The 142319-nt window shown below is 42.5% G+C and overlaps 6 protein-coding genes and 1 long non-coding RNA gene across 12 annotated transcripts in view; 4 read left to right on the forward strand and 3 right to left on the reverse strand.

Moving 5' to 3' along the window:
• Positions 1-3830: 3830 nt before the first annotated feature.
• On the reverse strand, positions 3831-30356 carry LOC149917421 (uncharacterized). Its single transcript, XR_016467673.1, has 3 exons — positions 28798-30356; positions 6534-6610; positions 3831-4702 (listed from the first exon to the last, which is right to left on the reverse strand). It is a non-coding gene; the product is annotated as an uncharacterized LOC149917421 (long non-coding RNA).
• Positions 30357-37667: 7311 nt separating this feature from the next.
• On the reverse strand, positions 37668-45812 carry KIAA1143 (KIAA1143 ortholog). The gene is made up of 3 exons (XM_031590359.2): positions 45622-45812; positions 44614-44773; positions 37668-39158 (listed from the first exon to the last, which is right to left on the reverse strand). The coding sequence occupies exons 1-3, from the start codon at positions 45727-45729 to the stop codon at positions 38953-38955; spliced, it is 474 nt and encodes a 157-aa protein (XP_031446219.1). The 5' UTR covers positions 45730-45812; the 3' UTR covers positions 37668-38952.
• Positions 45813-45886: 74 nt separating this feature from the next.
• KIF15 (kinesin family member 15) lies at positions 45887-80585 on the forward strand. The gene is made up of 35 exons (XM_031590360.2): positions 45887-46049; positions 46474-46513; positions 48539-48722; positions 50101-50177; positions 51034-51071; positions 52256-52353; positions 52726-52905; positions 53647-53856; positions 53950-54075; positions 54888-55010; positions 55732-55855; positions 57495-57586; positions 58321-58530; positions 59282-59459; positions 59893-60034; positions 62326-62467; positions 62757-62954; positions 63859-63966; positions 64679-64784; positions 65165-65330; positions 66651-66801; positions 67822-67904; positions 68240-68315; positions 68579-68665; positions 69509-69613; positions 70445-70567; positions 72048-72194; positions 73066-73173; positions 73521-73685; positions 74098-74207; positions 76660-76732; positions 77350-77387; positions 78400-78565; positions 78979-79110; positions 79435-80585. Exons 1-35 carry the CDS (start codon positions 46031-46033, stop codon positions 79516-79518), a joined length of 4209 nt encoding a protein of 1402 aa, XP_031446220.2. The 5' UTR covers positions 45887-46030; the 3' UTR covers positions 79519-80585.
• Positions 80586-80638: 53 nt separating this feature from the next.
• On the forward strand, positions 80639-86471 carry TMEM42 (transmembrane protein 42). The gene is made up of 4 exons (XM_090142418.1): positions 80639-80777; positions 84331-84477; positions 85196-85242; positions 85364-86471. Exons 1-4 carry the CDS (start codon positions 80661-80663, stop codon positions 85599-85601), a joined length of 549 nt encoding a protein of 182 aa, XP_089998544.1. The 5' UTR covers positions 80639-80660; the 3' UTR covers positions 85602-86471.
• Positions 86472-96011: 9540 nt separating this feature from the next.
• On the forward strand, positions 96012-106549 carry TGM4 (transglutaminase 4). The gene is made up of 14 exons (XM_031590353.2): positions 96012-96172; positions 99808-99987; positions 100062-100168; positions 100374-100503; positions 100851-100969; positions 102197-102304; positions 102740-102914; positions 103425-103563; positions 103802-103905; positions 104166-104417; positions 104638-104994; positions 105386-105555; positions 105726-105862; positions 106188-106549. Exons 1-14 carry the CDS (start codon positions 96163-96165, stop codon positions 106327-106329), a joined length of 2130 nt encoding a protein of 709 aa, XP_031446213.1. The 5' UTR covers positions 96012-96162; the 3' UTR covers positions 106330-106549.
• A 79-nt stretch (positions 106550-106628) lies between these two features.
• ZDHHC3 (zDHHC palmitoyltransferase 3) lies at positions 106629-137185 on the reverse strand. Of its 6 annotated transcripts, none has more exons than XM_031590355.2 (7): positions 137135-137185; positions 126747-127076; positions 124346-124470; positions 120285-120381; positions 118403-118484; positions 115721-115851; positions 106629-108900 (listed from the first exon to the last, which is right to left on the reverse strand). In XM_031590355.2, the coding sequence occupies exons 2-7, from the start codon at positions 127050-127052 to the stop codon at positions 108667-108669; spliced, it is 975 nt and encodes a 324-aa protein (XP_031446215.1). In that variant the 5' UTR covers positions 127053-127076; positions 137135-137185; the 3' UTR covers positions 106629-108666. The 6 variants fall into 6 exon arrangements, with proteins under 6 accessions (XP_031446215.1, XP_089998547.1, XP_089998545.1 ...); XM_090142421.1 differs by lacking the exon at positions 137135-137185 and adding an exon at positions 137046-137065; XM_090142419.1 differs by lacking the exon at positions 137135-137185 and adding an exon at positions 135820-135861.
• A 72-nt stretch (positions 137186-137257) lies between these two features.
• The window catches only part of EXOSC7 (exosome component 7), an 18469-nt gene continuing 13407 nt past the window's right edge, over positions 137258-142319 (forward strand). The window contains exons 1-3 of the mRNA XM_031590352.2: positions 137258-137410; positions 137560-137661; positions 139591-139685. Coding sequence (XP_031446212.1) covers positions 137354-137410; positions 137560-137661; positions 139591-139685 — 254 coding nt within the window. The 5' untranslated portion in view covers positions 137258-137353. The remainder of the gene's footprint in view (positions 137411-137559; positions 137662-139590; positions 139686-142319) is intronic.

Raw genomic sequence — 142319 nt, forward strand, 5'->3', positions numbered from 1 at the left:
AGAACCAGAACAGCTGACCTAAACTGACCAAAGGGATATTCCATACCATATGACTTCATGTAGAAAAAACCTTGAAAAATGGTGAGGAACTGGATGGAGGAGCAGCCGGTCATTGGTCAGCAAATGGTGAGCAATTGCTTGTGCAGCACTTGTTTTGTACATACATAGATACATATACTATCATTACTATGATTTTTTTTTTTCTCTCTACCATCTTAGTAAATAGTTTTTATCTCAACCCATGAGTTTTACTTTATTGGTATTTTTTCCAATTCTCTCCCCCACCCCACTGGAGAGGGGAGTGTGAGTGAATGACTGTATGGGAGTTAGCTACCTGCTGGGTTAAATAACAGCATGTTCTCCTCCACCCACATCTGCCTCTACCTGTGTCACAAGATGTCAGGCCCGTGTTCCTCAGCAGGACCAATCCATTTGACCAGGAAGAGCCAGCTGTGCCCTCTTTTCCTTCTTCTTAGCAAGCAGCAGACCAGCTTTCAAGGTGCTTCTGGCAGGGGACAACCATAGAGAGCAACAAACAAGCCACTTACCAGCTCTTCTGATGAAGGCCTTGGATGGATTTGGAGAGATGGGTAGGACATGGGGAAGCCTGTGTGTTAATGGTCCTCATTTGCTAGGACCAAAATGGTGGCCTGCTCCTCCAAAGCACAGCTCCTACCCACCTAGTTTTGACAACACATCACATGTGGTCATGAAGGAGCACCCTGACCTTGAACCCAGGGCTTTCCTCAGCCTTGGCTCAACGCACAGGATTGCTGTGGGACCTCACAGATCTACCCTGACTCTTTGCTGCCATTTGAAGGAGACCACATTGCTCCATACACTCAGTAGACGCAGTCCCAAAGATGCTTCTAGCAAAAGACACGAAGTGAGGAAAAGTATCCTACAGACACCTTTTTCTTTGGATGTTGTGTTGAGGGATATGGTTTAATGAGAACCATTGGTGACAGGAGGATGGTTGGACTGGATGATCTTATAGGTCTTTTCCAACCTTAGTGATTCTGTGATTCTGTGATTCTACCCCCACTGTGCCTTTCCTGCCTCTGTATGCAACAGTTAATCACGACTGCTGCCTCTGATAGGCACTTAGTGATCTCAGTCTTTTGGGTAATTATTCCATCACCTGTGTGAAGCAGACTGTAATGTCCCAGGCTATAATGGAAAGTGCTACATGGAACACTTTAATGATGAGGGGCTGCTGAAATCTTAAATTGATGGCTATGTGTGGTGAAGTCTCTTAAATAATGTGAAATGCCCTTTTGGCTGGAAAGGGCTGGATGAACCTGTGGTTGATAAGTTGTTAAATTACATCCTATGGCTGGCTGCTCATCTTGGGAAGGGACTGAATGATAAGTGCACAAATTATTGTTGCTGCATGGAGTGGAACTATTTCCAACCGAGAAGATTTGATAAAAGAGAAGTTATTTATCATGATTAAAAACAGTACATTTGTACTTCTCCACATCGAGCAGATTCTGAACTGGCAATCAGTTTCCAAAACGGTACCTGAGCCTGATTTATGTGGCTTTATGATTCTTCTAACAGATGGGTTTTTCTCCTATGGAGAGAAAAGATCTAAATATTTGAATTGCCATGTTTCTCAGAATTACTTTCTCATTCATTGCAGATAGTTTGATTTCATACTTTTTCACATCCTGTTGTCATATTTGACTTTTCTTTAAAAAAAAAAATCAGCACAAACGAGGAGGAAACTGGCTGCTGCATGCAGTGGTGGAGGAGAACTTTGTCTTGTATGGCTTCACTTGGGGCTCCGATGCAGACAAAGCTTAAGTCATTTCCAGGAGATTGGCTTCTCGGTGATGGGGGAGATTAGGTTGTGGTCAGTTTTGTTGCCAGAGCCAGGCTGACTTCAACCAGCCCCAACCACCCCAGCTGCCAGCCTTATCCACCTCTTGGATGGATCAGCTTGAATGAACTTGGCATCAGCGAATATGAGTTTCATAAAATATAATGATGATGTTAAACTTATAGTCCTGCAAGATAGCTAAACATGCCTGGGACAAAAAACAAGAATAAATCCTAATACTTCCTTATGTGCACAACTACATGAAGTCTGGCCTGCTGAACTAAAAACTCTTTCCAGTATTTCATGAAGCATTGTCATTGTTGACAATTCAACATTAACTTACGATCTTGCTGGTTCCTTTTAATACAGTAGTAGCTATTTATGTAAACAGGTTATTGAACACCCTAATCTGACTTTCCACCTACGTGAATCTTTCAATACATTCTTAGCCTTGACCTGAAGTTTTCCATGGAGATGATTTGAGCACCAGTGTAGGCATTTCGAACTAACATACCTTCAAAAAAGGGAAAAGAAATTCCTCCTATACCCATACAAAGACAAAGCAGCAGTAATTAGAGCAGAGATACTTTCCAAAGCCCTGTGAGTGCCACCACCAAAGGGAAGAAAACATTAGCTTATGCTGACATGATCAAATCTAGCAAGACCCACATCCCATGGATTTGTAAAGCTTTCCTCTCTTGTGTTACAAGGGCAGGAACACTATTGCAGATTATACAATTTTTTGTATATTTTCCTCTCTTTCTTTGCTTTTCTGGCACTGGAATAGGCTCCCCACAGCAATGGTCACGACTCCAAGCTGCCTGAGTTCAAGGAGCATTTGGACAACATTCAGACATCGAGTTTTGGGTGATTCTATGCGGAGCCAGGAGTTGAACTTGATGATCCTTGTGGATCCCTTACAACTTGGGGTATTCTGTGATTCTATTACTATTTATTTATTTATTTGTTAGTATTTCAACAAAATGTTATGTCCATGAAACCTTACAGTACTTGAAATGTTGTCTCAGAACAGTAACAACATGTTAATGGGGAGTGTGCTCAACAAGACAACCCTAAATGAAAGGACACAGAATTAAAGATCCATTAGAGAATTCCATTATAATTCCTATCATCTGCCTGCAAAACAAGCACAGGGCAGCAGTAGCATTCTATAACCACATTCTCACGGTGCTTCTCCCTCTACCTGGACAGAGGCAGTGGAGTATTTTTCTTCTGCCTCACCTCAGTATCAAACTTGGTTCTATCGTGCCCCAGTAGACTTGTGTCTTTTCAAACAAGGGACGGATTTGGCCAAGAAACTTCAGTAGGAGCAGCACACAGATAGATAGCCCTAAGCAAAATTTGGTCCTGTCAAAATGTTTTTTTTCAGTCTCCATTAAAAAAACATGTCCCAGCACACAGCCACACAACTGGCAGAATGTGGATCTCCTTTAGCATGCAATTCATCAGAGACGTGCTGCCTCTGTCCTGACCTTTTCTATTTGCAGAGAAAAAACAGATCCCTCAGCTAAGCCCAGCATGCTCGGGACTATGCAGGCCTGGGGTGTCATCACGGAGAGCTTTCTCCTGGTATACAACAAAGTAGTAGTGAATAAACATATGGGGGAGCTCACCTATTCAGCATACATCAAAAGCAAACAAATTCCATATTGCCCAAACCATGTGCAAAGCATTACTCCTTAACTTCAGCCACGGCCAGGGAAGGAGCAAACCTGGGATTGTCCAAAGCTCTGGCCAGGAACTACTCACTCAGTTATTGTCCTGCTCAGCTGAGCATGTCCCCATCCCCCCTTACCATGCTGGAAAAAAATGAAACAAATGGCAAAACTCAGAAACTGCCACAGAATCAGAATCCTCCTCCTCCAAATGATTTCATTAACCAGCACTTTATCTGAGTCTGGACTCCTTACAAAGACGTTACAGCCTCAGAAATACTAAAATAACTCCAGCTGTTTGATTTCTAGGAGTGGTTGGAAAACTCATTCTGGCTTGGTTGAGAAAAGCACTCCCCTACCTTCTCAGTTTGAGGTGTGCTTAAAGGACTGCGCCTGCATTAAAGCACATACCTAAAATAACACATTTGAATAACTGGTTTGCTAATTTAGGACTTTAAAGTTGAACAGCTCCTTTTATAAATGCAAGAAAGAGACATGATTCTGATTTCCAGTGGCATCACTAAGTGCAACTGCAGTCAGATATTTATGTATAGTGAATACATGTGCAGCAGATAACCTAAAACTTCACTGAATCAAACAACATCATGAGTTATAGTCTCAGTATTCATGCAGTAAAAACAAACAAACAAACAAACAAACACAAAACATGCTCCATTTATGTCTTTGTTCCCCTGTGTCTCCCTGGTAATAACAGAGGGCAGTGATGGAAAACCAGCTAATATCCACATCAGCTTGCTAAGATTTCCTTTCCCCCAGAGTAACAGGGCAAGCTCCTGATGGCATTTTACATTAGTAATTCTGCCCCTGTGGGGGCTGAAATAAATTTTCATCTTGACTCACAAGGATGGAGGGCAAGGCCCTTGATCTTTGCCAAGGAGTCTGCAGTAATACCTGCAGCAGTGGGAATGCACCATGCATGCACCAGTACTCTGTGAAATGAATTAAGAAAGGCATCCTTGCATCAAACCAAGTGTTTCTCTAGCCCAATAGCCTGTCTCTGACAGTGGTTAGAGCAAATATTTACTACAAACAGAAACAGGTGTGTATTGAGAGATCTTTCCTTGATACACCCTCTTAGCTCTTGCCTGTCAGGCTCTCTCTTAGTCTCTGTTCTCATGATGCCCAGGTTCCTCCATGCCATTCCCTTTCTCTGCTGCAGCTGGTGTCAGTCTGCAAGGTCCTGAGGGCAGAGAGCAACACAGTTGTACTGAGGGGTCTGACAAGCTCCTGATAAGCAGCTGTCATATGAGGGCTGTTCCAAAAGTAAGGCCTTCTATTTTATAATGTTGGCACAAAACATCAGAGGCAGATGTTGGTAGGATGGCAGTAGAGGCTGAACCTTCCCACCAATATCCCATTACACGTTGTTGCTGTGTGACAGATGGCAGCAGAGGGGCAGTCTGACAGAATGCTGTCTGACATGGAAGCACGGATGAAACAAGGGTATGTCACTGAATTCCTCCACGTGGAAAAAATTGCCCCCACTGACATTCACTGACGCTTGCTGAACGTTGATGGAGATCAAACAGTGGATGTGAGCACAGTGAGGCGGTGGGTGGTACATTTCAGCAGTGGCAACAGTGGGTCTCCTCTGCTGGTGCAGACTGTTATGAGCCCAGCATGCAGGCTCCTGTTCATCACTGGTGAAAATGCATAGGAAATGGAAGTGAGAGTGTTGAAAACCAGTGTACTGTGGCTGTGAATTTTCTCTACCAAATAGTGTTATTGTGCTCTTTGTATCTGTTGTAGTTTCCAAGAAAATAAACAGGAGGTATTACTTTCAGAGCAACCTATGTAATTTCTGGTCATACTATTTATTCTATGATACTAAAGTATATGCAGATGGCTAAAGCTCACCCATATTCTGCTAAGCAATTTCCTTGAGATGGTTGACAACTAGCATGTAAATGACAAAGTTACTTTGTTGTAGAGGAAAAGCATGTGGGTACTTAAGATATTGATGAACTTGGCTATAAGCGGATTATCACAACACTATGAGTAGAGACTAATTTCCCAGTAGAAAAAGCCTTTTGAAACACAAGACAAAATGTCAATCCATTTGCTAGTCACACATATTTTAAACATTCCTCTCATTTTGCTCCCTGCTACTGCCTCTCAGTTTTCAAAAGATACAGAACTGAGAGGGACGTCCAGCATTTAAACACCTCAAAACTTTCAGAAAATCTGGAACTGAAGACTTGGGAACAGCACACTTTGGGGATTCAATGGAAAGCTTGGAGGTTTCTACAGTTCTACAGCCTTGAGTCTAAACACACAAACAGATTTTCCTAGGAGACAGCTGCTTCAGGGCAGCAGGATTTCTCATGCGGACTGATGGAGAACCCAGGACTTCTGGCCACACCTGGAGGACCTCTGCCAGCTCCTTGCTTTAGCCATGTGCAAAATTCCCTTTGAGTTTTGGCTGACAAAGTGTGAAATCGTTACTAGAGAGACTCCATTAATTTCACTGGGAATACAGTGGCTCAAAGGAAAGAAAAAAGAAGGAAGGAAGCAGTATAGAAGCTCTGGTGCATATTGTATATGTACAGAGGTCTTTCTAAAAGACATCTTGATAAAACTTAGTGGACTGTTTAAGACTGACTCCCATTTGGGCAAACCTGCTCTCTGCAAGCAGACTGTACCAGGCATGAAGCCAGCAGCCCCAGCAGTGCACGGCAGCTTGGCCACAGTCCATGCCATGTCATCCGTGAGGCCATGCACTTATTGCCCACACCAGGCCCTGCCCACCCCATGATACTGGTCAAGGAACTGCCAATTCCCATGGAAATAGGTCTACAAGGTCTCTCAAAGGCACAAAGCCTGTGCATTCATCTAGCTTAGCTCTACCTGGCACCTTGCTTTTCCTAAAAACTACTGCAGAATAGAAAGGGGCCATTTGTCTCTCCAAGTCACCATTTTCTTTTAATCTCCATCCAGTGAGGCAGCATCACCCACATGCTTTAGTGATGACATATTTTTCCCGAAATGTGAAAGCTTGGCTCAGGACCTACCTCTGCCTGCTGAAATTCAAGCTCAGCCTTTCTCGCCTTGCCCAAGGCTGGCAGCCACCAGCTCCAGTGAAACCATGCTGTTGGGGACAGAAAAAGCTAAGTTACTTAACTTATTTAACTTAATGGGGGGTATTTCTACCCATGCCTTTGGACAATATTTGAGGCCCATTTCAGGAAATTGCATCGGCACATGACAAATCCAATTGAAGATGATCACATATAATCACAGCCTTAATTCTGGTCTCACGCTAACACGAGTACCCACATAGGCAGCTAAGAGCAATACTCCCATTAAGTCCAACTTTTCAGACTTTCTGGCTGATCAGGTCCTTACGTCACTAGGGTCACTTCAATGCTGTCATGTCTGGAACAATACACAGGTTGCCTGTCTAGACACAGATTTATTTCTGAAATAAGAATAAATAAATAAATAAATAAATAGAGTAAAAGGAAGAATGACATTCTTTTAAATCATTGTCAAATGCCAGTCCTTCAAACAATGCAATTTCACAGCCGATTTCAGGTCCTGGTTTTGGTTTTGCCAAGGGAAAAAAAAAAAAAAGAGAGAGAAAATGAAAAAATGTATGATTTTAAAAGGCATTTACAGGGTCCTGTTGTTGAGGCAGAAGGGGATCTGCCAAGCCTCAGCGCCAGCCCGAAGGATCGGTCCCGCGAGCGGAGCAGGTGGTGTGTGGGTCACCAGCGCCTGTGTGACAAACTGTGATAATTGGATTGTTTGGGGGCTGGGGGAGGGAAGCAACCGCTGTGTACAAACCTCAGAAGGGAATTAAAAGCCAGCCTGCATCCCAGCTAATGGCGCTCTATAAAAATGCAAAGTGGCTAATGATAAGCAAAGGAAGTTCCATTAAGCCCCATGCCTGATGCAGAAGGGTATCATTGACCCAGCGAAGGGTATTTGCTGGGAATGGGCAAGCAGCAGAAACAGGTGCAGAAATAAAAGCAAACCAACGGTTCGTTTTAAACTCCCCAATCTGCAATGTTAATGAACACGAGAGCCAGGGAGAGCTGAAGAGACTCAAGTGGACGGGGCACCATTTTTCATACCCATTAAGCTCATGCGTATGGGGAAACCAGAGGAAAATGAGCCCTGCACAGGGGTATGCTGCACAGAAAGCTGCATGAGTGGGGTGGAATGGAGGAGAGCAATGGAGAGTGGAAGAAGCTCCCCTCTGCCCCCAGCACCTGGGATGTGGTCAGGGGGGAAAGGAACCCTCGTCAGGCCGATAATGAGCCGTCCTCATTATGAGATTAGATGCCAGAGCGAACAACACCCTCTTAATAATGCACACATCACTATGACAACCACAGAGTTTGATACCCGAGGACAACTTTATTGTGCTTGTGAAATTTCCTTATTTTAAAAGCACTATTTATAGTTATCAGACACTGACTCGCCATATCTGCCCTCCTCCTCCTCTCTTCGCCTTCCTCATTTCCCAGGCAGGATCGGCCAAAGTATTAATGTGCCTCTCCTCAGGTTAAGGAACTGCTGTCAAGTATCAGCACCAGAGCCTGCTGACATAATTATCCTGCTATCCCATGCATAATTAGTAAAGCTAAGCCCAAACTATATTAATACCAGGATTAATTACGGCAGAAGCATAAACAAGGATATTAATGCTACGAAAGTATCAGTACAGATATTCGACAGCCCATATGCTTGTCTGTAGGACCACTAGGGATTGTGTTGAATTGGGAGCTGTGCAGTGCCCTGACTGTAATGAGAAATGAGAAAACTGCTGAAAAATTGATGCCGCCTGCAGATTGCACAATCCGCTGAACAGCAGGGGGTCGGCTTCTTACATCTCCCACTCTCGGTACAATATGCTAATTTCTGCATGCATACGAGTGTAAAAGGGAAGAAGAAAAGATTTCACAAAAGGAAAAAAATGCAAATGACAACCACAAAGATCACTGCAGAGAAATCCATGAGCTTTATATGGATTAACTGTGTTGGAGCTAGTGCTCGCCTGAGTTTAACCCTTTCTGTCCTAGAGCCCTTGACAGGTCCTTTTTGTGGTGCAGAGGAATACTTATGGTTCCTTTGTGGGAAGGGGGAAGGGAGGGAAGGGCAGTGGGGAGCCGGAAGGATGGAAAGGGTCTTTTCTGCTCTTTCCACGACTGCACTCCTCTTGCTCTAGCATTGACAAGGAGGCATGGGTCTTGAAAGGAAAAAACAGGTCTGGGAGAGGGGTTTAGAAAAGGATGCTGACCAAATGTTGGTAGAGTTTGAAAGACCACTTATGGCTTAGCAGTGCAGCTTTAACTGAGGAGTCTGGTAACAGACCCTCCTCTGACTCCCTTTGCCTCTTAGAGAGTGCTGGCAGGGTCTCCCTGATAACACATCACCAAATCCTGATCAAGAAGATAACCGCCCTACAATTGTGTTCTGCTCCCAATCCACAGCCTCTCCCTGCTGGGCAAAGGCAGCAGATGTGCTCACCTGATTGCAAGCCCATCTCCTCTCTGGAGCCAGCTGATGTGCTGCTCCCCTGGGCTCCCCAGCACGCCAGGAACGTGCAGCATGCTTGCAGACAGGAGGGCTCCAGCAGTGCCCACACAATCCCCCTGCCATTTGCATTCGCTGTGCTCCCCTAACCCTGCCTTCAGCCTGTCCTCTTCTGCTGTGGGAGAGAAACCACACAGACAGCTCCCAAATCAGTGGTGGAGGGGTGGGTGTCCATACAACCCTGCTCTTCCTTCAGCTGCTGATGGTCACACACCCAGTAGTTTAAACCTCCCTTACAGCAGAACAGGATGGCAAAGAGCATCTCCGCTCCAGCCCGCAGGAGGGAAATACCTATGTTCCTGTAATAAGACAAATCAAGCCTTAATTCTTCTCCAATAATTAAAGAGATTAGTTGCTCTCTCTTTAGTAGCAGCAGGAGCAGCAGCAGGTGCTGTTATGCATGGTCCACTGTGTGCATAATGTGGCTTCTGCATGCAATCGCTGTGTGAATGGAATCCTTAGGAAATATCTGTCGCTGGGCCAATGTAATACAATAAGTGCCTAGCAAAAATGATTTGTTTGCTTGTTTGTTTGTTTTAAATAGTCTGGGAAATAATTTAGCACTCCCAGAAAAAAAATAGAACTACACTGGCAGTGCAGAGCACAAAGACTAAAATGCATGAAACTGAGACAGCAACCACTGACCTCCCTGCAGGTTTCAGTGCCCATGTGAATCTTCAGCCCATGTTTAAGAAATATTTTTCCCTTTGATAGGTGTCCAGTCACCTTTTGAGTGTCCTCCCGACCACCAGCCTCCTTCCTCAGTATAGCTCACCCTCCTCCTCCACACCTATGTGGGCCAGCATTTTGCTATATTTCATTTTACTCCTGTGCTTATATTCATTGCTGATTTTAAAGGTATTTTTGTTGTGTTGTTTTATTTTCATGATTATGACTTACTTATTTGATTTTAACCATGTATACACTTGTAAATGGATGCTTGTAAATTCCCTTCATCCCCTACTGAATATTATTCCCACCAAAAAACACCACGCCTCCTCCCTGCTCAGATGCCAGAATCTGTAAAAGCAGTGAATCCTCAGCTAGGAGATCTTCATGGCAGGCACTTGAATGGCTGCATAATGCCTCATAGATCCCAATTGAGAGCATCACCTAACAGGACAGAAGAGCTCCAACCCAGTGATCACCCTAGCCAAAGCCTTCTGACTACCCAGCAACAGCAGTAACTGCAATCATGGACAGAGAGCAGTTGACAAACAAGGAAGAACGTGTGTTTCTTGTTTCCTCTCAAATCCTTCTGCTTGCAGGTGAAGAGGGGCATTTGTGCAAGGAACACTAGCTTAATTGTGTGAGAAAAGTCCCTTCAGATTTATAGTCAATACTCAATACTCAAATACTCAATAAATAAATAAATGAAGTACAACTTCTTGTTGATCAGACTCGTTATTTGGAATAGCTATGAACATTTAAAAATAACCCTTTTATTGTATTTGATCATCTCTATCATTGCAATCACCACCCAGAAGTTACACAGACATTCCAGAATGGCATTAAATTTTCTTCTTTTTCTATTGTTCTGTTTGCACCAGCCTAACAAGCTGATGCAAACACTGTTTTAACCATGCTGCAGGTACAGGTGGTTGAGGGAAGGGGGAAGCAGTGTGTATATAACAGAAAGCCTGTCCCTCTAAATGACAGAGTAGCATAAGAAGACACTGTTAAAAATATTGTAGGAGGAAAAGGCCGTAACTCAAGCGAAAGAGTATCTTGGTGGTGGTAATTCAGCACTGCTACACCTTAGGGATAGGCTGCTCTCACAAAGCTGTTAGCCAGAGCCAGTGCCTAGAGAAAAAGTGGAGAGAGAGGAGAAAATCACTAAGTCCAATGAGACAAGTGGGTGCCCTCAGCTCAGGTATCCTTGCGGCAATGGGGACACGTGCCTACACAGCTCAGGACCCACACAGTACAGCAGTGTTTGTGCCAAACTCATTGCCATCTGCTGAGCCAGCCCATCAAAGTCGCCTTTTGGTTTTATGAGGAGGGCTTATCCAATACAAAAGCACAGCTGGTTCTGCTGCATTTTGTTTGATCTAGAAACAACATCTAACACCCCTAGCCTGCGCTGGCTTAGCAGTTTAATTTTGACTCCCAATGGAATTCAACACTATGATTGGGCAAAATTCACCTTAAACGGTTTTTAACTCTCTTCTTTCTGTTGTTTTTTGCATCTCCACATCATCTCTAGTAAAACTGTTTGCACTGTCAAACCACCCCTGCCTATTTTTGCTTATTAAACCTGGATTGGCTTGTTGTTACAGCAAGAGCACAGTGATACAAGCAATCAGCTCTGCTGGAGGAGCAGTGCAGAGGCAGTACAGACCTGAAACCAGGACATTGCTAAGGAGAAAGTAGGAAGAGCCACATGCCCTCAGAGCCCTCTAGAAACACAAAATGGTGTTTCCACTGGGGAAATTAGCGTTGTGAAGGTTACATCAGAGCAGGGCAGGATGTATTTTCATCATGCACAATTTCCATGTCCCTCTGAATTTGCGCTGAGTTCAGGGGCTGGGTGACTTTGCACAACCAACAACCAGGCCTCACAACCCAAGTGCCAGCGTGGTTCCCCAGTGCAGGCAGTGGCTCCGTGCTGCCATGGGCCCTGACAATGACTTTGAGGAAGGAAGAACAGGGAGGGACAGCGTGGTCTTCTCACAGCAGTAGCAGCACACAGCCCATGCCATGTAGCAAGGCAGGTGCCCTGCTGAGGCCATGCTGCACAGGGCCTTGGTGGCTGCAGTCACACACATGCCCCTCCTCGTATTGCCCTGGTGGGGATGGCATGGCACAGGACCTTGCGGGTGTGCACAGTACGTGCCTGCCTGTCAGCTGTTTGCTTTGAGATCCTGGTGGCTTTTTTTCTGGATAAAAGGGGCCGTGTGTCTCCAGTGCTAACCACAGTGCGTGCAGCCCCCCGAGTGGGAGTGATGTGTCACAGTGGGCATGTGCCCCTCTCATGTGATCTGAAGTAATTAAGCATGGCCTAGCAGGCCTGTGTCCCCTCCTCTGTTTCTCTTCTTGCTCCTCTTGCTGGCGTTTACCCAAGACAACAGTGACTGATGGCTCCAAGAGGGCTGCTGCTGCTCTCCCTGCCATGATGCGGCCATTGATCCAGCAGCATCTGCCAACTCATCAGCGCTTACTCTAATTCCCTGCCTCCAGGTTTCTTCCCTTTCCCCCCAGGCAATAATTGTCGCACAGGAGAGCTCCCTTTGACCAGTGTGATGAGATCTGCCAATTACCACCGTGTCAGCCCTCTGCCTGGGAAGTGCTGGTGACCACACACTGACCTTCACTACAAATTTTTAGCCTGCACCTGATGGCTGGTGGGGCCCAGTTAAGTGGCTGTTCCTCCACCTCGGGACCAGCATCAGCAATTTGCCTCTGTGATAAGTCAGGGTATTGCCTGAAAAAGAGGAATCTGTTGTGTGTTTCTCATCTTTCTGCCTATCTTCCTCCATGCAGTCTCCACCAAGGAGGTACTGGGAAAAGCTGCCACCTCTCTCTGCAAGGGGTGATAAACTTGTCCCCCTTATGCAAAGCAGTCACTCAGGCTGAGGGTAGGAAGGAGCCTCCCTGCTAAGCCCAGTAACAAAACAATCTGAAAAACTGATGAGGTTTGGCTCCTTTAAAGATGTCTCTCAACAAGTTGTGCAAGCCTGGAGGAAGGCAGAGGTGAGGGACAAACTCAGGATTTACAATCATGCTGTCTCTGTTCTGGTGTCTGTCACACACACTGCCATCTCCCAGCACTATCCTGGCTGCAAGCAACAGCATGAGGCTGATTTGGGGTGAAAGTTTCAAGGAAACTGAGTGTAAGTTTATTTCCTTGTGCCAAAGCCATCTAAGAGATGCACAAGCCATGAGAGCTGGAAGAACAATATGCTGCCTTTTGTGCAGAGGGTTCATTAGAAATGAAGCCTTAGATCTTCAAGTTATATGAACAGTATGAAACACTCGGTAGGAGTTAGCTTGGCTCAAGAAAGCTCAATGAAGCTCCACAAGAACTATTACTGTGCTCCTGTACAAGTGGAGAAACCAGCAACACTTGCAAGGATGCTATTCTGGCAGATCTCGGGCAGTCCATTTTCAGGGGCGTCCAAGAGTATCTGGAAACTATTTCACCACAGTTTTAAATTCAGTGCAGGATCAGACCAACCAGAAACCTCATGACACTTTCTGCTTTCCTTTTTTTTCTTACATTTTTTTATTGCTTGGCTTCTACTTGCAGACAGAGGTGTGCACACAAAGCGAAATGTCATCTCCTTCAAATCACATCTGTGCATGTGTGACTGCTCCAGCAGGCATCTTGCTGGCACATCCTGGGATGAAGGCTCACTGGCAGGCCTGTCCCTTACCACTGTAGAGTGCCAGCCTACCCAGCCTGAGCTCACATGCTGCCACACACTAGAAATCACATCTCTACATTTCTGCCCTGGAAACACTTATCAAACTCTTTTGGGCCAGATCATTCTTCTCTGCAGTCTGCACTCATCCATATGAAAAGCTGAAAACATCTGACCTTTCCAACCACAGGCATTCAAACATCATGAACTAGATACCTGACAGCCTCAAGTCATGCTGGGATTTGAGAGGAACACTGAAACACCAGTTTGCTGCCCTTCTTTTCCAGGGGGGAAGGGAATCAGGGTTCTTGATGCTGTCTCCTTTTCACCTCACTCCTGCCCCATGGCACAGGGAGGAGGAGGTGAGGGACATTTAGCCTTGCTAGAAGCATTTAAAAGGAAACCTCAGCCATGCCACTGCATCTCAGGCTGCTCTTCAGGTGTAACACAGAGGTCACACGTGGCAGATGGGAGGGCTCCTAACCAGAACCATTCTCTGGTGAGCAGGCTGACAGCAGTGCTTCTTCCTTGTCCCATATTCATACTGCTATGGAGGTGTGGAGATAAGGATGATGACATAATCTTCCAAACACATAAGAAGAAGGAGAAGAAAAGACCATTTAAAGAAGCCTGGGCCTATTTTTCTAAATATTTTCCCTTTTAATTACCACCCTTTTGCAATCTAGCCACTCAAGTGGTAAATGTGCTTATTAGCATTACTTGTGTGAGTACCTTATTGAGGGAACGCCAGTACCCAGAGACAGTATAGGTTTCATTTGAGGAAAAGAAAAAATCTTATTTCTTTTTTCCTAATGCTGGGTCAGAGGCTGCATTTTTTATAGGGTTCCCAATGAGCATTTGGAGACAAACCCAGCTGGGTGAGATTACAAGGCAAATACTTTGCTCAGAGCAGCAAGAAAAACTCTGCTGGCTCCCAAAAAAATAACACGGTAATAATGAACAGCAAATGTGGGTCAGACACTCAACTAAACAAAACAAAAATGGGCATCACTCAACAGCCCTCAGCAGAGTTCTACTGCTTTACATCAGTGAATCAGTGAAGGGCCAGGGTTTCTCACTATACTTGAGGATATCTGTAGATTTATTTGCTGGGGTAGCATAAAGCTGTGACTGGCATGTATTTGGGATGCCTGCTCCACTTGTGATTAATGAGCCCACAGGTGAGTTATATTAGCCACCCTGGAAAGACTGACACTTGATTTTTCCTGTGCCACACCAATGCCTTTTGCTTATGCAAAAGGGTTTACAGACACATACTGTAACTTGGAGAATTTCTTAAAGTCTACATTCTTAATATCTCTACCTATACCACTGCTTTACCTCTGCAGAGACACAAGAGGGAAAATAAATATAAATGGTGCATTTAGAAACATCTCAGCAAGTCCCTAAAACAGTAATTTTGCCAGACAGCGTTGTGATTCCAAAATCTTGTATTTCCACTGTTAGAATCATTTGCTGTATTTCCCTGGAAAGGAGGATTTCTCAGCCTACCAGCAGCAGAAAGCCTTCCTTTCAAGCATTCCTAATGACAGATATTGGTATTTGTTTCTCACAACTGCCAGATGTTCAGAGAACTGAATATTGTCCATTTAGCAAAAACAGCCAGCAGGCTCATTGATTGACTGCCTGGTTGATTTCTGAGTGGAAGCAGGAGTTTGTTTTGAAATTTAATATTGAAAACCGAAAAGGAAATTTTTTGCTGTTGGTCAGTGTGGAGAAGCTTAAAGAAAATTGGCTGAGGTACGACATCTCAGATATATGTCTTCATACACAAATAGATAAATTTGTTCTAATTAGAGTCAGGATTTCCAGGTATGCAGTCCCGGGGGAATGTGCAACCAAGAAGCTGTTCTCAAGGCAAAGGCATCTTAAGTACCTAAGGCCAAGGACTGAGGTGATCAAAGGTGAAAGCCAGATTAAGTGCAATTTAGCACCTGCTTTGGCAGATTATCACGTGGATATCTGATCTCCTCACAGGGTATAAATATGTGCATGTGTGCGTATTAAATACAGACATAATTCTAGGAATAAATTCACTTTAATATTGGAAAGCTTGTCTCTAAAGGAAAATTATACTGCCATAAATCAAAGAGTGATTGTGAACTCATACAGCTATTCTGGCAATGTCCTCTTGCTGATTCTTGCTCTGGAATTGGAGTGGTACCCTGGGGCAAGCAGCTGGACTTCTCACTGCAGTCAGCTCCTACCTCTCTTCCTCAGCTGTAAAATACAGCTTAAGTGACCTAACCACATGCACAAAACATCTATTTATTTACACCGTCTGTTTCACTTCCTCCACTGTGTGGAGTTAGTTAAGGCTGAACTGGAAAGCTGATCACAGTTATCTAATGGAGATGGTTCAGTAAGCACATATCCCACCAACAGACACAAACCTATTTTCACCTGGGAGGTGAATGTGCTCAGTGAGTGGGTCTAAGAACTGTCTTGACATTTTCATTACATTTAGTAAAGGATAGAGGCTGAAGAGAGAGGTCAAAAAGGCTGAGGAGGAGGTGGAAGCCAAGTAAAAGCTGCTTCCAACTGTGTGTAAAATGGTTGGTGACTTCAGTGTCACAGCAGTTCAACACTGAGCTGGCAACATATGCGCTCCAGTGTGCCAGTTTCTCACTGGGCAAAGGAGAACTTTCCTTGACTTGCCAAGTCTCCGATGAGCAGATAGTACTGAAGAGTCCAGTACTAGCAGGGTTGGTTTGTTCTCAGCAGATATTAGAGATATTATTCAGTTTTAAGTGTATAATGACATCTGCTTGGACTCAGATCCTCCCGAGGCTCTTACTCTTGTGTATTACTTACAGCAGACTTCTCTTCTAGGGGCAAATGTCTAAAAATTTTGTAGCTTGCTTCTTTTATAGAGAAACAGCTCTAACATATGGAATAATCTCAGTGAAATGAAGGATGGAAGTAGAGGAGGGAAGGGTTAGAAAAAGAGCAGCTAGGAAAATATCAAACTTAGCTAATAACAAAGCAAAGCATCCTGATGATTTACAGTCTCTTCTTTTCTGCACCTCTCTAGTGCCGTTTGCCAACAGTTAAATATCAAGAGAGGAAATGGACCAACACCTGTGATATGAACGGCTCCTACCTTCTCCTCTACTAAACTTCTAGAAGTTTGGCTCCAAACATTGGAGTTTGTTCCTATTCGATATTAAACCAAAAATCCTAGCATTCGGCACTGATGACATTTCTCAGCAAATCCATCTGATGCTGGGCTGTATCCAGAGAGGTTGAGCTCATCAGCTGTTGCACTAGTTTGATGCCCGTGCACATTTTAGTCAACTTGAAGGCATACCTAAGAAAACATAAGGACCTTTGGGACATCTTTTGAAGCTCAATACCATGTATCAAGTCTCATTCCAAGGCTGGATCCCAAATCACTAACTTCGACTAGAGAAAAAAGAAGGGGAAAACAGTTCAGCACATAATGAATATAGAAATTAAATTCTGATTTCCCACCTAATGCTGCTAGAAGATGACAAAAAAATGTGGTTGGGTCTGTTCCCACATTTGTTCACTGTGTGCTCCAGGGAATGGTCAACCTGCTGCCTGGCCATCCGCACACCTATGGCACTCTACTTAGCTCCCCTCAGGCACTTACTTCCCTCTCAATTTTGTCAGCATAATTGCACATGAAGGGGTTTCTTTAACCCAACTGTTGACGTGATGAGAGCTACAAAAATAAATGTACTGCGTGAAGTGTTGAGGCTGACCCAGATTACTGTGACAGAATTGGGTTAGGAAGCACCTCCAACCTACGGCTATGCTGGCAGATCCGGAGCAGGGTAATGTTTACTAGAGTGGACAAGGACAGCTGGGGCACTAGGGTACTCTGAAACTGGGTTCATCTGAGTCCAGAAGAGCAGATTAATCCTTGCTTTAAACAGCACCTGTTGTGGAGAGAGCTTCTCGTTGCTTCAATGTGTGAACCCTTCAGGAGGCTCTTCAGTGAAAACAGTGAAGCTAAAAGAAGCAATGAAGGAATGAGGGACAGGGTGAGAAGCTGGTAACAGAGGTGAGGGTTGTCCTTGCTTCAGGGTCTAAGCAAAAGACATTTTTGAGCTGCATACAAGTAAAAGAAAAGCCCTCTTCTTTTGCCAAAGGGGATTTTGTTTTTTTCAAAGCAACAGAAGCTCCAAGCTAGCGATGAACTCTGCCAACTTGCTGAACACCTCTGAACTGAAGTCCATCCCTCACTCAGCATCACCATTTTCCCCATTGCTAGCTCTTGCCACAGCAGCCACTAGAGTCCTTGAATGTCATATCCCATCATGTCCCTGTAGTCTGACACTGGTAACGTGACAAAAAAGATTATTTCAAGGATAAGGAAGATTGTTAGAAAGAAAAATGAAGCTCTAGTTTCTTGGAAGCCTTCTTCTATGGCAGCTTGTTAATCAAATGGTGTCAGAAGTGAACATTTTTTCCAAAAGAAATGGGGCAACAGAGCCTCTGCATTTCTCATTTGGGATGGGGCTCTGTGAAGTATAGAAATACTGAAAGTGGAAAGCAGCCATCTATTTGCCAAGGTAGAACCATATGTCTTTGTGCCAAGAGGGCATATGTCTGGTCTCTCCCAAAAGGCCAAGCTCAGGAGAGGAAGGGAGGATATTTAAGAAAAAGCAGAAAGGCCAGCTTTGTTACTTGAAACTATCTGGAGAGTTCCTGGCAATGTGCTGCTGGTGACAGAGGTGTCGTGCCTAAAGTCACCACAGGCTGGCCATGTGGCCAGAGAAAGGCCTTCCTCAGCACTGGAACAGAACTAAGACATGACATTAAGTGGAAGTTATTTGTACATGGTAAACAAGTGGCATTAGTTTAAAAAAAAACCCTGCAATTATGCTGCATATTCTGGATATGATCTCTCTGCTGTTCTTCAGGAATAACATGTTCATACGGTGATACAAAGCCTGCTGTCTGAGGGTGCTGGTTTTGTAATCACCCCTGAACAAGCTGGACTTTGGGTCATACTTCAACAGGCCCACTACCCTGTAACTGATTAAAAGCATCTCTTATTCTTAGCAGCACTCCCTGAGGTCTCGGCTTTACAACATGATTCGGGTAATGAGAGCAAGGTGATCAGGATTATTAATAGACATCACATCTAGCTGGAAAATTGGAAGCCGAGAGTAAACGTGAACACCTCCCTTAAGTGAGTTTTCTCTGTGAGCTGGCGAAAGGATTGAAGTGCGAGGCAGAATCATTCTCATTTCCAGTAATATTTTATTGATTTACTTCACATCATGCAGTTCAATAACTCATCCTCCAAATAGATGAAACTTCAGCTCCATATAAATAGGTATTAATCTCCAGTAAATTACCAACGAGTCTTAATTAAGCAATAAGACAGAACAGCCCATATAGTCGGGTTGATTAATGGCACACCTTGGACATGCACCAAGGCACAGGGCAAAGCAAAGTGCTTTCAGCCTGAAATTCATCAACAGAACACAACTCCAAATCGCCTCAGGGCGTGGACACAGTCAAGGGCTTGGCTCTTGCTCCAGCCATGACCACAACTTTAAACTGCTTGTTTCAAAGGAAATAGGGCAGAAACAGAGTCCTTCCAGTTCTTACAAAGCAGCAGGCCATGTGATTACGTTGCTGTTTGCATCTCTCTTATGCATCCAGATAAAATACACCAGTAAGAGCAGCAGAAGCATGGGAGGTGTAGAAGGTAAGAAACAACAAGCTGAGAGGTGCCTTTGCAAATCTCCAGAACACATCGTGTAAGCCAAAAATATTTCTGCATATTTCAGAGGATATCGTTCTGATTTTATTTATGGCGCTGTTTATTAGGAGGGATGCCCTGGAGGTCGACAGAACCAAAAGAGTGGGAAATCGATGCAAGGGAGGGAAGAGAGGGAAAAATGCTCTGTATGTTTCTCTCCTTGCACGCTGACATCAAAGCCTGCTTCCTGGCATCTGCAAGCATGCTGTAGCTCTTCATATTTCCCGCTAGAGAAGTAGACTATTAGCATACAGCTGCAGCCCTTAGGAGAGCTAAACAGAAAGAACTGGAGATTTGGCAGAGTGTTTTTCTGCTTTTTTCTACAACAGGCTATATAAAACGCACAGAAGAGGGAGACACTACAAAGCAGGTTCTCAACTACAGTAATTCAGTGCAGCTCCATTGTAGTCAGTGAAGCTATACTGATTTACACTAGTGGGTTCATTTACATCTGTCTCCTCTCGCCCCTCTCTCTCCCTGGTTCTGGAAAGGTTGAAAGCAAGTGCTGAGGAGAAAATGACAGAGAAGGGCAAAGAAATTCAAGTGGCAGAGAACCTTGCAGAATGAGAATGCATCAATATACAGCAATGCAAAGACTACAGGGCCAGAAAGGGAAAAGGGAGACAAAGGGCATTGCCGGGAAATTGAAGTTTCCAGTGGAAAAGGCACAGCAGCCGAACAGTCTGAAACTGCTCACACCACTTCTGAGCCTGTTCTGAGAAGGGGGGAACACAGCTTTAAGAAGTAAGTAAATAAAGTGCTCCCACTTTGCTCCACAGGCTGAGATTACGGGTTGGTAACTATGGGATCTGTTGGTTACAGGTTTCCATTCCCTCCTTGCTCAGGACTACCTGGTCTCCTGGGATTCTGCATGCCCCATCCCCACTGTCCTTTCCCTGGTTACTCAGGATCCCTTCCAACCACTACAACACCTGCCTGGCATCTCCTTATGCTCCTTTCCTGCTAAGCCCCTGCAACACAGAGTTTGTGGGCTGCACATGACCTGCACATAAATCAGGTGGATGAAAAAAAGAGCGAGAGGTGGATAAAAAAAAGAGCAACTGGCCATCGGTTATCAGCACTGGGGACTTCAACCACATGGGTAGTTGCCCTTGCTGATGACAGGACTAACCTTGGCTATCATATCATTTTCTAGCTTAACAGAAATCTTCCTGTGTGCTGTCCACCCTTCCAAAACAACTGGAAAAGTCCAGACTGGAGTGGGCTGGAAACTTTGTCAATGAAAATCAGAGATTTCAATCAAATTAATATGGCAATATGCTAGCTGGGACAGCTGGGGACCAACCAGGTCACTTGTTCTACCATAGGCTTCTTCTGACAGCATGAAGCTCTGGCTGGGGTGAGGTGGGCAGGAAGAAGGCAGCAACCTTCTCAAGCAGCTCTGCAGCATCCAGCAGACAGCTTGAATCACAGCACCAGAATGAATCTGAGCATGCCAGGATGCCATGCTAACTCTTCCTCAAACTTCAGCACTCTGCTGTAGTATTTTTATTCAAATATCAGAATAACAGACTGCATATTAGAAATCTTTTTTCTCTTTCAGTATTCACTCTGCACACTCCACCCGCCTCCATGCACATAAACACATTTGAGCTTCTAGCAGTCCAGCTATGCTCGTCCTAGCGAAACCCTCTAGGGCAAATGGAAGTAATACCAGCCAAAAGTGCTTTGGGTAGTGCACCTTTTAGTCTGGTTCACTGATGTAAATGAACTCTGTCAGGGGAAAAAAAAATGTTTGTTTTCATGCTTGATGTTGGTATAACTGCAGCTGCCATAAAAATATTGCTGGAAATGTCACTGCAGAATCACACCCTGACTGACAATGAAATACCAGCCAACGTTTCTAGCATAAATCTTGCATAAAGAAAGTGCCAAGGTTAAATTTCTAGGGCAAAGGGATGCGGGCAGACCCAGCAGGCAAGAATTTAAAAGGAAAGGAAAAAGAAAGGTACCTTAGGAGAAAACAATTCTATTATTAGATAGATATTCATTCATGTACATCAGCTGGCAGCATCATGTCCCTTTAGCAGTCAGTTGCAGAACAGCAAGAATTTTTATGTCTGTTTAAGGCCTCTGGATAAAGCTGCCAATTGTTGAATGGGAAAAGCTCCAATGAAAATATTTAGTTTTGGCGGAGATGAGGCCACCTACGAGGCTGTCCGTTTCCCTTTCTTCTTCTCCTTCTAACTTCCCCAGCCCCCTCGCAGCCATTAACTTACTAGCAGCAGCTGTGATAGTCTGAGATATGCGGAGAAGTGTAAGAAGACCATCCTGCACCCCATGCCAACACTGTTAGTTCAGAAATATTATGAGATTATTTTTTAAGTTCCCCATGTTGTATGCAAGGCTAGAATGAAGGGGAAAAAAAAAAAAAAAAGAACTTAAGAGGATTTTCATGCAGTGTGTTTGTTATTCATTTTGTTGTTGCCACAGCATGTGGGATTTGTGTGCATTTAAGATATCAACTTAACTACGTTGCCTTCACTTCATTACTTGTGTTTGCCAGCTGATGGAATGCCAAGGTGAAGCGAGTGAATCAAAGAAGATTTAAAGTAAATACCTTTTAAAATATGGGGCAAACAGTGTAATATGGTGGTAATATGGCAGTAATGAGGTGGATGGAGAAAGGGAAGAGGAGAGAAGAGGAGGGGAGGAAAAGGGATATCATGTGCTGCTGTAATAGAATGTACCTCTCCAAATGACTAACGAGTGGAGAAATCATCTCAAACATTGCCAGAGACTTGTGTTGTCATCAGCCCCTTTCCCCAAAGAGACTGCCGCACACAGGTTTTACTTGGCTATATCTTTTGTTGTGCTAAAAAGGGGTTCCAAGCATTAGTTCTCCTCAGGAGGATAACCTTAAATAAACTACAGCACCGTGCTGCTAATTGTTTTGTGTCATTTGCACCGCTCAGGTACTGAATAGGTCTTGTCTATAGACAAGTGCATGTGCACTGGAGATTTTTCTTTCATCTGCTCATTCTCTGAGGTATAAGCACCAGCTAGGTGTTCTGTGCCCTACCCCTGTTTTTTGGAAGCCCTGTTCAGCTAAATCACGTGTTGTTCACATGGTAGAGCTCTGCCCAAGGGCAAAAGCTGGCACTGTTTTCTAGTCAGAAAGGTAAAATCTATCCTCATACACCTACCTAACATTTCTTTTGTTGAGGAGACAGACAGTAGTCAGTAGCAAATGGTTTAGAGAAAGGTAAGAGAAATCCTGTTGTTGAAAATCATGAAATAACTTGGGTCTTGAACAACTATCAGGGGCTGCCACTATCTGCACTTCAGTCTTCTAGGGTCACTTATTTTCTCTCTTTTAAACAGCGGAACAATATTTTGTCTATGGGCACATCACTGTAGAAAGATCAGAAAAAAAAATCTTTATATATTACCTCTCTCTCCTCCATCCAGATTTTGGAAATGAGAATATTTCTATTAACAGTGGCAAATTGGAAAAAGATATAGCCCAGTGAAGAGGAAAAGTTATTGCTATTCCTTGTGAACATCATTTTCCAGCAGCTTCAAAACCCACAGACCTACCAAGACAACCTCTACTGGAAAGGAAAGTCAAGAGGGCTTCAGGGATCTGATAAACATCATGTGAAGCGTGAAAAGTCCACTGCTGAATTATCATGGAAAGGTCTGATTTCACAACAGCCTTCCCCAGGCTTTCTGCCTTCTAAGCAGCTGCCCAGAATAGTGTTTTTAACCTCGAATCAGCACTGGGACATCCAGAACACAGTATCCCTCAGCCATTGTACGTCTGGGCAGGACGGCATGGAGGATCAGAGCAGTAAGGAGATGGACATCAGAGTGCCCACACAGCAGACTGCTGCACTGCCCACAGCACGTGCTGGTGTACCCACCCTGGTGTACCCACCCTTCTGTCGGCACAGGGAAGAGCAGCGGGGTAAATGGGGGCTGTGAGGGTTTTGGCATATGTTGGGAATCAAACCACATAACCAGGATCCCTGGAGCGTTTGCACATTTGTTGTGTGCAAATATTAGTTCCCTGCTGTAGCCTGGGTACAGCTGTGGCCGCCCACACTGCTCAGGGTAATGCAGGACATGGTGTGATCACACCTTTGCTCTTCTCTCAGGCTCTTCACTCACAGACAGGGGGCACCGCATAAGATGTTCACAGACCTCACGGATCCAGATAGGTCATCCCACTTCTGTGCCTCTACATTACCCCTACATCTTTTTGTCCTCCTGTTTACAGTACTGCTTACAAGGATGCTGTGGATTGCTCTAGTGTAGTTTTACTTCTTCACCTCGACTATTTACAAAGCCCCACTTAAAAGGCTGAAAATAAAATTTCTTTATTGATTTGTTCTCTTTTTCCATTTGAAAAACATTGATTTTTTTTTCCTTGTGTTTTTAATGGAGCTTGAAATTAACATGAATCTGTTTGTTCAGATCCCTGTCTGAATTAGTGCAGTTTTAGTAATAAAGTTAGGTAGCTGTTACCTTGGAAACAGAGCTCTGTTTTTAGAAAACATTTTAGGAAACATTGGAGCTAAAGAGAACAGAAGTAGCAAAATCAAATTCCTCTGTAAGAGATTGGTGGGTGTCGGTATCAGCCAGCGCCTTCAGCCCAGAGCACGCTGCCTGCCTGACAGCAATCCCATAAGAAGTGAGTTAACTCATGGGCTCTGGCTATTTTACAGTGTTTCAGTTTTTGCAATGGCTCTCTTCTTCCCTTCTCCTCTGGCAGTGCGATGGTGTCAGTCAGCATTAAGGATTCACAGCTCTTCACTATCCCTTAATTGCCGCACTAATCTGAACTCTTTGGCTTAGCTGTGTGATCCTCTAAAGGTGCAGAGGTTCCTGCGGCTCCCCAGCAGTGCAATAGTAAAGGCACCGGGTACAGCTGTCACAGCAAGATGGCCACAGGGAGACGACAATTGGTTGCAGGGATATACTACACTGCCACAAACATGCAAGTTGGAACAGCAGCCTACATACACAGAAATACTAGGCCTTATCTTCTGCAGAACAGCAGGAGAGAGCCCTCAAGTCAAAAACGCTGTGTATGTGACAGTTCAGAGTGGTGGTACACACACAAGGTAGAATATACCTCACAAGCAAAACTGGAAAAAAAGCTGTCCATATACAGTAATATCACTGGACAGAACAAAAGGTGAAATAGACTGAGTCAGCTGTGTTAGGCTCAAACACCTTAAAATTGCTCTTTAGGTGGGCTTGATAAGGTTCATTTTTCTCAGTTTCTTTAGTTTTCAGTTCCATCCAAGTGGTGCACGAGGATAGGACTGTTGCCCTCCTCCCTCCTTTGAAAGATGAAGAGTTTTACCAAAAAGAGCTGCAAACAGTAGAATTGTTTCTACACTTCCTTTAGAGGTACAGTTCTTCTGTGATTGACTTTCTCTGACCACGAAGCTAACGTTATTTCAGCCACGTTTACTCAGATCCTAATTACAAATAAATAAAAATAAAACGCTGCAGGAGAGATGAGAAGATGTTCTGCTGAGGCTTGTTCTTTTTAATTGTTTCTGCCTTCCAATATCACCTTCAAAAATAAAACTCACAGCTTTGCAAAACACTAACTGTCTGATTGCTTACTTGGGTACATACAGCCTTAGTGGGCAGGCAGCAGGATGATGAGGAACAAATGATAATGCTCCCTGTAACCTCAGCATTAATGCACGTAGCATAATAGACGGCTGGCCACTGCATTTGAAAAACAGTTCATGAAGCAAAGTAGAAATGATGGGTGTGCAGGATATAATTACAGCAGTAATGTAATAACATTCCATGTTAGATTATTAGGGGTCTATTCTGCCCTTGACATGCCTACATAACTTCCATTAACGTTAATTGAGGTTATGCACGTGAATCAGCAACTGAGCAAATCACTAAATTAATTACATGTAAAGTACCTGTTTCATTTTTTTAAATCCACCAATATGTTTGGCCAGTGCAAATGCTTATAGTCCAGGAGAGAACAACCACAGTGTGGAGGAGAAGCCATGTGGAAAAGGCTGTGTGGTTTTTAAAACCCCATTATACAAAATTAAGTTTTGATAAATAGGTAAAGGATAGTAGGAATACTAATTCCTGGACAGCGCTTCCTGCACATCCTTCAGAAACCCTGTGGCTTTGTTTGAATAAACTAAGAGAGACTCCTGCTCTTCTGCAGCACCTCCTGCAGAGGAGGTTATCTGGAGCTTTTATAAACAAAGGTGTAAAATGCCGGCTCTGCAGGCAAAGGCGGCACCTACTGTGAGTGCAGCCATGGGAGCAAGAGCAGGCTCGGACAAGGCACAGAGCTACTATTTTCTTCTGCTTGGCAATTGCAACCCCCACTTTCTGTCGAGGCACGCTTTGATCAAGCAGATGTGATGACAAGGATCAGTGTGACAACAAAGTCTCTGCATACTGTGGAAGAAGTTTGGGCTTGAAATTCAAAGCCCGTGTTTCATTGAAGGGTCTTATTCTGCAAACACTTATCCTGGAGTCTGAAGGATGGAGGTTGATCTACAAGAAATGGAATCACTCTCCTCTCCCTCCTTCTTCCTTTGATTTTGGGTTTAGGTGCTGAGAGCTGTTGAATTTTCAGTACTCCTGAGCAGTTAAAACCGGATGCAAAGGAAATTAAAGTGCCTCTGGAGGAAGGAGGGGAGCAGTAAATAACTTCCATCACCTGCACCTCTAACCTGCCTTCTTGTGATACTGTAATTATAACAGAGCTGGGTCATCAGTCCTTTCCACCCCAGGAACCCCCTGGAATTCCCTTCTCAGTGAGCCAGGCTCTGGAAGGGATTCCCCCACCCATTCAGCAACCTGAGAAGGCCCGGATGGCCATAAAAGCTTGGCACCTGTTTGTGTCCTCCACTGGGAGGGGGCACAACTGCCCCACGTTGAGACTTCCTGAAATAGAGCAACATCTATGATGCGACCAACAGAGACTCCCTCATTATAGATTAGAAAGGATGCCTGAGCTTTCAGACTTTTATTTTGTGTGGAGTAAACAGCCTCTCTGGTTTCATCTGGACCTGTCTTGAAAGAGCAGCTCTTGGAGTGGCTTTAGTTACAGTGAGCTCCACTGCCCCCACAGATGGCTGGTGGCCCGTTTCCCCACGTGTGCCTGGTGGCACTGGAGCATGCAAGCCATGCAAAGAGCCTTGGCTTCAAAGAGTTATGCTCATGGGCTCACTGCCTGCCTGACAGGCAAATGGGAACTTAAGTTTCACCTCAGACAGTGTAGACACAGCTGCTGAAGCAATGTGAAGGTAACTCTGGCCAGCTGCACTGCAGATGGTGTTGCCAGTTTAATTAGTAATAGCATTATTTTCTGTAATTCTAAACATATATTTATTAATACTCATTTATTTGCAATAAGATAAGGACTTTGACATCCCTTCTCATCACTGGAGTATATAAAGAGGACCAATTGGAAGCATAAGCAAGGTGTGTAATCACCTACACTGGTAGAGAAGGGAGAGAGGTAAAATTGCAGCATTAAGGATGCATTAAGATGCTCTGGATCTCACCGCAGTGGACCTGACCTGGCAGTGGCAACAACAGAGCTATTCCCACAGGCCCTATCTCTCCTCAGGAAAAGCAAGTAGAATCATAAAATCATAGAGTCATCGAGGTTGGGAAAGACCTCTAAAATCATCCAGTCCAACAATCTACCTATGACCAATATTTCCCACTAAACCACATACCTCAGTACAACATCTAAACATTTCTTGAGCACAGTGCAGAAGTGATGGCTTCACTGTCTCGATGTCTGGTTTACCTCTGTCTCACTCTCACAGATACAAACAGGCTGTGGAGGAGTCAAGCTTCCCAGGAGTGGAAAATTAAGGTGACACAGAATAAAGGTGTCTAGAGATGGGCTGTGCTCTTGCCCTCTCTCTGCTCTCTAGCATGTGGATCAGTGTTGTCCTGTTGGAACCAGCAAAGGTGGAGAAGTGGAGGGAGCAGGCTCCAAAGAAAAGGAATCTCATCAGCAGGACCACAGCAGCCAACAGTGTGACTTGGCAACTTGTGCTCAGTGCCTCAAGATACTCAAGAGATTGTGCTTCAAACAATGGCTCCGGTGCAGCAAAGTGTGGGCTGAACATGGAGCAAGAGCAGGTGCTCTGAACCCAAGATGTCCCGACACCTTACACAGTGTACCAGGCTGAGAAAGGACTGGCTTCCACCTCACACAGTAAAAAGGCCACCACAGAGAGAAGATGAGGGTACAAAGAACAGATGGTTAGATGCCAAATAAGAATTTTGATGCATAACTTCACAATTTCGCATTTAATAATATTGATCTATGTAACCAAATGGCTTGTTCATCCCTTGGTTTTATCCAGTTAAATTTACAAAGGTCTCCAAAAGGCATTTGAAGTTATTCATGTCATAACGGGCAAGCTTCATCACCTGATGCGTATGTAGATCCTGTTCCCACTGTAAATGAGATTCAGGAATATCAGAAAACGGAACTCACCTCCAGCATGTCACAGAACCACACAGAATCACAGAATGGCCCGGGTTGGAAGGGACCTCAAGAATCATGAATCTCCAACTCCCTGCCACATGCAGGGCCACCAACCTCCTCATTTAATGCCAGACCAGGCTGCCCAGGGCCCCATCCAACCTGGCCTTGAACACCCCCAGGGACGGGGCATCCTTTATGCCTCCAACACCTCCTGCCTTTCTAAGGCATCATCTACATGCACAGGCTCTGTGTAAGCATACTGGGGCTGATGTTTAAATATCCCTGTATATCAAACACCCGGGAGCTGGAAATTTTACTTTGTAATTCCACAAACACTGATTAACTGGCCCAAACTCTTCCCCGTTTTATTAGAAATCGTACATTACTGGGGTATCTCCTTTTGCATTACAGATTGCATTCCTAAATATTCTGTTCCAGCTTGCTTTCCTTAAAAAAGTTCTGGGACGGGAGAGAAGTTGTAAATAACAGGAGGAAATATGGCAGGCACACAGAACCGGCCAAATCAAGGGGAAACTGCACGATTCAGGCGTTCGTGATGTTCACATTTAGACAAAGAGAAGTGGGTCATGCCTCCTTCACACCGGGGCTGTCGCTGAATTTAGGAGACGCATTTTACATGATTAAATCACCACCTCTGCGCACGGTGACTGCAACACACGGCCGGTAAGGAGGACGCCGTGCTAGAGAAGGGACGTTTTTTTCCCTTTTCCGCCGCGAGGTTCCGCGCGCTGCCTGAGGCGCGGCCGCCACCTGCCGCCCCGCCGCCGCGCTGCAGCCACCCGCCCTGCCCGGCCCGGCCGAGAGGCGGCCGCCAGCCCCAGCTCCCCGCCCGCGCTGAGGCAGGCGCGGCCGCCATGTCGGGCGGTGCCCCAGCGTGCATGTGGCGGCGGGCTGCCCTGAGGGGCCCCGGTGGGCAGGGCACGGCCTGAGGGGATACCCCTCATGAGGTGCGGCCGGATTTTTATGAGAGGATTTTTATGCTTTGTTTGTTCAAGCACAAATCGCAGTCAAGGAGAGGCGAGGAGCGGGGTTCTCTCTGTTCAGCGGCAGATAAGGGTTTAACAGGGACAAGCATGGCCACTAAGAAGGGAAGGAGCATCACTCACCACCACCACCGCCCAGTCGCAGGGAGAAGTGACACCTGAGGGAGGCGGGTGCTGCCGCCATGCTCCAGGCTCAGACTGCTTCCCAAAATCCCCAGCCACCCCTCCTCTGCTCTCTGCTCTGTGTGCTGCAGCCCCCAGCACGCGTCTCCTTGCTGTCCCAGCAGCCCCCTGTCTGTCTGCCCATCTGCAGCCTCAGCAGAGCGTGCATCCTCTGTGCCCTCGCTGCCTTCCATGAGGGCTAGCATCCCCTCTCCTGGCTTGGCCTTCCAGGTGCAGCAAGGGGCCCAGCAAAGCCAAGGGGATAGGATCTGCATGGCATAAAGGAGCACAGAATTGCAGCCGTGCAGCGGAGGGATGTGATCTTGGAGCTCAGGAGTGCTTTGGTGCTGGGTAGCCTGTGGTCTCCTCCCTGTCAGTTTGGCATTTTCATAGCAAATCCCATGAAAGGCTGAGCCAGCTGAAGCAAAGCAAAATCTTGCTCTGGTATTTGTCAGCTGATTTTAGGTTGTGAATTAAGCCTGCAAGTGAAAGAGACTCTCCTGAGGGTCTTTGAGCAAGAAATGCCTGATACAAGGCAAACAGTGCTAACATATGGTTAGGAGTAACTGGCACATGCCCAGAATCCCTGCCACATTCTTTCTTCACCTACCCTTACGTTTCCTACTATTCATTCCACTTTGTTTCGCTTGTTACGTGTTACTGCTGTTCATTTCGCAGACAAATCCCAGACTGATGTAAATCACATCACATCATTGCAATGCCCTCTCACATCCTTTCTCTTTAAACAGTGTAGCCACAAAGTGCTGTCTGGCATTTCCAAATAGACATCAGTCCTCTTGAGGTGGGGATTTACTTCTTCTCCACTTTTTGGCATACTAAGTTGATGACAGATAATGACTGTCGCTGCAATCAAACACTATGCATAGGTTGTAATGATTCAGTGACTTTGAGCCAGAGCATGGGAAGAGACAAGTTGAGGACTGAAGGAAGCTTCACTCACCCAGGATCTTCCTTGGAAATGAAGCAGAAGGATTTAAATGCTTTTGCCTATCACTGCTCTGTTCATAATTACAGCAGCTAGGGTACAATCCTGTGGGTTTTAGAAAAATGAAGTAAGGCTTAGCAGAATTCTTCCTTGGTTAGAAAATATTTATTCCTCTGTATCTGCATTGATTACCTTTAGGTATGAACAGCAACGCCACTCTTATCCTTCAAATGTTCCTTCTAGTCAATAACAAAATTAATTTGTATACCAACAAATCACAGCTATCCAGGAGGGCAAGGAGCTCAGTATATAATAGAGATGAGAGTTCTGGCAAAAGAGAGAGTGTAGAAAAAGCCCTGCTTATAAGAATTATTGATAAAAGAATTATATCTTTATAGAATCCAATTCTGTATCTTGAAGCATTTTATACACTTAGTCTTCAGTGAAAGCAGCAACCATCTGAATGACTGCTGTTTGGTGAAGAAAATTGATTTTAAAATCTTTCTTATTTGTTCACGATTTTATTTATTTATTTATTTATTTATTTATTTATTTATTTATTTATTTATTTATTTATTTATTTATCTACTAAAGTAACACCCAGAATCTGTAGCACAGATGCAGGCTCCTCTGTGGTAGGCACTGGGTAAACCTGCACCAAAGGACTGTGACCCTTTACAGCCATCACCCAGGATCTGGTTTCTAAAGCACACAGCTCAAAGAGATGTATGTATTTATATGTTATCGAATGATTGCACTAAAGCTGATGCCTGAGATAAAAGCATCTATATTTAGTCTCAGTAAGCTCTCAAGCACCAAAAAGTACCTTAAGAAAACTCAGTATCTACACATTGATGACTGACTCGCTTAAAATCCAATTCCAGCCTTGAGTTTCTAGTGTTACAGGCAAAGTGAACTCTGAGCAGTTCACAGGAGGAAAAGGATTGGTGTATAGAGGGTATGGGAAAGGTGATCTGCCATTCACATGCCACTCATGCCTTTCAGACTCTGCCTGTGCTATCTGAAAACTGGGAGAAAACAAGGAAATGCTGGCAGTTTGCAGGGGTGGGATAGGTTGCCAGTACCTTACCTGACTGAATTTAAGAAACAGGCTAGTATGGCAAACACTCACTGGTTCTGCTCCAGTGGTGCAGTGAGCAGGCAACTTTCCCTCCCTGCAGGCAGGATCTTCTGAGTGACGTCACAGCCTCAGCACAAGGGCTGAAGAAGGGAGGAACAGCTAAAGAGCCAGCCACAAGAGGCACAGAGAGATGCATTGGGACTCTCACATCCAGAAAACTTTACACCATTTCGAAGTAGGTAAGTTGGACACAGAAGTGGTAGGAAAAAAAGTTTTATTCTCCTGATATAGTGCATGGTTGATTGCCAATACAGGAAAATAAGATGTTGAGAAACAATATTACCACCACTCACAAATGTGACAGTGCCAAATTATTGGCTGCTCTAAACCAGCATAGCTGTCCTGAGTTACATAAATCAGCAGCTGGGTCAGGAACTAAACCTGAAATCAGCGAAACCAGAAAATTCTGGGAATGCAGACATTTCATCTTGCCTCACACCATCCGTCTTTTGTTAAACTTTTTTTTTTAACTTTTTTTTTTTTTTTAAACATTTGCCCAGAAAACATGACAGCGTGCCTTTCACAGCACTCTGATGAAGAAAATTCAAGCTGCTCTGCCTGATATTAAAAGAAGTAGCTTTTGGTAGTATTTGGATGCTGTCCAATTGCTAAACTGTAAAGTGCAGTACATAACACAAGCACAGCTTGAAGGGTAAGCAGCAAAAGACAGATGAAAATGAAAGTTATCAATGGGAATAAAAGAACATGCAAGCAGAAAGCAGCAGGAGAAATACACAGTGTCTGAGAATGGAGAGAAATGCTTTAACATGCTTTAACAGTGGTATTAGTGATTTAAACACAACCACACAATGAAGTTCAGTACTAGCATCATGATGAACTGGAGTGGAAGAACGAGCTTTGGAGTGAATAGAAGCCATAGCATGTGGCCAAATGTGTGATGATGTGCAACTTGAGACTCACCTCACCTGGAACATGTTAGATGCTGAAGAACAATGCTAGCCGCTTAGTCGAGTGATGAAATCAAAGTTGCAACATGTAAGATTAACGTATATTAGAGGAAACAGCTTCTCATGCTGTTAGAAAGATCATGGTCTGGTTATAAAGGACTCAGTGGTGCAATCTCCAAGTATTTATCATTCCAACATGTCCAATTAACAAAATCGTATTCAAGTGTTAGTAATTAAGTGCAGGATATCAACCTTAAGCTTTGAATTTCCTCAGATATTGTCAGTTTGAATCTGACTCTTGGCATTATGATAGCATGTTTTCACTTTTAAAAGGAATTATAAGGTCCTAGGAATATCACATCAGCCTTCCTAATGAGGGAACTATAAAAACAGGGCTGGAAGGGACCTTGCGAGGTCATCTAGTCCAGCCCTCTGCCCTAAGGCAAGATCAATTATACCCAAATCATTTCTGACAGATGTTTGTCTAACCTGTTCATAAAAACGTCTAGCAATGAAGATCCCACAACCTCCCCAGGCAATCCATTTCAGTCCTTCACTCCAGTTACAGCTGGAAAGCCTGTCCTAATGTCTTCCTTAAATCTCCTTTGCTGCCATTTAAATCCATTAGCTCTTTTTCTATTCCCAGTGGACACAGAGAACAGTTTATAACTTTCCTCTTTGCAGCAAGTTTTGCATATCTGAAGATTGGTATTACATTATTACTCCCTCCTCTGCATTTCCTTTCTCTAGATGTAGAAACCCAGTTCTTTCAGTCTATCCCCACAAGTCATGTTTTTTACGCTTGTGATCAATGCCATTACTTTCTATTGGGCATTCAAATTGATCTACATCTTTCATTTTTCAAGTATAGTGTACAGAAGTGTACACCTTACTGCAGCTAGGGTCTGGAGCAAAGAATAACCAGGATAGGATTGCTTCATTTTTCTTCTCTGTGACAAGTTATTTACAGAGCCAAGTCACAAGTCGCAGTCTGGATGAAATGGGAACTGTATCTTCTCAGCTCCAGCTTGGCTTGTTGTCTAGAAAGAAAGTTCCATCTCTATTTATCTTATACGATCTTGAAACATTTTACAAGGAACGAAGTATTTTTTTTTTCTGCTCTAGAGGCTGATGAATGTCACCTTCCTCCATTTTTTATTTTTATGACATTTATAATAATTTGGCATGATTAAAAATTAATACTGGAATACTCACTAGCTTAGAGGAGCATGTCTTCTAATTCCCATCAAACTTGAACGCACAAACTCCACAGGTGCCTTTGAAAATCCCTGCTCTGAATGTTGTTGTCCATTGGATAAACAGCTCAGACATCGCTGGCTTTCTACACAAACGGCCTGCCTGGAATAACTTATGAAAATCATAAAATTGATTTAAGCTCTGTTCAGTGCTCCATAAATTTTATACAGTCCTTAAATTATAAAACTGCTGCTGCTGTGGCACTGATCAGAACAATGCTTTATCTCTTCTCTAGGGACAGTTGGCATGTCAGAGGAGAACAGAGGAGATTGAGGCAGCTGAATTGTTTGTTTCTATTTAACAGGGCAGAATAAAACAGCCTGGATGCCAGGGCTCTAGTTCCACCGAGACTGACTGCATCAAGTTTTTATATATAATAGCTCTTATAGTCTTCCTTTGCCTTTTCTTATTATTAAACCAGAAAATACCTATCACTGATTTCACAAGGACACTTTTTTGCCTACATCATCAGATTTGTGAAGGACAACTACAAGATACTTGAGATGTTCCCCTTCTACTCTATAATCAGTGTGTTTCCATTCTCAGATATATGACAAGAAAATGCTGCGACTGTCCAATTGCACAGTGATGTAAAAATGCTGTAGAAACCTTATCAAGTAGCCTGTCCCACAGCCCAAAATTCTACCAGAAAAAAAAAGACAGGCTCTCTGCTTTTACGAAGCTTAGATTTTTTAGAAGAACATCTGATTCTTTTCATCTCTACATTCATTGGCAGATTAAAAACATCATTTTTGGCACTGAATCTAAGACAAGGTAAGATAAAAGTCCTCATGTGCGGAAACTATGCTTGAATGGGCTCCCTACTCTTAATCTTGGCCTACTCACATATTAAAACTGTAGACCTCAGGCTTTGTCCTGTGCTAGCAAACTGAGATTAAGAGTATCAGGTTTTTTTTTTTTTTTTTTTTCTGAAGAAGTCTCATCTGGAGTAGCCCAGTTTTCAAAAGCAAATGCTCAGTGCATTTTATTAGAATCACTCTTTTCAGTGTTTCAACCTGGGCATCCGAAGTCAGCAGCTATTGGAGTCTTTTTCTTAGCACTGTCGCTTTCCAACTCTTTCTGCTCTCCTGACAGCATTTCCTGGTCTGTCATTCAGTCAGTTGTCATTTTGAAGGGATGTGTTTTCAACCTTTCTATACTCACGCTTTTCTCCCACGTAACCCTGTGAGCCTCATTCTTCTTCATATGCTGTGTTTTTGCTCAGAGGTATACAAACCATCTGTGTCTCTAATACAATGTTCTTAAATAGCCTCCAGGCAGATCTCTATGGTTTTTAAGTATTTCTCTTTGCCCTTCAGCCTGCTGTTAACCATTTTCCTCATAGTTTTATAATCTGCCCTTTTAAAGTTCGTCGTTGCTACGTTGTCCCTAAGGGACAACTCTTTTTATGATATCAAAACTAAAAGCGTGCCGTGATCACCATTACCCCATGGAGGCTTGATAACTTCCTCTTACAATTTCTGCCTATTACAAGGGAGCATCCTCTGGCCCATGGCCTTAACTAAACAGGTTTTGCACTAAGGACTGCCACAGAAGCCAGAGGGAAGGATTACTTTGCCAGATGTACTGGAATGGCACCAAAACCATTTTACATCTCCTGACAGAGGGAAAACTGCTTTTGCCAGCTGTTGCTTTACCACCAACAAAAAATAAGAGGAAAAGGTGATGATGGGAAAAAAAATTAAAATTCACTCTCTCATAATTTTCCCTACTGGTCCCATCCGTTTTCCTGAGGAAGAAGTTAAAGTTACTTCCCAGGGGCTTGCTCTAAGGTTTTATAGGTTCTGAAAATCTTGAGGTCAATCTACAGGAGGTTGCAGCCATCCATGTAGTCCTTCTCCAATTTTTTATGGTTACCCTTGTGACTGCTGCCTCTGGAATAGTCTCAAGGAAGTGGGGCAGAAGAGCAAGTCTATGACATGGAAAATCTCTTTGCAGATTAACACTTCACTGCAGGAACAATGAGATGATGCTGACAAGGCAGCTGATAGACCAGTCTTTCTGTCAGGTAAATGAACGAAGGATTGATTTGTGGCATCTTGCCCAAAGAAAGGGCTATAGGTTATTAACCAACTTCAATGGACAAATACTTGCTGAGACTGCATATCATACTTCTTGTGCTGTACCAAAGATAATGACTCATCTTCAGGCACGCCTGATGTCCTTGAGAATGCAATTGGCTCTGCACAGCCAAGTGAAGCATTACTTAGTTAATACACTACAGCACAAGGGAAACAATCAGCTGAAATGATGACATTGCTGCTTCCTGCTTCATTGTAAATCTGAAGCTGAATACAGGCTGCTCGTGCTCAATGCATGCAAAACACAGCTTCTGATCCTCCAGTGATACTTCCTGGAAAAGTACTGGACACAAAAACTATCAAATAGAATTCTTACACATCCCTTTCTGTTTAGGTCAATGAAATGAACTTTAGCAGTCCAACAGATTTGTTTTTAACTTTGAGTCAAGCTAGAGATATAACAAAGGATAGGAACTCAGGGACTACCTGCCCATACATGCATTTTGTTGCTCACTCTGCCCTTTAACTTTGAAATTTCCCTTCTCAATAACGGAGCGTTCCTGATGATCCACTTTAATTCCTATCATTTAGAAAAAGATCCTATTCCTTTCAAATAGGGATTTCCTTCCTTGATCGCAGACATCAGCACTGCTCTGAAATAAGCACTTGGATGTCATCTGGAAAGGCAAGATGCTTTGTCAGCTTTGCAATGTAACAAAGCTTCCTCTCTAAACACCCATCACTACTGTGCAGTTATGCTACTGCAGTTCATCAATAATTGTTTCTGAGTCTTAATGAACTGGAACTTCTCAAAGATTATATCAATAAAAGCTGTACACAATTCCCACACCAGTTAACAGGCCACATCTGACCAAGTTTCCAGTGCTGGGTAACAAGCCTCAGCTATTTTCACCTTCCTCCTTCATAGTGCTTCTCTCACACCTGGCTGAAGTGAAACTCCATGAGGGAAGGGAAAAAAGATTACTCCTTACATAAGGGAAAAAGAAGGGAAGAAAAAGAAAAAAATGAAGCAGCAGCCAGAAGGTCTGTCCATCGTAGTGGATCGCCCCATGCTCCATCTACTCACTTCGGCTTTCCCTTTACTAGAAAGTTCTTGCAATTATTTTTTTCCATGGCCCATTGCTTAAGGCAGGTGATTGCTTAAGACAGTTTCACATTTATTTCATAAATGAACAAGTAATTGTTCTCTTTAGTCACAGGTTCCGTGGGGTGCTGATGGCGTGTGTAATTTTCTTGGTGTGTCACATAAGAACACTGCATTTTCACATGACTATTTGACTAAAATGCTTTTGTGCATCACTCACACCTCTTAATAAAATATATCCAATTAGTTATTGTTAGGTGAACTGGGAGTGAAATACAAAGGTCTCCTGCTCTGAGCACTACAAATCACAGTCATAATAAAGTAAAAAAAAATCAGTGTTTCTGTATCCACCTTTACTTACTCTGCTGTGCTGCCTGAAGAACAACATGCTTTTCATTATATTATTTCCAAGCAAACCCAATTAATTTATTTGCATTCCAGGTATCTGTCATGAAGTTGCAGGGCTAGGAGCATGATTAAGCAAAAGTACTATACCCAGAATTTTAAAGTAATTCTCTTTCTACTGGGCTTGAATCTAACAAGTCTTTCATTAATAAATTTTGTTTAAATGCAATTGCTGACAGGGTTCAAACAAGACCTCAGTCTCTTTTTGAGTGTGCCACATTGGCTCTGCATATGGGAGGCTCTCTCAGATTTTAAGGTAAATGTAAATTCCTCTGATCTATAGCAGGCATTTTTCTCTTGATAACCACGTCTCCTAAACTGCCTTGCAGCTAAAGCAAAAAGCTTTCGGGCTCTGCAAGAAAGATGTAAGTGTGGCTTTGTGCTGATGACCAGAACTGGAGATGTTTAAGTAAGCATTAATTGGTTAACTCATCCCTTCATGGGTCTCAGCAAGTCAAAATATTTACTCGGTCATTTAAACATGCCCAAATATTCCTTCAGAATACTGTAATACCAATCTCATGGTTACAAGTGTGTGTGTGTGTGTGTGCGTGTGTGTGTATTTTAAATTGTTCAAACAGATGTTAAACATACAAAGTTAATGAAAAGATTAATCTCTGGGAACCTCTGATTCTCTATTTCTTCTTCCTGTATTTTTCTTTATTATATATGCTGAATACAGACAAATTAATTGCTTAGAAATGCAAAATGTCCTCATGGGAATCTTCAGGATGTTACATGGCACATCTCTGGCAGTTGTAATATCAGACCCAAGCCACATCAATACCTTAATATCCATATCTAGTGCTAGTTTTAATCTTCTGGAAGGACAACATACTTACTCATTTTCAAAATCAAGCAAACCCACAATAAGTGTGAAGTGGCAGGCAGGCTTGCATCTGATCTTATGCTGTAAGAAGTTGTGATATATGAAGACAGGTAGCAATAATAAAAGACTTCATTATTGGATGACTCCAAAAACCCCGCTTTATGCACTGAATTTTTAATTTAAATATCCTTGGACCACTTTCAGAAAACATAATTTATTGTTTAATACCAAATTAACAAACTAAAAACAGCTGTTTCACACAGCAACTTCAAATTTGCTCCTCAATGAAGCTTTACAGCCCAAATAACTTCAAATGACCTGTCAAGCAGCACAAGAACTAGTTTCATTGCTTTATACCCTGTAATTTCGCAGTAGTCTCAGTCTTCCTTACATATGGCTACATAACACACAATATATTCAAGACATTTCAGACTAATCAGTCCTATTTCTACCTCCTGGTGCTTCCCAATGCCATCAGCATCTCAGTGTTATTTAATGTTGGTACATCCCATTACATAAATAGTACAGGAATGATCATTTTCAGTGTACCATACACGGTCAGTTCATACCACAGCCATAGTATTTCTTGACTTAATTTTCCTGTTTACAATTTCCTATTCAAACAAAATTAAAATACTTTTTCCACAGATTAAAGATGAAATGCATTTTTTAAAGAATAAACTGATATCCCAAAAAATTATAAATACATATGTAGCTAACTAGACTGTACTTCTAAAAAAACACACCACCTTCACACATCAGTATGGTAACCAAAGTGTATGATCTCAAAGGGTTTAGGCATCTTTCTTTTACACTAGTTGACACAATCACAATTTTTAATATCTTGCCAGCACAATTAATTGAAATTAATTTGATGCTTCTTGGACTGCATTCAGTGAAGACAGCATTAAGACTACATGATTTTAGAAACTGCAGGCTCACTTACTGCAGGAGAGCTCACAAAGAGCTTATCTGCCAAACCATACATGCAAAATTTAGTGCAAGCTTCTGTTAATATACAAGGCAAAATACATTTCTGTTCCATAGCAATGAAGTCTCTCTCTTTTGAATGAGAAGACAGTAATAAGTAAAAAAAAGTACACAGCTCTCAACTAAGCCCAACTGATAGAGGGGAAACAAAATTCAACTGATGAAGGACATTTTAAAATGAACTGACTAAAAATACATTTAAGCTGGATATGTACAGGTATATTTTGCTACTCATTTAGCTAACTATTTGAGATGCTACTCATCTCAAATAGCTTTGACACATTTGTTTAAACTCTTTTTTAAAAATAAAGATGTGAGATACTATTCCTGCAGTTCCATCTGAACTGCAAAGTCTGAGCTCAGTTTTGCTCATGCTATGTTTCTCTAGATGAATGATAACAAAGTAAGAAAAGATTCAGATATCGTGTTTAAATTTTCAAGAAAATCCACACTCTGATTCTAAGGAAAAAGGATAACTAAACAAACACAGCTCCTAATCATCATTTTCCTCATCATCAAATGAGAGAAGACTGCTGTTCTTTACTTGCTTGGCTGTACTCTGAGTAGTAGTTGCTTCTCTGTCAGTTTTCTTTTTCATCTTCTTACTTGAACTTACATTGAAGTCCAAAGCCTTCTCTGATGAACGTTTGGCTGGCTTTCTGAACATAATTTTTCCATCAGCAGATTCTGGTTCACCATCTATAATGAATGGAATAAAACGAGAACTTCACACAAACATACAGAACTTCACTACTGTCTCTTCCCCAAAACCAAGATTAGTGAAATCTCTGCTAGAATAAAACAAACTTGCATATGTAGAGGTTTTTTTTGACTACACAATCTCCATCAATCAATGCTCTTGAGACACACAGATCTGTTCCATGACAACAAATTTCTCCTCCTGTTGCTCCTAATAAGAAACTAACCAGAGCTTTACCTGCAATGACTGTGAGCAGTAAAGCTTTTCCAGCTCATCCACTTACCAAAATGGAGAGGACCACTTTATATGATCCTCCAATTCTCCTTCACTGTTTGTAAAATCCATGGCAATGCACCTGTTTCAAAATTATAGTAGCTCTTTAAAGAACACATGTAAGAGACAGAGCTTTTCTTTTACTCTAACGTGCTATGCCTTGGAAAGAAAGAACTGTTTCTTTTTCTCTGCATGTACTAGAGTAAATAATTAAAAACCAAACCCCTTACATTCTGAAGACCCTTTTTAAGAAGAAACCTATTGTAAAAACCTGAGCACCAATTCTGTCACTGATTTCTACATTATGTACATTTCTCCAGTAGTTTGTGAAAGAACACTACTATGCAGAGAACAGCTAACTAGGTTTTTTGAAAACATTTCAGTACTGGCACGTTAGAAAAGCATTACACTCACACATAACAACCAACAAAAATAAACTGTGCATATGATAAGCTTATTTGTCAATTGATCCACTGTGAAATCTGCATGGAAAACTAAGTATTTAACTGCTGTACATTTGATTTATAAGTTCATGAAATCCCAACAATAAATTCTGGGGGAGAAAAATGACTAATTCTGAAAACATACATACCATGTATCGCTTTTCTCAGAAGCTGGGCTAAAAAGTCAAGCCTCAAAATATATATACATATTTTTTTTCACATGACTGCTTCTATTTTAACTCTTGGCCTGGTAAAACAGTGTTAAAAATTTCAGTATGTGCTCAAGGACATTCCTTTCAGCAGGAAGCCCAGGACAACTTCAGAGAGCTGTGATGTGTCAGCAGCGCTTGACAAAGAATCAATCAGATGACAAAACACAGCAGGCGCAGGCTTACCTAAGCAAATTGTGAGAAGGAGAACAGAATATACTATTTTGAAAGACTGTGAGGTAGCAGCTCAAGAAATCTGTGTTGACTTGTTAGGATTGTCTTTCCCAGATTCACTTCACTTCATCTCTTCTGATTTTACCAGACTGTTATAGCAAGTCAGCTGTCTTTTTTGTTTATAGTGATGACTCTCAGAAATAGAAATGTGTTAAGCAATGCAAAGAAGAGGTTAAAAGAAGCAATCTCAGCGTTGGTAGTTTCTTAAAACAGAGTCCTGATAAAAGACTGTAACAGTATTACAGACAGCAGGATTTCTGATAAATCCACTGAAACACAGAAAGTAAAAGACAGTGTAAAAGCACAACAGGAGAAATAATAAAATCCACTTCTTAAAAGAAAAGAGGCAGAAAACCACCACTAGTAGTTCAGTTGTGACCATGCTAAGTCACTGCTGCTTTTACATCTGTCACAAACCTTTATGTTGGCATTTTCAGACATGGAGCTGAAAACCCACTTCACCAGTGACATCAATGTATGAAGCCACAAATTCAGAAAACTCTCCTTTCTCCTATTAATTACAATTTATATCTTACAATAGGAGTAGAGATGAGTATCTGAAAAGAAATACTGCTCTTCTGTTTATTTTTTATGTAGTAGTCATTTGCATAGTTAGCAGCACAACTTTTCAGCAGTCAGCTTCTGTCCACATAGGTTTATTAGGCTTTAGGAGAAAACAATTGCCAATAAATTGGAAGGACAGGAGGAGCAGTATGAACAATATTTCAAGATACACATCTATTCAATGACAAGGGTTGGAAAAAATTTATGGTAACCTAGAGAATTTCTTTATGTTTCTATGTTTATAGGTTCAGGTCACCAATTTCCAGTGTTCTTTCTAGTGCTTTCTAGTCACCCTCCTCTATGCATGCCTTTGGAAGCTTTTACTACAGGAACTCCACATACTGTTATCACAAAGATAAGATGACCAGCCTTTCTCAGATATTCAGACTCATACATTTATTAAAGAAAAATATAACCATTGAGAATGTTTTTGTTATTTAAGAATTGTGAGATCAACTCTGATTTAGATACCTCCTGTTTACATAGGAAGAGCAGCACGAACCCTAAATGTGATTTAATGGCTGTGTAAGCTAAAGGGGTCTGATACTCAAGACAGCATTGGCTGTAATCTCTTTGCCTCTCCTCTTTTCCTCCTTTAGCCCCAATGTGTAGAATGTAACAGCAATAATATCAGAAGAGTAAGGACACCTGCCAAATTTGGCCATCTGCAGAGCATCCCAGAGACAAGATGAACTAAAAAATCCGTAGGAAAATCAATTCTGGAGAATACAGTAAAAGCTGAGAGAAAATATCTTGCAGTAATTACCATTTTTTTTTGTGCAAACTTAATTTCTCGTAAGGCCATTTTTATCTATGAACTGCTAGTAACCATTTATAAAATGCTGCACAAAAATTTTAAACAAAATAACTAATGTTAAACAGAGGACTTCTCTCTAAGCTTCTAAGCTAGCCCTCCTCTGATAAAATATTTCAATATGGAAGAACTTTTTTTCTCATACAGCAAAGTTTAAGTCTTAACTAAAAACATGCTCTATGACTGAATTTGCAAAAGCCAAAAAATTGTGCTTTGCCCCAGGAGGCAGCTTAGTGCAGCTCGGATATTGATTAATTTCCTTGTTTTTGCCAAATTAATGCAAAAGTGTCATTCATCTTTTAAAGAAAGCACAAGCCAGAAGAATCTGGTGTCTGAGATTTAACACAAACACAAAAAAAGTGACTCCATGTCAACCTGGTTGTAGAACAAAATGAAGCAGAAAGGATGCAAATGAAAAACAAAAAATCCTAAAATAATATTCTAAGCCAAAACCTGAATGCAAGAACTTTCAAATGAAGACAATCCCTCAGATATATAAAAGAGGAGAGGGCAAAACCTCAAAACAAAGTACTTGCAATTTTTTTTAAAAACTGACAGTTTTTATTCACAACAGATAGTTAGCAGTATATTACTTATGATCTACCAAGGCACTTTGGCATTGATGTCAACATGGTGGGAGGAAAAACTATCAGTTCTGGAATTTGTTTCCCTGCTGCTCTTTCAGTTTTTGCATAATTTCACTGATGAGTAATTTGGGGCCATACATTATGGTGTGGTATCTGTTACATTCATTTCACTTTCTACTCCAAGATAAAAGAAATGTGAAATTTAATTGAATCACGCAATGTCGAGCTTTCATTATACTTCCAATTTATGCAAGTGACAATTACCAAAAAAGAAGAGAAACTAAAGCATCATTCAAAATTCTCTTTATTAAACTGGAAGCAACAAGCTGCCTAAATATCTGCCTTGGACTATAAAGCTGAAACGAAACCTCTGCATTTAAATCTCCCTACTGACACGGCAAAGATGGACAAAGACTTGAAGAAGCCTTCGGCAACTTGCAGCACCAGATCTTCTTCACTGACAGTTTCACACTCAGTCCTCTAGATAGCAGAGGCACATAACATACAAACACATTTAACCTGCGTATTCCCATAAGAACAAGAAGCAAAAGCAAGATCTCAGAGTAACAGCAAAGGCAGATGAGCAAATAGTAACACTATCGTGCAGAACAGAGGGCAGCACTACACACAGTATAGCATTTTAAAAGCCCTTCTACCTACCACTGCAGATTTTTTCCCTCAAGTGCATGTTATCTCTCGGTGAATGAAGGAACAAAAGCAGAGGTCCTAAAGTCCTACAGGGACTCAACACTACTATCCTTACTACATAGATTTATATTTATGTCTTAGGAATGCCATTTTTCACCAGAGAAGTTCAGTGACTCTGTTCAAATACACTTCTGTTTTCACACTGTGTATTTATCTTAGTATATCAGCTGCTTTTGAACTCTCTTTCACAGCATGGACTCCACCTCAATAGATTCTCATGGACAACTAGTACTTTTTGCTTAGCTTTACAAAATCGTTTTTCCTCCTGCTGTGACTGTTCGAATATCAACTTGCTTACATGAAAAAGAAACCAACACTCCAGAAGAATGCCATTTCTTTCCAGTCGGTTGAAATTTCTAGCAGTACTAGAACGACAGTACAACTTTTGAAAAGAAATCATGCAACAGCTATACAAACTGCAACACCAATTAACTGTCGTAACGGAATTAGCAAGAGTTTTTCCTCTCACTCTATTAAGAATGTAAAGCTGTAAACAGATTTTCCAAAAAGATTGAACAATACAATGAAATCATCAATTTCCCACTGAGAAACAAGGCCTTAATTTTTAGTTGAAATGCTGCATTTCACTCTTCTCGCTGGTCTGTCATCCACCCACAAGGACAAAGCTTTCCCATACTAGCTGTAGATAGTATGTACTTTCTTGCATCAGTTATTTAACATACTCTCCCCCTCTCTCCAGGTTCTAGACATTTTATTATTTCCAGAAGAGGTAAGCAATGAAACAAAGACCAGGTTTTTTATTTTACTATCTTTTAAGCAATGTAAAAGCAAAACTTTATCTGGGTGGTTTTGTTTTCAGTGAAATAGTCTAAATTTTCAAAGCAAAATAACTGGAAGGGTAGTTGAAATATTTTTCTGTCTTCGCATAAATACATAATGGTGTAGAAGATGCATAAAGAACAGCAGAAATAATGAAGTCTGATTTACTGGAGTTATTTCTAGATTCCAAACCTGCTTTGAAGATTCTGGCTCCCTTTCATGTCACTCCCTATATTCTTGAAAACCTTCTGTTCATCTCCTCTCTTTCACATCTCAGGTCACACCACAGCACTCCTACTTGTTTTCCATGTGCCCTGACTACTAGCTGAGCAAGCCACAATGCATACTGAGGATGATTTCAAGAAAGTAATGATGTGGAGCAGTCAGTTAACTCATCGGGGGACTGAGTTTACAAACCTTCATTCTCTCCTCTGAAGCACTAACTTGAGCTTCCTCCTTCTAGGTACATATTATTTTACAAACTTGTAAGATTAACTCTAATATACCCAACCCCACCATCAAACAGAGTTAATTAACTGATTAACTGGGTTTAGAATTTATCAGAGGTGATGTCAAGAAGATATAGCAGGCTAATGACACTCCATTTCCCTACCCACCAATTATTATTAATAATAAATTAAGGTGGTGCTTTAGAAGTAAAATGATGCACTATCAAGAAAAACAGAACCAGCAGTATTGAGACAGACATCTTGGTCATTACTTCAGATTGGGAATCAAAGGTAATATTAAATGATAGAAAACAAGCAAGGATCATCAAGCTCCCTTTTATGATTCTCTCACTTTGGCTATATGAAGCAAGAAATTAGTAGCTTGAAATTCACCTTGTTCACTTGACTTCAAGGCCTCTTTGATTTGCTGTTTAATTTTCATTGCTTCTTCAGCAGTCAAGTCCCCTTTCTTCAGCGTTACCACTTGAGGCTGCTCATCTTCATTATCACTGCCATTCTCAGAATCACTATCTGCAAGTGGAAGCTGCTCTCTCTAGAGAAAAGAAACAAAAGCAATTCTGATCAATTGGTACAACAGCAGGCAGTAGTTTTGGTTTCACTTCTGCAGCAATGTTGCTGAGGAGCCATGGAACAGCCCACAGTGTCAGGTTCTCCCAATGCACTTTACCTGAATGTTACAAATCTACTGTCACATCCTTCAGCAAAAGTCTGCACTACTCATGGCATGCACTCCCAGTATAACAGGGACAAACGCATATTTTTATTTTTTTAGGATTTGCTCATACTTAGCAACTAAAACGGGCTCATAGGACTCATTGCAACTGTTTGGACAACACTCTAACTCTGTCGTGGAGACAGTGTCCCACGGGAGGAAAACAAAAAGCACACACAGACCCGATGGCCCCTACTCTAGCATTTTTGTCAGCTGTTAGGCATTAAGTCCATTCTAACCCTTGGCATATATAATTTTTGTTACACACTTAAAACATTTCTTTCTCCTAACCCAGGCCCTATTAGAACAGTTAAACTTGGGGCATTTCTCCATCCCCCTGCAGGCACTGAGAGGTGAAACCAACTGCTCTGTGACAGGGCACCAGGGCTACAATTACTAAATGACAATGAGATGGGACGGTGTTTTTTTTTTTTTTAATTTATTTTCATCTTCGCCAGCAACACAAGTCCCCAGGGCAGCCCTAGCTCACAGTAAGCGGGCAGCCACCAGCACCCCAGCCCTTCCAGGCTCATCCCCCGCCTCCCAGCGGGCTCCGTCCCGTTCCCACCCCCACCGAGGGGAAGGGAAGCAGGGCAGCGGCGCACGGGGCCGAGGAAGGACACGCTGCAGAGCAAGGAGGGAGCACCTCTCCTCAGGAAGGCCTTTACCTTGGTTTCCACCGTGGGCCCCTCCCGATACCCGACCTGCCGCTTAAAGCGGCTGAGGAAAGCGGGCTCGGCCGGCCGCACGTAGGAGACCTGGTTCCTTTTGCTCATGGCCGCTGCCCCCGGCTCGGCCGCAAACGGCCAGCCGTCCGCTTCCGGCGGGCCAGCACGTTTCCTACTTCCGCCCTGCTGCCAATATCCCTATCACGTGACGAGGGCAGAAATACTTCCAGCCAATAAGAGGAGAGAAGCCAGAGTACGGGCAGGAGTCGTGCAATGAAATGGCCGCGCCCTTCTCGGCCTCGTGGTGGGGGCGGGGTTTCGCTGCTGTCGGCTCTTAGCGCCAAATTCAAATACGCCGCCATTTTGGAGGAACTGTGGGCGGGTGGGGGCCGTAAGGCCGGCGCGGATTATGGCTCCCGGCACGAGAGGTGAGGGGACAAGGGGGTGATCGGGGTGCGCGGCTGAGATGGGCAGGGGAGTACTTTAGGGCCGTTGTCACTGTGTGGGGACTCTGGGGACTGGGGCCGCCGCACTGAGCGGGCTGCGGTGCGCGGCAGTGGGACGGGACGGGACGGGACGGGACTGTCCTGTGGGAGCAGCGGGCGCCTTCGGTCCGGTGTCCCAGAGCGCCCCGCCGTAGCGCAGTGAAGTTGATATGTTAGCTGATATTCCTCTGCCGTTCCGTTTCATTTGTGAGACATGGGCGTTTCTAAGTCTCCGATCTCCCTCAGTACTGCTTAAAGCGTTCTTAAAGCGCTTAAAGCGTACTTAAACACTGTTCTTGTTATTGTTCTTAAACGCTAGTTATATCTTGACTATCTTCTGTGTATTTTTTTTTTCACCTTTTCGTAGATTTACGTGACTCTGCAGTGCCTTTGCTGAACTCACCGAGGTAAAGTATTATTGGCTGCTTCCTGTATGTGAATAATGCTCTAAAAAAGAAAAGTGCAAATAGTGTAACTGTACAAAGTAATGCTAAGTTCGCGCAGTGTTTTTCCCACACAGGACTGCCTATCTCTCTCAACTTCCTTTGTGATTTAAAAATAAAATCTCTTCATCAAAGCGCTGTTCTGAGGCATCGGGTTTCTCTTAGAATGTTGTCATACTTGTTGGGTGTCCGGCTGGCTTCTATGAGGGAGTCCCAAGCTAAAAGAAAGGCACACAAAGCCCTCCAAATATACACAACTGCCCCAACTGAAAATATTACATACTGACAAAATATTTGGCAAGTTAGTGAGATGTCTCTAATCCGGTCTCAGGTCTTCCCTTTCTCAGCTTCTTCTTCTTCCCCTTTTAGCCTTTTCCTTTGTTGCTCCCCCATCTCACATTTCACTCATGAAGTCTACTTCTAAAATTGTTCTTTTCCTTTCTCTTGTTTTGCCAAAAGTAAAAACCAATGCCAATTATAACACTATCTTGCTATAACTGATTGATGTGAAAGAATAAAGTAAATACAAGCTTGCTGTCATTTCATGGATGAATTAAATTCTTTAAGAATTCAGTTGGTATAAATATTATTATTGGTATTTATACTAGAATGTCATAAAGCATTAATATAATTCATTCACAGTTATGTAGGTTGCTCCAAAAGTAATGCCTCTTATTTCCATGGGAACTGCAACGTGTACGAAGAGTACAATAACTGTTTGATGGAGTAAATTCTCAGCTACAAAATGCTGGTTTTTAACACAGTCACTATCATTAATTAAGGATTCTCACCAGCAACAAATGAGCCTGTGTACTACACTCGTAAAAGTCTGCAGCAGTGGAAGTGACCCACTATTGCCACTGCTGAACCACACCATCCACTGCCTCACTGAATGTCAACAGGGGCAATTTTTTCCGCATGGAGGAATTTATTGACACCCCTTCACTTCATCTGCACTTTAGTGTCAGATGCCATTCTGTCAGAGTGCACCTCTGCATCTTTCTGTCACACGGCAACAAAATGTATCAGGATATTGGTGGGAATCATAGAATCACCAAGGTTGGAGAAGACCTAAAAGATCATCCAGTCCAACTGTTCACCTATTACCGATAGCTCCCACTAAACCATGTCCCTCAATACCACATCCAGTCTTTCCTTGAACGCCCCCATGGTGACTCCACCACCTTCCTGGGCAGTCCATTCCAGTGCCTGACCACCCTTTCTGAAAAGTAATACTTCCTAATGTCCAGCTTGAATCTCCCCTGCTGTAGCTTGAAACCATTCCCTCTGGTCCTGTCACTAAGGTTCAGCCTCTGCCATACTGCCAACATCCGCCTCAGATGTCATGTGCCAAAATAACAAAATAGGAGGCATTACTTTAGAACATTCCTGCTGAGTTTTGAACAAACTGTTCAACAAAGAACAAACTTGTGTCCCCTGATTAATGTGGTGAAATTGGTCAGGGAGCTGTTAATTTTAGGAGCTGCTGTCCTTGATCAGATTCATCGATTGAGAATTGATTATTCTTTCCCTGCCTATGAAAAGCAAAGGAAATGCAATTTTTCTTGCTGCAATATAGCATCGTGTGTTCCATTTGTTAATCTTTCTCTAAGTTTCTGTAACAGAGGATGCTTGAAACCTACAGCCTTAAAAATTACTGAAGCCCCTTTATAACTGCAGTGGCCTGTCTGATCTTTTTTCCTCCCTTTTCTTTGTACTTCAAATTCACTGTGAAATGTGTTCTTTTAGAACTGTATTTACATGCAGAAACAACAAATTCCACCAGCTTTTTGTTCTTTTTTAATCTGCCACATTGTAAGCTTTAATGCTGTGTCTTATAATGAATTCATGTGTACAGCTACAAGGTCTGTAATTTGAGGAAATATGTTTGTATGATTTCATGTGCTTAATCTGATTTTTGCAATGTAATTTTAACAAACAGCTGATAGATGTATTTCAAAGAAATCTAATGCATAAATATTCATTTAGTGTTGAAGGGGATGCTATCAAGGTTTACGTAAGAGTACGTCCCCCTTCAGAGGGAACTGCATTAACTGATGGAGATCAAGGCTTGTGTTTATCTGTTCTTTCATCAAACACCATCCGTCTGCATTCGAAGCCTGAGCCGAAGATCTTCACTTTTGATTATGTTGCAAATATGGAAACAACACAGGTAATAACTGAGTAACTTACAGAATTTTTTAGCAGTAGTGCAGGTTTTCTCCAGATTTTGGCAACTACTGCGTTAAGCCTTTCTAAAAACGTCATTTCTTTGGTCATATTTTTTGGGGTCTTATTTTTTGCTGTGCTCTATTTGGTAATATATGGTTGTAGTTCAGAGACATTGCCCTACATTCCACTTTTGAATAGTTTTTATGTATTTTTAAGCACCAGTAATTTGTTTAATCAAAGCTTGCGTTAGAATTAAAGCTTCCGTTTGTAAACATAACAGTAATAGCATGAACAGAAAATAATGCCCTGTTGATATAATCACACGAAAATGGATGGTAACCAATAGCCGATGTAATTTGTATGTTAGAAGTTTATAACCTTATTACAGTTATATTTCCTTCTTTTATATCTGCTTTTAAACGGATATATTGTTCAGAAATTTTCACTGCTTAGTCTTAATGACCTTGGAAAAGGTAATACCAGCAGGAAAATGCTCCAATTTAATCTTTGCAGTATTGCATTCCTGAAGTTCTGAACATCATTTTCATTTAACATCAAATGCACCACACTTCCATTTCCAAGCTCTTAAGGAAGTCTTTCCTTCCTACAATATAATCTTAATGGGAAAACCTAAAAGTAATCTATCTGAATTGTTTCTGCAATATCCTTACAAATGGTGATTAATTCCTTAGTTTCATAAAGCACTGGTTGTATAAGGAGTAAAGGTGAGGTCTTTTTAATAGTGCTGACTTGAAGTGTATTCTAATAAAGGAGCACTGTCATACTTCAAGTGTCATCTGTCTTACATGAGAAATGAACGGCTCGTGACAGTATCCTGTCATCCATCTTCATGCAGAACTCTGCATAGAACTTGTGAAGTTCTTAATAAATGTCACAATAAGAACCCATAATATATACAGCATCTCTAAAAGAAAACAAAACACTGTCAGCTATCATTTGCAGCTAGGCTTTTCTTGCATGTCTAGGAAATGCATGAAAATGGAAGCTAGTGGTTGTGCATGTTTGCCCAATACACCATTGTACCATGGTAAATGTGGAAAGCTGACCAGTTTTTGCTAATTGTCATAGGTTCAATTTTGCTATAAACCACATAATAATTATAATGAACATTGGACCAAAATTAATACTATACATAATAAAAATTTTGAAACCATATTGTGGTGAATTTTACTCAATTTTTTCACAGAGAGTGTTCTGTCACAAAGGCTTACCATGTTTTATGACTTTTTTGCTGTGAGAGATCTCCAAGGGTCATGATAACATGTCTGACCCTAAATAATGCAATTATTTCATACGTTATGATAGAAGAGATACTTAAACTACTGGAGCCAAGTGTCTTCTCTTTCCTTTGTCCCCAGGAGTCAGTGTTCTCAAGTGTGGCCAAAAGTATTGTTGAATCATGTATGAATGGCTACAATGGAACCATCTTTGCATAGTAAGTCATTTAATGGTATTTCATAGAAATTACACTATTTGAGGAGAGTTTGTTAGTGACTAATAGTGGTTTTAATTTCCTGAGTCTGCTTAATGTTACAGTGTTTGAAAATGCTTCCTTAGTTCAGAACAAGGTAGAAAATGTTCTTGCACTATTGAAGTATACTTCTTGTTTCAGCTTTCAAAGTGTTTCCAGAGGAAAACTATATCCAAGATTTGTAGCATTAATATCACCGTATTAACTGAAAATATTTTCTCACTTTGAAAACTGAGTAGGCACTTTTGTTAAAAATACTAACTTGAAGGGCTGATCTTATGCAAGTGTTACTGTTTGTTTATTTTTAGTCTGGAACAGCTTTTGCAAAGCTGAACTCTACTTTGTTACTATTTATAAATTTGGAAAAATCAAGTGAAATTGCTCTGAAACTTCTCTAGCATTATTAATAGCTATGGATAATAAGAGGATATATTCAACTTGAAAGGATTTTAATTGTTAGTTTATGTATGCTACTGAGTGACATTAAACTAATTTTTCTGGCGCAATCTTCTGGGATTTTATGTGTCTATTTGAAAGCCTTTATTTTAATGCTGAGTTCCACTATTTCCTTTCCAACAAAAATGCAAAAGAAAAGGGGGGGGGAACCAAAGAGGGCTGTGAAAAGGTAATTTATCTAATGTGGTCAATATTCACTCTTCTATTTTCATATATTCTCAGCTTCCCTCTGTTGTTTTTTTTAATCTTCTCTTTCTTACATTTGAAACTGTCAGTTTTCTTTAAAAGATATAGATTAATTTAAAAATCAAAGCAAGGATAATGCTTTGTTGTTTTATTACTACTTTTTGGGTTTTTTTCTTAGTGGCCAGACTGGATCAGGAAAAACTTTTACTATGATGGGTAAGTGCATTAAGACAGCTTTATCTTACACTGGTCTTTGTATAGAACTCTGTATAGAAGTTGTGAGTAAGTGGTTTCTTAATGTTTTTTTTCTGGAGTTGAAATGTCTCCTTGGCTCAAATGCTGGGGATGATTGAGATTTTTCTCTTTTTGTAGGTAGCTTTAAGGTTTAAAGGATCATAGAATCCTTATTGTTGGAAGTATCCTTTAAAGGTCATCTAGTCCAGCTTCCCTGTAATGAACAGGGACATCCACAGCTACATCAGATTGCCCAGGGCTTAATCCAGCCTCACCTTGTATGTCTCCAGGGATGGGGCATCAACCACATCTCCAGGCAGCATGATTCAGTGCCTCGCTACCCTCACTGTTAAAGACTTTTTCCTTGTATCCAATAAATGGTGTGGAGCTCAGTGCAGTTACTCTTTGTATCAAGATAGATAGCAAAGAACAGGTACTCTCCTCCATCTTTTTGAGGTTGTACATTTTGTTTTTGACAGGAGAAAAACTTTTCAGTGGAATCAAACATTTTGAGTAAGCTGCCTCAAAAAATGAGCAGTTCTGCAGTTTTCCCTGTTTGGCTGATGTATCCTACATGCATAGAAAAAATATTTTAATATGTAACATTCTTTCATATTAAAATTATAGTGAGGTTTTCAAAATAACTGGTTCATACCCAACTAGGAATTTAAGACCCCTCAGTATATGAAACCTATTGTATTTTGTTCATCATACAGTGGTAATTTTAAATGCGTTAATATTTCATTTGACATTAGAAGGTTACTGAAATAACCAAAATTGTATGGCTGATCTGTTTAAGAGGACTACATAGAAATTAAGTGAACACAGGGCTAGAACCACTGTCTGTCTGATTATTCAAGTCAGGCTTAAGGCCTCATCTGTACTATTTGACATGGAAGTTCATGTTTTATACTATTTTAGACTTAGGTAACCCTAAGGACAGAAAATGACCTTTCACAGGGATCACTTTGCTTTTGTTTAAACCTGATTGTGGAATATTGTCTCAGATCATGAAAGTTGATTTTGTTGCAGTTCTGAGGTTTTGCCATAAACCGATTAAAACTTACTGAAGTCCTCTATAATGGCACCTTGGAAAAAAAAAACAACAGCCATTTCACTTGAGTAATACTAACTAATTAAAACTTTTTATTTAAAAATCTCTTTAGGACCATCTGATTCTGATAATTTCACTCACAGTCTGAGAGGTGTAATTCCACGGAGCTTTGAATACTTATTTTTTCTAATTGAACGTGAGAAAGAAAAGGTACATTTATTTTATGCTTACTAATGTAGTGAAGTATGTCTCACATCAAAATTTAGCTAAGGCTGTTTTGTAATCTGGTGTGTAGAAGTGAAGTTTCTGAGATTATGGCTGACTTGCTTAAAATCTATTAATCAGAAGCAATTGCATCTAGTTCTTCAGATACATGCATGCTTGTTTTGAGTCTGAAAATGCATCTAGGTTTCTGGATGATGGTTGTCATCTGAGAATCAAGGGATGTCAGAAATGCATAACATGCCGAAAATACATAAGCAAGATTACAGCTTTATATATATAAAAATAAAATCACTGTCATACAATGAAAAGCTTAGTAAAGTCTAGTGCATTTATAGTGTAAATTTTTGTGTTTTGAAGGCTGGCAGTGGAAAGAGTTTTCTCTGCAAATGCTCTTTTATTGAAATCTACAATGAGCAGATATTTGACTTGCTAGACTCTGCTTCAGCTGGACTCTTTCTTAGAGAGCACATCAAGAAGGGGGTCTTTGTTGATGGTGCTGTTGAACAGGTGTTGTCATCTGCTGCTGAAGCATACCAGGTATTTTTGCCACTTTTAAATGTTTGAACTTTTAATCTTGATTAATGGCCTATTTGGTAAACATTTCTCTAATTTAAGCACTTGGTTTTCTGTGCGGTGTCTGTGATGCCCTTTCCCTCATCTCTCTTTCCAAAGCACTGGTAAAAGTCTGTGACTAGATAGCATTTCTTGACTATCTCACACCTGTAAGAAATCATATAGTTCTAAAATATATGGAATATATGAATTGCAATCACCATAATCTCCATAATACTCTTCACATCTTTGAAATAGCAACAGAAAATTACATCCTGTGCTAATTAAGCAGCATGCATGTTTCAGAAATTGTCAAGTTGATTTCTCCAAGAGTGAAGTGCACAGTACTTTTGTAACTTCAAATACTCTTTTCCTTGTGTACTGCTAATATTACAAGTATTGGATATGTTTTATTATACTCTGAAACAGCAATGACACTCTAGGAGGGAGGAAATTAAAATTGTAATTAGTTTTTTATTAAGCTTGACTATTTATTTGTATAATATTCCTCCCCCTCGTTTTTTGTAGAATCTCTATCTCTTGTATATATTATGTAAATATTTTTAATGTAATATATTGTATAAAATATTGGAAAGAACGTGCTTGTCCTTGAAATTTTTGAAAGCTCTTGCACCAGTGTCTTATTACTGTTTATCTCACCTTCAAGTAAATACCAGGTCCTGCCTGAAATATTTGTTTAATGTCTTTTTCATGTTTATTAATTAGGTATTAACTATGGGCTGGAGAAACCGTCGTGTAGCATCAACCTCAATGAACAGAGAATCCTCAAGGTCGCATGCAGTTTTCACTATCACAGTGGAATCCATGGAGAAAAACAATGATATTGTTAACATTCGTTCTTCTCTTCTCAACCTGGTAGACTTGGCAGGGTCTGAGAGACAAAAAGATACCCATACAGAAGGACTGAGATTGAAGGTTAGTTCTGTACTATCTGTGGCATCTTTTTCCTTTCAGTTGTATTGCCTTGTCCCATCCACCAGATCTGCTCACTTCTATTTTCTATTCCAGGAAGCAGGTAACATAAATCGATCACTAAGTTGCCTGGGCCAAGTAATCACAGCTCTTGTTGATGTGGGTAATGGAAAACAGAGACACATTTGTTATCGGGATTCCAAGCTCACTTTTCTGCTACGGGTAATATATATCCTCTGGGTTTTACATACTAATTGAGGTAGAAACAGTATGTGGTTGTTTGGGTTTTTGTGTGTGTGTGGTTTTGGTTTTATTTTGTTTTATTTTTAAATTCAGCTTTGGCAAACTGACCACATCTACATAAAAATGTATGTTAGTATGGGGGCATGTGGAGTAAAGCATGAAAAAGATCTTTTCGCCTAAGCAGATGTTCCATTGCTGTTAACTGAAGACAAGAAATTTACTTATGTTTCCATTTTCTTTTTACACATTTGTAAGTGTTGATAAAGAAGTGTATGCTTTCTTCCTTACAATTTGGGAATTAAAATTTGGGAAAGACTCTGTATCAGTGATATTTAGAGACTGGTTGAAATGTATGACAGGGTCTCCAGAATTAGTTTGTGTGCTAATGGTTAGTGTGATATTGAGCATTTGACAAATTTACTGTTTCCTATTTGAAAATTCATGGATTGTTTTCGAGCTGATCAGAAAATAAAGATAGAAGCATTGAAAGATGAAGCATTCTTCTCTGTGGGATGCCAGCACTCACTAGAACTCTGAACGGTTACTAATATCAGTATGTTTTTTATTTTATACAACACAGTTGTATATAAAATTTCTTATGCTTAATACAGAAATTATTATTTAAAATGGCAAAACTTCAGCATTCCATCCATTTCATGTACACTTTAGAAGTAAGGACCTCAGAAGAGTTATATCACTTTGGTGTAACATGATTTTGCATTGTAGTACTAGGCTTCCTGTGTAGCCCCAAATCTGCAAATAAAGCTAATTTCTTTGATTTTTTTAAACAGGATTCCCTTGGTGGTAATGCAAAAACATGTATAATTGCAAATGTCCATCCAGGATCCAGGTGTTTTGGTGAGACACTGTCAACCCTTAATTTTGCTCAGCGAGCAAAGTTGATTAAAAACAAGGTAAACAAGAACATTGATGTCTTTATTGTTGAATCAGACCTTTTTTTTTTTTTATCATTTAAATTACATCTCTACAAACAGGATAACTTCATTGATACACTCTCTTGCTATCACTCATTGAAATGAATATAACATCTTAAAATACTAAGTTTGCTTTTCCTGATCTTTTTTTACAAACTATTTTTGAAACGAATTTGTTTGCTTTTGATTATGAGTTGAGAACAACCGCTGGAGATTTGACAAAGGCTCAGGATAGTGTTTGTGTTCATTGCTTCTTCTCTGAGCACTAACATTAGAAAATGTAAAATGTAAGCAAATCTCTACTAAAAGTTGTTGTGAGAAGTTTAGATTCAATGGTATTCAGTACATCTAGTTTTTCTTTATGCTAATATCAAAAAAGTAATTTCTCATGAGTGAAAGTATGTTTACATCTTTCTCAAAACTATTTTATTCATCATATACTGCTTAGCTTTGTTTTTCAAGATTATCTAGAGTAAACTGTACAGAAAATATTCAAATTTCTTAATCATTGTTTGAGCAAAAGTAAATTATTGGCTGCTCAGTAACTTGAACATTTAGCCATGAGTTCTTTCTTAAGAAAGACCTAAAGAGTTCTCAGTAGTTTGATTGCTTTGCAGTCTTTCAATTTTCTTTAACTATGAAGTATAATAAGCTTTCTATTTGTACTTTCTCATAATTTTCTCTTAAATATTTATGAAAGGCTGTGGTGAACGAAGACACACAAGGAAATGTGAGCCAGCTGCAGGCTGAAGTCAAGAAGCTGAAAGAGCAACTTGCTCAACTTACATCAGTGCCATCTATGCATGATATTTCTGTATCACAAGGTAAGAGTTAGATTTAAAAAGAAAATTTGCTTCTTTTGTAGCTTAGAGTATGTTGGAGCTTTGTATAATTCATCATGTTTCTCAGCAGTGGTTTTGTAGGTACCAGCCTGTCATGGTTTTATGATTTTTGGTTATCAGTATTCCACATCATGTACAGAGATTGCCTGTATTTTATGTTGCCTCTATTTACATCCAGTACTTTGTAGAAGTTCTTAATATGTTATTTCATTGCTCTCAAAAGTTTAAGTACTGGGTTGTGTTTCCTGAAATAATACCTAAAATAAGTGGTAGGTTGCCCAGTACTTCCAGTAACCAAAAATTTACCTATGATTTTTGTATATTTAGGTGGCAGGGACACTAAGGTGTTGATACTGTCTATTGAATCTGCATTCCTTTTGATCTCAGGGCTGGCTTTTTCTCCTCTTCCCCATTTTGCCTCTTCAGGAAGATCTTAATAAGAGTACTTGACTTTCAATGAAAGGCTTGTTTCCTTGTAAGATGATAATGTTTTTATCTAGATATATTTTTTTCTTCTAATACTTTATCACTAGATGGTTATAGCTGGCAATACTTTTCTTCATGGAAATAAGCTACCTATATAATGTTTGATTACAAGGCAATAAAGTTATCTTGTAACTCCTGCTTTGCTCCCCTCTTCTCTGGCCTCTTCTCTGACCTTGACAAGAAATAGATCCAGTTTCAAAAGATACTACAAAAGTTAGAAAGACTTGCACAATACAAAGCATCTGTGGTTGAGTTTTCCTAAGGAAAAAAAGACTTCTCCACAAGAATATGCATTTAAATTGTAAAAAGTCAGTGATTATGGGGGCACCAAATCTGTTGCTCCCAGGTTACTGATGGAGAGCTAAAAAACGTTGTTAGACTTATGACAGAGTTCTTGAGGAAAGCAAGTGATAATGCTAAAATACTGAAGAGAGATTTTATGAAACAGCTAATATTATAAAAGGTGCATTTAATCTATACAGGTAAATTGTGATGTTTGTAATACTTACAATAATAATCACACAAAAATGCAAAATCTGCTTACTACAAACTTTATGATCATAATGGCATTGTTTTTGTCTATTAATTGAGTGTAAGGTAGTATTTATAACTAAGTAGACTTGCCTGGATGAAGCAAGGAAAGCTGTTTTTAGTTTCTGAAGTCAATTAGTTAAATCCATTTTAATCCTTGTGTGAACACTTTACTTCCAGTTTAAGTTACTAACTGTCCACTTAATTCATGTTTATTTTCTGAATTTCCTTATAAAGCAGTTAGTGTATTTTTAATATGTGCAAACTACAATAAAAATGTGAGTAATATGTTATCAAGCTCATTTTGTAGGGTTTTTACATTTTATTAGATATACTCTTGAACAAACTGATTATTTAAGAAAAGTTAATGGTAACGTTGTTGAACAATATTGTTACATATAAAATTATGTACATTGGTTCTGGTCCCTATAAGCTCACTCAGATAGCTAAGAATTATAGTCTAAACTTCTTTACTCTGTGTATCAACATGATCTTTGTAGAGGAATTATGTTGTTTGAAGAATTCTTTATGCAGCTGTCATGTTATATGTGTATGTGATTAAGTGATATTTTAATAAACTTGGCATTTGGTTCTTACCCTACAGATGCTGCTGAAAAGGAGAAAAAAAATATAAATTACGTTAACAACTTTATTGAAGCAATGTTGTTCTGGGAGAAATCAGAATGTGAGAAGAAGGTAAGAAAGCAGTTGTATTTCTAAGTGCATTCTACAGTACTCTCTTGTAGAAGACCAGTGAGCATACTGAAATCAATTGATATTTATTTTTTATTTTTTGAATAAAAACACTCTGTCCAAAGCTTATAAGCTTTAGTAACAAGGAAACAAGTCAAATACCAGTTGGGATAAAATCCTTCATCTCAAATTCAGACAAGCTATAAGCTTTCCTAATATGATTAGGTTTAAGACGTGATTTTTTTTTTTTCATTAAAAAATTTGAAGACAAAAACAAACTTTTGTTTTAGTTAGTTTTGAGGGCATCTCAGAGCATCTGGATCAACACTGTGTTTTTGATGCAAACCTGCCAGTCATTCATTTTGCTGTGCTCTGGTTCATGTCATGGTGCAGTGCTGGATCATTAAAAATTGATTGTTTTTGGAAGAAACTAACTAAAAGAGACGTTCAAGGAGTGCACATGATATGTTTCCCTGTCTGTGAATATTTAGTCCACAGAATCACATTGGAGCTGCTTCTAAACAAAGTTTTTCAATTAATATAGTGTGAAATTTGAGTTTTGGGTGTCAGTTTTTGTTCTGAACAGATCTGCTCCAAATAAATGATAGTTTATATATTTCCAGAAATTACCATGAACTGAGTTTTGCATGATTTATGTGCCTACATATGTAGGTGATGTTTAAATTAATCTGGTGTAACTATCACTTTTTCATTAATCTATGTATGTACTTTCTAAGAATTTACTAGAAAGAATTGCTCAACTAGAAGACTTGTGTGCCAAGAAGGAGAAATTCATTCAGTCCAATAAAATGATAGTCAAATTCCGTGAAGATCATATTGTTCGCTTGGAGAGATTGCATAAGGAAGCTGGTGGAAGTTTATTGCCAAAAGAGCAAGAAGATCTCCTCAGTGAATTGAGGGAGGAATTGCAGACACTTAGAGAACAGGCAAGTCTTGTGGTGGTTTTTTTTTTTTTCTTTTTTAGAACAATTTTGTTTTGTGAGAATAGCTCACTTGATGGAGTTGTGCGATGGATGGATTCAACCATTTTGGGAAAGACAGGAAAAAAGGGGACATAAAGTGTTGCCTCTTTATGTAAAGAAGTATCTCAAAAAGCATAGTTCCCTCCATTGGAAGGTGCTCTGAGTGGGTTTAAGAGTTTGAGTGTTTGCATAAGAAAATCCAGTAAGGGAGATGTTACAGGCAATATTATTGAAGTTAGGTAGTAGAGAATCCAGTCTCCTCTAAGTGACTCAGTCAAATCACAGATACGCATTCTTAGGAAGAACCCTCCATGACATCTGCTGAAAGAGCAAGACAGCAGGGTGCAAATAATGCAGGAGGTCTCTCAGTGAAAATACTGTAGATGTTAGATGGGCCAACCTAGCATGGTGCTTGAGGAAAGGAGACTTCAGATTATTCATGGATATTGTTTGTGAAGCAGCTCTGGAGAACAAAGAAACTAAAGAGAAGATAGATCTTTAAAAATAGTTTATTTCAAGTACAAGAATAATTCAATAGTTAGGGAAAGGAGTAGCAATTTATAAGAAGACTAGCTTGAATCAGTCTGAGTCTTGTAACTGAGCTGCAAAGAAAATGGGGAAAAATAGCAGTACAGAAATCAGGACAGACATTATTAGATATGTATAGTGTTGTCTGTAAAATAAAAACTGTTGAAAAAAATAATGCTTATCACAGATGGAACAACACCCACGAATTGCCAAGTATGCCATGGAGAATCATAACCTCAGAGAGGAGAATAAAAGACTTCGTTCTCTACAATCAGTGAAAAAAGCCCAGGAAGTTGATGCTCAGACTATTGCAGAACTAGAAAAGGCTTTTTTGCAAGCTTCAGCCACAGAGAAAAATACTGGAGGTAAAAATATGCTAAAGTGTTTGAGCTAAATAAGCTTACTGCATTCCTGTTTTGTGTAAAGTAGTGCTGGAAATGTCTTGATGTGTTGTTTTTTTTTCCCTTTTGTTAAAGTGATACTTGAAGACTTAAATAAAACAGGTTTAATTCACTTTCTTTGTGTTGGCCTTCTTGCCAATACAGCTGTAGGGTATTTGGATTCATTTTAATCTTGTGCATACCATCGCTAATCTTATTCTGTTGTCCTTACCTCTATCATGGGTGCTCTAGTAATGTTAATTATTCTAGTGGTTGTCATGTGGGCTGTAGCTGATACCTATTTTGTTCAGCCGCTGTTGCTGTGTTCAAAAGTCTGCAGATGAATGCTTACATTTGGGTAAAAATTAAGATATTTGAGGTACTCTGTGATTTCAGAGGGGCTGTTTCTGTTCCTTAGGTCAGCACGTATATTCTAGCACCATATTAGCTGAAGGCAACTCTCTGGCATCTGTTGAGAAGCTGAAAGCACGCCTGCTACAAACTCAAAGTGAACTGGCGAGTTCAAAACAAGAATATGAAGAATTTAAAGAGCTAACCAAGTGAGACAAAACAATATAGAAATGTCTTCAGTTAAATGCTTTTAATTACTTTTCTTTTTTCAATTGAGATTCAGATCCTGGATATATAAGAATGTATTCTTTATATAAAAGTTTCAGAAAGACAATATGCACACAACCTGTTCCAGTTAACTCAGTTACTCCCAGACACACACACCTGTGAAGCAATCACTGCAGTGTGGACATACTTTCAGACTCATTGTCTTTCCAAAAGCTTTTCTTTATGCTAAGAGGCAAAATTATGCTTCACAACATGCCAGTGTTGCACGTGTCTTTGAATCACCTCAAGTCACCTGCTTCTTGGAACAAGGATCTTGGCTTAGTCACTGTGTTGAGGAAGTGTTTACAGTAACTGAAATACTACAGGGGGAAACAGTGATAAGAACCAGTGACTGATTGCTTTTCAGGAGTGGGAAAGATTTTTTTGCTTGTTGTTGTATTCTAGTGCTACAAGACTTTCACATAACTTCTACAAGGTTGCAGGTGGGAGTCATTATAAATGTAGAATCCAAGCATTCCAGAAAGTTTTTACTAATCTGTTGATATTCGTCTCTACTTCAAATATTTTTAAGACGGTGATAAAACCACCATCCTCAGATTTGTTACTGGAAAAGTTTTAATTCAAACTGGCACAAAGGGATGATGTCAGTAGTTCATTAATGTCCATTTGCTGTGACATCTAAACATGAGTTTACTGTTAGTTTTTGTCTTGAAGTGAGCACAAGATAACGTGAAAGGCCAATGTAATGCTTTCAGTCTTTTTTGTTTTTATAAATATATATATTCACATTCCAGTGAGTAATACATGGGTTATCTTGATCAGTTCTGGTTCTGAAAAATTCAGATCCTGTGATTACAGATGCAAAAAAAATGAGTTCAGAGAACATAATATCAAACTGGAAAGCAAAAGACACCTGTCTTTTTTTTTTTTGTTTTTCATCCTGTGTCTAACTCTGTTTTGTAATGACCTAGAACTGATTTTCTACTTGGTGCTTCTAGAATTAACCTTTTCATTTTTGTTTCACTATTATTTTTTTTTTTGCAGAGCAGCTTTGTAATGTGCATTCTGTGCATTCAGACAATTGTACAAAATACATTTAGATTTGAGTATGGTAAATCCTATGATCTTTGTATATTATAATGTAACAATCTTCTGAATCTATCAATTCAGCAGTGATAGCAGCATCTATTGTCCAGTATCACTGATTACAGAGTTTTATTCATAACTTCACATATCAGTTCATTTTCCTTCCCATGCAATATATTTTTATCTTTTGTATTCAGAGTTTTGTGCATGTCTTGATTTCTTTATAGTACATACATGTTTTTGTTAGCAATTTCTGGCATTTTACCTAGTGAAGTCACACAGAGTACTTTTGATGCTCAGAACTCATAATGGAGTCACCTCTGGACTTAATAAATGTTAAACTCTGTTCCAGTTTTGGAGTAACTGGATGCTTTATTTTGTATGCAAGTGATGACTGTGTGCTGTAACTGAATAAACAGAGCAACACAACAATTTTGCAAAAAACAATCTGTTAATTTTTCTACTCTTAGCAGTCAGAACTGAAGTTCTACTTTGTTCCCTCTGTTTCGTTGCAGAAGCTAATATTACGATGCAAAGTTACAGCATTCAACTGCCAAGAGATGAAATAGTATGTTTCCTTTGGTCTGTATGCTTTGACCTTACAATTATGTTAGTAAGGCCAGCAGTCACTGTAATACCTTGTAGGTCTGCAAAATACCTAATGAAAATTATCCCTAAATTTCTGCTCGACTGTTGGCTTTTAGTTAAGGTGTTTCTGTAAGGCAAAATAAACTTAAAAGAGCAGCATTTCCAAAGGAAAAAAAATCTTAAAAGGATTTTCTTTAATCCTGGCAAGCACCAGTTCAGACTTCTTGTATAACTGGATAACATTTTTAAAGCTTAAAACCATCTTGGTGGGGGTGATATCACTTTCTCGTAAAAGGAATTGCAGAGTTCTCAAATTATTTCCTACCGTGTAATGGATTTTTTCTGACAAGTTTAGTTACCCATCTGCTTTCTTCATTATGAAAGCACAAATAAACTTCTTAGCTTTTTAATTTATTTTTTTAACACAACATAGAGCAGTGATGACTTTCTTCTCAAAAAAAAAAAAAAAAAGTACTTCGATCTTTGTCCAAGAGTACAGTTTCAGTATGATGTTCACTGGCAATGCTGCAGCTTATTCTTACTTATAGAAGCATATTCATCAAAAGTTTTTGACTGTACTAAAATGCTTTCTAAACAGGAAAAAGCATATGGAACTGGAATCAGAACTTCAGTCCTTGCAGAAAGCAAACCAGCACCTTGAAAACATTCTGGAAGCAACCAAAGCACACAAACGCCGAGAAGTGTCTCAGTTGCATAAGCTGCATAGAGAAACTCTTAAGGTATGAAAGAATTTCTTTAAAGCCATGTGAACTTAATTCTAAGTCGTGTGAGAACACTGGCCTTCATTTCTAGGATACCTTAGCCTAACTACAGTAATCTATACATGATAAACTAGGAATGCTGCTTTTTGTTTTGAACTATTTCCTTAGTTATTTCCTGCTGTAATCAGGTGACAAATCTGAAAGCGTAGTGATTTAGAACTAAGTGACTTTGATATATACAATACTAGAGAAAGCTTAATTCCTTATTGCAGTTAAAATAAAGAGTGTTTTGAAATCTCTGTAACAGAACATAACTACTCCAACAAAAGCGTACCAGCTAAGGTCTCGCCTCGTGCCACGTATAAGCCCAGAGATCTCAGATTTTCATTCTGAAGATTTTGAGTGTTGCAAAGAGATGATGGATGACATTTTTAAAGAGCCAGTTCCCCCAGAGATGAATGAACAAGCATACGAGGCCATTGCAGAGGAGCTCAAAGTGGCACAGGTGAGTGTTTGAAATAAAAAGTGGAAGTAAGTGAGTAACTTCATAATAAAGCAAGTTTGGGCATGAAGTAACTTCCCCTGCCAAATATGTTTTGATGAGCATAGGAAACTGAAGCATGTGGTGAATACTTAAGCCATCACTGAAATGTTGTCTAATTACACAATGTACTTAAAAGGGATTACACTGAAAGTATTGAAAGGGATTTGGGAGTTGTATATCTTAATCCCAGACAAAGCTGAAATTTGCAAATAGCTATTATGTAGAAAAAATGCATAGCATTTCTTAAACTGTGATTTGAGATAAGCAGGATACTTAACCTTTTACTGTTCTAGCCTGGTAACTCCTATCTAAAGCATCTTCCTTATAAGTGCGAAGTGACAGCTACGTTTGGAACAATGTAAAATACTGCATTATTTGAAGAAACCTGCCAAATACTGCTTGCCATAAAAGAGTGTTACATAGTTATCTGAACTATCCTCTAGAAATGGAATTAATTTTGGTGCTTGTAAAATAAATGAAATAAAACCAGCATGCATAACAGCCAAAGCTCTGTGAACAGACGAAAAGAAATGTATCTAGTCAATATTTTGAATAATGTCATTTTTAAGTCTTAGATCTCTAAGATGAATGTGCGTCTGAGAATGAAACACACATGTAAGTGCTTATATGATTTGGACCTTGTTCTCACAGATGGATTTTCTTGTGCTCTGGCAGTCTAGTTGGAAATAGGAGAAATAGGAGAAATCAATAACTTAAGTTACCAGTTGATTTTTGGATGTTCTTTTTACTGCTCGTTCAAGTCATTAAAAAAAAGAGTTTGTATTTAATATGCACACAGTAACGTATGGCCCTTAAGAGTAACTGAAAGATGAATATTCTAATTTTGAATTCTTTTGTGTCACAGGAACAACTGAGCACAATGCAGACAAAGCTGGATGAAGAAGAAAGCAAAAATATAAAACTCCAGCAACATATTAATAAACTGGAACATCATTCTGCACAAATACAGGAGGTGAGAAATCAGTATAATGAAGGTTTATGTTTGAGTGATATCTACCACACTTAAACTACTGTCTTTTAGCGAGGTCAGAAGCATTACTTGCATTTTGACTTTTGAAAAAAATAGTAGCATCATAACTCAGGGCTGTACAAAAAGGCAGGAACTACAATTAAAATAGCAGCACAGCTTAAAAATAATTAATAAATAAGTTGTAATTCTGAGCTGGCTGGATCTTAAGCTAAAACATAAGCAAATAGACAATCAGGATGTCAGTGCTTGTTTTTGGCCAAGTTCATTATTTCTGGAGAATCAGAAAGGAGTCACCGCAATGTTGAACTTCAGAATGCTGAATATACTGCTTTCCTCAGTTGGAAACGAGTTGAAAAGTCATTTATATATAAAATATTTACAAGTCTTCCTTAATCAATCACTTCCTTTAATATGAAAAGGATAAACAAGGCTTGTAGTCCTTTATCTGATAAATCTGTTCTAGAGTAGACTTCAGCTCTCAAGCTGTGCATTACTTTTAAATGATCTTGTTCTCTTTAGAAAAGGTAACTTCTTCATTTATATTGAAGTATTTTTTCTTGAATTTCTATTGATTTCAGATTCACCTGCATCAAACTGTATTTATGATCAGCTAATGAGCAATTCTGAAACGTTGTTACAGCTCTGTGACTTAACCTCCTATGTTTATTTTCATTTAAATTTTTTACTTCTCCAGCTTCTTTCATCTGAAAGGAATGACTGGAGTAAAGAGCGTGAGGAGCTACTTGAGCAAATAAAACTGCTTGAAAAGCAATTTCAGGATGCTCAAAGCAAGGCTGATAGTAAGTCTGTGGAACACTGAAATTCCAAGTGAAGTTTTGAGGTTGTCTTTATGTTATGAATCAACACTAGTACATGCTGAGTAACTAATTTGGTTTAAGATTTCAAATGTCACACAGGTTTGATTTAAAATAAATCTGTGATAGTTGCAGAATAGCCTTTTCTCTGCTCAGTCTTCTACAGTATGCAATTTTGATGAGTGTTCTCTATTCATTCTGATATGAATAGAGTACAGGATGCAATATTTTTAAAAGAAAATGTGATCCAAAAATAAAGGGAAATTCTTTGGCAGTGTAAGGAAGTACAGTAATTTCTGATGGAATTTGATTCTGCCTTTTTCAAAATCAATCATTTATTGACTTTTCACATTTATTTTTTTTAGTATTAACAAGTGAAGTCCATGACTTACGCATTGTCCTGCAGTCTGCAGACAAGGAGCTGTCTGCTGTAAAACTGGAATATAAAGTCTTTAGGGAAAAGCAAGAGAAGGAAATGAGTCAGCTTTCTGATAGGCATATGGATGTACAGTTCAAGCTGGACAGTGTCAGGTATGTTGGCAGTTTGGTAAAATGTCTTAACCTTCCTTCTGAATGCATCTTCTCTTCTGTCTGCAAACTTGCACTTTGCATTTCGTAGACACACAAAAAGCATCCTTAAATGTTCTTTCCTTTTTTTTCTTTTCCCCGATTCTTTTCAGATGCAGGGTAGAACATGAGGAAATTAGCAGAAAAATAATTAAATAGTTCTTCAATTCTTCAATTCTTCAATTCTTCTTCAATTTTAGTTTTCTTATAGCGTTTTCCCATTTAGTAGGAGATACCTATATGCTTAAGATAAGTAGAGTGGGTTTTTTAAGCCAAGTCTTAAAAATTAACTATCATTCCACTACCTGTTCACATGATGCAGCTGACAGAATGATGCTGATTTAAAAATACAAGCAGAAAGAAAGAAACAACAACAACAAAAGAAACCAAAGCTTGGCTGTTGAAGTCGGAACATGTCGCTGTGTTGTATGCAATAATAAGCATTAAGCATTGTTGGGAGTGAGGTTTTAATCACTAGTGTGACCTGGCTGTGCTGTTTCTTAATAGGTTTGGGGGGGGTGACTGCTAATGTTTTGATTTGGTTTTGCCTGGAAAGCTTAACTACATTTATTGCATTTTAATGGTTTATGTTTCATCCAAAGTTTTTTTCTGAGTGATGCATTGTGATATTGGGAATCTGCAATTGAAATTGTGTTATGGTGTCCTTGATGCCTTTATCAGCAAAAGTACTGACTTATTTGTAGGGTATATGCTCTTACTGGAGGCTCTCCATTAATAACACGACCCCTAACACTTGTTTAGTGGTTCTTTTATTCCTCTTTGCTGTTCACTTTTGTGAAAGATCAAATGAAGCAAGTTTCCAGGGTAGCAATTTGAAGAAATCTGAGTTATTTCCCTTTAGAGTATATAAAGGCTTTATATGGGATAATTAGCCAGATACCAACTAAGCAGATATGGGTACTCAGGACTGTTCTAATAGCTACAGAGTTCTTTGTCCAGCAATTGGGAAAAAAACAAAAAAAAAGCCATTTCTGAACACTGTTATCAAGATCAGGTAACTGAAATTTCTATTGAGTTTAGCAAAAAAAATGGATTATTTCTAGGGATCAGAAGCAGTGTTCTGCCTTCTCTGCTAGTGCCATTTAAATTTCCTATTTCATAAATATGGGGTTTAGAAAGAAGTTCTGTCATAGTCACTTGTTTTGAAAATAACTGTACTCTGTGGATTCACTGAAGCTTGTAAAATACAATTGGTTGGAATGTTTTTATAATGAAACAAGATGTTAACAAAGTGGGTGTTGTTGTTTTCCTTTTTAAATAAAGGCTGGAATATGAAAAGAATCTTGAAGAAAAAGCAAGCCTTCAGGATGACTATGACAATTTGCAAGAAGTGACAAAGTTTGAGACAGATCAGCTGAAGCAACAGCTTGAGGACAGACAACAAGAAACTGAAGCAATGAAAACTGAGCTCTGTGTAAGAAAAAGCTCTTAGAAGACTATGTTATACAGTTACTTATATAGCCAAATTACTTAATTTCTGTTGTTATATCACCAATAATAGCTTCCGCAGTAATAATAGGCTTCCTAGCATTCTCTTTTGCAGACAAAACCAAAGGATTTTCTTTAAAAAAAAAAAAAAAAAGGACAAGATTTTAGCGAATGCAGTCTAGAAGAAATGATCCAATACCACAATGTAGTAGCAGTTTTTTGGCTGAATAAATTCCTCTGGAAATTTTGAAGGAAATAGGTCAGTTAGTAAAGGAATAAGAAACTGTATTGGGAAAAGAACCCTGACATCTAAATATCACTCTTCTATCTTAGTGCTAGCTAAAATGAGCTTGTGTATCCCTTCTTGGAGGGAAAAAAGAAAAAGAATTTGCTTTGTATAGTGGATGTAATTTTGTTAAAATGTTTTATGATTTTTGTGAGGAGTCGTTGTCCTGCAATTTAGTTGCTGCTGTCCTTGACAGACTGTCAGACTGCAGTGACTGCAAAACAGCAATAAGGTTGCTCAAGGGCTTTTGTAAATGATATTTCCTGGTTTTCTGCAGTGTATGCTTTTTGCCTACTCAGCAAGTTTACTGTAACATTTCTCTTTGGGTGTCTAAAGGAATACTAACAGATTGAAAAAACGTGATTTTAAATTACTCTTAGTGCAATATCTTGAATTGCTGGTTAAAATTTGAAACAACTTCCTCTCTCTTTTATTAATCTATATTGGAAAATTCTTATTTCTCCTTTAAAGACTTGGGATTGAGGAATGTTACAGCCATGGGGTATTAATATCAGTGGCAGATAAGAAGAGCTGATTTCTAATCGTAACTATGTCTTTACTTTAGCCTTTTCCTGGACCAATTCTAAACATCTTTCCAATTAGGCTTTTCTGAGTTTTTTTTCCCCAGTTATTTCTTAGTAGTTGTTTAGTATTTTATTTTAAGTTATTCTAAAAGCCTTCTTTTAACTTTTTATAACGATAAATATTTCTGTGTTCTAGAACCTACTAAAACTCCTGGAAGCAGAAAAAGAACATAATCAGAAACTAAGATTACAATTACAAGAAGACAAAGAAAATTCAAAGTGAGTTTTACTTCCTTGTGTCATTTATTTTCGTCTAATTTCATTGGTTTTGTCTTATGCTAGGTTTTATCCAAACTATATAAAAATGAGGTATTTTCACTCCAATTAACATTGCAAATTTTCATTGCCAGTAAAGTTCTTCACATTGAAGGTAAGTTTATCGCTGGTAACTTAACTATTAGTTTTATATGATAATGGAAAGCACTTAGTTTTTTTTCTTTTCCCAAACTTCTTTAAGTGCAGGTGAGAATAACCATACATGACTTGATTCTTGTAAAAGCTCTCTTATGTTCTGATCATATTTCTCATGAGAAATATTTTTTTCTCTTCTCCAGAGAGCTCTTGAAAGTACTTGAAAGAGCACAAGTGGAGAAACCATCATCTGAAATGTTGACACGATGTGAACAGCAGGTACAACAGCAGAACTGAATGACTAAGTCAATTTTGATGGATATCTGTGCGTGTTAATAGCAATTCTGTTGGAGAGCTGACTGTTCTTTAGATTATCAGCAAAATAAATTTAGAGTTCTCAAATTTTAGATTGTTAAGCTTAAGCTACTCTTAATTTTTCTGTTAAGGTAAACAACTTAGTTTCTTCCATTTTTTTTCCTGGCTTTGTGCTTAAAGTGTGTTTCAAAAGTATTTAAGTCTCTTCATAATATTATTTCTTCTAGGATGAAAAACTGCAGAAATTAGAACAGGAGTTGGCTGCTGCTGAAGAGATTATTGTTTCTTTGAAGAAGACAAATGATGCGGATAAGGTTTGTGTTTATTTCTGTTACTGCTACCTAGCTTTGCAGGTAGCTCTATGCTCTGTTTTAAAAGCTCAGAACCTTTAATTCTGTGTTTGTAGGCAATTCTGGCTGTATATTTAGGTAAAATACGTCCCACCACTTACTGGAATTGAGTTTGTGGGGTGGTGGAAATTAATCTGCATTCAAGGAAAACAAGTAACTAAAGGGGGAAAAGGAGAGCAAAGGTTAAATGTCTCTGCTGGACAGAACATCCTATGTGGAAATGATGCCTAGATCCCCTGCTGAAAAGATGGCTTCGGCTTTTAAAGTGCAGAAGCTCCCACAGCACAAATATTTATGCTGTATGTAAAGCAGTAGTTCTTTTATTACTCAGAAGATATACATGTTATACACTTAAAGGTTTTCCATGCTAAAAATAAAAAAATAAAAATTAGAGGTCAGAAGAATCTGGTACTGTTGGTGAGTGGTGTTTCTTGAATGCATCTTTTCACTTCACAAATAAATATAAACAAAGAAAGTAACCTTAAACTATAGTACAGTTAGAAGCATGTCACAGCCTGGGTATAAATCTCTTATAATAAACAAAGCAGATTATTTAATACTTTAAATAAGTGCATAGACAAAAACAAAACTGTAAGAACTTATTTCCTGTTTCTCATTTACATGTGTATATTGGAGCCTCATTTTCAAATGTCTGTTTGAAATTTGGTATTAACAGCTTATCCACCAAAGCAAGTTCAGTAATGAGAAGCATGTATGTATATATCATTTTATACGTGTATTTTATACAGGTATTTTATTTTTAATGTAAGAAAAAATGTCTCCAGATTAACCTTTTTTATGTTGCAGGAAGTTGTAACTGACTTGATGAGACAGATCCAGGAGTTGAGGTCTTCAATTAATCATAAAACTGAATCCATAGATGGGCTAACAAGAGAGCTGGAGGATATAAATGTATGTTCTGTCATTTTGAAGGACATGGTGTCGTTTCTCAGAAATGGAAGGCAATGACATGTCTTATCATGGGTCTCAAACAGCATAACTTGCTGTAGTGTTTTAGAAAGAAACTTCTTTGTTTTGACATGTTGAAATCTTCTGAACATTTTATGCCTAAGGCTGTCTTGAAAACTGAACTCTTTCCACGTGGTGGGTAAAGAGCAGTGTCTCTAAGGGGACCTATTCACATCCTGTAAACTACACTCAGCTGACAGTCACATTTAGATTTTCTCAGAAAATGGTGATTTCAGACATGAGCAACTGAAGCAGAATTGTAAATTCATTTGTGAGGAAGTGAATTTTTATGTAGCTGAGATAACTATCTTCTACATCAAAAAAAAAAACAAAACAGCCCTGAAGTGTTTATGTGAATATTAATAAACATTCTACATCCTTATTAAAAAGTATTTCGCTTGCAGGCTGATAGAGTGTAACCCACAACACAGTTCACTGGTGTGCAGCTCTAAATGCTGTCTATCAGTGAGCTACTGACAAAATGTTCATGAGAACAATTTCTGTATATGGTTACATGTTTTTATCAGTAATTATTTTGGCGATTCATATGTATTAATTTTTTTCCATTGTTCTGACAACTCATTTTTAATAATATTGTTTGAACAATTTAACTAGTCACTGATTTAAGCAATTGATACAGTTGAGATTTTTAAACATTTTGTAGTTGCTATTATAAGGATGTGGGATATGCACTTATTTATTCTGCGTTTGCCAACTTGCTTTTATAACAGGCTTTCCTAAGATGCTCTAAATTTAATTTAATCTTTTTCTTAGTGCAAGTATAATTTTGTTCTGGCTGCAAAAGAAGAAAGCAAAGGAATCATAGAGGATCAGGAGAAGAAGATTGAAGAACTGAGGGAAGCCTTGGAGAGAAGACAAATGGCAGATAATGTTGAGGTAAAAACATTTATGGTGGTGTGTGATGATTATTTAACAGATTAATTGGATGTGTTTTTTGCCTAACATACTTGTGTAAAACTTAACATCATTTCAGTTCAAAATAAAGCTGGTTAGGCTGCTCTTAAAAGAAATTTTTAATGAGATACCTGACAAATTCTGTTAAATTATCACATTACTCGACATAAATATTTTATAAGCTACTTCATTAGAAACCTATGCTGAAAGTCTGGTTTAATTTTGTTAAGGCCACTGAGGAGTCATCAGCTGAATTTAATGGTAATATTAGATGATGCAGCTGAGAAATTAAAGTAGGTAGAAGAATATATTATGTTCAATATTCTCTTCCCCCAGTAGCTACTATATTCAATGGCTTCTTTACTCATAATTTTAAACTAAAGCTCCACCTGCTGGAAAACAATTTAGTTAGATTGCATGGTTGAATAAAGTACAGCTTTGCTTTTTAAAATTGTCTTTCTTTTTAATTTAGTCTTTCCTGTTACTGCTGTCTCCGTTATTCTGATAAACACACCTTCAGGCAAAGCCACCAATCTGTCCTTAGAAGTAATTTCAGATTTTACAAGATAATCAGTCGTATTACATATGCTTAGTCCTATCAATAAAGTCTACCAGTAAAGTCTGCCAGAGCAGAGTTTGGTTCTCAAAAGCCATTCTTAAATATATTCACTAAGTTTAATAAACAGGTTATTTTCACTAATAGCAATATCTAAATGTAACATTATGAAATCCTAAACCAAGTTGCTGGCCAAATGAATCACTTTGTTTTGTTTTGCTTCTTAACTTTTAAATGAAAATAGTTTACCTCAATATACATCATCCTGGAGTGTATCTATCTACTGATGGAAGTATAGAGTTTCCCATTCTTGGACTTTGAACATCAGTCATAAACTTTGTTCATGTTTTTTTGATGGACAGGAAAATCCCATCAGTTTTAATCCGAGGTGGTATCTAAAATACTAAGAACTCCTTCTTCCAGATTAGCATGCTTAGTGGAAGTATTGATGCCCCATCATATCAGGGATGGGAGTCTAGATCCTAGAACAAATTCAGAGGTGTCTACCCAATACCAATGTATTAAAAAGGCTGTAATTGCTGATTGAGCATTTCTCTACATTTTTTCTAGTTAATTATTTACAGAGTTGTATCTAATTTTTCAGTATGCGTTATTCTTAAAAACAGTGATTGATGTTAAATACCTCCCAAAGAATCTAACCACAGCCATATTCTCTGTAAGTTCTCGTATTTTTGTTCTGTAATCAAAATCAAGGATATGGAAAACTTGCCAAAATAAGAAATTTCTAGGTGAGTGCTTGATAGAATTCATAAAGGAAAAATGGAAGAAAAGGGCAGATGCTTTTAACTGTTATCACTGCTGTTAAGATTGATAAAACATCTTGAAGAAACTGCTTTGGAGTAGTAACTTTGTTTCCTTCTTCTCTCATCCACTGGCTTAAAATAGAGGGATCTTCTGTGTGAAGAATTGCATCATACCTCCGATCAGCTGATAAGACTGACAGAAGCCTCTAAGAAACATGATGCATTGCTTCAGTGTGCACAGCAAGACATAACAGAGAAAGAAGCTTTAATCCAGGAACTCAGAGAACAGGTAAAACAATGAAAATCTTGTGATAATTAGCTCCTTGGGAATGGGTTGTGGCTAACAGTAACTTCTGGAGAATATTTTACCTGTAATTTTGGAAAACCTTGTACACAGCCTTCCTGAACAACAACACTTCTTACTGTAAATCAAAGTAGTTGTTCAGAAGTTTCTGAGCAAAGGATAAGTAAGCTTTAAATATTTTGGAAATTGTATCTTGAGATCAGCTTCAAAGAAAAAAATTTCCATAGAGTAATTATCAGTATATCAGTATCAGATGAGGGAGAAACCTGAGGTTCTAAGTGATACAGACTAGGAGGTTACTTTCTGCTCTTACCCACAGACAGCATCATTATGTAATGGAGATAGTTGAGTTCTGTGTATGATGCAGTCTGAATGATTTTGAACCTTTGCAGACCAATAGCCTTTACATTAAGGCTTTATCCAGATTTTAACTCTAATTGCCATAACTATTACAGTGCCAATTAATGTATTTGTGTTGGCAAAAACTCTGGTAGTGATACATTACTTTGGAAAAGAATCATTTCATCTCATTGGCATATTCTCTTTGAGGAAATTGTCTAAAGCTATCAGCGTAATATTTGTATCAAATCATTTTGACCAGTAACACCTGCAAACAAAGTTCAAATTAGCTATGCATTATATATATTAAATATCTGTTTCCAAAAAATGCTCATGTGCAACTGTCAGGTGATTAACAGTTAATAGGTAAATGTAGAAAACAATTATGAAAGTGATGTCAAAGGTAATATATATTAACATGTATTTGCCTTGCTCACAATAGGGATATGGTTGCTATTTTATTTCATGTTTTGTGACTATTCTGAGCTAATTTAATTCTCCTTGGGATTTCTAATAGTTAGACAAAATGACGGAAGAACTAGAGAAGAGGAAGAGTGAATATGAATTCAAAATGAAGCAAATAGATAGCTTTTTCGTGGACTCATCTACAGTAACGTTTCCTCAGGTATGACATTTCTAAGAGAAACATTTTCATTGTAGTGACTATTAGAACTCATTGAAAAGGATTCAATAAACTTTACTACACCGTGGTGGGAGCAGAAAATACAGCGTATCTAAGAATGGTCAAATCCTATCCACCTTGTTTGTAGCTTTTATATATTATTGATGATTTTTTTCTGCCAGGGATCTGTTAATCTATGTTCTCTTATTAAAGCACATCACCAATACACAGGAGAAAACTGAAGGATTGGACTAGATGATCTTTTGATTCCCTGACAGTCTGTGATTCTGTGTGAAAACTGTTCTTAAGCTAATTTTGGACCCTTTTTGTTTTGCTTTTTACCTTTCCAGTGTCCAAAAACGCCCCCTAATTTTGATGTGAATTTGGCAAAAATCTTAGAGACTCATGAGCAAGAAATAGCTGATAGGAGGGCTTCTGCAATCACTCTAGAGCACCTTGTACATGAACTGAATGAAGAACGAAGAGCTAAAAATGATGAGATTCTACGGCTGAAGGTACTATGAATGAAACTCTATCATCAATTTTTAAGATTACAGTAAGACAGAGTTCAGATTTTTAATGAGCTCTGCTTATTAGCTTGTCTATTAATGCAGGAAGGCAGTTCTTGGTCTTCTCTTCAGCTTGTAACAAATGTTGACAAGTTGCTTGAGAAATCCCTGTGTCTTGCCTTCCCTAAGGAATGATTGGTTTCCTTTCATGAGTGTCAAATGGTAACATCGTCTTTAGTAATGAAACTGTTCTGACTTCTACATCAAATTACTAATGAAGCTGTGAATTGAAAGGTCATGCAGATATTTGCCAGAGGACTGTGCTTATTTTTGGACAAATAGCTTTGTCTTATATTTTACGCAGACAGGAATCTCTGTTTGGCATTCATGTGAAATGTTTTCGATCTCACTTGCTTAGGAACAATTAAATGAACTGGAGAGCTTACGTTTGGAAATGCAGATATTGGTGGAAAACAACAGGAATTTACAGAGTCAACTTACAGAAGCTCAGAAACTAAGCAAGAACAGGTAAAGGAAAATAAAAAGAAAAGTCTTAACTTGAAGCAATTAAGTACAATAAACTGAAATATACTGTTTTTATTTGAAATACAATCTTGTGTATTGCTTATTTAATTAGAGATTGACTCAGCCTTTTATATGAAAATCATTTACTGACTTTAAATTTTATTAACTTTAAATCATAAATTATAAGACTCTGTTGCATTCAATATGGGAAATACAGAGGAAAAAGAATCTAAAATAATTATACAAGTAGCCATTACAGTGTATTATATATTGTCACATTATTTGAAGTCTTATGGATTCAGCAGATACAGAATCGTAGAATGGTTTGTGTTGGAAGGAACCTTTTAAGATCATTTGGTTCCAACCCCCTGCTATAGGCAGGGATACCTCCCACTAGACCAGGTTGCTCAAAGCCCCATCCAGCCTGGCCTGGAATGCTTTCGGGGAGGGGGCATCCACAGCCCTGCTGGGCAACCTGTTCCAGTGCCTCACCAGCCTCACAGTAAAGAATTTCTTCCTAATATCTAGTCTAAGTCTACCTTCCTCCATTTTATAGCCATTTCCCTTCATCTTGTTGCTACATGATGTTATAAAAAGTCCCTCCCCAGCTTTCCTGTAGGCCCCTTTTAGGTACTGGCTGGTACTGCTATAAGGTCCCTCCAGAGCCTTCTCTTCTCCAGAATTAAAAACCCCCGTTCTCTCAGCCTGTCCTCGGAGGGGAGGTGCTCCAGCCCTCTGATCAGCTTTGTGGCTCTCCTCTGGACACACTCCAACAACTCCATGTCCTTCTTGTACTCAAAACTGGCTGTAGTACTCCAGGTGGGGTCTCAACGAGAGCAGAGTAGAGGAGTGGAATCACTTCTCTCAACCTGCTGGTCATGCATCTCCTGATACAGCCCAGGATACAGTTGGCCTTCTAAGCTGCAAGTGCATGTTGCCAGCAGCACACATTACATGCATACGTATATATTATATATACATAGATTGCTGAATTATGTGGCTTCATTTTTGACACAGCTGTTGAGTAGGTCATTTAGTCCCATTTTCTTTCAGGGAAAATCACTGCTTGTATGTTCTTCACTTGCTGGTTTCTTGACAGAAGATCTTGAGATGTAATTTGGACAGGCAGTCCCAATTCCTAGATTTTAGCTGATGGGAGTTGTGGTTTGAATAGACAGAAGACTATAGGAGCTCTGGAAAAAGCAGGTTTAGGTATTTCGTGTGGGGACATTCACAACAGAGACATGCTTCATACATTGTGGGAAGAGCTGATAGCAGCAGGCAGTAGTTACTTCTTGTGCAGTCTGATATTAGAAAGCAAGATGCTTTGATCACTGGTGTCACAGATAACAAAAAAGCGAGATGCAGAGATCTTGGACTGAATTGGAGAATGTTTGAAACCACGATGAGACCAAGTGCCTGCTCTCTTCTTGTATTTAGCCTTAAAGCAGGGAAGAGTAGTTGTCCAGGAAAGATGAGTGTTCACCTCTGCAAAACTAAGCTGGAACACTCTCTTCTCATTATTTTTGAGGTAGTATAGGCCGTCTAGTAGTCTAGTACTAGAATGTCTCAGCCATTATCAATTATACTGTACCTGAGCTTTTTAAAGTTAAGTATCTAGTGAATGTATTCAGAGGTGGATGTAGTTCTTTCCAGCCACTTATTAACTGGCTGAATGTGGCTGACTCTGGAAGTGGGTGGTTCTGAAATTTATCAAGAAAAAGCAGTTATCTCAGAAGTTGTCAGACCTTTCCAGTTGGTATTGAAGTGTTTAAAATAAAACAAAAAAACACATTTCCCACTTACACACACACACACTCACTCACTCAGCCTGAGGCTGTATACATGTACCAGATACAAACAACAAATAAATTCCCCTAGCTAGGTAAGCTGACAAAGATTTTAAGTTTTTAAAACACTAAACTTTTAAAAGTGTGTCAAATTGAATCACTAGTAATCGGTGAAGTTCTCCTGCTTAATGTGCTCAACAGGAATTAAATGACCCCAGTGGCGTGTAGTTTTGGAGTGGTTATTTAACTTTATAGTGTTTGCTTACTTCCATCCAATGCCATGTTTAAAGAGCAAAACAAGTTTCCAAGCCATCTGAATACAAAAGTTCTAACTTTTTAACTTGGCAACACCACTGTGCAAGGATCTAGTAGGAAGGAGTTCCTCTCTGCAGTCTGTGTGAAAGTGAGCACCACCAACTCATAAGACATCTACCTCAATCCTGAATTTGTTAAAAAATCTGTTTATTTGTACTCTGCCAAAGGAAAATGAGATGTTCTTGGAATGTAAAAGTTAATATTCTGGAGGTGTTTTGATGCAGGATTCTGAGTCTCAAGATGCATCAAGACAGTTATATGCATCAGTAGTTTAATCTGGATAAGCGGTTGTTTTTACAACTGGTTTCCTATGTTTACAATTTTTTTTTTCTTGTTCTTGGATCTTCCAGTGATCAGAAACACACTGATGTTCAGCAGCTCCAAGAGAAAGAGGAGGAGATTGCTGAAGAACGACGGGCAAAGGTATCATATTATCCTTTTCATGCAGCAGTTGCTGTTCCCTGTTCTGAAGTATTACTCATGTTTTCTTCTATTTCATGTCAGTAAAACAAGTATTGATTTTTAGTGGTTTCTACCAGTTCCAGACCCTGGTGTTCAGCTCATAACATTTCTATCTTATGAAAACTTCAGTAAACTGTATATCAGGTTGCACAATAAGCAAAAACAGATTCAGATCATTAAATCTGACTCATCTCCATGGAGCTGGAAAGTGGAGGTTGTGTCACTTGCTAATATCAAGGCTCTACCAAAGGGAAGCAGATATCACAGTAGAAGTTGAAATGGATCTCCCAGGCAGAAATTCCAGCTTTAGCTGTCCTGTGTATGAATGGGCAGAATGTGGGTCATTTGTGCTGGCATGAAATGGAAATATGTGCATGTAGCCAAGAGGTGAATTTATAATGAATGTTACAGATTGAATTATTGGGTAACAGGATGATTTTGGTAGTGTCTGGAATGAGATACTTGGCATCAGGTGAGTGACAAATCATTTGGGAAAAAAAAAAGCAGAATGCATATATATATATACATACAAGCAATTTAAACATAATGAATGTAACTAATATTTTGAACTTTTACAGAACAAAGCAATGGAGGAGATGCTGAAAATCAAAGCAGAGTAAGTTTCATATTGCACAGTGAACTGGAGACTTTGTATTAAACTCATTAATAGTACAAATGTGTATTTAAGGAGTCAAGTCCACATCTGAAATTAGAGTAACATTGAGTTCTTACTCCTTTTCACCAGTAGGTGGTGGTAGCACCTGTTATGACATTTTCTAAAAGGTTCATAGTGTATCAGCAAATGCTCTGAAAGAGGTGGAAGCATAAGCAAAGCTTAGGTTAGAAGAGACTTAATTTTGAATTGTTTAAAATAATCTACAAGATAAGGTTTTGAACACTTCTATGCTTAGTGACTTGTGAGCACATTCCTTTTCAAATGCAACTGAAATACATCTCATTTCTTTACTAACACTGTAAATATTACATAATTTTAAACTTAATCTACATGTTCTTATGCTATTTGTTGGGGTTCTATTGCACTTCAGCTTGAACAATTAAATTACTTATGAGAGGGTTCTTACACTGTATTTGCACTAATGTGCAAGTAGTGCTAGAAATTCAGGTGTGCCACACCACGGAAAGATAGTCAAGAAATAAAATACAGAATTAGTACAAAAAAACAGTTTGCAGCTGCCTCCTGTTATTCTTAGGCTCATCTATATTGCTTCAGGGACTCATAGCAGCTGAATCTCCTAATATTTAGCTTGCGGCCATCTAACAGCATGTTTTCTTTGTGGACAGCTTATTTTAAGGTAGGCAAAGGTACTGTTTTCTGCTTCATGAGTGGAGCTGTGAGTCCTGGACTGGAAACGGCCCACTTCCCCAAAAGGAAGCCCCAAAAAGAAGCTCCAAAACATTGCCCAGCTTAGGAGATGATGTCAAACGTAGCAGTTGTGAAACAGGATGCAATTTCCCCTTCTGCTAGCACTGAGTTCTGGGGAAAACTAAATTCTGTCAAAAGAATGTCTTTAAAAGTCTGCTTCTGTGTCTGAAGCCGACACGAGTAATTCATTTGTATGCCATTTATGTTGGGTTTTGAATATTTCATGATGCGTTTATATTGGCAGATTAGAAGAGACCAAAAATACTCTCAGAATCAGAGAAAATACCTGTCTTGAAATGACTCTGGAGATGGAACGAACAAGAGCTTTGGAACTGAAGGCGTTTCATGAAAAAGAAGAAATTAGATCAAAACTGGAAGAAACATACGAAGAGAGAGATAGAATTGGAAAGGTTATATATGTGTAATTTTTATCTTTCTGGTAAAATCTTACTCTGCAGAGAGAGCTCTGCTGCTACTTGAATGATATTCTAAATTAGCAACCGAAGAAGGCCTCTGAAAATGTTTTGCTTTACAATTCAGTCATATGTGTAATGCTGTTTACTGGTGCACTGGTAAATCCTAGTGGAACTCTGAGGACAGAAATCAGTGCTGCAATCTGTAATACAAGTCATATGAGGCATTTGCTCTTCAGAGGCATCCAGAAAAGCATGCGAGAAATATGTGTTGCCTGGATGAACCAATTCTTGCATCATATGTTACAACAGGTGTAAATGTTAGTATGTTAATCATATCAGCTATTTCTTTTGAAATAGAAGGAGGGTCTAAAGCTAGAAAATGTACATGATATATTTATTAATTACAGGAAATAGACGTGCTGAGGAAGCAAGTTGACTCTCTTGCTGAGGAGAATGGGAAATTACTCGGTCATCAAAATGTAAACCAGAAGATTCAGTATCTTGTGAAACTGAAGAAAGATTACACTAAACTTACTGAGGTGAGTTCCAGAGAGTAGAACACAGAGCAGCAGTCTGATATAAAGGAGACCTAAACTTTGATGATGGAAACTGGCATTCTTGCTCTTCTGTTTGAGAGTGACACGTACCTCTGCTTTTATACAGCTGTATGGGCCATGCCTGCTCTGCCTTCTCGCAGTTCCCAAACAACAGTTACCTTTGTATCTCCTCAAAGCACATCTCCTGAGCTGTTTAAATCACCTGAACGTGCATGGGTGTATATAACTTATTTGGAAACATGAAAGGTATGAGAATAATGTCCCTTCTGTACTCACAGTTCTAAATATCATTTTTCTGTTTTACAGGAGACTGAAAAACTGCGAGCTGAAAATGCCTTTTTGAAAGAAACTAAAAGATGTGACGTATGTAGACATCATGACCAGTTATAACGGCACAAATCTGCAAAGCTGTGTTTTTAAAATGTACAGCATAAGCAAAAGCTTGCCTTTTGCTGTTGTCTCTGAATGTTGTCAGCTGTATTCAGTACAATCACATTCTCCTTAGATTTTTTTTTGCTGGTAACAACTTTTAGTGAGGAATTTTCGCAGTTAAATGGGCAGCTTTCATTGGTGTTTCAATACCTCCCTATTGAAGAGGCTTTGTGACTCTTCGAAAACTGATTTTGTATAGGTGCTAACAGACACCTTCTTGAATTGTATCTTGTCAAGGAGAAGCTTTCTCTGGGAACATGCCTGGATTCTTCATCCCTTTCGCGCTTCTGTTCCTGCTGAAATTTCTGAAACGCCACATTTTCCACCTGAGCTGAATTTTAAAAAGCACAATTCCTTAGGGTTTTTTTTTACCTAAGCGTAGGGTGTTTTTACTTGGTGAACATAAACTTGTCAGATGGAACAACCCATAAGCATCAGTAGTTGTTTAAAAACAACTCTCAAATTGGAGTTTGCTCGATAAAGCAGGAACGTGTATGTAATGATAGATTTGTAAATAGTACCATACATTTCTTTTGCCTTTATTCTTCTCTTTCTCTGATTGAAATTAAAATGCTTCGAAAAACTACTTTTTACCAGTATGCATTCTGTATCAGTACTGTAGGCAATGCATTCTAAGCGACTTACAACCATTCCGTGCTCAAACAGAAGATAGAAATGTGATGAGAAACGTGAAGAAGTTTGCAGAGGAGTGTAGCATAAGGCCATTAATCACACGTACTGTGAATAAGCAAAACGTTTCTTAGCAGGACGCAATGCACTGATCTAGGTTGTGGCACCGAGCACTTGTCTTTTTAGTGGTTTCTACGGTCAGTAACGCCACCCTCTTTGTCCAGGGTAGCCACAAAGCTTTCTGCACCCAGAAGCAATAGGGCTAAGGAGAACAGAGCCGCCCCCGGCACGGCCAGCTGGAGTCTCGGGAGCACTTCTGTGCTGTACGTCTGCGTCTGTACTACTAAAGCTCTATCGGTACCGCATCCTTTCTAAATAAAACCTTTGTATACGAACGTCGCACCGCCCCTTCTTCCTCTCGGCGCGGGGCGGTGCTGCTGCGCTCCCGGAAGCGGGCGCGGGGTGCCGGCATGCGGCCGGGCGGCGCGGCGGTGGCCGCGGGGCTGCTGGGGGCGGCGGCCGCGGGCGCGGCGAAGCTGGCACTGGGGGCGCGGCCACTGCGCGGCGGGGAGGCTGCCGGAGGCTGGGTAAGGAGGGAGGAAGCCGGAGCGGGGAAGCGCCCGCCCGACGTTACCGTCTGCGGCCTCTCCCGGCCGGCTCCGGGCGGGGCATCTGATGGAGAAATCCAGGCGGGCCCTTCCTCGTGCTCCAGCGGGTGCTGCTTTGCTCTCGCGGCCCGCGGAGATGTGCGAAACGTTTGGGGCATGGGGAGATGCTGAGCTCAGCGGGTGTCTGGAAAACGCAGCAGGAGATTCCATGTGTCTAAGAGTGGTCGGAAGGAGAATGAAAATTTTAAATCCTGCTGCTTTCTGATCCCCCCAACTCCGGGTTGTTCGAGGAGATCTCCAGAGGCAGAACTCCAGAGTCAAGCATGCTCAAATTCTGTGATTATGATTTGTTTTTCTGAACAGATTGGTTCCTCCACTTACTCTTCAGGTCCATTTGAGTGATTATTGTGAACTAAATTAATCAGTCTAGTTGTAAAACATAAGTTGAAGCAGATGCCGGTTTTCCTAGGGCTTACATGTTACAGGCCTCCAGGACCATAAACACTTTTGGAGGGCTCACTGTTTGTCTCCTGTGCACTTGCTATGAAGGCATGTCTGCAAAGCTGCCACAAGGGACTGAAGTTTGAGTTTTGCATTTGAGGAAGAACTACAGATATCTAGAAATGCACCTAAAAAAGCTGCTGACACTTGTATAGCATGGAAAGTAGCAGATGTTAAAAGTGTACTGATGCTTCTGAGGGGTGGTGACAGAGCTTCAGGATGCTCAATAGCAGCAGAGAGACAGATCTCAGGGCAGACAGATGCGTGCTGGCCCCACCTGAGAGCGACCTCACCACGAGGGGTCATTTTGCCTGACCTTTTCTTTACTTTCCCCACTCTCCCGCCAACCTCCGTCTAAGTTTGCTTCTGCCACTTCAGCAGTGGTTCTGGATTATCTGAAATGTACACTGACTTAATCTCTTCTTAGAAAAGCAATCAGAACAGTAATCTTTGACTCATTAAGCTGGCTCTGCTGAGCCCTTTGCAGGGAAGGAATTACACCTCTGTCCTTCCGTGTGGGGAGCACCTGGAGATGTTCCCATCTCTGCACTGCATGCTACTGCCATGACCGCTCTTCTGCCTGAGACGCAGAAGGATTCAGCCTCTCTGGAAAACCTTCCTCTGGACATGTGCCACCTCCAGAGCATGCTGCAACTGAGTTCATGGCTCTGCAGCAGAAGTTCAGCAGTGGAGTTGCTTTTGAAGACAGCCAGCTTCGTTCCAAGGCTGGTAGGCTCATGGAGTAACCCGGGTCAGGCAGCACCTCCAAAGGTCTCTAGTCCAGCAGGGACAGTCAGCAGGGCCAGCTGATGGCTCGAGGCCTTCTCCAGTCAAGCTTGGAACACCTCCAAGATTACAGAACCCGCAGCCTCTGCTTCAGTGCTTTTGTTTTCCCTTGTCTTGTATCAACATTTCCCCTTTCCTAACCTATACTTGCTGCCCCTTGTCATACCTCAATATAACTCACTGAAGAGTCTGGCTCCACCACCTCTTCACCTTCTTGGTAGGTAGCCGGGGAAAGTAATGAGATCTTTTTATCCCTGGATGCATTCAAGGCCAGGCTGGATGTGGCTCTGGGCAGCCTGGTCTACTGGTTGCCACCTGCCTGTGGCAGGGGGCTTGAAACTAGATGATCATTCTGGTCCTTTTCAACCCAGGCCATTCTCTGATTCTGTGATTCTATCTTAACAGCCTTTCTCCTCACAGTCTACTTTGATAGGCTTTTTTTGATCCAGAGAATATTCTGAATTTTTATAAAACATGGAGATATTTTTCATATCTTCAAATCTGCCTGACCTCTAGTAGCCTACATGACATACTGAGCTGCCCTGGCCAAGGCAAAATGTCCATTAATCCAGACAGAGGGAGAGGCTAGGAGTAAGAAGCTATCCGGAAGGCAACCCCCATCCCACAATGAGCCATTACATAGCATCAGATTTCTTCCTCGAAGGACTGGTGTGTCTGGGCCTGGCTGACCCTGTGATCCCTCTCAGCAAGGTTTGCCAGGGCGGTGATGTGTTGATGTAAAAAGCCTCACACCGCAAAGCATTCCACAAGTGGGAATTGTTTGGGAATGTTTGCCATTGCTTTGATAAAGTTGGAGGACTTTGCTACCAATGGGGCAAAATGAGGCCAAACGTTGAACTCTGAGGGATTGGAATTAACCTCGGAGACTTTGTGCCAGCCATCAATCAGGGGTTTGTTTTGATGAAAGAAGGAAAGGATGCCATCCAAGGAATCTTGTTATTAGAGCAGTTCAGAGGGGGGCCACAAAGATGATCAGAGGGCTGAAGCACCTCTCCTGCAAAGACAGACAGAGGGAGCTGGACCTGTTCAGTATGGAGAAGGAAGGCTGCGTGGAGACTTCATTGTTGTCTTCCAGTATTTAAAGGGAGATTATAAGCAGAAGAGAAGTGAACTTTTTACATGGATAGATAGTAATAGAAAGAGAGGGAACAGTTTTAAGCTGAAGGAGGGGGATTTAGATTAGATGTCAGGGAAGTACTGTCTTCCCTTAGAGATTGTGGATGTCCCATCTCGAGGCGTCAAGGCCAGGTTGGTTGGGAATCTAGGCAGCCTGATCTAGTAGGTGACAGCCCTGCCCCGGCAGGGGATTGGAACTGAATGATCTTTGAGTTCCCTTCCAACCCAAGCCATTCTTTCGTTCTGTGATTTATGGCCTTATTTCTGCTCCTTTCACAGCCTCCCTGGCTGGTGTTTGTTAGTTTCTTCTGAGTGGTTGGAGAGGCATGAGGTGGTTGGAGGCCCCAGGGGTCAGTTGGCAGAAGGAGGGCACAGTGCTGCTGTTCCTGAGGGACAAGCTGGATTTGTGGGTGGCTTCATGCCTACAGCTTCTGTGCCTCAAGGGCTGATCTAACAACGGCCTTCTATTGACTGAGAGAGGCAATGGGATGTGAAGATGTTATCAGTGTGGGCTGAGCAAAGTCTTGCTTTTCCTCACCCTCATGGACTCCCTGAGTGTTTGCAGGAGTTATTCTGCCTTTGACATCATCCCTTGTGGCCTTCACATCACCTGCACAACACTGAGAGGCTAGGGAATGGGCCACAGCAGCTGGAACAGAGGATATTGGGTGAACTGCAAGAGTTAAAGACTTTTAAGGCAAAACTGTGCTCTTACACAGTGCTGACATGTACAGCTGCATTCCAATCTGACAGGGGCAAATATGACCCTTTTCCATATGTCTGGTGATGGAAAGGCACTTCTCTTGTGTGCACCAAGTTGTGAGGTCAGAAGCTTTCTGGACTTTGGCAGCTGCTGTAGACTGTCTCAGCATTTCTCAGCTTGTACTGTGAGGCTGGATTCATGCTAAGATGCCTCAGAGCCGTGCTCCATCCATGGCTGTTTTCTTGTTTCTGTTGCCTTCTGTGATGTAATATATTCATCTTCATGTAATACCGTCTGTAACTCAGTTTCAAGCCCATGCTACTTTGGTTTCAAAGTGATCATGTTATAGTAAGGCTTAATAAGCAGTCAATGAAAATGATCAGGTTTTTCCCTTTTGTCCCACAGCTGCCTGTTCTACTTCGTGTGGGCTGCATTGGCTTGGTGTGTGCCTGCAATGCAGTCATGTGGACAGTCTTTGCAAAAGCCCTGCGACTGTCCTCCTCCTCGGCCTCTGCTTCTGTGACCACAACAGCCTCCAACTTCATCTCATCGGTGAGTACATTCATTCCTGAGATGCTGAAGCCTAGAGGAGCATGGTGATGCTAGCTGTGTGTAGACAGCAGTGAAATAATTGTGTCAGCTCACAGCTATTCCTCACACAGAGGCAGTAGGATTTTCTGCATGGTTTGGAAGGAAGAGCATTACTGCTGGGTGCCATACCTTGGAGCAGCTGTAAGATGTAATGAACTTTTCTAATTGCCAGTGAGAGCTGGGGCTGGGAGTGTTTGCTTTGTTTTGGTTTAGCTAAAGCAAAACCTCACTTTTGACAGATCAAAGCCACCTCTTAGTGAGAGCACAAGCACTTCTGGCCCACAGGCATGCTTGCATTTCACTCTCACAAGCCATCAATCTTCTTTCTGTGCTCCAACCCTTCTCAGCCAGCTCACTGCCTTGGCCAAAATGCTCTCAAGTCAGTGAAGCTGTTTTTTTTACTGACTGAAGTGGAGACTCGCTTCTTGAGAGGTGCTGGGAAGGCAACAAAGCATGCTTGCAGCTGCTGAAGTCCTGTTGGGGAGCTCCATCTGGCTGTGCTTCCCGGCTGGCTGCTAAACAAGGTCATCTCCAGCATCATCATCATCCATATGTTAATGATGGTCCCACCAGGAGTTTTCTCCTGGGCTGCTAAAGCAGACCTAGGGAGGAGCTGGCAACGCAGAAGGCTTTAAGGTGGTTCAGCTCAACAAAGCTTTGTCTTTTTCTTTTCCTCCAGGCCATCCTGGGCAAGCTTCTCTTTGGGGAGACATGGACACCACTGTGGTGGGTTGGCCTCACTGTGACACTCTGTGGCCTCATGCTGCTGCACTCTGCTGCACCCCAGCCAACGCTGCACATGGTGGAGAAGAAGGGGTTGTGACATCTCTCTTCTCTCCATTTCCAGCTTGGATAATGCTTCAGCTACCACCAGGTCCCAACCAGGTCCTCACACCATGCACTTTCTCAGTCTTCTCATTCCGTGCCAGAGCCTACTGAGTGCTGTCAGACCTGCCCAGCTCCCTTGCACGTTTCTCCATCGATTTGCAAAGTTATGCAGATTGCATTTTCCATGGTTGGCCAGAGCAACCATTCCGTGTGCCTGGTGGAGGTGTGGGAACAGTGACAACTTGAGGGAGAGCTGATCAGTCTGAGTCAGTTGTCTGGAAACCAGAGCCAGAGCTTATCAGCCACCCCTCCTCTTCACACCCTGTGCTGATGGAACCTTCCCAGTGCCAGGTCGGGAGGGAGAAAGTAAACATAGTGGCTGTGGAAGGTGACCGTACATTGGTACTTTTCCATGAGAGGAACCATCCCAAAATGAAAAAGAAAGCAGAACTAGACACTGAAGGTTGTGGACATTTCTGCCTTGCTGGTGGTGATTTTCCTTGCTGCCTCTTGGAGAGGCCCCATGCTTGCTCTAGGTTCCTATTGTCTGGAAAGTGGTGGAGCATTCCATTAATTCCTTTGGCTGCCTCTATCACACACACCTTTTGACTTGCCATCTACGTCTGTTGCCTGTAATTCCCAGTTTCCCATTCCTGACATACTGCTCACTGTAAGGGGTTGCTTTTTCATTCAAACTCTTAACCAGCACTGATTTTTTATCACTATTTCTGGTTTGTGTATGTCATACTGTAATACGGGAAGAACACCATGTCATCAGTCAGCCCTCTTCATTATGAGTGTCCATGATGAACACTCATTACTTGAGCTGACAACTGCTTTAAGTAAAAATGTTTTTTTCTCAGGCACCATTTTTTTTCTCTTCTGAATGATGCTATTTTCCATTTGTGCAATGTAATTAAATAGATCAGTGGTTCCCTCTCGTGCTAAATTTTGGGTCAGTGATTACTCTTCATTGCCAGAATAAGATGCCTGCCAGTATGTTACGTGTGGCAAGAATCATCATTTACAAGGTGTTGGTTTCTTTCCCCTGCCTGCACATGCTTGTTTTCTGTGGTAATTTTTGATTGCATTCCTAATAAAGAATCATAATGATGCCTAAAAATGTATGCATCATGCTGGTGATACCATTTGTTTGCTCTGGGCTTGCCAAGTTGTGTCTTCTTGTAACTGCAGAAAGTGAGTCATAGTCATGGCATGTGCAGAAAACCCAAGGACACATTTGTGTGAGCCTCATTATCAGGACCTGTCATGTTTGTATTAGCTGGCAAATCAGCTCCGTGCCCAACAGGATTGTAAAAATAGACTCGTAAGTGGAAATGCCACTGGAGTTGGATTTGTGCCTTTTCCTTCTTGATATCAGATGGTTACAAAGTCGCTGTCCCCTTGCTGCTTCAAGGGAGTGCCCTTGCTCCTGGTCTTGCCATCTGTGTCCTGAGAGGCCACTTTGCTTTTCCCCCTTACTATGCTCGTAAGTCTTTTCCTCAAAGAAAGCAGCATTGGTGGGGACAGAGTGCTCCCAATGCCTATTCCTCATAAACGTGGAGAGGGCTTTCTGGAGGCCAGCAAGGACAGATTGAGTGGTATATGTCCATTGGCATTGGAAGCAGGGCCATGTTTCAGTGAGGGACAGACAGAGGAGGAGGTGTTTCTTGTTTGATTAGGCTGGCCGATAACTGGCGATGGATTGGTTTGAATTGGCTTAATTCACATGTGCTAGACAAGCGAAAAGGCAAACATTGGCCAACTCTGTCTGACACAGGATCTGCTGAGCTGCCAATGAGCTGCCATGACTCAGGGCATTAGAAAGGAAGTTGCTGCAGTCAATGGCTGAAACAGCAGCAAGCCTGGGGCAGCTCCTGATCCTGCACACCTGAACCCCTCGGTGGGAGCAGAAAACAGCTGCTAGAAGCTAAGACCCGTCATCATCCCTTGTTCTGTCTGCAGAGCTGACAACCAAGAACTGTGCATTTTCAAGCCTATGAAATCTCATTAGACCTTCACATGCGACTGAGAAATAACAAAGGCTGCAAGCCTAGTTTGTTTACCCTGGTGTGTCGCTTTGAAGCATGACTAGCTCCCAGTCAGCTGTAAGCCTTCATGCAAGTGGCTGGAGAAAGACCAGACTGGCAGTGATTGAGATATCTGGCCAGTGGATAGCCACAGTGCCCACAGCGCTGTGCCACGCGTCCACCTTGTGCCTTGCTCTTTGCCTTTGGCTCAATGTGTGCAAAATCCCAAAGCAAAATGTAGAATTTACACTGTATCCTTCCAGGCTCTGAGGAAAACTTAGCAGCTCGTTTTTCACCTGGCATTGCCCGGGAGTAAGGACTTCTACCAAATGAGCATCAAGCTCACTTCTAAGTCCAGTGCTGGAGTGCAGGAACAAGAAGTTTGTCCATTCCTAACACTTTTTGAGCTCATTGGTTAGTTTGATTGTTGCTGCCCCTCCTTTTTTATAGTTCAAAACTGCCATTTCTTTATTTCAGAATCACTGTTGCATGCCAAGGTCTAGGAGATCCACAGAAAGAGGAAAACTTAGGCTCATTTGTACATCCACAGAAAGTATGGGCAACATTTTCCTTTGTGATACTTTTAAGACAGTAGAAGATAAACTAGGACTGAAAACATTGTCCAAGACTTCATAAACACTAAACGCTGGAAATGGAAACCAAGTTTTTGTTCCAAGAGCTGTGGGAGGGAAAGATTGCAGAGCAGGGCACATTTTGGTGGTGGAATTCCTCTCTTTTATGTAAGCAGGGCTTGGTGGAGCCTTGTCAGCACAGGGCCAGGGCTGCAATTGCTGCGTGTTCAAATGGTGTGCTTCTTGTAAATAGTTTGTGTGTGGTCATCCAAAGTGCACCTGAGGTGATCACAAAAAGCAGTGTTGTCATTTCCAAATGTATCTTAGAATCATAGAATCACCAAGGTTGGGAAAGATCTCCAAATTATCCATTCCAACCATCCACCTACCACTAGTATTTCCCCACTCAGCCATGTCCCTGAATGTATCTTGAACACCTTCCTTCCAGCCCATTCCTCTATCCAAACCTCAGTGGCTGAAATTTTCCATGTACAGATATTTTAAATCACACACAATAAGAAGGATGTGAGACTAACTGGCAAATGTGGCAGACATTGTGAAGTGGCTGAAAATCATGAGCAACCATCAAACCTTGGCTTACAAGGCCAGAAGGTGGGTTGTCCGTATGCTGAAACTACAGCAGTGCATGAGGTTTCTGCACACTTGAGCTCAAGTATTTATGGAGAGGATTGTCCAGTACACATCTCCCCAACAAAATGCACTTGTGTTTGCACATCTCTTAGGCACTGATGGCAATGAGTCTTTCCTGCACCTTTCCCTCATTGTCAAATGCAAGCTGATTTATAAGCATCCTGATTATCAGATTCTCCTGAAGCAGGGCTCTGCCATGTCATGCTTCAAACAGTAGAACAATTGGGTGCACAATCAACAGCAGGATTCATAACAATGCTCACAAAGATTGAAGTATTCTTGAGTTAATTGTGGGAAATGTTTGAAAATTCTATTGTACAAGAAAGGTCTGAGAGTATTATATTCTAAGATAAATAGTATTTTGTATACCTTCACAGGGAACAAAACCAGATGAAATGGTACTTGCAGTTGAGCCTTAAGGCGTCATTTGACTTGATTAGGTAAAGGACTATACATAAAATATGAGAAGTGTCCATATTGTCATTGACAGTGAGTCACTTACTTGAAAGATTTGTACAATAGCCCAGTCACAGTGTTTATCAAGATAGCTTAGTGACAGTGTTTATCAGGACAGCTTACAGGATATTATGTTTACAAGGGTGGTAAGTGGTAGAAGTGAGTATGTTGAATATGCTCGGTAGATTGTTCTGCAGTCTGGTGTATAAAAAATTCCATCTAACACAATTCAGTGCCTGATGTGACCCTCCAGAGACCTTTAGCGCTGATGGCATTGCAAAATTGCACTGTAACACCCTAAATTGTTATAGTACACTTTTTAAGAAAGAACGTCTCAATGATTCAGAACAGAAGAGTAATGCCATGGGACTGAACTTGTCTGACACCCAAAAAAACAGCGTGGTCCTGAGGAAAAAAATGAAATATTTGAGACTGAAGTACATGTTCTAACTTTGAAAAGATAGCTGTTAGGCTAGGTGTTTCAGTACTCTTTCTAAGGTATTTTTGTTTCTAGATCTTTTGACACTGAAAATGCATCAACTTATCAGTAATATCTGAAATGGGCTCCTGAACTGTTGGCAGGGTGGGCACTGTCTTGATGGTGCCCTCAGGCCCTAATGTGGTCAGTGGCTCTGTCTGGGGTGTTGTGTCCCTTACTGGGCACAGCAGTTCAAGAGAGATGTTGGGAAACTGGTGTAGGAGAGGAATACCAAGATGACAGAGGTCTGTGAGGAAAAACCGAGGGCTGTGGCTTGTCTGGGTGACCTGGTAGCAGCTGACGTGCTTGAAGGAAAGGTACAAAGGCAGTGGAACCAGGCTCCTCTCTAGCAGACATTATTAGAAGAGGCAACAGGCACAGGTTGTACCTTGAGAGCTCCAAAATGGTATTCAGGAAAAAAAACATTTCACCAGGAGTTGAGTTGCCCAGATGGCTGCTTCTTCATTATAGAGGTTTTCGATGCTCAACTGGACAAAACCTCAACTGACCCAGTCTAGTACTGGTGACCATCCCACTTTGGGCAGGAGGTTGGACTTTCTGTGACCCAGGAACAGATTTCATGGGCAACACCATGTATAGAGGAAGCTGTTTGCCTCCACATTTGGCAGTTCCCATTAAGTGCTGTTGTGTTACAGAAAGGAGGTTCCTCTTTGAGGTACCATACAGATCTAGGCTATCAGAGGCATGATAGCTAACCACAGAAACCGTCAGAGACACTTGGGTATGCATTTATGGCTCAAAGAGAGACTCACTGTTATCAAAGGAAAGGGGCCCCACTGCATGGCTGCTGATAGTGCGAGTTGGCCAAAGCACCTGGAGTCCACAGTTACATGCAGCATCACAATATCCAGCCATAGCACTTGGCACATGCAGGACACTTGCTCTGAGCAGTAAACTGGCAGCTCCCAGGGGCACTGCATGCCCTTGAAGTCCCATGAAATTGCCAGTGCTGGGTTAGTTAGCACCGGGGAGCTCCTGGGCTGGGGCAGATGTTGCACGAGCCTTGCAGGGGCTTTGCTACGCCTTGCAGGGATGAGGCCACCACGATGGAAATAAGGAGGAGGGCAGTGGGAAGAGTGGCAGTAAGCTGGGTGTGGCAAGTGGTACCAGCACTATTTGGAAGAAATGTGTATACCTTCACCCCGAACCCATCACTCAGCATTCCCTGGTTCATACCGTTGTTTCATCCTATCTATGGGAATTGGGATGAAGCTTGGATGTGTTGGACGTGACACCTGCTCACCTCCTGTGAGAAAAGAGCAGCTGGTTCTTTCAGATCTGCATCAAAAGATAAGCATTGAGCAATTCTGCTTGGCGCCATGGCCTGCTCTCAGTGCGTGTGCACGTCCTGAACATCAGCCAGAGTTTCTTGTAAATTACAGCAATGCAAGGAGCAGCGAGCTGTGCCCCCAGGGAAAATAAGCCATTACAAATTCCACGTTTTATGCTGCCGAGTGAGATGTTTCAAGTGACTCGATCCCTTGAGGACATTCCCAAGTTAGGCAACAGGCAGGCACGGCTGTCAGGAACCAGTGCTGCAGGAAGATGCTTCCTAAGAAATCCTAATGGGCCTGGAGCTGTTCCAGCTGCCTATCCAAATGAGCTTCTTGAGCTGCTATGAAGGGCAACGACCTGGATCTTGCAAAGAGGGATGAATGGGAGCGTGTGTCCACACTGCAGTCAGCAGCTTCCCAGGGCAAACAGCTGCAGGTCCCCAGACACAAAACCCACCGTGCTGTGCCCATCCATGCAGCCACACGTGTTGTGGGCATCCCCACAGGGGCAGACAGGAAGCAGCTGTGCCGCCCCTGCAGGAAGAAATGTCACTTGAAGAAGCTGGCAGGCCAGTTTCTATTTTCTCAGTCAGGCATGTGCAGCCAAATACATATCCTGTAGGTGGGAAGGCATTCAGTCAGTATTTTCCTTGTTCTCTGAAACTGTTTTAAATATATGGATAAACTGTTTATCGCTGAGTCAATATTTATGCTGTTGATTTCCTTGCCCTCACCATTTATTTTTTCTACAACCTTCTTCTGCTCCTTTTTCCTCGTGCCTTTTCATATTGTTTGCTGTAGGTGTAGGCCGTGGATGTGTGTCCACACTGCAATCAGTCAGCGTGGCCGCACATGCACCCTGGAAGCTGGTTCAGGGCTCTAGGGTGGAGTAATGGCCCTGCGGTGGCTGCACCCGCCCCACTGAACCCTTTCCAAGGATGTCCTGCATGCTGTGGCCGTGCGCAGGCCTTCCTGGGGTGCAAGGCTTTCTCTATGTCTGCCGATGGGGTGGAGGTGTGAGGAGCAGGTCTGCGGGTTAGGCTGGGAAAGGGGCCAGCGGTGTCTTGCAGCAAGGGGTTGAGAAGGCCATGACTTGCACTTGCCAGTTGCCCACCGTCTCCTCTACCACAAGGACAGGGGCTACAGGCAAAGCTGAAGCAGCTTCCTCCTTGCATGGAACAGAACTCAGCCTGGGAGCCCCTGTTCCACGTCACAGCAAGTGCTGACGATTTACTTGGGTTAAAAAAGGAACAATTTCACAAGAGAGGAAGCTGCTGCCTGGAAAAAGTGGCATGGCAGAGGTATTTTCATCAATTCTTGCACATAATTCTAAAGAAGCATCTTGGAAACAAGTAGTACTTTGACCTGAACCATTTTTGTCGAAAAAGTACCGTAATCCTTTCAGCCCTGCAAGGTGATTATTTTGGTGCTTCCGGTGATTTTACAAGAGTTAAGGGTAACACTGCGCAATTCTGACATCCTAGGGTCTATTTCTAGACAGGGTTGCCCCATATGCTGCGGCCACCCTTGCCTCATGCAACTCAGCCAGAGAAAGGTCTTTGAAAATAACCAGAAGAACACAGTTAGCACTGTGTCACTCTGGCTTACTGTTAAAGCAGCTCTTTTCCTTCAGAGCTACGCAAGAGGTTTTTGCCTGAGGAAGGATTACAAGGCCATAGACTGATGCCTGGGATATGTGTAGCTTTGGTCTCCATTTGACGCAAAAAGCCTTCTTTGCCTCTGAGGGATGCTAGGTTGGATACAGGGACTGTTTTCATTCCTGCTGGAGGTGAATGCCCAAAACTTGGCACCCAAACCCATAACATTAGATCCATACATTCCTTAACGAATAAATCAGAATGAAACAACGGAGTTTCCATTGCAAGCTTATTGGTATCTATTACGTCTCAGTATTTGCTAATGAGAAACTCATTATGAATGAGCTGTGGCCAGGTGCCTTGGAAATGGTTACGATCTGGGCTTGGCCATCTTGCATCAAGCCCTGACGTCCGATCGGCTGCCACAAGTTAGCTCACGTCGGGTTAGGGGAGAATCTGCCTGCTTGGGAGGACGGGATGCCCGCAGGGCGTAGCTGACAGGCCACTGTCATGGGCTGTGCTGAAAGGGCATGAGTGAGGAGTGATCGGATCAGCGCTCCCTCGAGAGTAACAGCAGCGAGATCACGTCGGGTTCCTTACGTGTAGATGTGTCTCACCATGAGGAAATTCCTAAAGACAGAAGGCTGTGGCACTTTTGATCTGCGTTTTTGAGAGTTGCTCTGGATGCAGGAAATTTAAAAAAGATGGGAGCAACTCAAATGCTTGAATGGTGATAAAAAACGCAGGTCTGGTGTCACTGTTACAAAAGGCAACTTCTCCATAACTAGACCTGTGATTGACTAAAACTGCAAGCTGAGGATTGGTTTGTGCTTCTTGTTCCCGCACGGCATCAGTATCTGTGGGAATGCTCTGGAGGTTTGCCTTACTCTCGTCATTTTGATACACAAAATAAACAAAAGCTGGGACAAAGAGCAAGCTTGTAAATAGGGGAGCAGCCACTGGGGAATTCTAGTTTTGTTTGTTTGCATTGTGTTGCATTTTGTGTCAGCTAATAAGTTGACTTAACCTTTCTGCAGGTAAGTGCAGATAAGGCTAATAGCCTCTGGTGTCTGATTTTGCAAGCTAGGAACAGAACTGTGGGAGCTTAAGCTTGGCTGCAGCGATAAGTAACAGTCTGGTGATTACCGGGGGGAAAAAAGATCATGTCCTGCTTCTATCAATTAGAAGAGCATATTAGGCTTTTCATAAGCCTGATTGAAATGATTAACTGTTGCAGCTGTTTGGGGAAAAAAATAAGGAGCCCTGAGGTCTTTAACAGCAAGAAACAGAGATAGGGAAAAGCCACAGCACAGGACCACAGCACTCTGCCCTCTCCATCCAGCAAGGGCAGGAGGAGAGTGGTGGCAGGAAGGAGGGGGATGACCTGCTGACAACATGGAACCAGTAAATGCCATGTAGTTGAAAAACATTCCTACAATCCCTTTTCTCAGAGCTTGCCAACAGCTCTCCCAGAGTGTATTACATTTAATAACAGCCGTTTCTGGCGGAGCAAGCTGGTACGAGGTGGGGGAGGATGCTCTCTTGTTGGAGTGTTGCACTGTGCTCCAAGTTTAGTGCTGTTGATTTGAGATGATAACAAAGCACAGAAGAAGGTAACGGGAGCAGGGAAGACCAGCAGCTGCACAAAGTGAAAGCAGAAATGAAAGCTAGCCCCTGTCTGCTGGTGTAAACCAAGACGTCCTGGAGACAGCGTAAAGGTCAGCTGTCTTCAAAGACAAAGGTTCATTGATGGGCAGAACTCACACCCACCTGATTTCAGCAGTCTTTCCTTGAACTCTGAGGCTCAGAGGATCAGAACGTGCATCTCGTTGAAATCAGCCTTTTGCAAAACCCTACGGAACTAGAATACACGCCCTGCCTGCGCTGACCCTCCAGTGCATACCGATGTAATTCCTTTTTCAGGAGCAAAGCGTTACTGACATCAGTCCCTTCCTGTTTGCAAAAATCTGTAGTTTTTGCTGTAAGACTACTGTGCCAAGACAATGTAAGCTGCCTTGAACCAAACACGGAACGATGTCTACAGCAGGTTGAGACTGGATTCGAAAGCTACTGTCAGTGACTTCAGATTAAGTGGATTTTGGTCGTTGCTACAACCAAATGGAAACCAGCAACATAGCTTGTAGATGTTCCGATCACACATACTATTGGTTGTGTTACTGTATTGACATTCCATGCATACTTTACTTCATCCCATCCTACTTCTAAACAAAAGTGTCTTCCACCCTCTAGGATGAAAGAAGCACAGAATGAGGGCAATGCTGAAAGGTGAACTGGAGTTGCAGTGCTTTTTCAACAGTGAAACATTCAAGAGGCAGCACAGTGTCTGGCTCTGAAGGGTGGGTGATGCTGTGGCTGTTGCGACCGCTGCCAGCTCAGATGTTCATATTGATGTCCTGAGAGATTAGGAATGCGTGCTGAACCTTCCGTGCCCCGTGATGCGCCTGTCATGCTCTCAAGTGGGGACATCTCACTTGCTCCTGAAGCAAGCAGGGACATGCTTGGAGGGTGGAATCTGCTAACTTGGCACCGAATGGAACAGGTCCTCCTAAAGCAAATACCTTGCTACCTGAATTGAAAGCTTCATAGGGAGGTAGAGTCATAATATCCCAAGTTAGAAAGGATATGTAAGGATAATTGAGTCCAACTTCTGGCTCCACACAGAACCACACAAAAATCAGACCACGTGACTGAGAGCACTGAGATGTTATTTAGGGAGCTCATACGCTTAGATGTGCTACTCTTGCATCCTGAATCCTATGCTGGTGGTCAAAGCACACTGTGCAGCGCTCAGCATTGACTGCTGCCGCACAGGGGAGGGCTGAGGCTGCTCCTGCTGCTGAGCTGCTCCTTCACTTTGGAGTATCTGAGGGAACACTTTCATCTCTCTCTGCCCCTGGCCACCGTGCCCATGTCACTGATGACCTGTGCCACCAGTTGTGCCCTCAATGGGATGCCCTCCTCTCTCCCCCTTTGGTCACCCCAGGACAAGGAGGCAATGGGGCACATGGGGTCCAGCAGCTCCTGGGCAGAGGCTCTCTTCAGCCAGCGATGGCTCCTGGTCCACCACATTTCTTGTTCCTTCTGGACTTAGTCTTGCTCTCTTCTTCCCACCCACTTTCTCCTCCAGCCTCCACACAACACCACAGGTAAGGGGCTTTGCCACAGGTGGGAGCACTGGCTGTTAGCTCACAGCATCGAATGTTTCTGACCCAAACCCCATGACAAAAATCTTGTTAAATTCAAAGAATATTGGACCATTCCTGGTGGGAAACTCTTAATTTCTGAAGAACTGAAGAACATTTGTGAGCTGCCCCTTGAAGTTAGCCCAGTCCCAGTAGCCTGAATATTAGGGCACGAGTGCATTCTCGTTACTCATCTAATCCATGATTTACTATTTGTCAGTGAAGGGTCTGTCCAGTTGTCATCAGATTGTGCAAATTTACCTTCCATGAGAGGCGGGATTTAAGTTTCGCTGTTCTTCAGGGGCTGACTATGTGCAGAGGGAGTTGTAGTCATTTTTTTTTTTTTTCTTCTGCAGGAACTTCCTTTCTTTAAACACCACCCCTTGGCAATGGACCTGCTGACACCTCAGAGCAGGAGAGATAAAAAGGGCAGCCCTGTTCCTGCTGCAAGCACACAGGCAAGGGCAGAGGCTACTCGGGAGCTCAGAAGCTACCAGCATCACATTCTCCTCTGGTCACACCACCGGCAGGAACCATGAGCCAAGGTACTGATGAGCTTTATGATAACTTGCGGTATATTTGCAGCTTGGCAGGGCTCCTGTGGTGAGGACTGGGGCTCCAGGAGGCTGCGGTGAGCGGGTCTTTGAGGAAAAGCATCTGGGTGCTGCTGGGGAAGTGCTGCTTTTGGGGTCAGGCTGTGCAGGTGGTTTTGAGGGTTCACATGGCTGGAAGGCGCAACTCGGTGTTCATTGTTCTCCTTCAACCTGTAGATATCTGGCTCAGCCAGTGGTAATGGGCAAGAAGTGTGTTTTTTAAAAGCTTACTGGGCTAAGCTGAAAAGAATTTCATTCTTTCATCCTGCTTGATTGTGTAGAGTATTGCTCTTCAGGGATGGTTGACACCACTTGTCAGAAGTTGCAGTGTGAATGAGAGGGATTTATTTGGCTTACCCTATTGTCAGCAGAACCTGCACTGACCCAGTGCCTGAGTCACTCCTGCAGTGGCTGCAGCTGCTGGGGCCACCCCAAGCCCTGGGCAACAGGGGTGGCTGGTGCCAAAGGCACAGCTGGCAGCAGGGCTGGGCTGTCCAGTGCTGCCCAGGGAAGGCTCAGGTTGGATATTAGGACAAATTTCTTCTCAGAAAGAGCAGTGAGGCAGTGGCACAGGCTGCCCAGGGAGGTGGTGCAGTCACCGTCCCTGGAGATGTTCAAGAACCATGGCACCAACCTTAATGATTCTATGAATATATGATTTCATACCTCTGTGCCCTGTGTGTGGATGAGCTGGAATTTCCTTGCCAGCCTCAGGCTTTGTCCTGAGATGAGTGCTCTCCCGAGGTTGGGCAAGGATGGTAAGTGAATACAGGTATCTAAACGTTGTTCCTTCTTGCAGCCAGACTATGTAATTCCCACTGCACTTCCTTTCTGAGAAGTCCTTACCCCCACTGAAGCCAGACTGGCTATAAACACACTGCTCTACAATATGATTTTTTAAACCTCATGACTTACGGATGGGGCTGTAAGGATGAGGCTGTGGGTCAGGTTGTAACACCTCTGTAACAGATAAATCATGGAACTAGAAGAGAAATATATCTATATATTTATGTATTTCAGAGCACTCATCCACTATAAACCATTAATTCTCATGTTTACAAGCCTGCAGGCAGTGCAAAGAAGGCAGCCTAAGGGTGGAGATGCTTCCAAAAGATAGGGGATGCCTCCAGCTGGTTCCATGGCATTCCTCAGAACAAACAGCTGTGTCAGCTGGACCGCAGATCACCAGGAATCACTGATTTCTCAGAAATCAGTGCAGGGAGGTCAGCATGCAGCCCTGGGCAGGCACAGCTCTTCAACTTGAGACATGGCACAGTCAGGGCATGCTTCAAAAAAATAATTAATGATTAGCTGCATTATTTTCTCTCTGCATCCTCAATATGAACGATAGTCAACAAAAAAATATTCTGAGATGAAAATCATAGAATCACAGAGTGATTTGGGTTGGAAGGGACCTTAAAACTCACCCAAGCCCAACCTCCTGCCATGAGCAGGGCTGCCACCCACCAGACCAGGCTGCCCAGAGCCCCATCCAACCTGGCTTTGAGTGTCTCCAGGAATGGGGCACCACAGCTTCTCTGGACAGCTGTGCCAGGGCCTCACCACCCCTTGAGTGAAGAGTTTCTTCCTAGCATCTAACCTAAATCTCCCTTCTTTAAGTTTAAAGGCATCCCCCCTTGTCGTATCACTATCAGATGATGTAAAAAGTTGGTTCCTCATCCGTTTCTAAGTTCCCTTCAAGTACTTGAAGACCACAATGAGGTCTCTCCAGAGTCTTCCCTTCTCCAAGCTAAACAGGCCCAGTTCCCTCAAACTTTCCTCACAGGAGAGGTGCTCCAGCCCTCTCATCATCTTCATGGCCCTCCTCTGAACCCAATCCAACAGCTGAATGTCTTTCCTGAGCACAGGATCACCAGAACTTCAGAAAGGAGCAAGGGCAAGCAGCTCTGGTGGCTGGAGATTGGTTTATCCCTTCAGTTCTCCTTCAGCAAAGGGTTGAACGATTCCTGCTGAAATTTTTGGTGTCCTGCATACCCTGTTGTGCAAAATATCAGCCCTAGATTGACAGTGGCATGGAGCAAGCAAACAAAAAGCACTTCAAAAGGCAACCAGTAAACGAAAGGTGATGGTTAATTTTAAGTCTGTTTACCACACTTCTGATAATTCTTACACAGCGATGATAAATGTGGTTTATTGAGTAAATAGGAGGAAATGCAGGGAGGCAGTAACTCAGTGCAGCTCACTGGGCGATCACTTCGGTTTGCTCAGAGCTGTAGTCATTGTGCAGCAATTGTAGCCTTGATCTGGGCTGGGTTTCAGGATCCAGCCCTGCTCACAGCCTCTCTCACGTGAAGCCATGTCCACAGCAGCCAGCGGCACATCTCAGCCTCCCTGGTGCTAGGGCTGGCTCCCAGTGATGCTCACCTTGGCACTGCTGGCAGTGCCATATAAAACTGTCAAGGCATTTTGTGACCTAATCCCTTAACCCCTCCTACCTTTGACTTCTTTATTTCCAAGTGATCCCAGTTTTCATACTTCCTGACTCGCCCACCTCTTTATCTGAATCACTTGTGAGCCAAACGCTTGCTTAGCGTTGCTACTCCCTGCTGTTTGCACAGCACTTAGCTCTAAAGAGGCTCACAGGCAGAGGCAGGACACGGTTTGACACTTCAGAGGAGCCATGGCTGTGTTCTGGCATGCTCTGACTCTCCCTGCCCAACCTGAGCAGAGCCCCAGGTCCCCATCTTAGTGGGAAGCAGAGGGGTCTTGCTTTGCTCCTGCAAAGTTTAGCAGTTTGGAGGGCTGACTTTTGACACTTTTGGGTTACATCCAACTTGGCTAAGTGCCTACGTCCCACAACGGTCAATTGTGGCTGCTGTCAACCATTAACTGATAATCACAGCAGATGAATTCAGTGCCAAGATAAGGCTAATAAAGTCTTTGGTCTGAGAAAAAAATCAACAGTCGGGGTTAATTTTTAAGTCACTGGTCCTGGCTGTTATTACTATAACTACTCCTACTACAATGACTGCTTCTACTGCCACTACTATCACTGTGGCTTTAATATTGGCAATAACAACCGTTTGTAGTGCTCAAAGATCCTTGCCCTTGGCTGCACATATATTTCTATAGCTGTTTATACACACGTGCACATGTTGCCTACAGTGAAGGACAGCAAGGTGAGGAAGACGCATAGCTGCATGCAAGTGCCTGTGGCACCATTCCCTTTGGCATCTGCTCCAGAAGAGCAAAAACAAAACTAAAAACAATACAGAAGTGTTTCTGTGCCGAGGCAAAGTTTGCTTTGTGGCAAAGCAAGTTGTGTCATAGGAGGATGGTCCTGGCTGCTGCCAGCGTGACCCCTCTTGCACCCAGCACCTGCACCATGAGGTGGGATGCTCCAGACCCAAAGGCAGGAGAAGTGGTATTGTTAAGTGGTATTATTTTTTGCTGTTGAGCCATCTGTTCCTTGCAGTGGTCTTTGACAAGCATTCTTGCTGGACCCCTGGGTGCCCAGGTGTTTTCGTGACCCACAAAAGCTCTAGTAAGAAGAAAGCTGTCTTTACTGACCAATACACCAATTTATTTTTTCCTGTCTCCCTCCCTCTCCGCGAATGATCTTTCAGACAGCGACCTGAAGGTCACCAAGGTTGACTTCCTCAAGAGCCAGAACTCGGTGCAGCACCACACGGATGCGTACAACACCTCGAACCTGGTGGTGCGGCGTGGGCAGCCCTTCCTGCTGCAGCTGACCCTCAGCAGGGAGCTGCGAGCCGCCGACAAGCTGTCACTGCACTTCAGCATTGGTAAGCACTGCTCTGAGTGGGAGAGCACCGGGCACTGCACAGCCCTGCAAACCCATGCAACTTGTTATTTCCAGGTGAAAAGCCAATGGAGCCCACGGGGACCCTGATGTCATTGAACCCCAGGAGCACGAGGAATGTCAGCGGCTGGCAAATCTCCATGGTCAAATCCAGTGGCACAGAGGTAGGGCATGAGGCAGCACTGGAAGGAAACCCCATAGCCCCTGTCCTGTGTTTCCTTAGCCCTATGGATTTCCATTTGCCCTGTTCACCTCCCACTTTCCTACTGAGCACATAGGATGTGCCCCATCCCTCTGCCCCACACCACTGGTGCCATCATGGAAGGTTGGTCATGTCATGTCATGTCCCCTCTCCTTGTTGCCTCCCAGTGCACTCTGTCTGTCACCAGCGCACCCAATGCCGCTGTGGGAATATACGGCCTGATAGTGAAGACTGGCCCTAATGTTTACAAGCCCGAGAAGAACACCATCTACCTTCTGTTCAACCCTTGGTGTGAAGGTAAGGAAAGTGGTCCAGCAAACTGGGTTATCAATACTGCTTTCAAGGACTTGACCTCGGAGCTTCTCCTCTCCCCCTTCCCATGTACATCCTTTCTTCTCTCCAAATTGCTGCATCCCTGTGGGTCAAGAGCAGTGAGCCAGCTCCTCACTGGGGAGCCCCTAGGGCTTAAAATAAAGACTAACCTTGTAGGAACTCTCCCACAATAGCAAGAAAAGTGTGAATGCCACACAGCCACCAAGCGGTGTGAGTGTTACAGACCACCAACTGCCACGGTGCAGCTTTCCAGGAAAATCTTCCTATAGCAGGTGTGAAAGTCAGCCAACATCTGAGTGTTTTTCTTCAAGGTGATATTGTCTTCCTGTCCAACGAGGCTGAGAGAAAGGAGTACGTACTCAATGATACAGGCTACATCTATGTTGGGTCTGCCTTCAACATACACAGCAAACCCTGGAATTTTGGGCAGGTAAGGCACAGCTGTCCCCACAGCATCAATACCTCTCTTCACTCTTTCTCTGTTTGGTGTTAATTTAAATGAATCCACAAATAGATTAAGCCCACAAGCAGCTTAAAGCACTTGAGTAGTCCCCCAGTTTCACTGGGAAATCTCAGGTGCTTAGAGTAAACTATCTGCTTAAGCAGATTCCCTAGCCCCAGACTAGAGCTCAGTGGCACATTGGCCCTCAGATCACCAGATACTGGTAAATTCTTCAGAAAATGAGAACAGAGCATTTCTGACCAAATCTTCCCCTCTGGGATCCCCCTTACTGACCAGCTCAGCAGCGGGGGAGAGGGTGGATACATGATGATATCTGATTCTGTCCCCATTGCATCATTAGTGCTGTTGCAATCTTTTTTTTTTTTTTTTTTTTGGTTCTTTTGGGGGTTCCTTTTTTTGCTCTATTTTGTTCTCCAAGTCTACAGTTTCACACGGAATAACATAGAGGAGCCCATCAAAAGTCCTCGTGGTGATGCCTTTTCCACAGATGGGCCAAAGGGCATTGCCCATAGGACTGTGCCTGTCTTAGTTTTATTCTGCCATGAAGCAAGGGGAAGCGATGCAGATATTCTGCCAGGTTTCATTGTGTAGGATGCCTGACATCTCTCTGAGAAGGATCTGAGGGAGCTTTATCAGCACCTGCTAATTAGGAATCTTTTGCCATAGTAATCTGCAATTATGTATTTTTTTAACCAGAATCTATTTTATGTATGTCAATAGCCTGAATATCTGTAATCCTCTCAAAATATCGTTATTCATGTGAGCAATGTGCAAGGCTTCAGGGGGGTGGTGTAGCTGACTGAGGAGTGCTCACAAGAGCAAGAAGTTGTTGGGCCAGGTTCTGGCTCTGCTTGCGAGACACATGACATAGGCTGGTCTCTCCCAAGGTGGGTTTTCATTTAAACTCTTCTTTGGAGAAAAAGCCTTTGGGAAGCTCCATAGGCTCCAGAATCACAGAATCGTAGAATCACTGAGGTTGGGAAAGATCTTTAAGATCATCTAGTCCAACTAGCCATCTACCATCAACATTGGCCAGAGAGTAGAAGTAGGTTCATTCAATATCATAAAGAAAGGTCAGAAGGTAGGGCTAGTTTGGCAGTTTCCTCCAAATACCTAGATAGACCTGAAGGTGAGTGAGCAAATCCTCTTTCAGAGTGATGTAGTAAAAATGTCTCCTTTTTCTCTCCAAAACAGTTTGAGGAATTGATCCTGGATGCCTGCATGTATCTGCTGGACAAAAGCAAGCTCAAGATGAGCAGTAGAAGGGATCCCGTGGTTGTGTCCAGGGCCATGTCTGCTTTGGTATGGCTCTCTCAGAGGAGTGGTTTGCCCCTCCAGTTTTCCTTCCTTCTTGCTCGCTTTTATTTCCCTGGGGATTGGAATGAATACAAAACTGCAGGAGAAGAGCTAGGGAGGCATTTTGGGTGGAGGGAAGAGGCAGGAGAAATGCAGCATCTCTCCATTTCCAAAATGTGCCACTGGCCCAGCAGTTGTCCTTTAGTAGGCAGCTGGTGGCCAGGCCCAGTCTGCTTCAGGGGCAGCTGCTGGTTGCACTGGGAGGCTTTCTGGGAGTGCTGGGGCCTGGGATGCTTGAAGACATCCAGGCAGAGGGGTTCCAGGCAGGGAAGACCCTGCTGGTGCCAGCAGTCTTGTAGAGCTGTGGAGCACCTTAGGAAGATGTGGGCCTCATTCAGCCTCATCCCTGAACTTCTCTCCTCTGTGTGTGCATGGATACAGGTGAATGCCAACGATGACAGTGGTGTCGTGCTGGGAAACTGGTCAGGGAAGTACGAGAATGGGACTTCCCCCATGGCATGGATTGGGAGCGTTGCAATTTTGCAGCAGTATTACAAAACGAAGAAGCCTGTCAGTTATGGTCAATGTTGGGTCTTCTCAGGAGTCCTCACTACAGGTAAGGGGTGAAATCATGTCTCTCTATCTCATATCCTAATTACTGGGCTAGTAATCCAGGGAAACTTCTGCATGCCCTTTGATCCTGGTGTTTTCATTAAAGACTTGAGGCACCTGTCATATGAGGAGAGGCTGAGGGAGCTGGGACTGCTATAGCAAAGGCTAAGGGGTCTTATCCATGTGTATAAATAGCAAGTGGGAGAGAGTGATGCACTGAGAGTTAGGCTCTGTTCAGCGGAGCCCAGCACTGGAACAAGAGGCCATGGGCACAGAGTGGAGCACAGGAGCTCCCTCTGAACACTGGGCAGCACTCTGTGCTGTGTGGGTGACTGAGTGCTGGCACAGGCTGCCCAGAGGCCGTGGGGTCTCCTCTCTGGGGTTCTCCAAAACCCACTTGGATGCGGGCCTGGGCTCCTGCTCTGAGTGTTGCTGTTTTAACAGGGTTTGGACCAGGTGACCCCAGTGGTGCCCACTAGTGATTTTGTAACCCTGTGTTCTGTTTGTGTTGCAGTCATGCGCTGCCTGGGAATCCCAGCCCGCAGTGTGAGCAACTTCAACTCGGCGCATGACACCGACGAGAACCTGAGGGTTGATGTCTACCTGAACGAGAAAGGAGAAAAGCTGAAATGGATGTCCTCTGACTCTGTCTGGTAGGGTTAACCCTCCCTAATCCCTGCAATGCTGCATTCCCCAGCCCCGGTAGGCTTTTCTTTGAGAGTTTCCCTTTGCTTTGTGTTTGCTGCTGGGGAGAGGGAGGCAGCCTAGGGTTTCACAGGGCTGCACACAAATCCCCTGTTAAAGCTGCCCTCTGGAAGAGCTAAGCAGAGGAGCTCACCGCTCTTACCTACAACACCTCACTCCCTTTCTTTGCAACCTGAATGTGCACAGGAACTTCCACGTGTGGAATGATGTCTGGATGAAGCGGAAGGATCTGCCATCAGGGTTTGATGGCTGGCAGGCAATCGACGCGACCCCTCAGGAGCAAAGTCAAGGTAGGATTTACCTGGAAGGGCTCTTCTGCAACTCCCAAGGGAGGCAGGGATGTTTTGTATGGAGCTGTGGTCTCCAGCCAGCTGTGAGCTCCTGAGGCCGGCAATCTCACTCCTGCAGTCTGAGCCCAGGAAGCAGGGAATTGTGTCTCTTGGCAGGCTGGAAGCCAACCCTGCAGGGCACTGTTGGGTGCATGAATGTTTAAATGCACTACGTGTGTGTCATGTTTGGCACAGCAAATAGCACTGAATGTGCTTTACAGGTATTTTCCAGTGTGGCCCGTGCCCAGTGAAGGCAGTCAAAGATGGAGACGTGTATTTGCCCTATGACAGCAAGTTTGTGTACGCGGAAGTGAACGCTGACAAGGTCTACTGGCGCGTCACGGAGGAGAACGGCAGGAACAAGTACACCAAGCTGGGCGTGGAGAGCCAGAGCATCGGCGCCAACATCAGCACGAAGGCCGTGGGGCAGAACAGGAGGGAGGACATCACCTGGCAGTACAAGTTCCCTGAAGGTGACTGCCCCCCATCCTCCAAAGCAGAGTCAGAAGGCAGGCCCCGCTTCCAGCGGTAGCACAAATAGCACAAACCACGGGGCTCTCCTGAGCTGAGGCTGAGGCAGTCGGTGCCCTGACACCTTCTGCTCAGCAGCAGAAGAACAAATAAAGGGAAGGGAGGTGGCTCTGGGTGAGGGCGCTGAGATACAGGTCTGAGGAAGCTTTTTTCCTTCATCAGGCTCTTCAGAGGAAAGAGCATCCATGAAGAGAGCCGTCTCTTACCTGCAGCCCTCAGGGATGACACCTCGTGCACACTTTGCTGCAGTCCCCATGGATGTGAGCCTAAGAAATGTGGGTGACAAGGACACGGTCCAAAATGAGGTGGTCCCCAAGTCTGGGGTCCAGGTGGAGATAACCAACGAAAAGCCTCTGTATCCTGGTAATCCCATTGAAGTGGTCATCACCGTGAAGAGCACCGTGGCTGGGAGCTGGACTGTCGACCTTGCCAGCTCCTGCCAGCTGCAGTCCTACACTGGGAAAGTCCATGCCAATCTTGGACATATCAAGCAGACTGTCAAGGTGGAAGGCCAATCTGGTAGGCATGGAAATTGTGATACGTTTTGTAGGCTATTTACCCCCAGGGTTATCTGTTGCTTCCTCCATATCTTTGAGCAACCTAGGCTACACTGCTGATCCCCAGCAGCACGACTGCAGTGTGCCAAACAACACACTAACGAGCGATGAATACTTAACAGTATTTGCTCATCCCAAGCATGAGTCACTCTTCCCAAAAATATACATCTATATCTTTGCTTCTAGTGCTTTCTGAGCCAGCACTTGCATGGGGGGGAGATGGGTATGCAGGGCAGGATGGCCTCAGCAAATATGCTTCACCCTGCATCCCACCAGCATCACTAGGCACTGCCACCAGTGCTGCTTCTGCTACTGATGTGCTAAAGAGCCAGGTCACGCTTTCTGTCCTGCAGAGGTGCATGTCCCACTGAAGATCATGCCTGATGCTTACATGAAGGCATTGGCCACAGTGGACGATGAAGAGCATGTCCAAGTCACTGCCATCGCTGAGATCCAGGGGACACCTGAGAAGCTCACCAAGGAGGTGTCACTGAGCTTCGAGTACCCCCCCATCCAGGTTCAGGTGAGGCTGTACCCCTCCAGGCTTGGCTGGGGCTATGGGACCCCAAACAAAGGTCTCACAATTAGATGGGGGGAGTGAAGGAAACATTTCCCCTTGCTAGCAGCACCTCCAGCACCTCTGTCAGCTCTCTGATCCCCTGTCTTTGTGTTTGCTTCACTTTCCTCCTCCAGATGCCCGAAACGGCACAGCTGAACAAGGACTTCACCTGCGCCTTCATCTTCAAGAACAAGCTGAACGTCCCCCTGGATAACTGCAAGCTGATGGTGGAGGGCTTGGGCATATTTAAGATGGCAACGTTTGATGAAGGGTAAGATGAGGTTTTGAGCAACTCTGAGCCCCAGACAGCTGACGGGCATGGAATAACATCCTTTCCTTGTCTGTTAATTCTCCTTGAGGAAGCGGTAGGAGACAGTGAGTGGTGCAGCTCTTCAACATACATGCACAAGACAGTGTCTGGGGGATACTACATAGGGTACCAAACCCTGCTTGCTGCAATTTGGTTGCAGGAGAAGGGCATACCCATGCTAAACACATGCAGTGGCTTTTTCTTTAAGCAAAACCATGACAAATAGGCAAATGAGACCAGTGATGTGCAAGGAGCTCATGCTGGGACTGTTCTCCTTTTTCCCTAGGGATATACAGCCGGGCAGGATTATTAAGTCTGAAGTCATATGCACTCCAACAAGAGTAGGAGAGAAGAAGATCGTGGCCAGGCTGACCTCCAACCAGGTCAAAGACATTTCGGTGGAGAAGGGCATCATGGTCACCCATTAGGAACAGCACCACGGCAGTGGACAGAAGGGGACCCTGAACATGTGACAGCTGCAGGTCACTGCCACCACTCCTCTCCTCGACTGCGGAATAGGGCTTGATGAGCAAAGAACTACAATCCCATTAAGCAATGGGAATTACACTGATGTAAAGGCCATAGTTGCTTTGATTGTAGCTGATTGTAGCTGACTGTGCTTCAATAAAGAGCGTTAAAATCGACAAATTCACTGTGTGACCAATGTTTGTGCTGGGGCACGGGTTGTTTTGCAGCCTCTGCAGTCTCATGAGGCTGCCCAGACCCCTCTGCACTGGAGCTCAAGACACATTTTAAGCAATTCCCCATGTCCTTTCCTCTCTCTCCCTGCTGGCAAACATGCCCCTTTCCTGTGGGCAGGTTTGCTAACCAAGTCAGGCACTCAGTCAGACTGCCCAGGGCATGGAGCCCCACAGGGCAGAGTGGAGCACAGGGAACGGAGGAGCACAGACTGCAGCATAGAAATATTAATTCTTTAATAAGTACAATTAGCATCCGGAGGCATAAACCAGAGTTATGATTACCAAAATATATATATTTCCAAGAGATACAGGTTCTTTACTTGCATAGAAAGCCTGCTTTAAAAGACCATGAAAGCTGCCCATGGCCACTGTGATCCCATCCACCATGGATTGAAGCCCCATGCTGCAGTGCTGATGGAGCCCAGTCTGGGCTGGAGGTGAAGGCACGATGCCACAGGGAGGGGAAGGGGGCTGGTTTCAATTTCATGGAAATAACTTTGGTCTCAAGCTACCTGGTGGGAGTTACACTATGAGGTGGATGCCAAGGCTTGGAATGAAGCAGATCATTCCAACTCACGAGGACTTCTGCTGCTTCAGACTTTTGCCATGCTGTACCGAGGCTGAGCAGGAGGGTACCAAGGAGTGAGGGAACACTCTGATTTCCTGATGCCAGCATCCTTCCAGCTCCTGCACCTTTGATGGGCAAAAATGTGGCAGCATGGAGCGGGCAGAGAGGAGTCCCCCTTTCATACAGCTTTCTAGTTTCAGCTATTGAAACAGCACACAAACCCACATTGCTGAGGAGCAACACAGGAAGTGGAAGGAGATCACCCCAGCAATCAGCACTGTGGATACAGCTGTCACATTACACCAAATGCTGCTTCCAGTGCTGGTTTTCCTGTGGGGCACTGCAACCCCACCTCCACCCACAGGTGGGAGAGTTAGCTGAGAACAGCAGCTCCCAGCTTCCACCTTACGCACCCCCACTTCTCCCTGTGTAGATTCACATATGTCCCCAATGTCCCTGTGATGCAGACCCTGACGTGCAGACATGAAGGCTGGTGCAGAAGTGAGACAGCCTCCCATTTCCACACTGCACTTCTTCGTAGGGCCAACCTACATCAAGACGATACCTCAGTTTCCCCAAGGTACAGCATGTTTCCCTTTACCCGAGACATTTTGGATAGACACACAGTTCCTTATGCATTTTTTTCCCCCTAAATCTATTTTTTCATTGAAAAAGAGGAGAAACACAGGGGGTCACTATGGTTCAAAACATCTCCCCTTGTTTTCTTGGATTCTGGCCCAACTGCACTCCTCGCTTCCACCCACCAGACTGTTTGTTATCTCACGTTCAAACTCCTTTATCACTGCCATGAGGAAAAAAAAAAAAAGTGGAATTTGGGCTTTCATAAATAACTGAAAGTTAATCCAGGTCTTCCACAATGCCTCAGTTTATCCCCCAACTCCTTCATCTCTCTTTCCCAAGGCGATAATTATCTTTGCTGCACGTTACAGGGCCTCAAAGCTGCACAACTGGGGGGTGGGAATCCAGGAGCATGTTGCCCAGGTGACGTGTCACTGGTCAGTAAGGTGGGGGAGATGACAACAAGGCAAAAACAGCCAAAAACCAGTCTAGATCTTGGTTGTCAGAGTGCTGATGCCTAGAGCATCACCTCCGAATGCAGGCACTGGCAGGGCAAGAGGCAACACTCATCCAGCCAGTGCAATGAGGACACGAGGCCCCACGGCTCCGGCCCCACACCTCGTCTCTCCCTGAAGGCCACACAAGAGCAGCTCAGTAAGGCAGGACACAGCTCCAAAGGGCGTGTGGCTCTCACTTTGGGTTAAACTTGCTCTGGAGATTTGCATTGCTTCTGCTGGTGCTCTACCCGACTTCCCCATAAATAGTCCTGAATTATATTCTGCACCAGAAGTACCCGAATAAAAAAAAAAAAAAAAAAAAAAAGACAAGAAAACCCACCCTGCTTCTCCACCACAAGTAGTTAATAAAATAACACACACCACCTGGACGCGTCCCTTGGGCCCTGGGTGGATGCTCTGCTACTCATGGGGCACTTGGATGGACACCTCCTGAGCCAGGAACTGCTCGATCTCCTCCTGCGTCATGATGGCGCCCGCAGGGGTGGCGGGGGTTGGAGGTGGGCTCCTGCAGTCCACGTTGGAGAAGGGGTTGAGCCAGGACAGGGATGGGGTACCGCCGAAGGCTGCCTTCATCCCCTCCCAGCCTCTGGTCCGCTCCCAGGTCGGCTTCTGCTTCTTAAGGCGCTCGATGCCCTGCAAGAAGAGGAGAGTTTGGGGTCGTTTCATGTTCAAAATAGGTATTTGAGCTGCATCATGGTGCTCACAGCTCAGCTACTGAGATGGACAGACAGGCAGACAGACAGAAATCCTGCTGTACCAATGAATTCATCCCCAGACGTAACATCAAGTCCCCAAAACACGACTCGGCTCGACAGCCCCAACCTTGGCGAATTATTTGGGTGTAAGTTGGTATTGCTTGGTAAGAAGAAGGCTTCTGGAAGGTCATCCCCCTTTCAAACCGAGACCTCTTCTCCCAGTGCTTTTAGAATCCTTCCAACAAGTAACAAAATACAATCACAACCTGAAATTTCACCTTATTTGGGCTTTTTTTCTTTACAATGGTTCAGATACAAGAAAACAGTGCTGTATTTCCCAGTCACTGGGAATTACTACAGACAGATGTTGCTTAGTAATGAAAAGTAATATGAGAACATGCATGTTTAACACCAATTAAGAGCAAATATTGAGAAACACTATTTCTGCTTCACAAATTGTCCAAGGCCAATCCCAGTGCAAAGGAGCAGTGGGTCAGCTCCAACCCATCCTCTTCCCACCAGCACAGTAAGGACACACGCTGACTGTAAGTGCTCAGTCTGGAAGTCTTTTCTATGTAGAAACACAGCACTTGGAGCACTTGTTTTTAAGGCCACTCCTATGTGAAGTCAGGCACACATCTTCATGCCCACCTTCTGCATTACACATTAGATGGAGTCAGTTTTGTAGATGAGAGTGACAATGACAAAGGTGACAGTGCAGAAATGCTGCTCCTCGAGAAGCAAAGACCTGGGTCTGGAGCTTGGAGATGTTCAAGGAGAGGAAAAATGAGCAAGTTCAGTTCAAACCATTTAAAACAGCAGCTTTAGAATAGCGTGACACAAACCAGCCCTCCATTCTGATTCTGGAGGTGTTCTCTAAGTACCCACAAATCATCTCAGAGCTTTGCAAAGGGAAAACAACAACATGCGAATGAATCTCTGTGGCACCCCAACTGGATACCCAGTGAGCCTCATAATGTGATACTACACAATTAACAAGCAGCTAGTTAGTGTTTCTGCACTAACATTGGAGAAAAAAAGCACCAAGCATGGAAAGCCTCCCTGGTCATGCCAGCTCTAACCCTGTCTTCAGTCACAAAGTCACAACACATTTTGGGTTGGAAGAGACCTTAAAGCCCACCCAGTGCCAACCCCATGCCACGGGCAGGGCTGCCACCCTCTGGATCAGGCTGTGCCATCAAACCTGGCCTCGAGTGCCTCCAGGGATGAGGAACCACAGCTTCTTCCTTGGGCAATTGGTTGTGTAACCCAGTTCAATCCATCCAGCTGCTAAAATGGGGGATAAGGATCATGAAGGTTTCCAAGCAGCAAGCCCCATCTTTCCAAACCACCACCCATCACTCAGAACAGCATCTGCCAATCATGGCACTACGTGAGGTCAGCTCAAAGCAGCAGTACAGCAGGCAGGGCAAGGCTCTCCCCCTCCTCTCCATCCCCAGCCTTACTGATCCCTCCTGGGCACATATTCAAAACAGACAAAACTGTTCAAAATCAGCTCCTGTTCACATTCTGCCTGGCTGCCACAGTCAGCAGGGCGTGAGGAAGGTTACAGAAAGGGAGGGAAAGATTAAGAAAGGTTCCCAGATAACTAAGTTTACTTTATGATGTGCAAGCGCAGATAAATAGAGCCGAGTGGGAAAAGAATCAGCAGTCAGGAACTTATGTTTTACCAGCAGCTCTGTGTAATTGGCTCCTCGCCCCATCTCCCTCAGCACCCGTTTCTCTGCTATGCCATACAGGGTGCTGGGGGCTCTGGCTCAGGAGCAGTGACCTGCAGACAGCTCTCACGACTCAGAAGGAAGGCATTTGGTTCTTTTCATATGCTTATAAAATCCAAAAGAAAGGCACAAGCAGAACTGGCAAATACCATAACTCCTCCTCTCCACATCTGTGCTCCCATTTCTGTCAGCTGCACCAAAGCAGAACCAGCTTCTGAAATCAGGCGGTGCTGTTTGGGAGAGCCAGCAAGCGTGCCTTCCTCATGTTGGTGCTGAGCCACACTGCACCAAGTCACACTCTGAGATGCACAGTGCAAATAAACCAGAGAACACCAGTTAGTAAGGCACACACAGGCACCAACAGACATCTCTGCCAGCTCCAAACATCAGAAAGCTTGCCTGAAAAATACAATACTGGGTAATACTTCAACACTTTGTCTTTGTTTGAAATCTCAAATGAGTAATTACATTTTTGTTTTCCCCACAATGATCTAAAAGCCAGAACAATGCAAGCAACCTTCCTTCAAAATGCGTAGTGAATAACAGGACATAAAGTAAAACTAGAACATGCAATTCAGCAATTAATTATATTGTGAGATGCATTCATTCATTACCTATCTGGGTGACAAAAGCAGCCCTGTTCAGACCAAGCTCAGGAAGCCATTACAGATTTTCCCGAAGTTTCAAGAAATTAAGAACAGCAAAGAATTTTTTTGGAAAAGTTTTATTGCATTTGTTTTCCATATGGAAGCATTGACAGATTGAAAAGATGCAGCATTCACATTACTTCCAAAATGAGACATCCGCTAAATTTCTCCTTCCCTGATTTCCCTCCATCCCCCAATGGCTTTGAAGCAGTCTGAACACATCATCTTCCAAAAAATACGGCTTTTATTTAAACCAAGGAAAGAAAAGATTCCTTGGAATTCCTGGACACAGCTGATGTGTAGTTTTTCCTTAGTTCGCAATATTCTGATAAGTCTATTGGAGTAATGATCCAAAAATATAGCAAAATTCCTGCCTGAACACAAGGTATCGGTCACAGTTATGAATGGTTTGGCCTTACCTGTTTCTGGGATGCCTTCTGTCCCTCCCTCTTTCATCACCACACAGTCCATGAAGTGCACATGCTCCTTACCACCACCAGTTCCCAGCTTTAACATACATACACATTGTGTGCATTTGCACACAGGTGTGCATATACATGATAAAAGATTTACAAAGCTCTACACCAGGGCGATGCTAAGAATGTAGAATCAATCTCCCTGGCATAACGACACATCCCACCAAGGTTAGTCTTTATCTGTCTGCCTCCAGGCATTCACATCAGTTTTTAAACACTAGTTAACAGGTATTGCTCCAACAACTCATGTACCGAGACAAACACACACCAACATGATACTGCTGCCATTCTAAGCATTTGAAAATCAGATTCTTCCTCTTTCTTTTCTGCAAATGTAAGGCATTTTAAAAATCCACAAAGTCTTCTAAATCTGCCACAGTTACCCTAAGATGGCAACAATTTCCTGCGCACAAGGGAGGGAACAGACAAAATAATGCCAGAAAGATGAAATCGATTTTGTAGCTGGAAGGAAAAACGAGGGGGAAGCAGTGTTGGCAATGTTTGTTTTAAATACTTTAACTGCGTGCAATCACCAGGTCAACTGGCTCTCTTGCCGTGTCACGTTCTCGTCTTGAGCCTTTTGATAAAGTGAAGGGTCTACTTCCCAGTTCAAGTTCATTTCTGAAAGAGCTGCGTGCTCCTTCAGGAAGTCCAAAGGTGTCTGTGTAGGACTTGGCACTCATATGTCTTCCACAGAGCTCAGCACAGTCAGGAGACAGCATGAAAACCTACTCAGAAGAGGTGGGTCACAATGGAGAAGGAAAACTCCCTTCACGTTAGTTATGCCATACAGAAAGCAGAGAGAAACAAAGGCCAGTAAAGTTAACATGATTAAGGAAAAAAAAAAAAAGAAGAAGAAGAAGAAGAAAGAAAGAAAGAAAAGCAACAGCAGCAGTTTCAGCCAGAGATATAGAATTATCTGAAGTTGTGGAATACAGGGCTTTTTTTTCTCTGCAATTATCAGCCATTCATTAGACATAAAAAAAAGTTTGTCTTGCTTTTCGTTTTAAACATTCATGGAAAATTTAAACAGTAGTGCTGCAATATGTTTCTATCTTAGTGGAAATGCTGGTCAAGAATTCCTCAGACCACATACTGGTATGGGTCTGCTTTTCCTTGGTCTGGTGTTGCGAATGGGCTAAGCCATGCTATAGAGAACGGATGGCCAAATACTGCTTTCATGTTCATCCATTTTGTTTTTTTAGCCCATCTTCTCTCTTCCTTTTTCAATTGCTCTATTCCCTGAAAACAGAAATATCACATTTTCAGTCAAACGCTCAGTTTTTGTCGCTCTGGGTTTGTGGAAAGGTCTATTCTCAGTTACCCCTTATCCAAAGGATGGAGTAAGAATGTTAAAATGCATCTTTAGAGCCTCTCCTCTCTCCATTGCTTTATACTACTACTAATAGTACTACTAATAAAATGATAGAAAATATTTCTCGGAAATAGAAGTGTTTTAATTTTGTTCAGGCCTGGAAATTTCATCAAACCTTTTAAGACCTGACCTCCAATTGCTTGTATTGTCAATTTAAAAAACCCACCACATAAAACCAAATACAAAGCACATACTTTCAGCACATGGCTGGAAGCATTACGTGCTAACGAGACGGGAAAAAAAAAAATTAGAAGAAACAATCATAGGTTTGCAGACAAAAAAACCCAATGAGATAATCTCTATAATGCTCCAAGATTCACCAAGCAAGTTCAGGAAGTTCAGATTCACCCACGGCTCCATGTGGCTAAGTCTACCTGGTGCCTCTTCATGTTTCATTCAATCACTGCCAAAACATGCATGGGCCAATAGCAGGGAGAAAAGGTTATATAAGATACCAATTGGAGAGAAATCATTAGCATTGTTTAGTAAAGGTTAGAGGGAAAATAAAAATAAGCCATCAAGCAATCAGCTGGAACACTCACTGGTCAGTCATTTTTAAAACAAAAACCAAGAAACCCCACAAACTCAAATCTGTGCTATACCCATAAACACGAATTGGGTCTTCCAGGTAAGCTATGACTGGCTGCCACAGAAGCAAAATTAACTGGTGCAGTCACTGGAGAGCATTATTTTTCCACGGGTAGTGCTGGCAGGCAGATTGTTATGTTCTTTAACTTATCATCTTTTGCAAGGTAAGCTTCTCCTGACCTTCACACCTCTCCTGTGCTATAGATCAATGCACTGTAATACATCTGTGAGTCTCAAGTTACCAGTTCTGGGTGCTCTGCAAAAAAAGCTCAGACAACTGCAAGAGCTGCAGTGACCCCTGAGAATGTCACCTCCAGAGGTAATGGCACAATACTGGGGATCTGGGTGCCTCCAGGCAGAGAGGAAGCATCCCAGGGGGCCAGCGTGCACAAGACAGAAAAGGAGGTCTCCTGGGGATAGGAAGAAGGTGAGAAAGGTCACAACACAGTCCTGTCTCTAGAATGTGACATAAAACTCTGAAAGGGGCCATATCAGGTAGAATTTCACCTGGAAATATCCTGCACTCAAAACAGATTGTTTGCCAGACCCAGCTAGCTCAAAGCTAGCAAAATTAACAGACAACACAGAAGCCTCCAAAGAGCAAAATCTTTACTGCTGAGAATTAAAAAAAAAACAAAACATAAATCAAAAGCAAACCTCCATGACCAAACGGGGAGTGCCCATATCTTTAATTTTAGTTTGTGGCTTAAGTCCTTTCACATCTAAGAGCTTCCAGAATTTGAGGGGATGAGAAATGAAAGAGACTTATTTGTGTACCTGACTATGGGAAGCAGCTTCTAAAAATTCCTGCCAGGTTTCAAAGACTGAGAAATTTGGGTGATTGTTTCACAGACAGCATTGCTAATTTACACACTTATTGATTAACTCAGGCAGGATCTTGTTCCATATGACACTGTACTCTATCGTGGAGGTCACCCTGGCAGGATGATTAGCTGCAGCCCTCCTCTGAGCACAGAAGAGCCACAGTGTGAACATCAGCCTTTTGCAGAAGCCAGGCAGAAAAACATGCACTGTAAAGAAGGCTCAGGAGCGATGGGTTCTTACACACTGCAGTGACAGTCACAACTCTCCAATGGCAGCCAACATATTTGTTCTAGCTTCAAATGGCCATGAGTAAAGCGAAGGGTAAGGACAACTAAAGGAGGCAGGGTACTCCGGTCCCTCTTTTAAGACTGTAACTTCTCTTCAGTCACTCCAGTTAATTCCAGTCCTTTGATGTGAGTTATCGTATCTCTGAGCATGCTTGGTGAAAGCCAGCAGCATTCACATGTGGGAGTATCACCAGGAGGCACCAGCTCCACCTTTACAAAAGTAGCAAGTGCAGCGACACAAGTGCAACAACATTACTGTGTCACCTCTACTGTGATGTATTCAAACATGGTGGCTTTGCAGCAGGCTGTACCCACCACTACTGGACTGTATTCCATTTCCAGGAATGTCTCAAGTTTCCCCTGCTGGTCCCCCCCCACACACACTCCTTGAGAATGGATTGTGAACAGATTAACAAGCCAAAACTGAAAATTTTCTAGCACACAAAGCTGCACGTTGTGACACCAGCAGGGACACAACAAAAATCTGAAACACCAGCCTAGCAGCACTTCATTAAAGAAAAAAATATTCCTGAATCTACAGTTCTTGAATCTGTACAGAGTAAGCCCCATTCCCAATGCCTTACCTTACCCGGGGTAATGTCAGATCCCACAACATCCCAGCCAATAATTACGTTGGTGGACACCACTCCTCACAGTGACTTCCAGAGAGGACAATTTAGCACTATGCTGATTCAGCTGGTTACAGTGGATTTTTCCTCAAAGGGTACACATGAATTCCCCGTGCAATGAGGCAAAACCCCATAACTCTTTCTATTAATGGTGAGAGACAAGGCAAAGAAAAGAGGGTGTGGAACACCCACCGTTTCATCAGTGCAGATGGAGTGTACTTGGGTCCCAAACATAACCGATGTGAAGATGAGAAAGAGAAGTGCCTCAAAACACAAGAGGATGAGAAGGATCACTGTGGTTGGTGGAGAGAAGGAGCTGCATTCTGTGAAGACAAAACAACAGAGTTGGAAGGGGAGAGATCAGGTAGTGCAGCAGCTGCAAAACACCCACTAGGCCATGAGTTTCCAAAATAAACTACATGGTGATCATACTCGAAAAGGTGCACAGGGAAGCTCAGACTTCTTGAGGATGCACTACAATGAAGCAGTCACTCCTACACGTTTAACAAAGCAACAAGAAAGCACCACAGGGTTTTGCTGTTGTTAAGCAGCAGATTCCTTTTTCTGTGAGATGTTTTCCCAGCCTGCTAGTCAGGAACCCATTCTACTCTCTTTCACTTATAGCACGGGTGTCAAACCTTTTGGCTTGCCTGGGCTGCACTGAGTGAAGGGGAATTGTCTTGGGCCTCATGTAAAATATATAATAAAGTAACAAAACTTAAGTTTTTATATATTTTTTATTAAAATGTAAAAAGCAGAGAGGAGCAAAACCATAAAACTAGTGAGATGTTTGGCCCTGTTTTTATGAAACCGATGCATCAGTGTCTGTTTCAATGGAAGTGGCTGCAATTATTAGTGAGTTCTCAAGGTGCTCATCAGAGATTTTTGATGAAATGTTATTCTTCCTGTGATTCATCCTTGCAAACAACTGTTCACAAGTGCACGTACTGCCAAAAAGCAATGATGTGAATAAGGCATGATTGTGAAGCACAGGATATTTCTCTTTTTCCTTCAGAAAAGTAAATGATGTCCTCGTAATTGCATCCATTCTTTTAAGGAACTCCTGGAACTGGTGACGATTCAATCCATTGGACTTTATGCAATTATTAGCTTAGATAATTATTTGCATGACATTATCTATTTTTAAAGCTTTTGCACATTCATTTTCTTGCATATATGATGCAGTGATATTTCATCAAGTGCCATTTGTTGGTGGCAGTTGCATCACCTTCTATTGATTTAATAAATCCTCCCCTTTTTTTCTTTTTTACCAGCCATTGCTGGTGCACCATCAGTAGCTATACCACATCATATCTGCCACACTTTTCAAACACTGCTTAATAAGCACACCATCAGTAAATAGCTTAGATCTATTTTGCTACCACGTGACTAGCTCTTATAACAGAGTCCATTTGAGTTTTACCCTTATTAAAAAGATTTTGTTGAGACTTCTTTTTGGTTCCACTGTTTTGTCTTTACAAAGCATTCCCTGATACACATCAAATTTGGCAGCATGTTTTTGCAGGTAATGTTTTTCCAAATTGTAATCTTTGAAAACTATCACCATTTCTTTACAAATTGAGCAGAGTGCCACGTTATTTGTCTTGAAAAACAAGGACCCATCTGTCCATTTTTTTTGTTGAGCACACTTCCTTTGTCCATGATTTTTCTTTTTCTGGGTTCTGTTTTCTTCTGAGATGCTGTGAGGTAGGTTGAAATATTAGTATTGCCAATCACTGCATTGTTTTCAACAAGTGCCACATGTACTATGCACATGGCATCATTACAAAAATATTAAAAAAAGATGAGTATTTCTCCCATGAGCAGATGTGAAGCTTCAAGAGATAAGTAATAATCAGGCACAACCAGCAAAAATGTAAGGCAGCTGGAACAACAAATCCATCTCTTGTAATTGCCCTCTTCTGCTGCCAAAACCTGGGACAGGTGGAAAACTGCTTCCCCCACAGACACAGGCTTGAAGAAAGGGAATTTTCCTTTGATGTATCCTTCCCTCATGGTCCTTGCCACCATAGTCAAATCCAGATGTTCTCAGTGCCATTTGGCAGCTGGTTGGCAAAGTTCTGAACTGCAGAATAACCTTGTCAAATTCAGCTTGTGAGTGTACCCATCCTCCACGTTATTATAAACTAATAAAACCAGTCCTTAAGCACAATGACACATTTTAAGAAAAGGGAATTCTAAGAGAAAGGAAGCTAATGCCCTTCCAAGAAACGTGCAAGCTGCACACACAACTTTTGGCACCTGTCTCATTAACTCAGCATTATCTAGAGGATTTCCCATACTCACACTTTTTAAAAACACATCTCAAATGCTTATGTGAAAACTTGTTCATTTGTTGCTCCAGAACAAGGGCTGGCAGTTTATTTTGGTTCTTGTTGATTTTTTTTTATGTGTGTGTGGAAAGGAATTGTTTGTTCTCATGAGGGTGGATTTTTGGATCTGAGTTAACATGTTTTCCTGGCAGTCTTGCAAGAATGATTCACGTTACCCTTTTAAAAAGAGCATACACATTCTCCTTATCTTGCTTTGGCATTCAGGAAATCAGTGCTGCATTTAGGGAAACAGTTTACTGAACACATAGTATCTAGGAGTCTTTATGTCTCAGCTTCCTCTCAGGCAGTATCAGCTCTAAAACAGAACAGGACTTTTCAGGGCAAAGATCCTGGCAGGTCAGGAAGAATTATGAACTTCCAGGATTGATCATTAAAAAAAAAATAAATTGAAGATCACACAACAGAGCTTTGATACCATTCTCCTAAAGATGATACAAAAGGGGTTACAAGTAAACTGCATTATAAGGTCTTTTTCATACGCTAATCTGATATTTTAATGAGATGCTTCATTAGTACTCACTTGTCCAGTCTTCTTCAAAGCAATACAAGAAGTGAAATCCCACCATAATTAGAGCATGCAGGGAAATCAGTGCTATATACATCTGGGAAAAAAAAAAAAAAGAAAATGGATGTAATATAGGCATCAGGCAAAGACTAAAATGCTCATTTTCAACAACTTAAAATCAAGTGCAGTGTTCAGACTTAAAAGAACCCTAAAACCAAAAATCAACAACCTCCATCCCCCAAATAAAGCAACCTGAAGGTGGTAAACACCAAAGTGACACCCAACTCAATCTGGCCTTACCAAAAGCTCCAAGGGCATGGGAAGAAGTAGTTTAATTGGAAGCCACGCAGACACAAAGCCTGGTGTCCTGCGCCTCAGTGTGGCCTTGCAGACAGCATGCGGCCCTTCCTCTGCTGAGCACAGTGCAGCTCTCAGACAGCAGCAGCTCTCTGACGTTGAGGTGTCGTGCTGTCAAAGCTCATGTCCGTGCTCTCAAGCACGAGAACACTACAGTTTACCAGTGAAACAACAGCTGATTTGTTTTAGCCACAATAAGCACTTCATCTATTTTCCAATTTGAGAAAAAGGATTTCATTTTTTTCCCTTAAATAAGTGTTTTTCCCTGAGGCAGACACTGGCATGGAAAATTCCTGTCAGCCTTCAACACTTTGTACTTAATCCATTTTTTTTAAATCCTGTCTTAGCTTTGCAACAAAATACTTCAAGCTATTGGCAGTACTACGCTACAGTTTAGATACAGGGCTGGAAGGATGACTCTCTTGGACCTAGAGACTACTAGGTTGAGGGACATTTTGTTACAGGGTGACCCTGTGGGAGCAGAAAAGGGTGACAGGAGAGCATTTTGTCTCCCCTTGGAGCTGGAAGGTGCTGCCATGCTTTCATCTCCATCTCCCCAGGTCTTAAAGAGAGTAAACAAGAACAAAACCAAAAGAATAAACAAAATCTTTTGTTTCTCTTGCAACTACACTGGCTGTTTAATACAGCCCACTTGAAAGTAATGGCAGTTTTAAGGGAAACAGAAATGCTTTTGATATGATTAAAGCATCTTGCTTACCCCCCTACAGTGAAAACAACCTTGCCCAAGGGAAAGAAAAGGGGTTTTGTTCTGTAACCCACATCCTAACAAACCACACTGTAGAAAATAAGTTTAGGAGCAAAACTTCCCTCTTAATTCAAAATTTCTCCCTTTCTAGTTGGTAACACGAGAATACGCTTCCTTGAACCTACACATTTCTCCAAAGACTTATTAATAAAATAGGGCATCACTAAGAAGCAGCCTCGCAACACTCACACTACTCCCACAGGACATTTGCAGCCCTTTTGATGAAACAGATTTCCACGCTCCCATATAAGTAGTATTCGAGTCTGTGCTCCTGCTTTCTTACACATTATGCTATAGAAAACAGCACAAAAAGTCAAACATCTCCTCGGTTTTCAAACACAAAAATAAACTGCTTGCAAGTAGAACGTGAACAATTCCAAAGGGGATGTAGATTTCCCTCTCCTCGCTTAAGACGAGTCTCAGTCTCAGACAGGTGCTCCCACGAGGACAGCATTTAGGTACCCTATGTATGGATTGCAACTCCACCAAACACAGAGCAGAGTGAAAGAATCAACAAACCACGTGAATTGGGAAACAGCACGCCAATCACCTGACAAAACAAGCCTCACAAAGCCTGGCAAACAATTTCTGTTCTGCCGTTTCCCAGTTGCTATATTGTGTGCATTCCCTAATTAGAAACAGGAGTCTGTTGGAGTTCCCTGAAAAGCTCTTCTGAAACAGGAAAGAAAAGCAAGCCAGCATTGAAGCTGCTTCAGAAATGACACATGTGGCTTCACACTGGACAGCCTCAAACAACACACGTGAAATACTTACTGTAAACAGTACAAAGTACTTCTGGTTATTCTCTCCTACGCAGTTATTGACCCATGGGCAGTGATGGTCCATTTTCCGAATACACCTCTTGCAAACACTGAAAGACGACAGAACTTTATTTATAGCACATTCCATTCCAGGAATACAAGATTTCACAGAAATTTTAGGAACACAAAGAAATGAAAGAACCAGAAGCGAAACATAATGAGGTTCAACAAGGCCAAGTGCAAGGTGTTACACTTGGGTCAGGGCAATCCCAGGGGTTATACAGACTGAGAGCAGCCCTATGGAGAAGGACTTGGGGGTCCTGGTAGATGAGAGGCTGGATGCGAGCCAGCAGTGTGTGCTTGCAGCCCAGAAAGCCAACTGTGTTTTGGGCTGCATTAAAAGAGGAGTGGCCAGCAGGGGGAGGGAGGTGATTGTCCCCCTCTATTTGGCTCTTGTGAGCCCCATCTGCAGTACTGCGTTCAGGCCTGGGGCTCCCAGTACAGGAAGGACGCAGAGCTCTTGGAACAAGTCCAGAGGAGGGCCATGAAGATGATCAGAGGGCTGGAGCACCTCTGCTATGAAGAAAGGTTGAGGGAACTGGGCTTGTTTAGCTTGGAGAAGAGAAGGCTCTGGGGAGACCTCATTGTGGCCTTCCAATATTTGAAAGGATTGTATAAACAGGAGGGGGTATGAATGTTTACAAGGGTGGACAGTGATAGGACAAGGGGGAATGGTTTTAAACTAAGACAGGGGAGGTTTAGCTTAGGTATTAGGGGGAAGGTGTCACACATATTAGGGTGGTGACGCACTGGAACAGGTTGCCCAAGGAGGCTGTGGATGCCCCATCCCTGGAGGCATTCAAGGCCAGGCTGGATGTGGCTCTGGGCAGCCTGGTCTGCTGGTTGGCAACCCTGCACATAGCAGGGGGGTTGAAACTAGATGACCATTGTGGTCCTTTTCAACCCAGGCCATTCTATGATTCTATGAAATCAGAACCTCTGTAAATTTACTATTCGACACATTAATATTTCTGGTTCTCTCTCTGTCTGCTGAAATCAGCCACGCAGTACAAAATGACCACTGTAAAAAATTCATGTCAAGCAATACACATTCCCATAATGTTATCAGAGGTTCTGCCAAAATACAATTTGAAAAATACATTCAGGCAGATGGAAAACTTGTGTGTTAGTCTGGTTTTAATCTAGTTAGTTTCTGAAAACATTTACAGATTAAAGACTAACCAAAAATCCCACCTACAACACAAAGATGTGAAAAACAGCTTATAAGCAAAAACACTTTCCAGAATTATTAATCATAGAATCATATCATCATAGAATGGCCTGAGTTAAAAAGGACCTCAAAGATCATCTAGTTTCAACCTCCCTGCCACTGGCAGGGTCACCAACCACCAGACCAGGTTAATAGTAGGTAAATGTTTATTTGCTATCATTATCTGCTAGCAGGAGCTTGTGAAGAACAAAACTGAAGCAAACATGAGAATAGACTCTTGAAAACAAGGTAAGCCACACTCTGGATTAAAACAGCCAAGGCAGATAGTCAGGAAGACATGACCATGGTATATATCCAAGGTACAATTAGATGTTAAAATACTTTACAAAACCACACTAATAAAATCAAAATTCAAGTTCTTGCCAGCAGGCACACTGTGGCTTGAAGTCAAATAATTAAAAGACTGCTACTTTGTCTGAACATCATTCTCCTGATTAGTCAGGAACTGCTTCGAGCCTCATAATAAAAGAGGTCTTTTTCTCTGCTGCTTTCTCATATGATAGCAGGCGAAAGGCTGTCTCCTGATACTGCATCACACAAACAAGCACAGAAATCAAATATGAAAAGGCATGAAACCCCAAAACAAACGAACAATAGCCCCATCAAAGGGAGCAGCAGCAGCGATCCCAAAACAATTCTGGCAGCTCTGAAACAGGAAGAATTGAAGGCTGCCTCATTTTATTTTCATTTTTCTTCTCAGAATTAAAAATATTTTGACCTTTAATATAAACAACAATATCCAAACACTTAAAGAGAGCCTCAAATAAAAACATAAGCATGTTCTTATGAGCACCTATGAATAAATAATAGAAAGCCTCTCTCTGAACAGCCCTACACTTACTGCCCAGAGGGAGGAGTTAATCCCAAGGAGCCTTGCCATGCCTGGGCAATCAATTAGCTGCTACAGTCCTAATGCTAAGGGAAAGGCTGCCTGGGCAGGCTGCCAGAACAAGAGCTCAGGTAGGCACAGGTAGCCTGTTACCTACTGGTCCCAGACACAGTAGACAACAGAATAAGCCTCATTTTGCTAGAATAAGCAACTCAAAAATGTTTTTGAGCTATGTGGTACTCAAATCAGGTTGTGTTGTAAAAACAAGTTATCTGCCTGAAAATTTCAGACTTCAGCAGGACAAACATCAACCTTTCACCCAGAAATAAAGGAAAGAGGCAGAGGGAGAAGGGTGGATGGCATAAAGCAGAAGGGTGCCTCCCTGTACTCTAAATTAGTTTGTGTGTTTTTCTGTGCGAGCACACACACTTCCCTTCAGTTGTGAAGCAGGTTGAGCACTAAAGCAACCCCCACAATTGCTGCCAGGTCCTAGTTCCCCAAATAGGGACAGCCTGAAGCAGTTAAACCAAAGAGCTCCACAAAGAAGGCAGCTAAGGCTGGAAGGAGACTTTCTCTGCTTGTGTACCAAAAGGAGGTGGCTAAGAGGCAGGAGGTGAAACTAACTGAAAAGGAAGCACAGAACCAAGGACCAAAAGTGGTCAACAGCAGGGACTGCCCATACTCTAAAATACACTCCCCTCTACAGCCCAGCTTCCAAACACTGGAAGGAATGCTGCTGGGCACCAGGGACTCATATGAATCAAAAAGCACTGTGGTCCCTCATGCACACAGCTAGCAACAACTCCTGCTGACGCACATGCGCAGACTTGGGGTGTGAAAGTCGAACAGATCTCCACAGGGAACATTGGGCTGAAGATTCTCAACACCATTAATGCACAGTGGATGGGTTTTCCAAATTTTAACATCTATAAAATTAACTCAAAGAATGGAGAAAAGAACTGTGGAGATGAGGTTTTGTGTTTTGCCAAACAGCCTTTTTCATTTGCCTACAATGTGAGTCATCAGCCAGACAGCATTTTAGCTGTGAAGCTTCATTCATAATTGAAGACGTGTCAGAGGGGATTTTACAGCGGCATTAATAAGTGATAGGAACGATCACATTGCTCCTACTGAATAACCAACTCTTGAGCTGGATTACAACAAAAAGCCAGCAACAAAAAATTTCCACACTAAAGCTCTAAGATCTGAAAAATGCAAACAGCAAAGCACATTTGTTCAGCTCAGTCACATCTATGTATTTCCCTTCCCACAAGACCTCTGCCTGAATCCAGTCACCACGACACGAGCTCTCTCAGTATACATTGTGGTTTGGGGGTAGATAAGGAAAGGATACCAGTGCAAATTCATTAACTAATTACTGGAAAGCAGGTTCACTTGTTTTAAAAGCAGAAGAAAATGTTAGGAAGTAGTTACTTTTTTGCTCACTGCTTTTAGTACTAAAAAGCTCACTACCAGTTGCTTTCTTCTGTTACCCGAACTTCAGTTTTAAATTATCATTTCTAAATCTACAGACAATAGGTCTGACTTAAAAATAAAAAGACCATTGACCTTTGAGACATTTATGTTGCATGGACTTTTGGTGTTTAATGAACCTTTTAAAGTCACTTTAAGTCTTTTTTCACACGATAGCCAGTACTACAAATCACAGAACGTCAATTACAGGTGTGAAGCAGTGCTCATGTGAAGTGTTTCTCACTTTGCAAGAAGTAGCCCTTGCCTGCTGAAGATGAAAATGTTCCTGAAAACACCTGAGTTTTTTTTTTTTTACACAGAAGCTTGAATGTGTCTGCCACTCCAGGCAACAGAATTTGAATGCCAAACTCCCAATTAAATCACTCAAGTCTCACACTCTAATAATAAATTCAAGCACACAGGACAATTCTTGAGGTCCACAGGTATTTGATAAAAGAGCAATCATCAGAAAAGACTTTACCTGCAGTGATGTGCTCTGTCAGGTTTGATGCTACAACATTTTGGGCACTTGTAAACCACCTGTCCTGGCTTCAGCTGTAAACTCTCAATGAACTCTTTTGTTGCGTTACCTTTGGGCACAGCACCCTGCAGAAAAGGAAATCAAACAAAAAAATTATCCTGTGAACACTGTCAGAGCTCAGAATAGTAGAGATGATTCAAAACTATGGAAGAGGAGGAAGACAAAATAGGAAAAAAAAAATCTCTAATATCAACAGGGAGTTGGGAAGAGCAAGAAGAAAAAAAAGTTAAAACAAGGTGGTCCTAATATATAGAACAATATATTTAAACATCACTTTTAAAAACAAAATAAAGCAAGAGTACTACATCCTTACAGAAGGAATCAGTCTTTTGTAATCCCACAGTAATCTTCAAATATTTAAGAATTTTTACCCCTCTCCACACATCTATCAATGCATTTTTCATCCTAATGTTTCTCATCACAAGTCGAAGACAGCAGATGTTTTAATTGATGTAGAAACAGCTACTTCTGAAGTACCATCCTGTACAGCAGCAGTTGCTGATAAGCATCTAATACATTTATAGCTATACTTCTGTTGTGTATTTTATATTTAAATCAGGGTGTAACGTTCTAACAGTGCACTTTTTCTAAGTTGCCCAAGTAAGACTAGGCAAAATGTTCTGGTATTATAAGGCTTTCCTGGGCAGTCTTGAGATTTTTCTGCACAAACCTCCCAACAGTCCTGGCCAATCTAGGACTGATGACCAAGACCAGTTTACACAAAATACTACAACCAATGCTCTCTGAGCACACAGCAAAGTTCCAAACAAGGAATGTTTTTAGGGAGAACACAAAGGAAGCAGTTCCTGAAAAGGATGATATGCTATCAATTCTGAAAAATACAGGTGTTCATTCGTTTTTGATAACAATTCCCATTTCTTTGCAGTGCTCTGCTTCATTCTTGATCCCAGGTGTGTCGCTGCTCTCCATCTCCCAGCAGCTTCATCCCTCCCAAACTCACACTGCCCGCCCTGCCTTGCTGCACTCCCTCCCTTTGTTCCCTTTCCATTTTGCCTAGCTGATCTCTTTCTAAAAATCTCTATGAAAAATAAAACAAAATCTCACTTGTTCCCTCCATCCACACACAAAAATCCCACCAACCAACACAGTGGGAATTAAGATATCTTTTCCAGATTCCTCTGTGTAGATTTTATCTGTTTCTCTGAAGCTGTGCTTACTCAGCCTGCTTTAAAATACAGCTTTTGTTTCAAGAGTGACCACTAGCTCTGCAAAATAACACCAGAGACCCGAAGATCCTCGATATCAAAGCCACACAACATATAATAATTAACAACAACAATAACGCTTATGTAACAAAAATTGCTACAACCTTGTATTTGTGAGCCCAATGACCAGAAGTTTCAGCACAACTACTGCTCAAAGTTCTGCTCAGAAGCAGTAGCACACAATGCGACAAACTGCACAAACTGCAAAACTACCCCAAACCAAGCAATTTCTGCAGCTCTGCAGCTTCTTGGAAGAACTGAAATATCAAGCAATAAAAACTGCACTGAAGTTTTAACAGCACCTAACAAGGTTTCAAGTAGGAAATGACATTTGGAGGGAATAATTTGAGTATCAGGGATGCGTTGCCATTCCCAACAGCAACAAAAAGACTCAGGAGGAAGGAGAGAAGGAATCTAAGCTTGTTTTTCCTTCCACAGTCTAGTGTGAACAGGGCTTTGAACTGAATGTACTTTTCAGAGGTTGATAAGCAAAATAAGCACAAGCCATTCAGAATAACCATTGCAATATTAAACTATCTCTTATTAGAGAAGCAGTGTCCTACAAACAGAGGTAAGGGAGTGCCACAATCCATACGCTTCCTGTCTGCCCAAGAACTTTCAGCTGGTAGCATGCTTACATACTATTTGTTCTTGCACATCCAATAAACTTCATTAAAACACTAGTGTGAGAGATGGCTGCATGGCTTTTTAAAACTATGCGCATTCTGTTCCATTCTGCTGAAGTAGTGCTTGCCAAGGCAGATAACCAGAACCAGCTTTTCCTGCTTTGCTGTTTTGCTGTTTTGTCAAGACATGACAAGCCACAAACATGAGATCCAGGATTTGAGAAAAGTCTCGGGGAGAAACGCTCTCCTCCTCAGTGCAGAAAGAGAAGCTGCTCTCACATGGAGAATCTACAGTTGGGTCCTCAAGTTTGCATTTGACTTGAGTGGGATGAGGAATTAGCCTCCCACATCAGCAGCCTCTCTCAGCAGGCTGACACGCAGAAGTTATTTAAATCTGCCACTCACTCAGCAACCGAGTTACTCAACACTGATCAGATAAGAAAAAACACTGCCTTTTTCTTCCCAAGACATGCAGAGAGAGATACTTACTGGATCTGTCAGCATAGCACGAAAATGTGAAGCCAAAGCGAGGAACGCCAAGGTGTTGAACAGCGTGCCATTGATGACACTATAAACATAATCTCTTGACGGAACTAGCATGACAAGAAGGACTACAAAGTCAGCATAGAACACCAGCATCCAGGTGACGACGGCACACGCGATACCACAGCCATCTCGAATAAACCACATTGTTCCCAAGGAAGCGCGGCTAGGAGGTGGAACACACTTCTCCGGCTGGAGGTATTCGGGTGTCCTTTCAATATCTCTGAAGCGGTGGACTGAAGAAATCATCATAGGCTATTATGTCCATACTTGCATCTGAAAGAGAATCGGAAACAGCACTCACTGCCTCGCAAGGCCCTCTGAGATCCTTTCACACGGCAGGATGGGATGGTGTGAGACATTCCCAACTGCAGAAACTGAGTAGAAACAGTGAAAAAGATAAACCAAACAAAAAATAATGGCTTTGGAAGCCAGACTCTCATACTTATCGGAACACCTCTTACCCAAGAAGACTCTCTAAGTGCTTTTAAGACTTGCTTAACCACACACTGACTCCAGCCACCCCCACTGAGGAAAGGCAGCGAGCACTCTGATGCAGAGCACAGTGACCAGGTGGTGCCAATAGGAGCGGCTGCAGAAACACGTGGGAACCACCTTGGGGAAAAAGAACAGAACAGAGCCCCTTCTGCTGGGTCAGGCCCAAGGAAGAAAAGAGAGCCCGGGGGCTCAATCTGCACAAACTGCTGAGCAGTAGCAGCAGCAACTCCTGCAGCAGCAACCCATGCAAAGATTTTTATAGAACTCTCCAGTCTTGCCTGGACTGTGCTCTTCCCTCCTTCACTGGCTTCACTGCCCCTTGGAGCCTGCTGCTCCACATCACTCCATCCTTCAATAGCGTTTGCTTTGCTCCCCTCTGGAACTTCTGGAGGCTTTGCAAGTGCCATTCACACACCCTGCCACTTCTAGGGACATTCCTCAAGAAGTGTTTGCACAGCATTCAAATCAGTCAAATGCCACGACCGCTGTGTCAGCACAAAAATGGGCTTGGCTACAAAATACACTGAATAGTACGTACCCAGCAGAAGGGCTCAGCTGCCTGCCCCATTAACACATAAGGGCTGGTTTCATCTCTTTTCAAAAAACAGCACTTGTTTCCATTTCAATTCAGAGAGAGGAAGGTGATGCTCACTGCTAGATACATTTTCTGCCAAAAAGGTCACACTGAAGCTATTTTTGCATTCAACTGTTAAAAAAAAAACAACCCTAAAACATACTACTGATAAGACAAAATAGATGAATTTTATAGGAAACACAGTGAGATCACAAAAGCATCCAGAACCTCAAGCTTCTCTCAAAGCATTTATGGCTCAGTTCTGTCCAGGAGTTGGAAAAGCTTTATTTCAGAAGCACCAAGCTCCACAGCCATGCTGTTACCCTATCTGGACAGTAATGGGGATGATAACTTGCTTTTTTGCTGTTATTTCAGGAGGACCAAATTCACAGAAGGACATCGAGTTTCTCGTGGCCTAAGGTTAAGAGTATTAATGAACAGGGTGATTAATTAGGTATGTTCTTCTATTTCTGCCATTAACACACAGTATGCTACCAAGTGAAACAACTTGGGATGTTTTAGGAATCTGATAAGAAGTCATATGGGTTAATGTTATAGCCTTCCAACTTTACAGATATATCATACAGAATAGAAAAATCAAGATTAAAGGAGTGCCTGTGTATCTCAACTACTTTAGTGAGGAAAAAAATAACAAAACCCCTCCTTTGCAAAACTCACCCATCACACTGCCATTATTATTTTTTTAACCACAGCTATAGCTAAAGCTCCTGACAGCAGACACTTCAGGGAGAGAAGCTCTATCATTTCCAGAAGCAGTGATTACCCTTACAATCTGCTGGCCTAAGTTCTGACAGATCCCCACCTACCAGCAAACCCGTATCTTTTCCCTACACATTCACCATGCATGCAAGGATACACATTCACACAGACTTCAAAAGTGTTTTAAAGACTCCCCTCCCTAAGATAACCGCCGACCTTCACTGCATTGGTTAATAAACTTACTAGAATTGTTACACAGGTTTGCCAGTTCAAAACAAAGCTGACAAAAGACTCATGCCTGACAATGGTATTTTAACTGACTGTAACATAATGCATTAAAAGTATGAAAAAACTGCAATTCAGATGTTCAGCTTTCAAACTAAAGTTTTAGACCTGACATGTGAGGTACAGCAGCAAGCTGGGACAGCCTCGAGCACTGACTTTCAGGATTTTCTGCCTAGATCCTGTGAGACACCTTTGTATTTTTTTCCCCCTGGTGTTTTGTTTTCCAAAGCAAAGGAGTGAAAGAATCACAAGAAAAGCCAACTCCTACCAACAGAGGAATGAGTTTGACAAGTCACCTTGAGGTCAGTCTTGGCTGAAAACTAGACCAATGCATACTGATTACAGCTGTGGGCTGAGCCTTGTACAGCACACTTCTGCAGACAAACAAAACGTAGAGCTAAAGCAGAAAGCTCTTTCACTCCAATGGAAGTTATCCCAGAAATAAAGCACAAAATAGAACTATTGCTATAGAAGTGCCAAAGAAGGAACTGGTAGGACCTCAGAGGCACAGTAGGACCCTGGAAGCACCTGAGGGACCAGTTTCTGCACTACAGAAGGGAAGCCAGTAAGATGCAGCACAGGCCTCCAACACTGACTTCTGGCTGGAGGACAAGTGTGTTACTGAATGCACTCAGTTATTTAAGACTGCTTTCAGAGTCATCACTGAGCAACAAAATGAAAAATCAGTAACTGGTATATGAACACTATTCATTTCTTGAGAAACGCTTATGTATTTCTGTGTTATTTGTATGGAATTTACTGTGTTGCAGCTTTGGCCCGCTGCCCCATGTCCTGCCTGTTCCCATCCATTTGACTCCCACACTTTTGATACTTATAAACAGTGATGAAATCCCAGCCTTCTCTATTCCAGGCTGACCAGTTCCAGGTCTCTGAGCCTTTCCTCATAAGGGATATGTTCTATCCCCCTCATCATCTTGGTGGCCCTCCAGTGGATTATATCTAGAAGTTCCCTCTCCTTCTTGAACTGAGAAGCCCAGAACTGAACACAGTACAATGTGTGGCCTCACCAGGGCAGAGTAGAGGGGGATGGTTACCTCCCTCCCTGCTGGCCACACTCTTTTTAATGCATCCCAAGATATCATTGGCCTTCTTGACCACCAGGGCACACTGCTGGCTCATGGCCAACCTGCTGCCCACCAGGACCCCCAGTCCTTCTATGAAGAGCTCCTTTCCAGCAGGTCAGCCCCTAACCTGCACTGACACATGCAGTAATTCCTCCCTAAGCACAAGACCCTACACTTGCTCTTGTTGAAGATCATCAAGTTCCTCTCTGCCCACCTCACCAGCCTGTCCAGGCCACACTGAATGGCAGCACAGCCTTCTGGTACATCAGCCAGTATACTCCTCCCCACTTTGCATCATCACCAAACTTGCTGAGAGTGGATTCTATCCCTTCATCCAGATCATCTAACAGTCATGCTATTTGAGCACAGAGTCTCAGCTCCCCTTCCACATGGTGAATTTTTTTAATTCCTTGTTCTGACCTACATAAACATCTTTTTGTTTATGCTGGCTAACCTGGAATTTTCATATTAAAAAAGAAACAGGGATTGTGGCATGGGGGAGTAACTTGCCCTGGCAGCCCTGCCCTAGAATCACCCTGCACAGGAGCTCAGTTTGTCACACACAGCTTGGGTGTGTCAGCTCCTGTCAGCCCCTCCTGCTCAGGTGAACACCAATGGCAAGGATCTGATCACTGCATCAGGCTGCAGGAAAGCCAGCAGGTATGTCAGACAGTGACAGCAAATGCATCCAGTCAGCTCCATGTCACAGTGAAACTTTTCTTTCTTATCTGGAAGGCATTTAGCACCACAGGAATAATCAAAGGAATATGTAATATACACATTACAAATGTAAACAGTAGGAATTAAAATCCACTTCCTGCTACAATGAATGCATATGATACACAGTTACACCTTTCATAGATTAAGTAACTGTCTTTTGACCTGACATCAGTCATGTCAAAAAAAACCAACAAACTATTTCTAATGGCTTGCAACTGCTGAACAATATATTAAGAATGCATGAAGAACCGAACTGGGCCTTCATCCAGTGGGTACTTGAATGCAGTTTGATGTTCTGACCTCACAAGACGTACACTGCTCCCCGTCATCTGGCTGATTTGTATCTAATTACTCATACTGGGAAATACCTCAGTATGACTTGCCACACTGCACTATTACTGCATAGACATTACAAGTGTTTCCCCTATTACAAGTCCATTCAACATTAAACTGTGGGGAGGAGTTACCTGCACGGACTGTCAAGTTCTGCCTGTTGTATTAAAGTGATTTTAAGGGAAAGGAAAAAAAAAAAAAAAGAGAGAGAGAGAGAGACCAGGGCAAACTCTGTGTCTTTCTAGAGGGTTTGGTTATTATTACATTATTTAAGATAAACACATTCCTGAAGACAGTTTTTCTAACACAGAGAACAGTTTACTGACAGCATTTTGAGAGCCGATAAATAATTATCAGGTTAACTTTTAATTGTCATCAAAAGGAGGAAGCAAGCATACATTACTGGTCACAGTGTATTCACAACTGCTACACTAAGTGATCTTTAGCCACTGGACATTCTCTGTAACAACACCAGTAAGCGACCTATACTTACATAAATACACGTACAAACTGCAAGCTCATTTTGAAGTTCATTTCAGTCTTCAGACATAAAATCACATTAATGAAAACATTAGGTATTTAATCTTTCTTTGCAACAGAAATGAAAGTGTGTTTTCTAACTATTACCTTTGCTTCTCCTGCCACACTTTCATACAGCCCAGATTTAACAACAAGCCTGTCAGAACCGTCCAAAGCAAGTTCCAGCAGGAATAACAAGGAAATACCAATATTCTGTGTATTTCCTCTAATGGTTTCTGAAAACTTTTATCTGATCAACAGGAGTGGAATGAGAATGCTGTGAAATTTTGATGGTCTCCTGCAGATCCATCCAGACATCCACCTGCCTGGCACTCTGCAACTCCTGGCATATAGAACCTCGGAGGGTCAGCGGGACACTCCCGTGAATGGCAGCTAAAAAAAAGCAAGCCTACTATCAGCAGGTTTAAATTTGCTATTGAATTGTACTTCCATCAAAATGTTTTCAAGACTCCACATACAGTTCAAAACAAAACAGACCCAAACTACCTCTCTCGGGTTAAAATGGTATAGGGAAGGGTTAGGCACCAGGATATTAGCACTGCACCAACTACACACTGTTTGACTCAGATCAAAACAACACAGGGCAGAGTCCGTTCTGCCAGCCCTACTGTAGCCACTCCAGGAGCAGGGGAACAGCATTACGTCTGGTAGAAACAAGCTTAGATTTTTCTTCTGGAAATTCAGGCCACACTTAGGAAAACAGTTTCAGCCTAATGAGAGGGTACAAAGAGGGAATAACCTCAATGACACCTGTCAGATCTAGGAACTCCTGCCCCACGGCAAACACAGACAGGCTGGGCAGGGGTGGCCACATAGGGCACAAACCCCACAGTTTTCTCACTGACACCACTGCAAAAAAGTAGCAACTTCTGCAGTATCAGTGGAATTCCAGTAGTATAATAGTAAGAAAAATAAGGCCACGTTTTCTTAATTAAAAGAATGTCTGTGGTACACAGGCTCTAAGGACAGATGGCAACAGCTTCCTGGTTAATGCCTATATCATTTCTGTTTAACCAACAAATACGCATTGTATAAATAAATTATAATGCAACAAAGACTCGCCTGAGAGTCTTGAGTAATTGACAAATAGCTGCACCTCCACCTACACAGCCTTTTTGCTGTTGGCCTGAGAGCAGGAAAAGAGGCAATGAGAAAGCGGTTCCTGTCCAAGGTACACGAGCAGGGAGAGTGACTGAACCAGGTGATGAGGAGATGCAGGTCACACGGGCAGTAAGGAATCAGGTCAGGCCCACGGTCTGATCCCACATTTAGCCATGTCAATCAGTAGTTGTCAGAGAGTTGCAGAGATGTCAGACCCTGTGAGATGTGACAGGAGCTGCCCCAGTTTGGATGCTGACTCAGGACTTGACAGCAAGCCACCGGATCAAGGGAATTCGAATTCTCCATTTGTCCTGCATCAGCCTTTTGAAAAATGGGAAAGACAGAAAGCAAACGGGGAAGATTTGCCTATACAGTGGGTATTGTTTTTAATGCTTGTGTTAAAAACCACACTGCTTTCATGGCATAAAGAATGTATTTTCCAGAGAAGCAGAAAATAATTGTCGGTTTTTACACGTTAACTATCTCAATCCACAACCAGAGCCATCCCAGCCTGAAGAATATTCTGAATCCTACCTCCAGTGAGCAGATGTGCCTGCTCACTCAGGTGAGCCCAAGACTTGGCTCTTCCCTGCCACTGCTGCAGGCCCTCCAGAAGCACAAACCAGTCTCTCAGCTTCTCCTATTGTTTCCCCACTTTGGCCTACACTTCTTCCTTACCACATCAGGGACTTTTACAAGTGGATGAAGGCTTCAAGGCATTCAGATTTAAAATACCTAAATGCTGCACCTAAACAATTAGATACAAAAGACACGGTGTACATTAAGTAATGCACTGATGAAACAGCGACTGAATCACCTCTAGCTTGCAGAGGCCTCAAGTGAAAATTGGGGCTGTCACAACCCAACTCGATGATGTTAAAAGTTATCCAAGGGAAGAGCTCTGATGCCACTTTGGGAACTGGAAAAACCTGCATGTTCAGAGCTGCCCTATATTAAGGGCTTTCAAACAAAGAACTTTTCAGTTGGCAAACAGCATTACTTTTGCTCAGTGTTCTGCTGGCAAGCACAAACGGTCTCTGTCTTCCATTTTCTATGGGTAAACATTAATTTTGTTATCCTTTGAAATACTGAGACACAGAAATCAGCCTAACTGCAGAACAGAATCTATTGCCTGTCTATTCCACGTTACATTCAGTGACCCAAGTAGTCACTGCAAAGATCAAAGATGTGCATCACATACCACCCTTACCCCTGCTACAGCCTCTGACCTCTGTGTCTCTGTTGGAGTACTGCAGCCTTTTTACTAAGACTGGAAATAAGGCTGCAACTGTTTGTTTTATTATGAAGTAGCACAGTGCTTCACATTACCTTTATTCACCCCTGCTGCTTCAATCTGTGCCCATTTGTTCTAACCTCCAAAAGCTGCACCACATTTAAGCCTGGTTCCTATTGCAAAACTCACAGTTGAACTTCACAAACACACCATCCACCACCAGGTGAGCAGCACAAACATCAACAAGAGCCATGCTCTTCCTCCCATTCAAATTCCTTCCTCAGCCACAGGACATTAACACTGAGCTTTCTGCACCCTTCCTTGCAATTAGAGCTCACGGAGCAGCGGTACCCAAGATTTGCCTGGCTGAAGCTGCGGCCCAAGGCACTGCCAAGCACCTGGTTCCTGGGGCAGTGCCAGAAGCAGTCCAAGGGAGGTCTCCTGCCCCTGCATAGTGGTCATCCTCTGCATACTGGCTGGGAGCTGGCACTGGTTGGGGCCTTAGTGTCTGCAGATCTAAAGCTGCCATCCTCCTTTGGGCTCCCTCTCGAAAGGGCAATGTGTGAAGCGCGCCTGGCAAGCTTGCTGCACTGCAGCTCCAAGCAAGGTGCAGGCTACCTTTTTTTCTTCTCATCCGCACAACCCAAGAAACAGACAGCTCTCATCAGGAAAGCTCTAACTTCTCATTTACTCTAAAGCAATGTGGAATTTCAGATTAGTTATGTGCATAAAACAAATGTGAAGCTCTGGGTACCACATCATTCAGCTCTGGTTTGCTTCAGCCAGCTAAGCGCAGGGCAAAGAAAATAAAAAAGGACAATGTTATACATTGTCATGAATTGAATTACAAATCTTCTGCTCTCAGGAATGCAAAAAAAAAAAAAACCCTCTGTATTCCAGAGCATCATTCCAAGAAAGAGGTCACTGTACACTACAGGGAGACCAGGGGAACCATACCCTGACTCACATAACACCAGTGTGGGCTGGCTGGGCACAGCCACACACGTCAGATCAATGAGCATGGCTGCCCATTGCCAGCACCACTGTCTCCTCAATGAGGCTGCACCCCACTACAGTGTGCCCTAACAGCAAGGCTGCACGAGCACATTTCTGTGAAATAATGCAACACATGGGTTTAAACCACAGTGATCACACAGAGCTGCTGTTGGAGCTGTGCAGAAAGCAAATATCCTAAGAAGTGCTGGGGTTTGTCAGAACAGAGCCATCTCTGCTTGGGTTGTACGTGTGCTGCCATGGGCTCGGCCGGGACACGGCAGGTGTGTTTTGGCTGAGGGATGTGGCACTCATCTTTCCCCAACCTGCTCCAGCAGCTGGAGTAAGTCATGCTTTGGCATTGTCGTCTGTCACCTAACAAGCAGTTCCAACGACAAACGCGTATCCTGTCTGCAACCACACTTCTCACAATGAAAAATGGCAACAGAAACGCACACGGCGATGCGCTGCCCGTGCCAAACGCTGCTGGAAGTGCCCCCAGCCTGCAGGCACATCGCACAGCCGCCGCTTTCCCGACCAGTAACCAAACGGACGGAGCCCGCAGACCGTACCCCGCCCCGCGGGATGACAAACGCCGCCGGGCCAGAGGCAGCGCTCGGAGCCGCGCGGTACCCCGGGACACACCGCGGTGGGGAGGGAGGGAGGGCAGCGCGGGCAGCACGCCGCGGCCTCCCCGCGTCCTCTGTCACGGGCCGCTCTCGCTCGGAGGCGTTCCCGGCCGCATCCCCCCTCACCTCACTTCACCTCGCCTCACCCCGCCCGCCCGGCGCGGAGCCCCGAGGCCTCGCGGAGCGGCCCCGCCACCTACCCGCAGGCCGCCGCCGCCTCCCATCCGCCCCGCCGGAGCGGGCGCCCCGCGCGCGGCACCGGGCCCGGCGGCGCGCGGCCCCCCCTCCCCAAGCGCCGTCCCCTTACGCGATCCCGGCGAGGAGGTGGGGCGGCGCCGGAGGAACCAGGAAGTGGCGGCGGCCGGCCCCGCCCCGGGCTCTGGGCCCCGGCACGGTGCGGGCAGCGGCTCCGCGCAGCCGGTCAGCCACAGCGGGCACCTGGGGCCGCTGGGTTTGCTCGGCGCTCCCCGTTGGCGGCTGCCGCTTGCGGTACTCGCAGCTTCACCGGGCAGCGTGAGCTTCTGCGGGCTCCCTGCCGGTTTTTTTTTAATTTCAGCCAACACAGGTCATCCGTCTGCTGAAAGGACATCGCTGTGTCCTTGTTAAAAACGACAGCGCATCCTTTTGTCCGATAGCCTTCACGGCTGCCTTGCCTCTGAGGAGTTCAGTCCTCCAGGGAAGCCATCCCCCCCTAAAAGGGGCAGTAATCTGCTAGCCCTGGAGGCTGTGTGAGACAGTTAATCGAGCTGGATCCAGAATTCCTGTGCTTGTGTAAAGCTACTTGCCTGTAAGCAGTGAGGAGCTGCTGGCTGCGTTTCTGGACTGCGCCAGGCTTTGGCCATGCTAGGTCAGCTCCAGGCTGGGACAGCAGAAATGGAGGAAGCAAGCTGCCCCTCCTTGTGTTTGACCACTGTGGGTGCAGCTGGGAGCCAGGCAGGACCAGAGCCAGAACCTCATCTCACAGTGCCCTTCGTGGGAAGCGCTCAGCAGCGCACCTGCAAACATCTCCGTTCAGATGAGGAGCTCACTTTTGTACAGAGCCTTCTAGCAGCTTGTCTCACAGTGCACATCAGAGCCAAGAAACGTTCCACGAGCCCAACAGAGGCTCTGCCTGCCTCTCCTGCCTGTCGCCTGCCCGCCTCCACAAGACCAGCCGGCGGCTGAGTACCCCATGGCCAGCCCTCCCTGTGGGGCAGTGCTCAGCACACCACAGGACAGCAGGACTTCCAGCAGTACGTGGCCCAGAAGCACGCCTGCCCAGCTCCCATTGGCACTGGCATACGGGCCGTGGGCCCCCCTCACCTCACACACACCTACGTGAGGCTTCAAGGCAGCTTCAAAGTAGTTTGAAAACGATACACAAGAGCTGTGCTGAGCGTGTGAAACTTACAACGTGAACTAACCGTTGTGAAACTTTAATGAAAGCTGCCAAAATAAACAACCCTCAATTACCACGCAGTGTCAAGCCGGAGCCTTTAATCACGTTCCCACACCACCAGCACGGGGCCAGCAGTGCTTTCCCCACCGCGATACCTCCATGAGGTAAAACTCCGTATTTCCTCACAGTCTGAGCGCCGAACGGGCCTTCTCTACGCGCTCGAGTACCCTCAGGCCGCTTTTACCTCAGCTAAGGGCACAAACAGAAGACAGGACCCGCCGCGCGGCACGCGCCATTTCCCGCCTGCGGAAGTGGGGCGGTGCGCACGCGCAGAGCCCGCCCCCCCCCCGGGGGTCACGTGATTGGGGCGCGCGCCTGCTCGTTCCCGCCGCCTGGCCCTGAGGGAGGGGCGGCTGGCGGCCGCCGACCGGAAGCGGAAGTGTTGTGCAGCGCGCGCAGCGCCATGGCGTCCGTGGTGCTGAGTGAGGCGGAGAAGTTGTACATCATACACGGCGTCCAGGTAGCGGCTGTACTGCTCTACTCTTACGTGAAAGTTGCTTTTCGTCTTTATTGACGTGTTTGGCACGAGAAAAGGAAACTTTAAAAGCGCAGGTTCTTGTCTTTACGCTCGTGATTCCCTTAAACAAATCCGTTGGTTGTCGTATTTAGGAGGACCTCCGTGTGGATGGCCGTGGCTGTGAAGATTACAGATGTGCGGAAGTGGAAACTGATGTGGTGTCCAACACAAGTGGATCTGCGAGAGTGAAGTTGGTAGGTGAATGTCTCAGATGTCACATACACTGCTGATGAAACTGGCTTATTTCACTTGGCTTATGATAAATAATTGCTGTCTGTAAGTATGTCTGTGTGTGTCTCTAGTATGAGAGCTGCTCCAAAAACAGCGTCTCCTGTTTTATGATGTTGGCCCACAACATCAGAGGCAGATGTTGGTGGTATGGCAGTAAAGGTTGAGCCTTCCCAGGAGTATTTCATTCCATTTTGTTGTCGTGTGACAGATGGCAGCAGAAGTGCAGTCTGACAGAATGGTGTCTGACCTGGAAATGCTTCTGAGGCAAAGATGAAGGAATTGAATTCCTTCATGTTGAAGCACTTGCACCTGTTGACATTCATTGTCACTTGCTGAATGTTGATGGAGACCCAACAGTGGATGTGAGCACAGTGAAATGGTGGGTGGTGCATTTCAGCAGTAGCAACAGTAACATGAAATACAAGGCATGTTCTGGATGGCCATGCACAGCTGTCACACGATGAAATGAAGTGTCTTGATCAGCTTATCTGTGCAAATCAGGAGGTTATGACCAGAGAACTCTGTATGGAGCTGAATATCAGCTTCAGTGCATCGGAAACGATGGTAGCGGTGTTGGAATATTAGAAAATGTGTGCCAGTTAGCTCTTATGAATGCTCACACAGGAGCAGAATGAATACCATATGTAAGTTTGTCAGGATCTATTGAACCAATAAAAGGCTGAAGGTGACATTTTCCTGGATCACATCAGTATGGTCTTGAGATGTGGTGTCACCACTACGTACTGGTGTCAAAACGCAGTCCATGGAGTGGTGACATGTGAATTCCCTATTGAAGAAAAAGTTCAAGAGACAGTCTTCAGTGGGTAAAGTATTGTGCACTGTCTTTTGGGATAGGAAAGGAGTGATCCTTCTGGATTTCCTGGAGCCCAGACAAAACATCAGCTCTGATTGCTGCATTGTGACTTTGACTAAGCTGAAGGCTTGAACTTTCAGGGTCAGACAGAGATGAAGACAGCTTTTCTCTTGCATTGTGGTAACACCAGGTCCCATACCAGTTTCAAGACCATGGAGCACATTGCCAAATTTGGCTGGACTGTCCTACCACACACACTGTGTAGTCTGGATTTGGTGCCTTCTGTCTTCCCTCAGTTTTGGGCTGATGGAAAATGGACTGCTCAGGCAATGTTTTCCTAGCAGTGGTGCAGTCCTAGCTATGAAACAGTAGGTTACCTCTGCTTGCGCAGATTTTTGTGAGCGCAGCTTGCAGTCTCTTGTTCATCAGTAGTGAAAATGCAGAGTGATGGTGACTGTTGATAAAGTTTCGTAGCTGAGAATTTGTTCAATCAAATAATGTTATTGTGCTCTTTGCACCTCTTATATTTTCCATGGAAATAAATAGGAGGCATTACTTTCAGAGCGACCTATGCTTGTATGTATGTGCTTAGCACTAATTGAAATGATGGGTTGAGGAAATAATGACAAGATATATGAATAATTCAAGCTAGCTTAACCTATTTGAGCTAGATTTATACTGGAGCCTGAAACTGATTTGGTATTCGATGTTAGACACTGTTGTGCTTAATCACTGGAAAAATAATTCTGTTCCTTTACAATGGAGCAAAGCTACTTCTGGCATGTGTTCAATGTAAAGAAAATAGGCATTTTTTGGTGGTATTATAAATACTCTGCAGAAATAACTGATCCAGAACTGAAATGATAAAAAGCTGCAGCTATTAAGATTGTCTTCTAAATATAGAGAAAGCTGATATGTGGGCACAGTGTTGTTCTCCTAAAGCCTTTCTGTTTTGAAACTCTTATAGAGCAATTAGAAAGACAACAGAATAGACAGAAATGTCTGCTTGCTGTAGGCATCTTAACTGAGTGTATTTTGACCATAGTTCTAGTTGTGTGTTGTATTTTTATTTTAACAGGGACACACTGATATCTTGGTTGGTGTAAAAGCTGAGATGGGGACACCAAAGTTGGAGAAACCAGATGAAGGTTATCTGGAATTCTTTGTTGACTGGTTAGTATATTAGAAGAAAAGGTAATAGAGCAGTATGCATATACACTTCTTTGCTTCTCACGTTCGAAATAAAAAACTAATCAGATTTGAAATGTATTCCTTCACTACCCTATCCTGCTTTAAGTGTCTGAGTAACAGAAGCAGTTTATTTTAGTGTCTTAGCTGTGGTGAATGTTCAGAAACATCATTTCAGCTCTGTAGTATCAGTTGCCTTTTTTTTTTTTTTTTAACTGATTGAATATAGACAGTATCTTTCAGTAATGAAGTATTCCAGGTACTGAGATGGAGTAAGAAAAGAATTAACTTACAGAGATTATACTTAACACTGTATCTCAAAGAATTTTACTTACTTTGTCTTTGAAAGCAGTGTGAAAAGTGTACTTTGTGCAAGACCATTCATTAAAAAAAAAAAATTCTCATGACATAAACTTCAGATAAAAAGGTTGATTAGAACATGGACTTATTAATCACATTTATCATCAAATCAGTATTTCATTAACTACAGTGATAATTATTTTCAGTGGAGTTCCAAGCTTTGTGCTACAAACAAACCATTGCTTATCTTTACAGGCTTAGTAGCATCTGAATTGTAAAGGAAACTAGAAGGAAACACAGCTGCTCTGAGATAGCTTAGTGACATCTTGATCTTATTCCTGACTGTCTGCTGTCTGAAGCAGTGGCATCCATGTCTTGCAGACTTTCTAAAGCTATTCTTAATGAAATAAAATACTTTGAGAGCTTCTCAAAGCTTTGTCACTGTCAAATTAGTTCTTCTCCCCATGACATATATATTTTTTTAAAATTGTTAATACTCTGAAGTTAAATCTGTTTTAGTAAATCTGAGATATGAGTTTCACTAAGTAAGCATGTATCTGGTAATCTTTTTGATGTAACTGGTATTATCTGTGTAACACTTTTGTATCTGGCATTATGCAGTTTTATCTAAGAATCCATGCATACATCACAATCTCCTGGTTAGCTATGGAGACTTACAGTTTGCCAAGGGAAGGACTCAGGTAGGAATTAGTTATCTGTGACTACTGTTCAAAAAATGTAAGACAGTAGGACGTTCTTCCTGGATTTGGTCTTGTTTTTAGATAGTATTTGAGCTGACTTCTTTATAAAGCTCATGTATGAAATACTCCAAGTAGTACTTATTTTTTTCTGTTGGTTTTTAGACAAAGTCCAACAAAAGAAGTTCTAAATGCTGGTCCTCTCCCTTGTGTTAGTGTTCTGCTCATCAGCAGTACTTGGAACTGACAGCAAGGAATATTCCAGAGATAACATACAGGTGGCAGATCTCATCTCTCAGTTCATCGGCAGGAACAGCAATTCTGGGATGCTTCTTTCCTGTGTAATGATGTGTTAGAGAAACTTTAATTCATTAGATTAATGTTAGGTTGTATTTTGTAGCTATTAACCACTGCTTTGTAAGATGGGAGGGAGATGTGCAGCAATACTGACGGATCTTGTTGATTCTAGAAATGTGCTGTCCTCATTTTCTGTAATAACACAGGCCAAAAGCATAAATTTTAGAAAAGAGTAATTACTTCTCCTGTGCTTGTGCTATCAAGTTAAGGTGACTTCTAGCTTTAACAAAGCTCCCAAAGACACAGTTTGAAGTGAGAGCTATTTGGTTTCTGCATAGGTAGGGTAGTGAGATGTTCTCAGTGCTCTGATGCTTTTTCAGGCTTCCACTAGGTGGTAGTAATTCAGCACATTTTGATACACTGCATCTCATAGTGAAGTTCTTCTATGTGCTGCTTGGATTTTATACTGTTTAAACTAGTAAAGTAAATACATCTTTCAGATTATCTGTCATTTGATTAACTGTTTTCTCTACTATAATTACTTGTATTGTAGATGATAGTATATTAAAGGCCTGAGCAACAGTTTTCAGCTATTGGGAGAAAGATTTTAAACTGGGAACAGAAAAAAGATTTTTAAGGAAGCGATCTGTGGCAGAAGAATCTTGAATGTTGTGTGATGTGACACTGAAATGGTTTTAAAATTCTCCAAATCTACATTCTGAGAGCAGAAATTTCCTGTGCTCTGTAATCACCATGGCCACTACTAAGTTCTTTCTGTGTTTTGTAAAACATACTTCTGAGCTTTTTCTTTTATTAGTGTACTAGATAACCCTCTTTCATATTTTAGATAGTCTAAATCACTGAAGTATTCTGTGAGCATTGGGTGGCAGAATAATAATAACTATTTACCACATAGTTATTATATGAGTACCCTGTCAACATTACTTCTTTATTGCACTTGGACTGCATGGAACTGAAGTGTTGAAATAATGATGGAATTAAGATACAGTAAAACTTGTAATATTCCAGTTGGGTCTTACATTCTTCTTACTTGCTGTCAAAGAAAGCAACCATTTGTATTTCAAAACTAGAGCATTTGATAAAACTTGATGTTTAAAAATAATGAACTATAGATTAAAGTTTGTATAATTCTTTTCAGCTTATCATGAAAAGCATAATGGTTGCATGAACTGTACTCTGAAGAGAAGTGAAACAGCATGGTATAGTAAACTTGCAAAAAAAACTGCTTTAATGAGTAAGTTCTTCTTTAACACAACCTAAAGCCTTGATTTGGACATATTTCCAGAGTTAAGATACATTTAAT

This window comes from Phasianus colchicus, chromosome 6 (genome assembly GCF_987193195.1).
Source record: "Phasianus colchicus chromosome 6, bPhaCol1.hap1.1, whole genome shotgun sequence".
Lineage (NCBI taxonomy): Eukaryota > Metazoa > Chordata > Aves > Galliformes > Phasianidae > Phasianus > Phasianus colchicus.

Bases quoted from the DNA above. Each gene is read 5' to 3' on its own strand.
- KIAA1143 (XM_031590359.2), bottom strand. From the start codon at position 45,729: ATGAGCAAAAGGAACCAGGTCTCCTACGTGCGGCCGGCCGAGCCCGCT. The intron at 44,774-45,621 runs GTAAAGGCCTTC...TCTTTTCTCTAG, and splicing joins GGCCCACGGTGGAAACCAAG to AGAGAGCAGCTTCCACTTGC. The intron at 39,159-44,613 runs GTGAATTTCAAG...CATTCATTATAG, and splicing joins CTTGAAGTCAAGTGAACAAG to ATGGTGAACCAGAATCTGCT.
- KIF15 (XM_031590360.2), top strand. The intron at 67,905-68,239 runs GTGAGTTTTACT...TCTCTTCTCCAG, and splicing joins GAAGACAAAGAAAATTCAAA to AGAGCTCTTGAAAGTACTTG. The intron at 69,614-70,444 runs GTATGTTCTGTC...TCTTTTTCTTAG, and splicing joins GAGAGCTGGAGGATATAAAT to TGCAAGTATAATTTTGTTCT.
- TMEM42 (XM_090142418.1), top strand. From the start codon at position 80,661: ATGCGGCCGGGCGGCGCGGCGGTGGCCGCGGGGCTGCTGGGGGCGGCG. The intron at 80,778-84,330 runs GTAAGGAGGGAG...TTTGTCCCACAG, and splicing joins GGGAGGCTGCCGGAGGCTGG to CTGCCTGTTCTACTTCGTGT. The intron at 85,243-85,363 runs GTGGGTTGGCCT...CTCCATTTCCAG, and splicing joins GAGACATGGACACCACTGTG to CTTGGATAATGCTTCAGCTA.
- TGM4 (XM_031590353.2), top strand. The intron at 103,906-104,165 runs GTAGGATTTACC...TGTGCTTTACAG, and splicing joins CCCTCAGGAGCAAAGTCAAG to GTATTTTCCAGTGTGGCCCG. The intron at 105,863-106,187 runs GTAAGATGAGGT...CTTTTTCCCTAG, and splicing joins ATGGCAACGTTTGATGAAGG to GGATATACAGCCGGGCAGGA.
- ZDHHC3 (XM_031590355.2), bottom strand. From the start codon at position 127,052: ATGATGATTTCTTCAGTCCACCGCTTCAGAGATATTGAAAGGACACCC. The intron at 115,852-118,402 runs GTGAGTACTAAT...TTGTCTTCACAG, and splicing joins CTTTGAAGAAGACTGGACAA to AATGCAGCTCCTTCTCTCCA. The intron at 108,901-115,720 runs GTGGGTGTTCCA...CTCTTCTTGCAG, and splicing joins CCATCTGCACTGATGAAACG to GGCATCGAGCGCCTTAAGAA.